Genomic DNA, 138,777 nt, shown 5'->3' on the forward strand with positions numbered 1-138,777 from the left:
TGTGATCTCTGTCAAATGGATAAATAAATCTTAAAAAAAAAAAAAGAAAAAGAAAACTGGCAGCCATTTCAAACACCTTAGTCATTACTGATTCAGGGAAGAACTATCAATGGATGCTAATGCCACTGGGTTTTAGCTGATATTTCCCTTCGCTGGCTGTTTCAAGGGAGTGGAGGGTGTGAGAAGCCAATCTGTAGAGACTTGTAAGTGGGTAGGAGATGACACAGTGAAGTCCACAAATACAGATTCCAGGGTGATTTGTCAAAGACACAACCATATTGAAGCCCAGGCGTGGACTTAGAAGCACGAAGAACAGCCCAAGGGACACACACTCCAGGGGCCAGGGAAGTCTTCAGGGAATGTTTTCATGTGCAGAGTCTTTCAACCTATGCCTGCCACAGAAGAATAGGCCTTGGGTGTGGAATATTGTCTGACCAAGAGCTAAAAAGCCCACACAGCCTGCAGGGTTCCTCACCTCATGTGGGAATATCTCTCCCTATTTCAGGCTCATCGTGTATTCCTTTGTTCTGCTTAAGTGCCTGTGTCCTCAGGCCTGACCCCAGCTTTTAGTATTTCAGACTCCATGAAGGAGGGATCAGGGTTCTTCTGCTGTGGCCCAAGAGGATTTCATAAAGGCCAATTGCACGTGCTGCCCAGACACCCACTGTTGGAGCTGGTCCTGTGCTGTCTCTTCTTCACGTGAGCAGAAGTGTCTCCTCCAGTGCTGGACTTTATTGTGTCTTCCTTGGAAACTCTGAGACCAAGATTGAGTGGGCAGAAGTGTTTGGACTTGTATTTCTGACATTGTGATGATCTTTGCTACCCTCCACGTATTTTGAGCCCTCTCCTTTTATTGGTAACTAGTGCATGGTGATCTGCTTGACAGAATAAGTAATTAGCTCAGAGCATTTTAAAAGGGGCAAGCTGGATATTCCAAGGCAAAAAATAAGAGGTGAGGGGAGACAGAACTCAAAGTTGGGTGGGATGAAGAATGCAGATTGGTTTCTGGCAGGTCCCAAGGATGGTGGGAACATTGGATTGGGGATGAGGTGTTCTTGACTAGTGAATCTTTTGTCTGAGGTGGCTTTGATATGGTAACTTGATATGGTATTTCTGAGCTCAGGAATCCCTCATGAGCTGAATCTCTTGACTACTGTGATCTTTAGCTGGTGTGTCCCTTGGCTGGAAGGTTAGCTAACAAGATACTGAAAATAGAAGGTGTATTTATGTGCACGTAATAGCAGGTAAACTCGGGAAAAGCATTTGACCTGAATATGTCCTTGCTGTGTAACAGTTTGCTTCCCAGTTGGCTTTCTTGATCTATTAGGGGATAATGGTGGAAAGAATGAGTGGCTTTGTAGAATGAATTGAGAGTACTATTCAGGATCTCCATCAAGATAAGAACTAGGACATCTTCCACTTCTAGTGCTCATTTCTGGGCAGAAATAGATACAAGAGTGGGGATGGGTTGTATATTCTGGAGGTTAGATCTTGAGCAGTGATGACAGTGCCCAGGCTTCAGAGTGTAGACAGCAGCTGGGATTAACCTGGGAAAATTATGACGACTAAAGACAGTGGACAGATTTGATGAATATTACCTCTTTACTGTGTATCTATTGTTTCTTGTTCTTTTTCTATTTCATTCTTTTACTTTTTGGGGGGTAGGAAAAGAATAAATGAAACAACTGGGATGGGGAGGGAGACAAACCATAAGAGATGCTTAATTTCACAAAACAAACTAAGGGTTGCCAGAGGGAGGGGGGTAGGGAGAGGGTGGTTGGGTTATGGACATTGGGGAGGGTATGTGCTATGGTGAGTGCTGGGAAGTGTGTAAACCTGACAATTCACAGACATGTACTCCTGGGGCTAATAATACATTATATGTTAATAAAAAAAAAAAAGAATTCAGTCAAGCCAACAGACACCATAGGTATTTGCAAAAGAGGGGATTTGAAACAGAGGTTGGCCACACAGGGATTAGAATCCTGTAAGAGCAAAAGAAAAAGACTAAGGTAACTCCATTCCTCCTACTCCTAGAGCTGGGAGGACAAAACGAAGAGGTGGTGTTACAGGACTTAGAGAAGGGGGAGCTGGGTGGCTGATGCCCAGATCTCTGAAGATAAGGTACGTCCCAGTCAGTAGGTATTAAGGCCACGAGCAGGTGATTCCCTGCAGTTCCTCCGACCTCCAGTGTGTGGCACTGCTGGCAGGCAAGGGAGCCTGGAAGCGGGATGCCACCAAGTGCTGATGACGACCCTGAAACATCAGTTCTCAAACTCTTTGGTTTCAAGACCTCTTTCACTCTTAAGTTTTTTGAGGACCCTCCAAAAGCTTTCGCTTATGTGAGTTGTATCTACCGGAATTTTCTATTTCGGGGTTAAAGCTGGAAAAATTAACTGTTTATTAATTTTAAAATAACAGTAAAAAATCTTTGCATGCTAATACAAGTAACAGTGTTGTCATGAAAATAACTCTATGTTCCAAAACATTTGAGAGCAGAGTGGCATTGTTTTACATTTCTGCAAATTTCTTTAATGTCTCACGGAATTGAAGATAACTGGATTCTCACACCTGCTTCTGCATTCAGTCTGTTGCTGTGTATCACACAGCATGTAGCTCTTGCAAAACTATACGCATGAGAAAATGAGAGTGAAAAAACCAAATTAACATCTGTGTAAGGAAAATCCCAGTATTTCTTTCTGTTTGCCTCCTTTACTACTCATACAGAATACTCCACTTCTGACGCTTATGTTCACCAAATGTGTAGGGATCTTTCTGACAGCAAGCAGTTCGGCAGTGCTAGCTGGATGTCCTGTGATTTAATTTGGACACTGTCTACCTGGACATAGTATCAGATCTCACAGGTTAAAGGCTCAGTCCCTGAAGACTGCTGCTCTTTGCACACCAATTGCAAGTAGTAGTAGTTTTGCCCAAAACTTCTGCCTGACTTGGCACACAGATTGGAGGTTCTTATGATTCCTTCCCCCTTAGGACCTCTGCACATAAAACTATATAACATCAGTGAAAAATATTAGAGAAGACCCAAATATAAGGAAGGATTAGACCATGTTCATGGATTAGAAACTGTACAATAAAGATATCAACTCTCCCAACTGATGTATATAACCTTTTTTTTTTGGTGGACATTATTATACTAATTCTAAAATATATATGGAAATCCAGAGTCCTAAGAAGAGGCAAGGCAATCTTTTTTTTTTTTTTAAGATTTTATTTATTGCCCGACCCATAAGGCCCTGGGCCGGAAGCTTCACTTTCTCTTCCTGTTCTCCACCATGGCGTAGGATCAAGGTGAAAAGGAGAACCCCATGCGGGAACTTCGAATCCGCAAGCTCTGCCTCAACATCTGTGTGGGGGAGAGTGGAGACAGACTGACCTGGGCAGCCAAGGTGTTGGAGCAGCTCACAGGCCAGACCCCCGTGTTCTCCAAAGCTAGATACACGGTTAGATCCTTTGGTATCAGGAGAAATGAAAAGATTGCTGTCCACTGCACAGTCCGTGGGGCCAAGGCAGAAGAAATCCTGGAGAAAGGTCTAAAGGTTCGAGAGTATGAGTTAAGAAAAAATAACTTCTCTGATACTGGAAACTTTGGCTTTGGGATCCAGGAGCACATCGATCTGGGTATCAAGTATGACCCAAGCATTGGGATCTACGGCCTGGACTTCTATGTGGTGCTGGGTAGGCCAGGTTTCAGCATCGCAGACAAGAAGCGCAGGACAGGCTGCATTGGGGCCAAACACAGAATCAGCAAAGAGGAGGCCATGCGCTGGTTCCAGCAGAAGTATGATGGGATCATCCTTCCTTCCTGGCAAATAAATTCCCGTTTCTATCCAAAAGGCCAATAAAAACTTTTCAGTGAAATGTAAAAAAAAAAAAAAAAAAAAAAAAAGATTTTATTTATTTATTTGACAGACAGAGATCCCAGGTAGGCAGAGAGGCAGGCAGAGAGAGAGAGAGAGAGAGAGAGAAGCAGGCTCCCTGCTGAGCAGAGAGCCCGATGTGGGGCTGGATCCCAGGACCCTGGGATCACTACCTGAGCTGAAGGCAGAGGCCTTAAACCACTGAGCCACACAGGCGCCCCAAATAAATAAAATCTTTTAAAAAATAAATAAAATGTAGGCTTTATTATTATTCAGGCATGGCAAGGCCAACAGATCAGGAGATGACTGCCATCGAAAAGATAGATCCTTACTCATAGTTCCTAAGAGGAAGGGGCACGCCACGCTGTGCAGAGCAACAGAAGTGCCAAGGTTAGCCAGGACACAGAGGAGGTGAGGGGCTGACCTGAGCAAAATGCCTTTCTAGTGGTTTTGGCAGGAAAGGCATGCCAAAGCAGGGCAAGCAGGCTAAAGACTGACTTGTCTGAATAATACCAGTGGGCTCTGGATGTGGAGGCTGTCTCTAGTCGTCTGGATGTACCCCCCTCCTCCCTCGTCTGTCAGCAGGGCTAGTGAAGAGCTGAGCCTTCACAGGGTGCAATTTCCAGTTAGAAGGTAAATAAGTTCTGGGGATATAATGTACAACATAGTGATTATATGTTATATTTATATTATGTTACATTATCTATCATATACTTGAAAGTTGCTGAAAGAGTGGATCTTAAATGTTCTCACCAAAAACAACATAGTAATTATATGACATGATGATGTCAGCCTTTGGCTAGGGTAATCATCTCAGGGTCCTGGGATCAAGCCCTGAACTGGGCTCCCTGCTCAGCGGGGTGTTATGCTTAAATACCTGACTTTAACACCGAGGTCATTAAAAACAAGTGAGAAACTCTTACCGACCAGAGGAGGCCTAGGAGACATAACAGTTAAGTATAAAGTAAGGTATGATAACAGAGCAAATATGTACAAGATGTACAAAGCAGTATCTCCCCAAAACGTGATTCTGCTAAGTTTGAATCTTGCCCGGCTCATACTCTTAATTTAATATGCAAAAATCCTGCTTCAGGTGCGCCTGGGTGGCTCAGTGTAAAAACACATATGGATACTCAGTGACTTTCAAGATCAAAAGAAATCAAGGCACTGCACAAAAATTAAATTCGTTAAAAGATAGGAGATCAGATGACAAAATACATTATGCTGAAATCAGGAACATTTTGGTGCAAATAGATTACTAGTATTTATGCTATCTATCTGTACAGGAAAATCTATTGAACAGGTAGAAAAGTGAGTAAAGTTCCATACTTTGTAAAAGATGTCTGTATATAAAGCTCTACACTTAACAGAAGGTCGAATCCTTTGCTTACAATAAATGAAAGTTACTTTGAAAATATGTTAGGTGAACAGCAAGAGATATGAACAGATGTGCCAAATTTGAATATAAACAAAAAAAGCAATGTAAAAAAAATTGAAAATGTATTAATCACTAGAGATTATCATAGTGCTCATCACTTTTATAATGTAATTAATCGGGGCACCTGGGTGGCTCAGTGGGTTAAAGCCTCTGCCTTCAGCTCAGGTCATGAACCCAGGGTCCTGGGATCGAGCCCGCATCGGGCTCTCTGCTCAGCAGAGAGCCTGCTTCCCCCCTCTCTCTCTGCCTGCCTCTCTGCCTACTTGTGATCTCTGTCAAATAAAAAAAAACTATAATGTAATTAATCAATACAAATTAAGTAGATTATAGACATCCTAGCTTTACATTGAAATGGAGATATGAAAAATTAAATTGTCTTAATTTTTCTTTAAAAATTTTTTATTAGAGAGGGAGAGGGTGTGCATGAGCAGGAGGAGGGGCAGAGGGACAAGCAGACTCCCCTCTGGGGGCAAGCCCAATCCAGGGCTTGGTCCTAGGACCCTGGGATCATGACCTGAGTGGAAGGAAGATGCTGAACCTACTGTGTCTTAAGATTTAAAATTTTTACCCACAGAAAAATTAATCTTCTGGTAAGTTGGATCTTAAATATTCTGGTGCTTCAAGTAGTGTGACATTTAATCTGAAATAGTTGTAAGCAGTACGGTTATATTTTTTTTATTTTTTTTTAAGATTTTATTTATTTATTTGTCAGAGAGGGAGGGAGAGAGAGCAAGCACAGGCGGACAGAATGGCAGGCAGAGGCAGAGGGAGAAGCAGGCTCTCCACTGAGCAAGGAGCCCGATGTGGGACTCGATCCCAGGACGCTGGGATCATGACCCGAGCTGAAGGTAGCTGCTTAACCAACTGAGCCACCCAGGCATCCCAGCAGTATGGTATATAAATAACTTTTCTTATCAGTGTCAGGTTTGGATCTTCTAAACCCCATGCACAAATTTTGCTTAGTACAATCTTATCCAAATTCGAAAGTGAACTTGAGAGTTTTTTTTTTTTTTTTAACAATACACTGATGTCTTATAAAAGTAGTTTCAGGGGATGCCTGGGTGGCTCAGTCTGTTATGAGTCTGCCTTTGGCTCAGGTCATGATCTTGGGGTCCTGGGATCGAGCACCGCGTTGGGCTTCCTGCTCAGTGAGAAGCCTGCTTCTCCTTCGCCGCACCCCCTGCTTGTGCTCTCCCACCTGCTCTGTCTCTCAAATAAATAAGCAAAATCTTTTTAAAAAAAAGATGTTTTAGTAAGCTGAAGTCATTTTAAAATTATTTATTTATTCAAAGGAAATTGTCAATATGGCAATTCTCTCAGTTAAAATCAAGATAAAGATATTTTGAAAATATTATTGATGAGTTTGCTTTCATTAAAGCTAGGAAAGTAAGATTGTAACAAATTAGTTATAAGAGTATAAGTAAAATATGTAAACTTAAAAATAACTGTTTTTTTTTAAAAAAGATCTTATTTATTTATTTGACAGCAGAGATCACAAGTAGGCAGAGAGGCAGACAGAGAGAGAGGAAGGGAAGCAGGTTCCCTGCTGAGCAGAGAGCCCAATGTGAGGCTCGATCCCAAGACCCTGGGATCATGACTTGAGCCGAAGGCAGAGGCTTTAACCCACTGAGCCACCCAGGCGCCCCAACTGTATGTTTTAATATAACTGCTTTTCTTTAAATATATTTTTAGCTACTTTCATTTTCTGAAAAAAACTAACTGGTTAAAAACATGTACATACCGCCCTTACCCGGGGCCGGGGTGAGTAATCTGCTCGGGTTTGCTTTCAGGAGCTTTTGTTCCCTGAGCGCTTTCCGTAGAGTTCCGGAGGACGGGAATACAAATGGCCATTGGACATTGGGGAGGGTATGTGCTTTGGTGAGTGCTGTGAAGTGTGTAAACCTGGTAATTCACAGACCTGTACCCCTGGGGATAAAAATATATGTTTATAAAAAATAAAAAATTAAAAAAAAAAACATGTACATAATAGGTGCATATTTTTCCTTTTGCACCTGGCTCCAATGGCAAGGCAAGACACTGTTTCAGGGGGCTTTGGTTTGGGGTAAAGTGAGTCAGAGAAGAGAGGGTAGAGCTGAGGTTTGTGAGGTCTGCAGAGGACTGGTGATACAGATTTGTATAGGGTAGGGGAAGAAGTGTGTCCTGGTGACTCTTTTTTTTTTAATTTAAATTTAAATTTTAATTTTTAAGATTTTATTTATATATTTGACAGAGAGAGATCACAAGTAGGCAGAGAGGCAGGCAGAGAGAGAGAGAGAGAGGAGGAAGCAGGCTCCCTGCTGAGCAGAGAGCCTGATGCAGGACTCGATCCCAGGATCCTGAGATCATGACCCCAGCCGAAGGCAGCGGCTTAACCCACTGAGCCACCCAGGCGCCCCTGTCCTGGTGACTCTTAAGACCCCAGGATAAGAGTTGAGAGGACTTTGCTTTTCCTGGATCTACACCAAAGTCGGTTGAGCAGGTCAGGAAAGGGACCCAAGGTTAGCTGGAAATTGGACAGACCATAGCCAGTCATGCCTTATCTCAGAGAATGCTCTTGTGAAGGTTGGAAGTGAGGGCACCTTCCTGGCACCTGCTCTGCTCACCCCTTGATGCAGCTTCTGCTTTGTGAGGGTTTGAGGCTCCTGGCAAATGAGGAACCTACTGCCTCCCACTTTTCATTCTGTTAAAGGCAGCCAGAGCTTCTTCACAATCTAAATCATATCTCATCTCTCCCAGATTTACAGCCTCTAGGACGTTCCTGTGGCTCTTAGGATCAAATTCAAACCCCCAATCAGATGTCCAAACCCTGCCTAGTCTACTTTCTACTCTCCCTCACATCCTCCCCTCATGATTCCCCCCACTCCAACCACAGGCTTTTTTTTTCCTGCTTCTGGAACCCACAAAACTCCCTCCCACCTCAGGACCTTTGCACCTGCTGCCCTCCTGCCAGAAACTCTCATTTCCCCAGATCTACTCTTGGCTAGCTCATCCTGCCCATCTGAGTTCAAATGGTCCCTCCCTCTCTGTCAGGCCTCCCTCCTTCCTTCTATTACCATCATAGCCATTGGTCTATTCTGAAGTTCTCTGAGTTATCAGGCTGTTTATCTTCCATCTCCCCCATGAATTGTTAACCCCAGAAGAACCATGGCCTTTCCTTGTTTGCTTTGGTCACCACTCTTCGCTGGTGACTGAGCTCGGGACCTGACACACAGTAGGCTCCTAATTAAAATATGTTTAATGAATAAATAAATTAATTAATAAATCCTGTCCTCTGTATGCATGGAACCAATCAGAAGTTCAATCACGAATATACCTGGTGGTGAGGGAGACCCACATATTTTACACGTTGAACCAATCAGGAGTTCAGTCTGGAGGATAAATGCAAATAACTAAAGCCCCACCCAATTCTTTCAGCGGAAGAGGTTTTCCTAGGTGTCAGCCTCACTTTCAAGGGAAAGAAGCAGAGGTCCGAACTGAACACTTTGGACTCCACCCTTTCTATTTTAACAGCCAATTGCATCGAGGAAATAAGGGCAAAGGAAGTGAGCATAGAGACCACGCCCCATGACGTCACTCCCCAACGTGGCAACTTCCAGGCCTGAGGGACTGGAGGCTCGGCCCTAGTTCCTTAGTGAGGTTAAGAGGAGCGTTATCGGAAAAGAGGGGAAGTTGAAGACCAGGGTAGGACCGTGTGTGGACAGAGAGGGGGTGAGGAAGAAAGAGAGCTAGTTAGAGGATAAAGAAAGGAGACTGGTAGGGGACCAGGGTCAAATTAAGGAAGGACAGAGAAGGGGTGATTGGGGGAATGGGAGAGGGTCATAGGAGGACTGGGAGAGCTTATAGGGGACACATTGCAGGGTAAATGGGGGAGCTTTTGTAGAGGGATAAAGAGTGTGTATGGGGTGTTACCAGGAGACAGTGTCATCCTAATGGCAAAAGGCAAAGTCATAAGGAGACATGAAAAAATTATAGGAAGATTTAAATGAGAACAGAGAACATTCACTGGGACAGAAACAGTGTTATGGAGGATAGGGAGAGAGCCTTTGGGTGTCAGGGAGAGTTGATGGGGACAGGAAGGATAAATCAAGAAGGGAGGGAAATCAGGAAACTCTAGATAGAGGACAGTTAGGAAACATACTGGGGCAGTGGGGTGGTGTAGGGGCCAGGCTGCCCCTCCTTTCAGGGCTCCTCTGACCTGCAGAGTTGGTTCAGCCTGGTCTCCATTCACTGGTGTCTCTGCTGTCCATTCTTCTTGCCATTGTGCTGAGACCCTTTCCCTGGCCATGGTCATCCTCAGTCTGTTGCCCTTTAGGTCCTGTAGGTCATGCCCCAGAACCCTGGTGGTGATTTGTCCCTGGATCCCTGAACTTGGTACCCTTGGTACACCAAAACTGACCATAGATGCATGGGTTTATTTCAATCTCAGTTCTCCTGCAGTGATCAATATGTCTACCCTTAGGCCAGTGCAGTACTCTTTGGAATTACTGTAGCTGTAATCAAAGCTTTGAAAGCAGGAAATGGGAATCCTCCAACTTTCTTTTTCAAGAGTGTTTTTGTTATTTGTGGTCCCCTGCATTTCTGTATGATTTTTAGATTTAGTTTGTCCATTTCTGCGAAGAAGGCAGTTGAGGGGCCCCTGAGTGGCTCAGTGGGTTAAGTGCCTTCGGCTCAGGTCATGATCCTGGGGTCCTGGGACAGAGTCCCACATCCAGCTCTCTGCTCAGTGGGGAACCTCTTTCTCCCTCTGTCCCTCTCCCCTGCTCATGCTCTTTCTCAATAAATAAAATCTTTTAAAAAGTTAAAAAAAAAAGGAAGTTGAAATTTTGGTAGAGATTGCACTGAACCTGTAGAATAATTGGGAGAGTATTAGCATCTGAAAAATACTAAGCCTTGGAATCAATGAACGCAAGAGATCTGAGTTATTTTAGGCCTTCTTCAGTTTCTTTAAGAGATGTTTTATAGTTTTTAGGGTGCAAGTCTTGTACCTCCTTTGATTAAATTTATTTCTAAGTATTCTTTTTGATGGTTTTGTAAATGGGATGGTTTTCTTAATCTCATTTTCAGATTGTTCATTGCTAGTGTACTAAAATATAATTGATATTTACATGTTGATCTTAGTTATTGTGCAACTTCGCTGAAATAATTTAATAACTATTACAGGTTTTTGTGTGTGTGTGTGTGTGTGTGTGTGGATTCTTCAGAACTTTTCTAAGCATAGGATCATGTCATCTGTGAACAGAAATTGTTAAAGATTCCTCCTTTCCAATTTGGGTGATTTTTAAATTTCTTTTCCTTGCCAAATTGCCCCAGCTAGAACTATTCAGTGTTGAATAGTAGTGGTAGGAGCAGATGTCCTTGTCTTGTTCCTGATCTTAGTGGGAAGGGCATCAAGTCTTTTATCATTAAATATGATCTTAACTGTGGGATTTCCCTAGATGCCCTTTGTCAGGCTGAGCTAGTTTCCCTCTATTTCTAACATTCTGATTGGTTTTTTTTTTTTTAATCATGAAGGGATATTCAATTTTGTCAAGCACTTTTTCTTTCCCAGTTGAGATAATCCTGTTTTTTCCCCTTCTTTCTATTAATGTGGTGTATTACCTGGTTGAGTTTTCTATGTTAAACCACCTTGCATTCCTGGGCTGAATCCCACTTGCTCATGGGGTATAATCCTTTTGCCATGCTGCTGGATTTGGTTGGCTAGTATTTTGCTGAGGATCTTTGCCTTTGTATTCATAAGGGATATTGGTCTGTTCTTTTCTCCTGATATCTTTGTATGGGTTTTGTTGTTTGTTTGTTTAAGATTTTATGTATTTATTTGACAGTGATCACAAATAGGCAGAGAGGCAGGCAGAGAGAGAGGGGGAAGCTGAGCAGAGGGAAGCTGTGGGGCTCGATTCCAGGACCCTGAGACCATGACCTTGAGCGGAAGGCAGAGGCTTAACCCACTGAGCCATCAGGTGCCCCACTTTGTATGGCTTGCTATCAGGATACCATTGATCCCATGGAATAAGTTAGGAAGTATTCTGTCCTCTTCTCTTTTTTGCAAGAGTTTGAAAAGGATTAATTTTTATTCTTTACACATTTGATAGAATTCACCAGTGAAGTTTTGTGGGTCTGGGATTTTCTCTGGTGGAAGTTTTTGTTGTTGTCCTTTGGTTTGGCTTGGTTTTAAACTGATTTACTCTCTACTTGTTATTGGTTAACTCAGAATGTCTGTTTTCTTTATGAGTCAGTTTTGGTAGTTTATGGCTTTCCAGGAATTTATGCATTTCATTTAGGTTATCTAATTTGTTGGTATATAATTGTTCATAGTGTTTTCTTATAATTCTTTTTATTTCTTTAAGGTTGGTGGTGATGTCTTCACTTTTGAAAGTATTTCTGATTTTAGTAATTTGGGTCTTCTCTTTTTCTTGGCCAGTCTAGCTTAAAGTTTGCCAATTTTGTTGTTCTTTTCAAAGAACTACTTCAGTTTCATTGATTTTCTCTGTTTATTCTCGGTTTCATTTATTGCCTCTGCAATTTTTAGTATTTCTTTCCCTCTGCTTGCTTCTGGTTGAGTTTTTTCTTGTTTTTATAGTTCCTTAAGATGGAAGGTTAGGTTGTTGATTTGAAATATTTCTTCATTTTTTAAAAAAAGATTTTATTTGTTTATTTGACAGAGAGAGATCACAGGTAAGCAAAGAGGCAGTCAGAGAGAGAGGGAAGCAGGCTCCCTTCTGAGCAGAGAGCCCAACTCGGGGCTCGATGCAGGGCTCGATCCCAGGACCCTGAGATCATGACCTGAGCTGAAGGCAGTGGGCTTAACCCACTGAGCCACCCAGGCACCCTGAGGGGTGTATGTGTGTGTGTGTGTGTATATACACACATATATACATAATTAATATAAGTATTACTATTATTATTATTTGAAGTATTATTTCACATAGCCCAATCCTAATTGTTGGGCTGTCTGGTTTCCTTCACTTCTGTTTTTGCCTCATATATTGTGGAACTCTGTGTTAGAGGAATATATGTTTATGACTGGTATATCTTTGATGGATTGTCTCTTTTATCATTACATAATGTCCTTTTTTTTTTTTAAGATTTTATTTGTCAGAGAGAGAGAGAGAGAAAGAGCTTACAAGCAGGCAGCAATGGAGAGAGAAGCAGGCTCCCTGCTGAGCAAGGAGCCTGATGCAGGACTTGATCCCAGGACTCTGGCATCATGACCCGAGCCGAAGGCAGCAGCTTAACCAACTGAGCCACCCAGGCATCCCTATAATGTCCTTTTTTATCTCATAATAATTTTTGTTTTAGGGTCTATTTTTCTTTTTTCTTTTTTTTTCTCCAAGATTTTATTTACTTATTTGACAGAGAGAGAGATCACAAGTAGGCAGAGAGAGAGGGAGAAGCAGGCTCCCCACCGAGCAGAGAGTCTGATGTGGGGCTTGATCCCAGGACCCTGGGATCATGACCTGAGCCAAAGGCAGAGGCTTAACCCACTGAGCCACCCAGGTACCCTGGGGGTCTATTTTTTTGATATTAGGGTAGTGACTTCAGCTCTCTTTTGCTTACTATTTGTATGGAACATATTTTCCCATCCTTTCACTTTCAACCTATTTATGTCTTTGGCTCTGAAGTGTAGACAGTATATATTTGGAGCATTTTTTTGGAGTATTTTTTTTTTAAAGATTTTATTTATTTGACAGAGAGAAATCACAAGTAGATGGAGAGGCAGGCAGAGAGAGAGAGGGAAGCGGGCTCCCCGCTGAGCAGAGAGCCCGATGCGGGACTCGATCCCAGGACCCTGAGATCATGACCTGAGCCGAAGGCAGCGGCTTAACCCACTGAGCAACCCAGGTGCCCCTGGAGTATTTTTTAAAAAAGATTTTATTTATTTAATTTATTTATAGAGCGCAAGTGGGAGAGGGGCAGAGGGTGAGAGAATCTCAAGCAGACTCCCCCCCCACCACCACTCTTTCTCCCCCACCACCTATTAAAAAAAAAACTTAATAAATTAGGAAAGTTTTTTGGCTATTATTTCTTCAAATATTCTTCATGCACTTTTCTTTTTTTCCATTTTATAAAATTTTTATTAACATATAATGTATTATTAGCCCCAGGGGTACAGGTCTGTGAATCGCCAGGTTTACACACTTCCCAGCACTCACCGTAGCACATACCCTCCCCAATGTCCATATCACTCACTTTTCTTTCTCTCCTCTCCCTCTGATACTCCTGTTATGCATGTATTGATGCATTTGATGGGGTCCCACAGGTGTCTTAGGTGATGTTCATTTTTCTTCATAATTTTCTCTTTCTGTTTTTCAGCCAGGTAATCTCAAGTGATCTATTTCAAGTTCACGGATCATTTCTTCTGTTTGCTCAATTCTGCGTTTGCATCTTTCTACTGAATTTTTCATTTCAGATAATGTCTTTTTTAACTCCCAAACTTCTATTTGGTTCCTTTTTATGATTTCTCTGTATCGATTTTATGTATTTCACATTCTTATGGTTTCCTATCGTTCTTTGAGTCTATTTTAAATAGTTGATTTAAAAATCTCTAGCTGATAAATCTGATTCAGCTGATGTCTGAATCTCCTCAGGGATGTGTCTATTAATTTTTTTCAAGAGACCGAGAGCATGTGTGGATGCTTGCACAATGTGGGGAAGAGGGTAGAGGGAGAGAGAATCTTAAGCAGGCTCTGCGCCCAGTGGACAAACATGTAGACTGGTATAATCCCAGAAATATGTGGGAGCTTTTCTACCCCCTTGTTTCCCAAGCATCTCATTCCCCAGCTTTTCCTCTAAAGCTCTTTGGTTTGTCTGTGGTTTGCCCCAACTGTTTTCCCTCTAGCCTAGTTGTCCAACTTGCCTTGGATACCTCCCCCACCTCTAGCAGCTGCCTCATCCCTAAGATTGTTCTCAGTTAGAGGAAATAAAGGCGAGTCTTTTGAGCTGGTCTTTAAGGGGGCCACCAGACAGGTCAAAGCAACAACCATGATTCTTTGAGAATGAATTTTATATCTAGTACCTAGGATAGGTACTAAGAACTTGTACTGGGAATGAGGGCTGTTGTCTTCAAGGCTACAGGTGATGTGGGGAATGGGAGATGGTTCCAGAATAAGGTAAAACACCACAAAGCTCCCTTACTGACACTGGGGGTTTCATTTTCACCTAATTAAGCATTTGCCTGCTTGCTATAAGCCCTTGATTCTGATAAAGTTGATTTTGACAGTTTTTGTTGGTTTATTCACTGCTTTCATGGGGGGATGGGATTTTGAAATTCCTTACTCATGGACATCACTCTTAGTATATAACCTTTTGAAAGTGGCTTCTCTCCCTCAGCCTAATGCCTCTGAGATGTATCCAAGTTGTTGAGTATATCACCAGTCTGTTCCATGTAATTTCTGAGTAATATTCCAATGTATCAGTCTGTACAATTTATTTATCCACCCCCTCATTGAGGTACCTTTGAATTGTTTCCACTTTTGGAGATTGCGAATAGGGTATTTGTAAATATTCTCATAAAACTTTATGTGAACATGTTTTCATTTATCTAGGGTAAATACCCAGCAGTGGGGTTGCTGGGTCATAGGATAAATGTGTGTTTAACTTTATAGGAAGCTTCCAATCTGTTTTTGCAGAACACTATACCATTTTTCACTCCTGCCAGCAGTGAATGAGGGTTCCAGGTCTCCACGTCTTCACAAGCGCTTGATATTGTTACCCTTTTTGACTTGAACTATTCTTTTTTTTTTTTTTTAAGATTTTATTTATTTATCAGAGAGGGGGGGGGGAGAGAGCGAGCACAGGCAGACAGAATGGCAGGCAGAGGGAGAAGCAGGCTCCCCGCCGAGCAAGGAGCCCAATGTGGGACTCCATCCCAGGACGCTGGGACCATGACCTGAGCTGAGGGCAGCTGCTTAACCAACTGAGCCACCTAGGCGTCCCGACTTAAACTATTCTAAAAGTTTTAATATTCATTTCCCTAATACCTAATGATTTTGAAAAATTTTCCTGTGCATATTTGATGTTCTTATAGTCTCTTTAGTGAAGGATCTGTTCAAATCTTTTCTCCCATTTTTAAATTGTGTTGTTGGTTTCCATCTTGTAATTCTTTTTTTTTTTTTTTAAGATTTTAAAGGCAGCAGCTTAACCACCTGAGCCACCCAGGCATCCCAAGAACTGACTCCAATTCTGAAGGAAGTTCTACTCTGGTTAAAATGCTGTCAGTCAGCATCACATGCTGCAGAGAAATCATCCATGAAGTACAGCACACTTCAGTTTGTCTTACTTTCAGAGATTGCCAGTTATGTCAACCTTCAGCAGCCACCACCCTGGTTAGTCAGCAGCCATGGACATGGAGACAAGATTCTCCACCAGCAAAAGAGTTATGACTTACTGAAAGCTCAAATGATGGTAGCATCTTTTAGCAATAAAGTATTTTTAAAATTTAAGCAATAAAGTATCTTAAAGTTAAGGTGTGTGCCTCATTTTTTTCAGATATCGTGCTGTTGCACACTAAATAGGCGACAGTATAGCGTAATCATAACTTTCATATGCTCTCGGAAACCAAACAATTCATTTGACTTGCTTTGTTGTGATACTGACTTTATTGTAGTGGCCTGGAACCCAACCTGCAGTATCTCCGAGGGTTATGACTGTAATTTATGAGAATGTCTCTTAGTTTGTGAATAGGAATATTTCTAAGTCTCCTTTTTGTTTACTTCTGATATTTTTTGTTTTTGTTTTTGTTTCAGGAACTCCACATTTTGAAATTTCTATTTGCAGCCAGGCTCTTGATGAATTTGTAAATATTTCTTTATTTATCTCTATATCAAAAAAATATTCTTTGATATAACTAAAGAAGGTGCGGTAATTAGGGCACAGCTTTCTAAATAACTCTATAATTATACTTACTAGTTAAATTCTTCAAATCCTGTATGTATTTTTGCATTCTTTTTCTACTTCATTTTCAAATTTTCTAAGAGGCATATTTAGATCTCACACTAAGGTTGTGGTTTTAGATATTTCTCCTTGTATTTCTAGTGGGCTTATGAAAATTTCTTGTTTGTTTCTTTCATTTTCACGATGTAGCTGATACGTAGCTCACTACATAAGTATTTGTGACAGTTATCTTGTCTTTCATGCATAGCACACATGCCCTCTTCCTTCTCATTTTAGTTATTCCCGGAGCCCTTGGTTCTCCCTTAAATTGTTTCGTTTATCTATTTGGGTGTTTTCCCTCTTTCTATCTCATTGGCTGTGGATTCCAGGAGAGCTGTGATCTTGTCGACTGTAGTCACCACCTGGTCCTCCAAGCCCCGCATGGGCCATGCATACAGTAGGCTCCTTGTGGGACTACCAGTAAATTTGCCCATTGCACTTAGATCCAGTCTAGAAGTGGGACCCACACACTATATGTTGAACCAGTCAGGAGTTCAGACTGGGGTCAACAACAAAAAAGGTTTAACCCAGTCCCCCTGTTCACTGAATTGATTAAGAAGGTGAGAAGAAAAGGCAGTGGCTACATAACCCCTCCTTACACACACTGAGCCAATCAGAAGCTGGGTCTGAGCGCTTGAGACACATCTAACCTGAGCCCCTCATCTTAATGAGTGGTGGCCAGTAGAGAAGCCCAAGCCCCATGACAGAAATCACCTGGACATTCTCGGGAACTGAGAAGCCCAGGGAAATCCTAGGGCCATTATCTAGTTTTGAGATGGGATAATCAGAAAAGAGTGGTGAGTTTAAGTGTATGTGCATGGAGTGGGGTGGGGAGAGTTTAGAAGACGAAAGTGAACCAGTTGGAGGAAGACATGGAGGGTGTAATGAGGGTACAGAGAGGAATTATGAGAGGGTAGAGGAGGGTTGAATTTTTCATAGGCCAGTAAAGCTATTATACAGGAACACGGAGGTGTAGTGGGTTCTGGCTTGGGGCAGTGTCTGTTTTCAGTGTCTTTCTAGGCAGAGGGGATGGTTTAGCTGATCTTCATTTCTTGGAAATGTAGATGTTCCCTGTCTGGGGCCCATTTCCCATCTGCAGATTCTGCCCACCCAGCATCTCCTCCTCAGACCAAGGTCCATGGCTATGACTGAGCCCAGGAACCTGGAGTTCAAGGTCACACCAATACAACCAGACGTGCTGTTATCCTTGAGTCCCCCCGAAAAGGTTATTTATTTCTCTCCATCCTTTCCTTCTTCTTCTTCATTCTGCTGGCAATCCCGGCCCTCCTCTTCTCCCTCAAGGTGGGTACTGTTTGGCTACCACCAATTCCCGTTGTTCCCAAATGTGCCTCCTCCCTCCCTCCCCACTCCTTTCTCTTCCTCCCTAGGGACCTCTTCGTGTTCCTCCTGGAGAATTTACTCCCTCCTTCACCATCTAGCTGCCCTTGTTCCTCCCCAGGGTCCCCCTCACTGCTCCTCTTCCTTTTCCCGCTGGGGGACTGAGCCCTGCCCTTACCTCCCTCACACCCTCATTCCTGGTCTTGAACTCCCCACCTTCCCCTGGGATGTCCTTGCTTTATCTCCCTCTTCCCTTGGAAACACTCCCACCAGCTTGCCTTCATCCCCACAGACCAGGCAAGCCCACTTTCATGGGAATCAGAGGAAAGCACAGATCAGTTCCAGATTGGCCATGGGCTTCAGCATCTCAAGCATCCTAGTGCGCTAGGATCATTTGCTCCATTATAGTTGGAGTCCTGAAACGTAAAGTATGAGATCGTATTGAAAGCTCACCTCCCTCAAAGAGTCATAAACTGCACTTTCTGGAGCCTTTGAATTTGGACATTAATAACCTGCCTCTACTGGAGGAAGTCTCCTCTCCATTAGCATTTGTTAAGAGCAGTAAAGTTTATGAGGTGGCTTCTGCTTTCTGTTCAACGCACATGTGTTCGAATGCTTTTGTGCGTCCACAGTTGCTGAGTACCACAGGGCATATCCATATATTCAGTGAACATTTATAGAGCAACTGCTGTCGGGTGTGACCTTAGTGGTTCGGTGCTGATGGATAAATGAGATATTTGCGCCTATAAAACTTATGGTATATTAAGAGGACACAGGAAAAAAGGTCAAATGTAAAGCAACAAGGTAGTTGTAGGTCAGTGATGTCTAACAGAACTTTCAGCACCGGGAGAAATGTTCTTTCAGCCATTCTATCCGATGCGGATAGGGGAAGTGTGGTGAAAGGTGGTGGATCTTCCATACCCTCTCTGAGCATGTGACGTTTCCCGAATCTCTCTGTATTCACAAACCCAGAAGCTCTCTGACCTTGGCCTTTTGGGGTTTTATGGAGGCTTTATGACACAGCTGTGATTTGACATTGCCTTTTGGTGATTGGTTCAACTTCCAGCCTCTCCCCTCCCTGGAGGTTGAGGGGAGGTACTGAAGGTCCAACTCTAATCACAGAATTGCTTCCCCTGCAACCAACCCCCACCCTTAGGCCACCTAAGAGCTTGCCAAAAGTCACCTTATGAACATAGCAAAAGGCACCTTGATTGCTTTTATCATAGGAAACTCCTTGGGTTTTAGGAGCTCGGAGCCAGGAATGGGTGGAAGACCCAAGATTTTTCTTGTCTTTTCTTTTTAAAAAGATTTTATTTATTTGACCGAGAAAGACACAGTGAAAGGGGGAACACAAGGATGGGGAGTGGGAGAGGGAGAAGCAGGCTTCCCATTGAGCAGGGAGCCCCGACCAGGACCCCAGGATCTTGACCTGAGCCAAAGGCAGATGCTTAACAACTGAGTCACCCAGGTGTCCCAAGATTTTTCTTATTGTAAATCACAATATAATATCACAGTCTCCTACCATAATAGCTAGGAGGGAAAAGGAGAAACAAAAAATTCTTATCTTTTAAAGACAGCAAACAGCTGGGGATGCATATAAGTCTAAAGGAACTGCATTCCAGAACTTAGGAACCCATTCTTGCTTAAGTGGTGTGAAAATTAATAAAAGGAGACTTCATTTTATTTTTATTTAAAGATTTTATTTATTTATTTGACAGATAGAGATCACAAGTAGGCAGAGAGGCAGGCAGAGAGGAGGAAGCAGGCTCTCCCCGCTGAGGGGAGAGCCCGATGGATGGGGGGAGGGGGGCTCGATCCCAGGACTCTGAGATCATGACTTGAGCTGAAGGCAGGGGCTTTAACCCACTGAGCCACCCAGGCACTCAGGCGCCCCAGGAGACTTTATTTTAAATGGAGTTGGGGCGCCTGGGTGGCTCAGTGGGTGAAGCATCTGCCTTTGGCTCATCATAATCCCAGGGTCCCCGGATTCAGTCAGGCTCCTTGCTCAGGGGGAACTGCTTCTCCCTCTGCCTGCCTCTTCCCATGCTTGTGTGCTCTCTCTCTCGCTGACAAATAAATAAACAAATAAATAAAATCTTTAAAAAAGAAAGAGAGAGAAGGAAGGGAGGGAAGGAAAGGAAGGGAGAAAGGAAGGAAGGAAACCCAGGGCCTTTAGCCTAGGAACTTGACCTGGGTGGAAGCCACTGGTTCAGCTCGTTCATTTTGTTCTCTTTTTGTGATTGGCTGACAGAGACCAGGGGTCCTGCTTAGTTCCACCATCTTGATTAGGTTGGCTTCCCTGCCCAACCCCATCCCTTCTTTTAACCAACTGGCTGACAGCAGATAGAGACCTTCTTACTTTCTTGATTGGGTTGGTCCAATCTTGATTCTGCCTTTGTAATTGGCTGGAAGTTGGAATAAACTTTGTCTGAAGAAGTACCATTACCCCTCAACCCACTCACCTATGAATTTTGGCTCCTAGATTAGATGACCAACCACATCAAGAGGCCTATACCCCTTGTTAAGCTTAAAAATAAAATATTATTTTACCAAAGCCAATGGGTTATTTAGGAATAACAGAGAATTATGATTTGGGGAAAAAATAGGCAAATCTGGCAATCAAAGGAAAGGACCTTATTTTATAGAGAGGGAGGAAGCTGGGAGGGGTTGTGTGTTTTGTTTTGGGAGAGAAACTGGGCACCTGTGGTGGGAGGAGGGGCAGAATGAGAACGAGAGAGAAAATATTTTTTTTTAAAAAGATTTTATTTATTTATTTGACAGAGATCACAAGTAGGCAGAGAGGCAAGCAGAGAGAGAGAGAGAGAGAGAGAGAGGAGGAAGCAGCCACCTAAGTACCCCAAGAGAGAAAATCTTAAGCAGGCTCCTCGCCCAAGCCAGAGCCCAAAGCTGCGCTTGATCTCACAATCTTGAGATGAACACCTGAGCAGAAACCAAGAGTCCCATGCTTCAGAGCGCCACCCAAGTGGTTCAACCCCTGGAGGGGTTGTTTTGAACCAGAGTCCACTGGAAAAAAGGCATGAGTCCAGGGTGATGTTGGTTTCTCATTGACTGAGTTGCAGGGGAGGGGGGGTGATTTCTAGTAGGAGATGCAACCTACATTCTTTCCCCCTTGACCCCTGTAGTTGATGATTCTTTCCTATTAAGAAGTCTTTCCTTGGGGTCTGAACTTGACAGGACTTCCTGTAATTAACCTGGAGCTGTACAGCAGGAGAGCTCCCCCTTCTGGCTTACCATGTTATGTTATGTTATGTTATGTTATGTTATGTTATGTTGTGTTATGTTATGTTATGTTGTGTTATGTTATGTTATGGAGAATAAGAGAGGGGGAGAACATGAGAAGGGGGAGGGTCAGAGGGAGAAGCAGACTCCCAGCTGATCCTGGGACTCCAGGATCATGATCTGAGCTGAAGGTAGTTGCTCAACCAATTGAGCTACCCAGGCGCCCAGGCCTACCATTTTAAATGAAGTTTCCCTTGATTACCTTTCATACCCTCATACTTGGTTTTTGAGCCCTGTTCTGAGCTTTTGCATACGTCTCCATCCAAGGATACCTTTTCTTTTCTTTTCTTTTTTTTTTTTAAAGATTTTGTTTATTTATTTATTTGACAGACAGAGATCACAAGTAGGCAGAGAGGCAGGCAGAGAGAGAGGAGGAAGCAGGCTCCCTGCCGAGCAGAGAGCCCGATGTGGGGCTCGATCCCAGGACTCTGGGATCATGACCTGAGCCGAAAGCAGAGGCTTTAACCCACTGAGCCACCCAGGCACCCCCCAAGGATACCTTTTCTAACTCCATTTTTCTCAAGCTTCCCTGACAGAGGTGGGGAGTGGGGGAGATGGCCTGCCCTAGGCATAAAATGAGGCCCTGGAGGCCTCAGGGTTTGTATCTAAGTGAGTTTTGCCTTCAACTCGCCCATGTGTGCCCTCGTTCAGCAGAAAGTGAACCAGCTGCTGTGTGCTAGGCTCTGTGCTGGGCACGGGGGTCACTCAGGAATGCTGAACCCAACCACAGCTGAACCCAACCACAGCTGAACCCATCCTCCTTCTTGAGGCTCCCTTTTCCTTTGCCTCCTGACCCCCCTACCACCCACCCCTTCCTGGTTCTTCCTCTACTTTTCATATTGTGCTTTTTATCTCTTTAATAAGCCCTGGCTCCCCTCCTAGCTCTTCTCCTCACCCTTGCCAGAGGCTGTCCCACCTCCCCTACCTCAGTCTACCCTTTCCACACTAACAAGGCCCTCATCACAGTTATGAATTCCATCTTCTTCCAGAAGCTCCAAGACCCAGTTGTCCCATAGCTTCTGGGTCCCCCATTTCCTATGTAGGCTTTAGCCCTTCTTCAAACCTACCCCTCCTCCTGGGTCCCATCCCAGGGGAGCACCCCCCACCCCACCCCACGCCAGGCCAGACACCTCCTGCCCCAGCCCATGTCCACATAGGAGATCTCCTGAGCCTCCCTCGCCCAGCCTCCTCCCCAGGAGGAAGCTTCTAATCTCAGCCTCCCTTGAGTGTCCTCCACATGGCAGGCAGTGGGGACATCTTTCAGACTCAGTCCTGACCATGCCCCTCTTCTGATCAAACCTCAAATGCCTTCTGCTGCTCCTAGACTAAAATCCGAACTCCTCCCCCCGGTCCACAAGGTCGCACATAAACTGACCCCCGCCCTCACGTTGTGCCGCCCTCCCCTCACTGACCTCACCCAGCCTTTCCACCACCGCTCCTGGCTGACTCTTATTGTCACCCCGTTCCCAGCCCTTTCCCCAACTGGTTGGGTTGTGTTCTCTCTGTTCCTTTCCCTATATCATTTATTCCTGACTGTCTCCTCATCCTCAAAGCCTCAGCTCAGGTGTTACTTCCTCAGAGCCCCTTGCCTGATACCCTAGTCTATCAGCTTTCTCCCCTCTGCCTCTCTCCTCCAGGACCCTGTGATTTGCCTTAGTGCTCTAATCTGCCAGTGAAGATTCATTGGTTTGATTACTCCAGGAGAGTGGAGTTTAAGCAGGACCATGACTGTTTTGTTCCCTGCAAATCCCGGGGCTCAACAAAAAGCTTGGCGCATAGCAGATGCTCCAACAACATTCCGTAAGTCATGGAACAGAGTGCAGTTTTAATTGGAGGTCTCTTTATGAAATGGTGTCTGGCGTGATTCTGTGTACCCACAGTGGAAGACTTTCTAGCCTGGCTGCTTGGGTTCAAATCTTGCCTCTGCCCCTTACTAGCTGTGTGACCTTAGGCAAGTAGGATAACCTCTCTGGGCCTCAGTTTCTTCACAGTAAAGTTTCAGTACCTTCCTTATAAGGTTGTTGGGAGGATGAAATGGGCTCACACAAGTGACACACTCACCCGGGACCCGAGAGCAGTGAGTTCTTAGTGAGCGTCATTCTTATCACAGGCTTCCTGTCATTGTGGCTGTTTGAGCCTGTCCCTCTGCTTTAGGTTGGGGCAGTGTGTCTTTGGGGAGCCAAGAGCATCACCCAAAGGCAGGACCATGTGTCCATGTCAGTATTTGCGGCTACAATTGCTGCTGCATGTTGTGGAGTGTCTCGGGGACCCTGAGATTTATTTCTTCCAACCAAAGTTTCTTGAGTGCCTATTATTTGCCGTTTGACATCAGTCCGGAAAAAAAAAAAAAACAAAAAACAAAAACACAGGCAAAAATCCCTGCCCTCGTGGAGCTCATATTCTGTCAGGGGGATTCAGAAAACACACAAGGAACCTGACATATGAGAGCAATGACCCAGTGCACGAGAAGATAAAGGGGACAGAGGTGCAGGGGAACTGCAAGTCACAATGTGAATTCGGCCTGTCAAGGAGCTCACACTGGGACGGCATCATTTGTGCAAAGACCTTGGAGGGGGAGAGGGAGCCATGCAGGCGTTGGGAGGAGAGCATTCCAAGAGGAGGACAAGGGCACAGGCAGAGGCAGGAGGCTGTTTGCGGTGTCTGAGGCAGAGCAGGGAGCCAGTGTGGCTGCAGAGGAAGGGGGCAGGTCTGGGAGGCCAAGGCCAGACCGTTGGCTCTGGGCACCAGCGTGCAGACTTTCTTTCAAGAGTTCAGTGGAGCTAAGGGAGGGTCAGCCTGGAGAGCCCAGACTCCAGGGGTTCACAGGCTGCCTCTGGCTCTGGGTGGGGGGCGGGTGGGGCAGGGACGGGAGCAGGGAGACTGGGGCAGAGGCTGCTCTGATGTGCAGGAAGAAAGGGACAGAGGTGGAACCAGCATGGGAGCTGGGAAGGGAGAGATGGTTGGGTTCTGGATATGATTTTAAGATCCCAGATGAGGACAGCCATGCAAATCTCTTGAGGGTGATTGACATTTCCACATCTGAAAAAGCTGGTAGAGGAACAGAACACAGGAGACCTGGCTGCCAGCTTAGCCAGGCTGGGGCCAGACTTTGTCCCTGACTTGTTGACCCACTGCTTGCTCCTATACCAGCCTGAAAGGGAGGGAGAAGCAAGGTTCCTTCCAGCTTTGCCCCTCTCTTCAGTCTTCCCAGGGCCTGGAGATGGCGGGGGATGGGTGACCTGCCCAGGAGGCGAAGGGCATTGCTGAATGCACTATCTTATCAGAGAATCCAAACACAAACCAAAAGTCACGGTCACAATGAGTTCTTTCAGTCAGCAAACACTCCCCAGACTGGGTGATACAGGGCACGCGGGGGCGACTGAGACATCCTGGGTCCCGTCCACAGGCGTCCTGGGGTCCAATGAGACATCATCACATGGTGACCGCCCAGAGCCTGTGATGGAGGAATTACGGGTCAGAGGGGTCGGGGCTGGGATAGGGAAGCCTAGGGGCTCTGGGAACCCAGGGGAGGTACCTGCCCCAGCTGGTACATGGGTGGTCCCGGGAGGTTCCCTGGATAAAGCAAAAGATGGGGAGTAGCTGAAGGTAGGGAGGGTGCAGGGTGAGTGTTTTAGGCAGAGGAAGCTTCACGGGCCAAGATCTTGAAATAATAGTTTTGATAAACAGAAGGACTGCAAGGGCTTCATCCCAAAGCATGAAAGGGGAAGGCATGGAGAAGGAGGCATGGCCAGGCCTTGTAGGGGGCTGAGTTATGTGTGGCCATGATTCCAGGACACTCTTGTTCTGATTCCCCTGCAAAACCCATTCAATATTCACCAGCCATTGAAGAGTCTGTCCTCTGCCCTATCTTTCTCAGGAAAAAGAAAAACTCAATTCTGACCATTAATTTTCTTTTTAGGATTTTATTTATTCATTTGAGAGAGGGAAAGAGAGAGCATGAGTGGGGGGGGAGGGAGAAGCAGACTCCCCATGGAGCAGGAAGCCGGTGGCAGGGTTCGATCCCAGGACCCCGAGATCATGATCTGAGCAGAAGGTAGATGCTTAACTGACTGAGCCACCTAGGCGCCCCTGTGACAGCGTTTTAAATATAAAATAAAGAGATCACTGAATAGCCCTCTAGTCATTCCTTAAGCCTCCAAATGTGCCCCCCATTCCAGACAGCCTGAAGACTAAAAAAATGGGGCCCATCCTGCCGAGAAGGTCTGAGAAGGGCACACATCACTGCCGCCTTCCTGCCCAGCGCACAAGACCTGAATCTGATCCTGAACTGAGCCAAACTGAGGGGAATTCTGCAACACAACTGACTGATGCTTTTCCAAAATTTCAAGGTCATGAAAGACAAGGAAAGAGTAAAGAAATGTCACAGATTGGAGGAGACCAAGGAGACATGACAGCTAGGTGCGAAGTGTGATCTTGGACCAGGAAAAGGACACAACTTGGAAAATGTGAAGTTCAAATATATTCTCCAGATTACTTTTTAATGTGAATGTCCTGGATTTGACCACCGGACTGAACAAGCATCCCGTCTCAAACTCACTCTCAAGTGGGCCAGCCTGAGCTTTAAAAAAAAAAAAAAAAAAAAAAAAAAAAGAATCTCTTCTTTCCCTCATCTCTTGTCTATGTAGAAACTACAATATGGGAAAATTATTCAATTTAGCTGAAGGTTAGGCAGGTCTTGGTTTTATTATCCCTGTCACTTGGGGGTCTGAAATATTTAAAGTAAACCATTGAAAATTAACGTAATAAAACTAAGAAATTTAAAAAACGGGGGTGGGCCACAAATGGGGCAGAGAATAGAGAAGGATAGTCCGATTTTGACAGACGTCTGCCCATGTAGAGGGTCAGTCACCTGCTGCTGGTGACGGTGTGCCCTGGTCTCCCCACTGTGACTTAGGTTGCTCCTGAATCTGTGCAGACACAGTCCCATAGTTGCCCCAGGCTCTGGATGCTTTCAGGGATGGTGGTCATGGTGGAAGAGCTAGAGAGAGCCAGAGGCACTGGAGGAACTCCCAACGGCTGAGACTTCCTGGGGGCCTGGCCAGAGCGCCAGGTTTGTTAGTGACTAGTTGGCACCCAGCAGTGTCAACTGACCATCGACAGTGTGTCTAGGGAACTGGTCTGGGTGCTGTGCACACAACAGCAAATACAACCAAGTCTCAGTCTTCCTTCTAGTGTGGCAAGGTTGATACCAAACAAATGAAAATAAAATACAGTGTTAGGTTGGGACAAGGGGTATAGGTAAAACAGGGTAAGGGGGGTGGGGCCTGAGGGGGTTCCCATATTAGAAGTGAGGACTCTCTGAAGAGATGACATTTGAACTGAGGCCTCACAGCAAGAAAGAGCCGTGCAGGTATCTAAAGAAGAGAGCATCAGGCAGAAGGGATCACATGTGCAAAGGCCCTGGGGCAGGAATGACCTTGGCCTGTAGGAAGCGCAGCAAGAAGGCCAGTGCCAGGGGAATTGTCATAGAGACTGGGCCAGGGGTGGTGAGACTGGGCTAGATCTTGCAGGAATGGTTGTGGAGTTTATTCTGTGTGAGAATGGATACCTCTGGATGGTTGTAAGCAGGGGAGTGACGCGACACACGGCGTTTCACATGTACAGTTCAGAGAGGCAGACTCATTGTTGGTGTGACTTTACCCCACCTGCTTCCTCTCTGGGGGTCCCCGGTAGTGGGCTGGGGTGACCAGCTTGGTGGCTCTGGGGAGGAGGTTGGGCTGCTCAGCAGCTTAGCTTTCCCAGGTGACCTGCCCCAGGAGAGAAGGACATCGCCCTAGCAATTATCTTATCGGACACATTCACTCTGTGCAGCCCACACGGGAGATACCGAGAACCTGCCATTCCAGCGGTCCAGCCCCTCACTGTGGCCCACAGAGTTCCCTGCATGGGGGACCTCAACCCTGGCACCAATACCAAGATCGAGCCCAGGAACCTTGTACACCTCTTTTCCCCTACTTTGCACCTTTGTTTCCCCATCTGGGAAGTTTGGGGTGGAGATGGGAATGACAGAGCTGTGATGGCTACAGCTGGAAGTGTGGGGCACCGCTGGGACCCTCCCTGAGCCCCTCCAAGCCTCGGTTACCCTCTGTGCGCAATGGGAGTGATAGTGCCACCAACACAGTTGTGGTGGCACACGCTGGGGGTCACAGTGTGCAGCGCCTGGTCCGTAATCACCGTGGCTGCTGTGAGGTCTGGGCTCTCTCGTCAGTGGCCCCATGGGAGAACTAGGCTCTGGGGTCAGACCTGGGCTAGAACCCTCTCCTGACACTTAGTCACCACAACTTTATTTATTTATTATTATTTTTTAAATTTCATTTATTTATTTTCACAGAGAGAGAGAGATCACAAATAGAGAGGCAGGCAGAGAGAGCAGGGGAAGCAGGCTCCCCCCCCCCCCAAGCCGAGAGCCGATGCGGGGCCTGATCCCAGGATCCTGAGATCATGACCTGAGCTGAAGGCAGAGGCTCAACCCACTGAGCCACCCAGGTGCCCCTATTTATTTATTATTTTAATAAAGATTTTATTTATTTGAGAGAGAGCGCGAGCGTAAGCGGAGGTGAGGTGGGGCAGAGGGAGAGGGAGAAAAGCAGACTTGCTGCTGAGCAGGCAGGCCAATGCGGGACTTGACTCCAAGACCCTGAGATCATGACCTGAACTGAAAGCACAAACATCCCTGGGCAGACCCGCGACCCGGGAAGTCCTCCCTAAAGAACAGCTGCTACAGCCACCGTTGTGAGCACTTTCCCCCTCCAGGAGTCGGACATGGGCAGTGTGGTCTGGAAGAGGACACTGCAGTCCCGCTACCTGGTTCTGAGTCCTGACTCTTTCCCATCCTAGCTTAGGGACAACCAGTGAGTGACTTAATTTCCCTGTGCCTCAGTTTCCCCATCCCTATGGTAGGGGGAGGTAAGAATGGTACACGCCTCAGAGGGTTGTTGGGAGGTTCCATTAGTTACTACAGGAAAGCTCCCAGCCCAGTGCCTGGCACACAATAAACACCATATGGTTGATATTCTTGTTGTTGTTAACATGGACCTACTCAGAGATCCCCTGATCTCAGTGGCAGGTAGAGATGGGTCTGGGCACGTTAGGGCAGCCTAGTAGTTAATGCCCGAGCTGCTTAGGCCTGGAGGTCACCCCAAGGAGCCCCGCAATCAGTTCTAATTGGGCCTGTCTTGCTCCACCCCCTCCCTCCCTGGGTATATCAGGGCTGGTCCAGACCCTAGGCTCTGTCTGAGCAAAGGAGGGTGGCTGCCCCGGGCACCATGGGGAAGGCAGTGAGTGGAGCCCGGAGGCAGGGGTCGGGGGGATGGAGGCTGGAGGCAGGAGTTGCAGTGGGATCTGATGCCTCCCCCCTCCTCCCATCCCCCAGGAGAATTACGAGATGTACTCGGTAGAGCTGGGTCCTGGCCCTGGTGGGGACATGGCCGCCAAGATGAGCAAGAAGAAGGCAGGCAAGGAAGGAGGCAAGAAGAAGGACAAGCTGGAGAACATGAAGAAGGAGATGGAGATCGTGAGCGTGGGGCCGGGGGCCTGGGCGGGGGACCGGAGCGTGGCTGGTGAGAGCTGGACAGTGAGTGTCCTGCCCCTCCCCACAGAACGACCACCAGCTGTCAGTGGCAGAGTTGGAACAGAAATATCAGACCAGTGCGACCAAGGTGAGCTGGGTGCAGAGGGAGGGGGGCGTGCAGAGAAGGGGAGAGAGGGAGAGAGAGAGGGAGAAAAGGGAGAAATGCATTAGAGAGAAAGGGAAAGGACCACAGAGAGAGAGAGAGATGGAGTAGGAGAAGCAGATAAAAAGAGGCAGAGAGACAGGGACAGGTAAGAGAGAGAAACAGAGCGGAGACAACAGGAGGAGAGAGCCAGGCAGAAAGATGAGAAAGACACAGAGGAGGGCAGGGGGAAGGGGCAGGACGGAGGTGAGGATGGACACAGAAATGAAGAAGAGAAACAAGACAGACGGTGGGGGTGGCAGCAGGGGGGAAAGGAGGCAGAAGAGCTCCCCTCACGGAGGAGCGTGCGGTAAAAGGAAAGCCCTTAGCAGCCACCATGACCGCCTGCCCCATCCCCAGGGCCTGTCTGCTGGCCTGGCCGCTGAGCTGCTGTTGCGGGATGGGCCCAATGCTCTGAGGCCGCCGCGGGGCACCCCTGAGTACGTCAAGTTCGCGCGGCAGCTGGCAGGTGGTCTGCAGTGCCTCATGTGGGTGGCTGCCGCCATCTGCCTCATCGCCTTTGGCATCCAGGCCAGCGAGGGTGACCTCACCACCGACGACAATGTGAGTGGCAGATGCTGCGGGCTGATATGGGACACAGGGACCTGGAGGAGAGAGGATACTGGGCATAGACTCAGGATGCAAGGGACACAGGATGGGGATTTGGAGATGTGGAAATTCAGTCAAGACATGGGTCATGGGCGCTGAAGGACACTGAGGTGTGGGGCAGCCCCAATGACCCAGGTCACGGGGGACCTGGAGAATGTGTCTCAGATATGATGGACACAGGTGGGGATACAAAGGCATGGAAATGTGATCCTTAAGATAGGAGACTGGGAAACAGATGACATGTGAGAGACCAAGGGCACAGGGGACATGGGACTCAGACATGGGACACAAGGGCATGGGGACATTGGACTCAGGAGAGACAGAGCACAGATAAGGAAGCACAGAGACAGAGAATATTGAGATGCAGGACAAGAGGTCGGAATAAGGGACATGGGGACTTAAAGACATGTGGCATTGGACAGGCATTTGAAAGTGACAGGGTAGGGGCACCTGGGTGGCTCAGTGGGTTAAAGCCTCTGCCTTTGGCTCAGGTCATGATCCCAGGGTCCTGGGTCCTGGGTCCAGGGTCCTGGGATCGAGCCCCGCATTGGGCTCTCTGCTCAGCAGGGAGCCTGCTTCCTCCCTCTCTCTGACTGCCTCTCTGCCTACTTGTGATCTCTGTCAGTCCAATAAATAAATAAAATCTTAAAAAAAAAAAAAAGAAAGTGACAGGACATATGACACAGGATGGAGACTTAGAGGTACACAGACGTGGGGAGACACTGGACATAGGGACTTGGAATGTGGAACATGATCGTGGAGTCTACAGGGTATGCACCGTAAGATGGACAGCACACAAACATGGAAATGGGGACACGGCCCAAGGCACCCAGAGGACAGCGAGCAGATGATGACCACACAGAGTACAAAAGCTGGAGCACAGGGTACAGGGCATGAGAAATATGAGACAAAGGATAGTGACATGCGGAGCACAAGACACAGGAAAAGGTGAATTGTGCCACCGCAAAGCCACAGGATATGGGGACACAGGGGAGGTCGGATCCGGGATGCAAAGAATATGGGACGCAGGGGACAAGGATACAGGACACTGAGAATACAGGGAAGCTGAGAAAGGGACATGAAGAGACCCCAAGAACAGCACATGTGACTTTCTAGCAGAGCAGGGAAAACCCCCAGGTGAGCCCAAGAATACCAGTGGACAGGGAGCAGGCAGGGGCCCTTGTGCGGGGAGCTTCAGGCCCCTTCTCATCCGCCCGGTCCCCTTCCCTCCTCTACCCAGCTGTACCTGGCCCTGGCCCTCATTGCCGTGGTCGTGGTCACCGGCTGCTTTGGCTACTACCAGGAGTTTAAGAGCACCAACATCATTGCCAGCTTCAAGAACCTCGTGCCCCAGGTGGGTGCTGCAGCCCCGTCACGTCAGTTCTGGGTCTGCACTTGGGGGAGGAGGCACAGTGAGGCTCCTGGCATCTGTGTGGGCCCTCCCACCAGGCCCAAGCTGCTCTGCACCCGTGGCCTCTGGCTTGCCCCTTGGGTTCTCAACACTCCCCCTTTGGCCCTCCCCTCCTCCCCCTGCACTCCGCAACCTCCACCCCCATCCCCTGCCCAGCTCAACTCTGTGCTCCTGCCCCACAGCAAGCAACTGTGATCCGAGATGGGGACAAGTTCCAGATCAACGCAGATCAGCTTGTGGTGGGCGACCTAGTGGAGATGAAAGGCGGGGACCGAGTGCCTGCAGACATCAGGATCCTCCAGGCGCAGGGCTGCAAGGTGGACAACTCCTCACTGACCGGAGAGTCTGAGCCGCAGACCCGCTCGCCCGAGTGTACACACGAGAGCCCACTGGAGACCCGCAACATCGCCTTCTTCTCCACCATGTGCCTTGAGGGTCCGTGAGGCCCCGGCCTGCCTCCCCCAGCTGACCATGCTGTCTGCCCTGCCCCTCTTCGCCCCATACTGAGCCACACCGCCTCCCCGCCTTCCCCCACCCCCCACCCGGCTTCAGTTCCCACGATGCACACAGCCCTGCTGCCACCTGCCAGGCCCTGAGGCGCCCTCTCGACCCCACTGCAGGCACAGCACAAGGCCTGGTGGTGAACACGGGTGACCGCACCATCATCGGGCGCATTGCGTCCCTGGCATCGGGAGTGGAAAATGAGAAGACGCCCATCGCTATTGAAATCGAACATTTTGTGGACATCATCGCAGGCCTGGCCATCCTCTTCGGCGCCACATTTTTTGTGGTGGCCATGTGCATTGGCTACACATTCCTGAGGGCCATGGTCTTCTTCATGGCCATCGTGGTAGCCTATGTGCCCGAGGGGCTGCTGGCCACTGTCACGGTGAGTGGGGGAGACAGAAGAGAGGCGCAGAGAGCCAAAAGGCTCATCCATCCTTCTGTGTGTTCTCCCAGGATTGCCTCCATCATCTCCGGCTGTCCCCACTCACTCACCTGCCCGCCTGTGCCTTCCCTCAGCCACCCTCCCCCCTCCCCTGCTCTCCACCTATTCGCCCACTCAGCCATCACTCACCGAGGCCCCTCTGGGCCGCACCCTAGACTGAATGCCGAGGACTCACAGGTGAACAGGCCTTGTCCTTGACCAGAGGAGGCTGAGACCCAACGCGGGCAGCCCTCCACAGTCAGCACCCAGGGCAAGACCAGCCCCAGAGAAGGCTCGGAGGATGTTTGTTTTCTCAGTGTGGTTGTGTTGATGAGAGAACTTAGAGAACCTCAGCTCCGGCAGCTTAGTGAGGGGCCTAGTGAGCTACCTTCATCTGGGCCCACTGGGGAGGCATCCCAGGTGGCAAGCACAGGCTGGGAAGAAGGCTGAGGCAAGAAAAGCATGGGTTTTGCGGAGGGATGCTGTGTACATAGTATGGTGGCTGGGGTCAAGGCTCCCTGCACTGTGGGAGAAGGGAAGGAGGACCAGAAGCAAGGACTGCGCCCCCCTAACCGCTACTCGCCCCTTCTGACAGGTCTGCTTGTCCCTGACAGCCAAGCGGCTGGCCAGCAAGAACTGTGTCGTCAAGAACCTGGAAGCCGTGGAGACACTGGGCTCCACGTCAGTGATCTGCTCGGACAAGACAGGGACCCTCACTCAGAACCGCATGACCGTGTCCCATCTCTGGTTTGACAACCACATTCACACTGCGGACACTACGGAAGACCAGTCAGGTGTGGCGGTGGGCGGAGACCGGGCTGGGCCAGGATCTGGTAGAGGGCAGACTGGGAAGGGAACTCTGGGGAGGGCTCTGCCTGGATGGAGAGGGGCTCCTTCCCGATCAGGGACAGGGTCTATGAAGCTGCAGGTCTGCAAAGCAGCATGGTATCAGAGGTCCTAGGAAATTCAATACTGGCTCTGGAGACAAGAGCCCCGGGGTATGAGAAGAGGTTTGGGTCCCACCAGGTCTGGGAGGGGACCTTCTCATGAGTCTAGGGGGAGAGGCTCGCTTTTGGTATGGGAGAATGCTGCTCCGGGCTTGGGGCCCACCCCGCTTGGTCCCAGCCTGGACGCCTGGCCTCCAGGGCAGACATTTGACCAGTCTTCAGAGACTTGGCGGGCGCTATGCCGCGTGCTCACCCTGTGCAACCGCGCTGCCTTCAAGTCCGGCCAGGACGCGGTGCCGGTGCCCAAGGTGAGATCCCCGGGGACTCCGGGGAAACCTGGGAGATGGTGCAGCCAGGCTCACCCCTGACACCAGCCCCCGCTTCCAGCGCATCGTGATCGGGGACGCGTCCGAGACGGCGCTGCTTAAGTTCTCCGAGCTGACGCTGGGCAATGCCATGGGGTACCGCGAGCGCTTCCCCAAAGTCTGCGAGATCCCCTTCAACTCCACCAACAAGTTCCAGGTGTGCGCACCCACCGCGCCCCACCCCGCCCACGGGGCTGGCCCCGCCCACCGCAGGCCCCACCCACACTCGGGGCTGACCTATCGCGGGTCTTCTCTCTGTTTCCTCCCTCTCCACGCACCCACATCTCCGGCTCTTCCCACAGCCGCTGCCCATTTGCGCTCAGGGGACTCTCACAGTCCCTTAGCTGGGGCTCTTAGGCCTTCCGCGGGGTGGCTCGCAATCCACATCCCGCCCCAGCCCAACTCCGACCCTAATTCTGCCCAATCCCAGCCCCCAGGCTTCTTACTGCGCCCCTAACCCTCAATCCCCACCAAAGCCATGCTCAGCACGCTAGCGCCTCACCCCAGCCACACAGCACCCTCTATACCCTCGGCACCTTTCTAGCCGTCAGCCCCGTCCCTCTACCAAGCCCCGCCCCCGGCCCGCCTCCTAGCCACCGGTCCCTTCCTCGCCTGCAGCTGTCCATCCACACACTGGAGGACCCGCGGGACCCCCGGCACGTGCTGGTGATGAAGGGCGCCCCCGAGCGCGTGCTGGAACGCTGTAGCTCCATCCTCATCAAGGGCCAGGAACTGCCGCTGGACGAGCAATGGCGCGAGGCTTTTCAGACTGCCTACCTTAGCCTGGGAGGCCTGGGTGAACGTGTGCTTGGTGAGACCCCCAGGGCTCGGTGAGCCCCCACAGTAGATGGTAAACCTGTGGGTGAGGAGGAGCTAGCACAGAACCTGCCCGACCTTCCTGGCCCAGCCCTGACCATGACCTTTGAGGTCCCCTGACAGCTAACCTGTCCAAGTGCACACACTCACATTTGACTTTCCCTGTTTCAGGGCTGACCCTTTCCCATCCTCAATTTCTACCTTGACCCAGGCCCTCCCCACCTGTCCTTTCCCTGGGACCTTCCTTATCCTGACCTGACATCCCTTGATTTTTCCCAGCTCTTGCCCCAGCTTTGACCTGTCATCACTTTTACTTCCACCTTTCAATGTCCTCCTCTTGACCCTTCATTCCTCCCCAGTCCCAGCCTCAACTCAAGACTCTCCAGTCCTTGTCCTGACCTCTGACCTCCCTGAACATTTTGTCCGGACTGCTAAACTTCCCTAACCACTGCCTCGACCCTGGGAGACGCAAACCTGTGGTTCAGTTCTGGATCTTTCATCTTACTTGCTGTGGGACCGCTGGCAAGGATTGTTCCCTCTCTAGACCTCAGTTTCCCTATCTGCAACATGAGCATGCTAATAGCCTCCCTTGCTGGCGGTGAGGACAGACTGATCATGTGAAGGATTCAGGACAGGGTCAGGTATCTGTAGGTGCTTGGTGTGAGGGGCCTGGTGATTCTGCCCATCACCTGGCCATGCTAGGCAAGTGTCTGCCCAGGACTTCTCTTTGACTTCCCTGTTTTCTGGTCAGGCTTCTGCCAGCTGTACCTGAGTGAGAAGGACTACCCGCCTGGCTATGCCTTCGACGTGGAGGCAATGAACTTTCCAAGTAGTGGCCTGTGCTTTGCGGGACTTGTATCCATGATAGACCCGCCCCGGGCCACCGTCCCTGACGCGGTGCTCAAGTGTCGCACGGCAGGCATCCGGGTATGCAACCAGGGAAAGGAGGGGGCAGGGGTGAGAACAGATAATGAGAGTATCTGGGGGCAAGGAACCCTGTGACAGAAAACTCCCTGAAAGTCATTTGAACCAAAAAAGGGATATACTGATTCACAAAACTGAAAAGTTCTGGGGACTGAAGCTTCAGGTATAGCTGGATCTAGGAGTTGAGTGTCATTAGGAATTTGCCTTTCTCCATGTCTCGGTTCTCCTTTTCTCTCTGGTGGCTTTATTCTCAAGTAGTTCCTTCATTTGGGTGGAGAAAGATGATCATCCCCCAGAAGATCCAACCTATATCCCACCTATTTAGCCACTCCACAGAAAAGAGCACCTCTTCTGCTGTTGTCCCAGATTGGTGCCCGGGTTCCTTTCTGAACCCAGTCACTGTGGCTGAGAGGATGGGGATACCTTAGTTGACCAGCTCTGGGCTTACTTGCCCATTCTTGGCCAGAGACTGACCTTTAACCCTGGGGGAAGGGGGTGGTCCCTGATAGACAAATCAAGAGTTGGGGAGCCAAGATTGGGCAAACAACACCCACGTCCTCCCCATGGTCTCTAAGCCGTATAAGGGTTGGGTCCTGTTACCTTTCTAAGCTGATTCCTTAGCCCCCCACCTCTCATTTACTGCTCTCCAGTGTGCTGGCCTTCCCGCTGTTGCTCCAACAGTTCACTCATGTTCACACCCCAGGCCTTCACCTTGGCTGTTCCTGTTGCCAGGAACACTCTTCCCTCCATTTGTCATGTGGCCAAATCTCTCACCTCTTTCATACCTCCGCTCAGTTGTCACCTTCTCAATGAGGCTTTCCCTGGACATACTGAAAATTGACACCACTTTCTCCACCCAACATTGACCATCTCCTTTACTCAGCTTCCTTTCCTCCTCTCCTAACATGCTGTATCATTTGTCCCCTTAATTTGTGTCTCTTCTGTCTCCCGCACAAGAGGGTCAGCTCCACAAGAACAGAGATTTTCGTCTCTTTTGTCCCTGACTTTCAGTGGTTGAATGAGCGAATGGGTCATCAGTAGAGGTCCGCCAGGGAGGGCTGGGAGTGGGCTGCACTGAAGGCATCAGGGGTCTGATGGTCCCCTCCCCAACAGGTGATCATGGTGACGGGTGACCACCCCATCACAGCCAAGGCCATCGCGGCCAGTGTGGGTATCATTTCGGAAGGAAGCGAGACTGTGGAGGACATCGCTGCCCGCCTCCGTGTGCCCGTGGACCAAGTTAATAAGAAGTAAGGACGCTGCTGCCCTCCCCGTGGTTCTTCCCACGGCCCGCGTAGATGGTGACTCCGGTGATACCCCCCTTTCCCAGGGATGCCCGTGCCTGCGTCATCAATGGCATGCAGCTGAAGGACATGGACCCGTCAGAGCTGGTCGAGGCACTGCGCACTCACCCCGAGATGGTGTTTGCTCGTACCAGTCCCCAGCAGAAGCTGGTGATCGTGGAGAGCTGCCAGCGCCTGGTACGGCTCTGCAGAGGGAGGCAGCCCAGTGGGCTAGGCTGGCCCTCCATGGGCCTCTCCCTGACTCCCCGCCCCCGCCCCACAGGGTGCCATTGTGGCTGTGACGGGGGATGGTGTGAATGACTCCCCAGCCCTGAAGAAGGCTGACATCGGCGTGGCCATGGGCATTGCTGGCTCGGATGCTGCCAAAAATGCAGCAGACATGATCCTGCTGGATGACAACTTTGCCTCCATTGTGACGGGCGTGGAGCAGGGTCTGTGCCAGGGTGGAGATGGGGGCCAAGGGGAGGCGACGTGGGCGCAGGAGGCGGTGGGTGGCGAGGAGGCTGAGGTGCCCGCTCTTTCCCCCAACCCCCCTGCACAGGCCGACTGATCTTTGATAACCTGAAAAAGTCTATCGCCTACACACTGACCAAGAACATCCCTGAGCTGACCCCGTACCTCATCTACATCACCGTCAGCGTGCCCCTGCCCCTTGGCTGCATCACCATCCTCTTCATAGAACTCTGCACCGACATCGTGAGTCTCCCGACCCCCCAACCCTGCTTGGGGCCCACGGACCCCTGACTGCCCACAGACGTCATGGATGACGCCCTTGGACGCAGTGTGCAAAGGCAGCCAGACGGGGACATGCAGGCAGGCTGGCGGGTGGTCCCAGACAAAATTACAGACATGGATGCGCAGGTGGACACTCAGGTCGGCACAGACCGACCTATGGACTCAGATAAGGACCCTCAGACACACACACACACATATCTCTGGTGACACTTGGATCACAGCAGACATCCTTCAACAGCCGTGGACAGATGCTGTCAGGCCCCAGGGCAGACAGACAGACAGAGAACGATAGATACAGGCATGAATGCAGCCAGGGACGTGGCCATGTTGACTTTCTTACTCAGCAGCACTCACCTAGTGTCTTCTCTGGGCCAGGCTGGCATTAATTTCCTTAATTTTGTCCTCAGAAACACTCTATGGAGCAGCTTTATTAATTTGTCATCACCATTTTACCAATGAGCGAAATGAGGCACAGACAGGTTGAGTGGCTGGTCCCACAGCAAATAAGTTACATGCTGGGGTTGGAGCCCAGGCAGTCTGGGGCCCCAGGGACTCTGCTCTTGACCAGGCCACACTGTGGCCACTCTTCTGTGATGGATAGATGGGGTGTGGGTGGGGAGGATAGTGTGGGGGAGCACAGAGATGGAAGAGATGCAGAGAGAGTGACGGGGAGAGACAGGACACACGGATACAAAAGCAGAGACAGTCACAGAGAAAGAGACAAGAGACAAGGACAAAAAAACAGTAGGGGAGGAAGGGGTGGGTAGTGGCAGATGTTCTGATGGAGATGGACAGCTGGTCAGATGTGGACAAAGCTGTGGAGGGACATGGCAACATGGACTTGTTGGGGGCCAGCTGGTCTGTGCTGTCTGGGCAGGTGTGCCTGCACGGCCACCTGCTTCCCAAGCTCAGTCCTGTCTCTCTCCACTGGGATGGGAGGTTGCCCTGGTGGAGGGCACTTGGACACATAGGGGATGGGCAAACCCATAATCCCAACACTTTCCGCTCCCGGCCAGTTCCCATCCGTGTCCCTGGCATATGAGAAGGCAGAGAGTGACATCATGCATCTTCGTCCCCGGAACCCAAAGCGCGACCGGCTGGTCAACGAGCCCCTGGCTGCCTACTCCTACTTCCAGATTGGTGAGTGTCCGGGGGGCCAGGGACCCCCGGGTTTCCTACAGGGCTTCTCACCTGCCCTGGAGTCTCTAACCAGAGCTGTGGCTTGTTCTGGATCATGGGTTTGGCATTCAATCCTGGTTCCCTGTTGTTTCCTGAGTCTGTCTGCTGTGATCCCCATGTCCCTTCTCTGTCTCTCTCTGCCTTGTCTCTTCCATCCCCTGTTGATCACTCTTGGGATCCTTGTCTCTGTGTCTCTCTGTGTCTGGCACTGTCTGTCTGTGATCCTGTGTCCTTGACCCTCTCTCTGTGGCATCTGTGTCCCTGTCTTTCCATGTCCCTGTCTGGGTCTCCATCTCTGTCTCCCCATGTCACTTCTCCTGCCCCTCAGGTGCCATCCAGTCATTTGCTGGCTTCACTGACTACTTCACGGCCATGGCCCAGGAGGGCTGGTTCCCACTGCTGTGTGTGGGGCTGCGACCATACTGGGAGAACCACCACCTACAAGATCTGCAGGACAGCTACGGCCAGGAGTGGGTGAGCCCCAGCCCCTCATCCCCGTCCCATGGCTCCCTCATTTCCAGTTGTCCACTCGTGACGGAGCTCAGCCGGGGCATCCCAGGTACCCAGACTCTGTGTGGGTTCCTGGGGCCTCTCCCACCACTGTCTTGAGCTCCGCCCTCCTGCTGCTGATGGTCACAGCAGCCCCTCGCCTGGCAGTGGCCTGTCATCTCTGGGATGGACAGCATCCTGATGCTGTCACTGTGACTGCGGCATCACTTACAGAGTCTTCGCCTGCGTGGCCGCCTTTAATGAAGGTTTGGAGCCCGGAGAGTCGAGATCTGGCTAGCAGGGGTTGTTAGTTTGCCCTGTGCTGTGACAGTTCAGGATGTTCCCCTTAAACATTGACGATCACAGTTGGGAATGCGGACCTTGGGAGCCAGGCTGCCTGGATTCATGGCCTGCCAGCATTCTTCACCAGCTGTGTGACCCTGGGCAAGTTGATCTGCCTCTCTGTGCCTTGGTTTTCCCATCTGTAAGTGGAGATGCTCTCTGCCTCCGTGACCTCGCAGTGCGGTCCTCACACCAGCAGCAACAGCATCACCTGGGAACTTGTTTGAAAGGCAAATCCTCAGCTCCCACCGCAGACCTCTGGGCATGGGGCCTGGATGGCTGTGTTTTAGCTAGCCCTTCCAAGAATGCTGAGGAAACTGTAGTCTGCCCCCCCCCCCGGATCTTCCTTGTAGGATTTTGTGGGGGGGGATTCAGTGCGGTAATCCATGTGTAACACGTGGGGCCTGAAGCATAGTGTGTGTTCCTCACAATTAGCTGGTATTCTAAACAGTTACATTGAAGAAATGGTCGGAGTAGTGGTTGCTCTTTTTAAATGGGGCGTGCGTCCTGTTCCCCAAAGGCCCTTCTGGCCCACATCACTCATTTTGGCCATCTGCCTGGGCATCAGAGTCACTGGACTTTGCAAATTCCGCCATAGGAGTCTGACTATTTTCCCAGGTGCCTTCCCGTGTGCGGGAAAGGCTGTAGTGCTTCTTCATTGTGAGAGCCGACTGGCCTGAGCTCCCATGTGCCCAGGTGTGATGTTTAATCTCTGCAAGGTCACGATCTCCAGCCACCCTCCCCCCTCCGCCCGCCAACTTCCAGGGTCCGGCAAACCTGGGAGAGACATCGTCTCCCTCCTCTCCCCTACACCAGCCTCTGATGGGAGGGCTTCACGGCTACAGGCCGTCTCCATCCCAGCTCAGGCTGTTTCTGCTCCCCTCTGGCTGCAGACGTTCGGGCAGCGCCTGTACCAGCAGTACACCTGTTACACCGTGTTCTTCATCAGCATTGAGATGTGCCAGATAGCTGATGTCCTCATCCGCAAGACGCGCCGTCTCTCCGCCTTCCAGCAGGGCTTCTTCAGGTGTCCCCAGCTGGCCCGCTCCCGCCCCAGCACTCCTATCCCAGCCCTGCTCCAGCTCCCACCACCTGCCTCCGCAGCTCCCGGCCCCTCCGTTTTTATTCACCAAGGGGGAGATGGGACAGGACCCGAGTCCACTGTTGAAGCATCTCCCTACTTTCCCTGCTGCTGATGACATGTGGTCCCCGCTCCTTGCAGCCTGTCCTTGTCCTGAACCCCCCGGTCTGAGCCTGTCCCACCCCACCCGCCCACAGGAACAAGATCCTGGTGATCGCCATCGTGTTCCAGGTCTGCATCGGCTGCTTCCTCTGCTACTGCCCCGGAATGCCCAACATCTTCAACTTCATGCCCATCCGGTGAGGGGCTGGGAGCTGCGAGTAGGGGGATGGGCACAGGGACACAGACTTGAGCGTAGCCTTCACCTTGTCATCTCGCCTGGACCTTCAGGTACCAGTGGTGGCTGGTCCCCATGCCCTTTGGCCTCCTCATCTTCGTCTATGATGAGCTTCGGAAACTGGGAGTTCGCTGTTGCCCAGGAAGTGAGTGTGGAGACCAAGGGCCTGGGGCTGGGAGTGCTGGGAGAGCCTCAGAACAGCTGCCCTTAACCTTTGACCTCCAAGCCCTTGACTCTCCATTGATCCATACCTCTGAGCCCTTGGTGCCTCTGACCCACGTCTCGCAGCCCTGAGTCCTCTCTCTCTCTCTCCCAGGCTGGTGGGATCAGGAGCTGTACTATTAGAGGGACTGCCGCGTTCAAGCCACCCTTGCACCCCCGACAGCAGAGGTGGGGGGACCCTCTGGGCAGCCACCCAAACATCTAAGCGATCAAGAGCCCCAGCACCACCTGTGTCTGCTCCCATGGCCCACAGCACCCCAACCTTGGAGAGACCGTCCCACTCCCTTTCCCCATCCACAGAGAGCACCCTGCACCACCTGGCAGAGCCGTCCAGGGCCCGGTGCTCTGGGGGGGGGGGGGGGGCAGAGGGTGGGAGCTCCCTGCCTGGGGCTCTTCACACACACACACACACACTTGTGCTGCGTCGTAGTAATAAACCTGCTCACACGAACCAGACTTTCATTTGGTGCCAGCGCCTGTCCAAGTGTCTTTCCTGATCCCCTTTCGTCTCCCACAGTCCTCCAGCTCAGGAGCTGTTTGCTCAGAGCTGCAGCTCAGTTCCTAAACACAGCCTCGTGCAGAGTAGGGACACTCGGCACCTTCCTTGGGGGAATGAATTCCCATTCCTTTGCCTGGGGTGACAGCGTTCACAGTGAGCTCACAAGCCACCTCGATCTTATTCTAGCCAATTCTTGTTTCACCGGAAAAGCCAGGCCTGCTCTCTGACCTCAAGGCCTTTACACAGGATCCACTACCAGGATTTTCCTCCTGCCCCCAAAGCTCATCAGGTCTCAGCTCCCATCTCCTTTTCCAGGGAACTCCTCCTACCCCCAGCCCAGCGCTAATATGGCCTTTGCTCCCCCCACTTCAGCCCCGGCCGCTCTGGTCTCCCCACATAAACTGGGATTATTGCACACAGCCAACAACAGGGGCTCCGGATCAGAGTCCCTGCTCAGCAAAGAGTTGAAATCATTTCTGCAACCTTCACTTGTCCCTATACTGGTCCGAGGCTAGGCAGGGGATGGGATGGAGGTGTGGGAGCGCAATCCTATCACAGGTCCACCCCACTGGACTGGGGGAGTGCCCGTATTCTCCATGACCATTCAATCGCTCGCCTCCCCACCCCTCCCCCAGGACTCCTGTGGACTGCTTCTCTGGGACACAAGAATAAGAGTGCAGGGCTAAGTGGTGGCTGCCCCACCTGAGGGCAAACACGCTCTCTGAACACACCAAGACTCACAGCACAGCTGTGCTCCGTGCCTTCCTAGCCCAGGATTAAGCAACAGTGTGGCAGGACCTGCCAGCCAGAGGGACGGAGGGAGCGGGCGCTGGCCCTATTGCAGGTGCCTTGGGAAATCCATCAGGGCTGGGGCGCTCCTTCCTGGGTGGTCATAAACATGACATTCAAAGCCCTGCTTCTGACCCATGTCCCTCATGGAGGGGGAGGGAATGGGGCAGGCAGCTGGCTCCACTGGGGAAAGGCTGGGGTGATACTGGAGCTGGAGAGCCTGTGAATGTGACAGGTTGACCTGAGCTGGGAGGCTCCTCACCCCCTTAGTCCTGGGAATGTGCATTCTCCTGCCCCTCCCAGATGCTGGACATGGCCTTGAGATAGCGATGCAGTATTAGATGGTGTGTATGACTGAACCCAGTTAAGGCCCCGATCTAAACTTTTAAAATTTGGAAGGTGGGTGCAGAGATCTAGGTGTCTTGCAACCCAAAGAAAAGCCTTGAAAAGTTCCCTTGCTTCTTAAACCCGCCACCTACCAACCTGGAGTGGCTGCCTTTCTCCTCTCTGCCCTCTGCCTAATGGGGGCAGTTTCTGATTGCACCTGAGAAGCTCCCAAAGAGTTTGTGAAACAAGAGGTAGGGAGGGCAACATTTGGGACAATATCCAAGTTGGTGGGCTCAGCTACCGTGCTAGTCGGCCGCAGTGGTGTCCGTACCCCACCCTGAGGAGACTCCAGCCAGGACTGGATGGGAGGGCTACAGACCCAAAGCATGGAAGAGCTCGGAATCACGGATGTCTGCTCTCAAAAGCGAACCCGAGTGTGCAGGTGGCTGGACTGTTCAGTGTGCAATGGGGGGTCTCAGATGGTTGTAGACAAGGAGGGTCACTAATAAAACTGGGATTTCAGACAGATCTCTTTGGCTGCCATATGAAGGGTGGGTCAGAAGAGGAGAGCAGGACTGAGAGCCCCAGAGGAAAGCAGCCAGGGAAGGGCCACATTAAGGCTGACAGGAAAAGCCTCCAAGAACTGTATTTCTGGATTCTGGCTCCCTTATATCACCTGTTGCCCCAGAGCCCTGGTCTCTGCAGCAGCTCAAAGATGATCCCTCTACTCTAACCCCTTCTATCCGGGGAAAACAAGGAGCTGGGGAACCACTGCAGAACACAGAACCAACCAGTGTTGGCCAGTTTCCAGCCTGTCTACCTGGCTTCAAAGCCAGAACAAGGGCCTCTAGAACCCAATGTGCGTGGTACTGGTAGATCGTTCTAGAGACAGAGATGAAGGCAGAAACAATGTTCCAAATACTGTTTACTTCACTGAAACCTGGAGGCAGAGAAAGGGTATGTGAATGCCTGGGGCACCAAGCCTAGGAGTGCACGTTGACAACGGCGACATAGAGGGCCAGGGTGCTGAGGGCCAGCAGCCCTGTCACTACTGCCCGGGCCAGCAGTGCTGTCCAGCTGCCCAGGGAACAGAGGTGGACGAAGGTCCTGTGGGGAAACATCATCATGAGAGGAGAACAGATAATCCACCCCCACTGGCACCCAACCTCAAACCCCATGCAGCTCACTCCATGACAAAGGCCTTGTAGACGCTAAGGAACATCAGTAGGAGTACCGCGGGCCGAAAAGTGTGGTAGAGGTCATAGCGTGTTATCATCCAGACCTGGGCAGATGCAACGATATAATGGACCTGCAGGGAGGCAGGAAGTCAGGGCCAGGCCTTGAGGGAGAGCACAGCCACTGGCAAGGAGGTGTGTGGGAGAGTGAGACTTCGTACCAGACTGATGTTGGAGTCAATGCTCATCTGGATGTACTTCCAATCAAACTCAATGCCCCGGGCTCCAACCCAGAGGGGGATGCAGCTGAGGAAGGCAAAGGGAGGGATTCTCCAGCATCCAAACACCCTTAGATCCAAACACACTCAGAATCTGAGCCCCCGCCCTCCAGCACCTCCCTAGAACCCAGGTGTCTTTTCTCAGGATTCTGGGCTCCAGGATGCTGCACACACCGGGACATAATGAGCTCGGCGGTGGCCCAGCCCAGGGCAGCAACCATGATCTTGTACTCCCCCTTGCCTGCATTCCGGGACATGACAAGGTTTAGGCCTATCAGGTCTGCCACATCCACGCTGGCCTTCATGAACTCCTGTGGGTCAGGTTGAGGTTTGAGTGAGCACAGGTGCCAGGGGGCCCCACTCCTGTACTCCCTCCCCCTCCCTTGCCCCACTCACCCCAATGAAGTCATAGATGCCGCCTTCCCAGGTGGGGAAAAAAGTGGCCAGGAACAGCATCTGAGAACAGGAAACAGAGAGATCACTGCAGGGGAAGAGAATAAACCAAGTGGAATATGTAGGAAATCAGTGTGGATGTGGAGGGTAAGGCTCTGAGGTTTAGGGGACCCTTGTGGAGAGAGACCATCAGAAGGGGGGACGAGATTATAGGATCGGGGAGACAGAGGATAGGGGTCTCAAGTTTGGGTTCTGTGGTGATCCCAGGCCATCGGGTAAGGCATGCAGGTGCCAGGGCTAGCTATCCCCAGCAGTGTCAGCAGCACCGAGTGGACCCTGGGGTTCCTTCACACTCCCTAAAAGTACAAAACGCTCCACCACACAACTGAGTTTTCTCCATTTTACTAAGATGCTATACAAAAGTTGCTCGGGGACCTCTCCCCAGTTCCACCCCTTCCGGAGCACGTCTTCCAGGGTATTTTCGGGGGTACCCAGGCGTCCTCACCTTGCACAGCTGCACGAAGAGGTAGGTGACCCCGGCTTGCACGCACTTCCAGAAGGCGTTGTACTCAGACCTGCAGGAGCGGGCGGTGAGGCTTAGCCCGGGCCCGCGCCCTCCCGCCCGCGGACGCCCCGCACTCACAGGCCGCTGCATTTGTAGGTGATGAAGTAGGGGAAGTACGCCAGGGCGAAGCAGTTCCCGAAGTGGAACAGGGTCATGGCGCCGGCCGCCCGGGCCCGCCGGAGCGCGGGTCTCTGCCTCGGCCTGCCTGGCGCCCGAGCCCGGGCCCGCCGCCCACCTGCCTCCGCCGCGACCCGCGCGGCCTTCTGGGAACCCGAGGCCGGTGGCGCGGCGCACTGACGTCACGGCCCGCGGCCGGCCCCCGGAGCCTGAGGAGCCCCAGTGCGCCCGCGCGGAGCTAGGCTCGGAGGTGGGGCGCGGTGGCTGGCGGGCGCAGGTAGAGCGCGGTTAAGTGCCGGGCGTGCCGTGACCCCGTAGTGACCGGCGCAGAGACAGGGGTGCGGCTGTGACACTCTGTGTTTTTATTTCTACAGCGGGGCGCCCTCCTTTCCCCAGGGAGGCGAGAGCGGGAACGGGAGGTAAGGGTTCCAGGGCCCGGAACCCGGGGAAGCGGAGGAGGGGCCATCCTGCTTCACTTGTTGCGGCTGAACATATAGCGGAGGAGATCCACCACCCGGTGGCTGTACCCGTATTCGTTGTCGTACCTGGGGAGGGAGGCGGCGGGTTGGTCATCCCTCCCGACCGCTCCTGGTCCGCCCCCCACGCCCGGGGATTCCTTTCCCCTCACCAGGAAATTAGCTTCACGAAGTTGTCGTTGAGCGCGATGCCAGCCTTAGCGTCGAAGATGGACGAGTGGGTGTTGCCCACAAAGTCCGTGGAGACGACCTGGGCGTCCGAATTTCAAAGATAAGTGTGGGTCGTGGAGCAAGGCCTTCCAGGAGCCCAGGCTCTGACTCTTAGTTACATGGGCCATCCCTTCACCTACAAAATCTGGTGGAGCCCTGTTGTGCCCAGGTTCTGGGGACGGCGAGAGGAAGGCACGCAGAGGCTTTGTCTGCAGCCAGAGGACGAAGACCACAGACCCCTTGATGCTGCACCAGTACACATCACTTCTGGCAGTGATGCAGGCCTTCACCATTATAGGGGGCCAGGATAGAGGCCCTCTCTGAGGGCACACGGGGAGGCTGGGTCTGGATATCTAGGAGGATCTAGTCACCTCAGGCCCTCCGCAGTGGCTGAGGTGGAAGGAGCTACAGCACAGAGGCCCTGAGGGTTTGGCCCTAGTGATGTAGTGTAAGGCCCCAGAGGAAAGTTGTCAGCTGTGGGAGGATGTGATCTGCTTTCCTTAAAAACCTTTAAAACCAGAGATCCTGGTGGCTGTGTGAGAGGGGAGCTGTAGGAGGTCCAGGGAGGGCACGGCTGCCAGCAAATGCACGGTGACATCCTTTCTTCACAGGGAAGGCCCCTGGCCATGGCCTGCCCTGAACAAGTGTTGAAAAAGAGGAGCCACTGTCTTGTTCACTAAGCTCACATTGAGCACCTGCTGGGGTGGCCGGCCCTGGGACGATGGCTAGAGCCATGGAGTCCCAAAGTCCCTGCTTTCTTGTGCACTTGCTAGCAGGGCCAACAGTGACTATAAAATGAAATTTCAGGTAAGGGAAAGGGCCAGAAAGAGACTATCTTACTGAGGACAGGGAAGGTGAGGGCAGACTATGTGGCCACCTGGAAGAAAAGCTACCTAGTCCAAAGCAACAGCAAGTGCAAAGACCCTGAGGCAGCAAGAGCAGACCTTCCCAGCCCTACAGTCCCTGTCTTGATACATTGTAACAGCTCTTTGGCAAGTGGAAAATCACATTTTTCTCCCCAGAGGGCTCCTCCCAGGGTCCCTCTCCTCAGCCCCTACCTCATCCTCAGTGTAGGCGAGGATGCCCACCATAGGCCCCTTGGCTGCTGCTTTTATGGTGTCTTTGATGGCCTCATACGAGGTAGGCTGGGCCAGGCGGCAAGTCAGGTCCACTACAGATACATCTGGGGTTGGCACTCGGAACGCCATTCCTGTCAGCTTCCTGGAGAATCCCACATTAGAGATGGGAGTCAACCCAGGATCTTTCCATCCATCCCACATTGTCTCTACTTTCCCCTCAACAGACACTTCAGGGATTGGGAGCCAGTCCAGTCCTCCTGGGGTGTATCCCCAACCCTGGTTGCAGCTTTCTGCCCTCATACCCTTTGAGGTCTGGGATGACTTTTCCAACAGCCTTGGCAGCCCCTGTGGAGGCTGGGATGATGTTCTGATGGGCACCCCGCCCATCTCGCCAGGACTTCTTTGATGGCCCGTCCACCGTCTTCTGGGTGGCAGTGTAGGAATGAACTGTGGTCTTGGGGAAGAAGAAGGCTGAGGTGAGCCCTTCCTCCTAAGCTCCCCTGCCTCTTTTTCTCAGGCCTGAGGTGGTGACCCATGTGTGGAGGCTGGTGGGACCATCCCCACAGACCACAAGGGGACCATGTGCAGGCCAGGGTCCAGACTTGTCTGCAAGTTACCCAGTTTTTTTTTTTTTTTTTTTAAAGATTTTATTTATTTATTTGTCAGAGAGAGAGAGAGAGAGAGTGAGCACTGGCAGAGGGAGGCAGAGGGAGAAGCAGGCTCCCTGCCGAGCAAGGAGCCGGATGTGGGACTCGATCCCAGGACGCTGGGATCATGACCCGAGCTGAAGGCAGCTGCTTAACCAACTGAGCCACCCAGGCGTCCCAAGTTGCCTGATGTTTTAAGAGACTTCACCACTTCCAACCAAAACTATCTCTCCCTGTTCACCCCACACACTAAGCAATACTGGGAAGAAGAGGTAAGAGTTTTTCTGCCACCCCTCCTGCCTCAGGCCCTCTCCCCAACTCACCATCAGCCCTTCCACGATCCCGAATTGCTCATGGATGACCTTGGCAAGGGGGGCCAGGCAGTTGGTGGTGCAGGAGGCATTGCTGAAAGGGCACGGGTGTGAGAGAGCACCGTGAGGGGAGTCACAGAGCCAGCCCGGCACCTTCCCCTCCCTCCTGGCTGATGCACAGGGGCCTGGTTTTGTGAAAGTCAGGATAGAGATGAGAGGGGTCAATGGGGGTGCCCAGAGGTATGGTTTGGGAAGCTCCCCAGGCATGTTCTCCAGGAGTCCTGCTGTTCTAACAGCCAGGCATTAAGGCTTTGGGAAGGGAGGTGTGAAGACAGCCCCAGGGGTCTACTGTGGGTGGGGGTGAGGAGGGTGAGGCTGGCATGTCCTCTGGGTGCCGACCACGCTCTTGAGAATGTTGGCTGCCTGTTACCTGACAACTTTCATGGAGCCAGGATCATAGTCCTTCTCATTTACCCCCATGACAAATGTGGGCGCATTGGGTGAGGGCGCAGAGATGACCACACGTGTGGCACCTGCCTCGATGTGGTCCTAGAGGAGCAGCACAGGTGTCAGGGGGGGCCCTTTGAGCACCACCTCCACACCCCCTCCCACTGCCCAGCCCTAGGCACCTGTCCCCCACTTACTGAAGCTTCCTCTAAGGACAGGTACACGCCTGTGGACTCCACCACAAAGGGGTTCCCGACGGACTTCCAGGGAATGTCTCGGGGCTGCATGCTGTGGAGGGGTGGCGGCGCCCAAGTCAGTCTCTTTCTGCATGCCCTGGCCTTTGCAGTTGTGGCCTTCACTGTGCCAGAGGCCTTCGCTGTGCCGGACGCCTTCCTGCCTGGCCTGCAACCATCTCTTCCCAAGCCCAACATCCTCACTGTCCGGATGCGGTCCACCCTGCTGGGCTCCCCTTCCATCACTGACTCCACCTTGCAGGCCAGTTTTCTTGACCCCTCAGGGGGAACCATCCGGACTGCTCCCAGCCAGCTCAGGCCCATTCCTCCTGTGCTGCCCAGAATGCACCCCAGGAAGGTGAGGCCGGCTGGCTGCTTCTGATACCGGGCCCTGGCAACCTCCCCATGGCCCCTCCTTACCACATGGCTCCCGCTGCCAGAGGCTGGGTAGCTCTCTGAAGACACACTGCATCCCAGAGAGCAGCTCCGGGGTTGGGGGGGAGGACTGAAGCCTGAGGCAGCCCCGGGGCCAGCAGTGGCTAGTGGTTTACATTAGAAAGGGAAAGGAGGGCCCCCTGGGTGGTCAATTCTTGGTTGGGATCTCAGATCTCGGGATCATGGATGGAACCCTGTGTCGGGCTCCCTCTCAGCCTAGAGTCTACTTGGATTTCTTTCTCCCTACCTCCTGCTCTCTTTCTCTCTCTCAAATATTAAAAAAAAGAAAAGATTTTGTTTCCTGTTTGAGAAGATCACATTTCTATTTGATATCAAATGTTTATATTTGAAACATTAAACATCTACTAGTTGGCTTTAGCTAACAAGCGATGAATAAAGAAACCATATACTGGTTTCTCCCCCTCACAGGGCTTATCCCAACGGTGGTGTTTTCTTCTGTGATGATTTGTTAACATCTGTCTTGTCCTCTAGACCACTCTACACCACTGAGCCTGGCGGGGTTCAATCAATGTGGGTTTTGTTAACCATTCTACATGTTTATTGATTACCTGCCACGTGCTCATGTTTTAAGTGCTCTTACCTGTATTGACCCCGTGAACCCTGGTGACCTGGGGAGTAAGTACCAATCCTGGCATTTCTCAGAGCCAGCCAGCCCCAGGGCAGGGAGAAGGGGAGAAGCTGGAGCCCCAGAAGACCCCGGCCCCTTGTCTAGATTGTCCTGGGCCCTGCCCTTCTGCCCAGAGGGCTGGCTGGTTTGAAGATTGTGTTCATTCATTCTTAAGGAAGTACAGAGTCTACCCAGAGTCACGGCCTGTGTCTGTGATGGAGACGTGAAGCAAGCGGGGGCCCTCCAACGATGAAGCTGTGGCTTTGCGGGGAGATGCCCTTCCTGGTGTCCCCACACACCTTTTACCTCCGACTGTGCTCCCCGCTCCCGCTCTGGGGGCTATGATCATCATGCCCATCAGATGCCCTATGAAACAGGCTAGGGCAAGTTCAATCTCTTGCCCAAAGTCACCCAAATAGGAAGGGGTGAGGTGGGAGTAAAGTATGCAAGCAACCTGCCTTGTGCCAAGTGCCCAGAGAACACGGCCTAGGGGTGGAGTGGGGCAGATGGGAAACGCTGCTGGAGTCACCAGAGAGGGCAGCACCTGGTGCTGTTGAGGGGACAGCTGTGTGGGGACCAGGAAGACAGGGAGAGTGCCCTGCATGGCAGCAGTGCCAGGCCGAGTAAGGAAAGGACACCGGATGGCTGGACAGCGACTCCTCTGCTGGAACTGTGTTTGGTGTTAAGATTTCAAAGTTGGGTCAGGCAGCTTCTCATCGGCACCAAGTCTCCAGTCCCCACCTCCACCCACCCTCCTACTCCCACACCCAGAGGCCGAGCACCTCAGCACAAGCTCTCCTACCCACAGGTATAAGCCCCGAGGCTGGGAGAGGCTGCACCCCAGGGCCGGTGCACGAAGCCAGAGCAAAGGGAAAATCTCATGCCTTGGAGCGGCCCACGGAGGCTGCTAATTCACAGTAGAAAGACAGGGTATGGGAGCACCTGGGTGGCTCAGTGGGTTAAAGGCTCTGCCTTTGGCTCAGGTTATGGTGTCAGGGTTCTGGGATGGAGCCCTGCATCGTGCTCTCTGCTCAGCGGGGAACCTGCTTCCTCCTCTCTCTCTGCCTGCGTCTCTGACTACTTGTAATCTCTGTCTATCAAATAAACAAATAAAATCTTAAAAAAAAAAAAAGACAGCATATGGTTCTGTGGACAGCTGGAGCAGTTGGGATGATGAGAAAAGGCAGTGGGGCAGTGCATAGTGTTGGGGCCCTCCCGTAGGAGCTGGGATTTTATTCATGGGGGGATGGGAAGCCATTGGAGGGTTTGAGTGCGGGAATTACCGGGTCCTTTGACGTTTGTAAAAGACCTCTGTGGCTGCTGAGCAGGAACCGAGTGGAAAGGGTTGGCTAGATGGCCGTGCCATTTCCTGGGGAGGGAGGTGACTAGGTTTGGGGGTTGAAGGAGAATCAGAAGTTGAGTGTTATACTTACTGAGCTGACACGCCTGTGAGGAAACATGTAGATGTGTGTTAAATAAAAAGTATTTTGAGTAGAGTGGGACACCTTTCTAGATTAGTGCTTTTTAACCATTTTAGGGGTCAGGGACTTCTCTGAGACCCCTCTCTGACCCAGGACCCAGAGGCATGCACACACACATTTTGGGAGGTTTTGGAGCCCAACTGAGAGGTTGGAATCCTATTCCAGGCCCCCCACAGCCCCGGTATTAATATGCTACGGGTAGGCGCCAGCCAGCTGTGCTTACCACTGGAAGACGCTGATCTCCTGCTTGTCTACCACCAGCTTTCCATTCCTGTACTCCACACTCCCCTTGTACTGACCATGGGTGGAGTCATATTTAAACATGTACACCTGCGGGGGACAGGACGGTTCCCAGTCTTGGGTGGCAAGGGTGGAGGTGCGAGCATGTGAAGGTTCCACATGGCATCTGGGAGCCTTCCAGGAAGCTCTCCTCCCCGCCCGTGTCCCACCTTTCCCGGGTCTCCGCCTTGCCTGCTGCTCACCATGTATTCCGGGTCAATGAACGGATCATTCACCGCCACCACCTTCACATCCTTCTCCATGCAGGCGCGGAGCACCAGGCGACCGATGCGTCCGAATCTGTTCAGGGACAAGGCTGGTGGGGTTGTGCTCAGAATCCTACCCACCAGCAGGCAGAGGAGGGGATGGGAGAGAAAGGGATGATAGAGGAGGTGCGCTCTAGGGGGCTGGGTGGGACTCCTCAGTCTGGGGAAAGAAGGCAAAGTGTGGGCACTGTCCTCTCTTGCCCAGATGTCCTCTCCAGGCTCTTAACTGCTTTTCCTGCTTCCTCTAGTCATCCATCGCTCCCTCGCATACCTGACCTTGTAGCTGGATGGAGCCTCTAGAACTTCAGGTCAGGGTGTATCCCTTGGCCTGAACACCTCTATGGCTCTCAATCAGTAAAACCAGATCCGGACTGCTTACCGTGGCTGCCAGGCCCCTGCCAGCTTCCCACCTCCCTTCCCCTTCCTTGCTTGCTCCACACACCGACTTCTTAGTGCACTGAGCCCAGATCTGGCTGTCGCTGCACTCCCCAGTCTCAATGTAACCGACTTCCACACTGTTCACAACATGCGTCACTGAACTGTCGTGTTCCTTCTTTCATTGCTGTCTTTCCTCTGGAATGTGAACTCTCTGAGGGTGGAGCCCTTTCCCCTGTGTTTCCTAAGGGTGGGCAGAAGGAAGGCACTGACGGTGAGAAATGGGGAAATGTCCCAGGCAGCAACCAGAGGAAAGACTGGGCCCTAAGACTTCAGGCATGGCTCGGGCGGGGGCCAACTTACCCATTGATGCCCACTGTCAGCTTCTGAACCACAGAAGGCTTCTTAGGTTGAGGAGGTGGGGGTTCCTCCTTGACTGGCTCAGGCTCTGGCTCAGGCTGGGGCTCTGGCTCGGCCTCAGGCTGGGGCTCTGGCTCGGCTTCAACCTTGGGCTCTGGAGGGGGTGGTTCTCTGGTCACTGTTGGGGGTTGGATGGGGGGAATGAGCTGCGCCATCACGGTGGGAGAGAATGAACCATTTTGACCAACCAGAACCCATTGCTGGCTCCTGGCCCCTGGCAGCTAACCATCTAGCTGTTTCCCCAAATACCTGATCCAAACAATGAGCAGGGGCTGGGCTTGCTTTAAAATACCAATGCCAGGGCCCCTTCCCCGGAGAGTCTAACTCAGTGCACATGTCTTTTTAACAATTACTTGGGGTGATATTGTCTGTGCCTCAGTTTCCTCCTCTGTAAAAGGAAGATGATGGTATTTCTGAGTGTCACTCTGATGATGAAGGGAGGTGATGTAATGCTTATCAGAGTGTCTAGGAAAGAGTCCACTTACATGAGTATTTCAAAGATTGTTTCCCAAACTCATCTGATAATTGCTCCAATTCAGCAGAGCACAAGTTGTTATGATAAGAACCCCAGGGTAGACCTCTTCCCAGGGAAATCTGACTCAGAGGTCCAGCAATCCTGGCTCTAAAAGCACTCCAGATGATTCTTATCCTCAAGAGTAGGAAATAAGAGGTGAAACGGCTGGAAACACACGCAGCGTCCACCTCTGCAAATGCACCCCCCCCCCCATTCCTATACTGCGTTTGAAAATCCCCGTGCTCAGATGTGTGTGAGCCTGGCTGCCGAGAAGGAGGAGAGGTGGGCAGATGTGGAGGCAGCAGTCGGGTCGGCAGAGGTTTCCAGCTGGGAGTCAGGCCTGACTCTCATGCCCTGCCCAGCCACCTGCCAGCTGTGTAGTCTTGAGCAAGTTAATGACCTCTCTTGCCTGTTTGCTGGGGCCACATCTGACCTTCTGCCTGGGGGCTACTGTGAGGACTCAGATCTCACCACCCGGTAGATGCTGGCGTCAACAGAGGGAGGAAATTGCTACTAAGGGTATTTGTGAGGAAAGGAAGTGAGAAGAGGTTGGAGTGGGACTGGAAGAGGAAGGTGGCCCTTGTTCTTGGCACCAGAGTCAAAGGCACTGGGAGAAGGTGGGCTGGAAACCACGGGCCAGCTGGCCTGTGGGGCCCCCTGACCTCTAGGGGCTGCTGCAGACCATGTGGTCTGAGCCTGCGCTGTGGGTTTCCTATGGCAATACCAGTTCCTAAAGGTATTATGAGTGTTTATTTGCAGCAATGACCCTGTGGTTTTGGTGACCCTAGGATGTTTGCATTCCTAGGGGTTCTGCTTCCACAATCACTAAAGGGGAAGATCTGTCCATGGGATTGAGTGGGAATCCGAGCCCACTCCTCTCGACCTTTCAAAAGAAAATTTGGGTGGTTCTCCTCTCCCATCTTCCCCCAGGCTTCCTCTCCTCCTCTCCTCTCCAGGGGTGGGGTGCTTGGGTGGGAGGAAAGCTGCTGCACTAGGAAGGAAGAGCCTGAAGGAGCTTCAGTGATGAAGCGTCACCTGGTAGGTGAAACAAGGACAAGGGCGCGCGCTCTCCTAATTAGGATGACGCTCGCACTTCCTGGGCGCTGCCACGGGCTAGGCAATGTGCTGAGCCCTTGCGCGCACCAGCTCACTGAGCGCTGTAAGGCGTGCGCTATAAACTACTTTATGGAGGGGAAACCGAGGCCCGAGGTCACAGAGCGAGTGCTGAGCAAGGGAGGAGGTTCGAAGCCTGCAGCAGAGAACCTGTCCCGGCGGGCGCTGCTTCTTGGGGGGTCCCTCCCACCGCCCTGACCCTGACGTCCGTCCCGCCCACCCCGGCCCGGCCCGCCAGTGCGGAGGCAGCGAGGGAATGCGTGTTGCCCTGCGGACCGACCTGGGTTCATCCGGCTGGAGCGTGTGTGCAACTCTGGCTGGATGGGTAGGGCTGCCCAGTGGGGGCGAGCAGGGGACTCTGAGTGTCAACTTTGCTATTCCGGTGCTGAGAGCCCTGGGGAGGCGACTTGCGCCCTCTTACCTCTGTGGTCGCTCCGTGAGTGGCGACAGTAAACACACTGGCCTCCCCGGGGGGTTGCGAGGCTTCAGTGCGCGCACGCGTGCAAAGTGCTTGGCGCGGCCCCGGCAGGTTGCTAGCGCCCAAGAGGACAAAGCCCACCAACCCCCAAGCGACCCTTTGGCGCTGGGCGACCGGAGCGTTCATCCCCAGAAACGCCCGCAGGGAGGCGCGGCTCCGGCCCGGATTCCACCCTTCCACCGCTTGCTAGCGGCGCCAAGACAGGTGGGGACCCTCTTCCTGGCCCGCCACCATCGCTATAGAAACCACTCCACCGGCAGGGCAGGAGTAGGGAGGGTGGGGCAGGAGAGCTGGAGGGAAGGGACGCAGCAGCCGGCCTCCTGCCCGCTCCCTCCTGCACACAGCGAGGCGGACACGAGCGCCGCAGGGGCTCCCGACTGCCCTGTCTCCCCTTCCCTGAGGCCGCCCCGTTGCCTCCCTCACCCCGGCATGGCTGTCGCAGCAGCTGGACAACGGTGACATTGGTGAGGACGATGTCGCGTTTCGACATGGTCTAAGGTTTCATGACCTAGGCGCCTGGGGACCGCCGCGATGTTACTGCGGTGCGGGGGCGCCCGGGCTAGTGGGGCAGAAGCTTCTCGCTGTGACGTCACAGTGCCCAATGACTTCACAGAGGCGGAGGCGAAGCACGTGATGAGCGCATGTCGAGCCCCACGGTCCCCAGGCCACCCCCGGCGTCCAGCATAGAATCCAGCTTTTTACACTGGGCTTCAAAGCCCTTTTCTCTCCCCCTTACCTTCCTTCCCCCTGGCTCTGTGTTGCTCTTTTACCCTCCTCTTGATACTTATCTACCCTAGCTGTTTTCTCTTGCCTGGAAAGCCCTGCTCAGTCCTTGCTCCCGGCTCCTGGTTTCCCTCAGGTGCAGCCCTTTAAGAGGGGTCCTTCTAAATCCCCATGTAAAGTTCTCTCCTCCCTCAGTCACCATAGCCCTCACCCTCTCAACCCGCTCATCTTCCAGAAGCCTCCTCTGACTTTGCTTGATGGGAGAGATGCTCCAGTGTGCAAAGCTACTCCACGGCTACCCTCTCTATATTTTTTGTTTTCCTCATAGCATATGTCTCTCTCTCAAAATCATCCTGTTTATACGTTTTCTTGCCAGTTTTCTGCCCAATGGACTGTACACTCTCGGAGGGCAGACTGCTGGTCTACCTTCGCTTTTGTATCCCATTGGTTAGAAGGGTTGGCACCTGCGGGTGCCAGAATGCATATGTAAATATCACTGCCTCCCATTCCTTCTGACTCTCAATCTTTAAGTGACCTCCAAGCCAGATCCCCTCACTGCACCCCGTTCTTCTCCTCGGGGCTTTTCATGTAGCTTTGTCATGATCTAGTTACTGATTTACTTGTTCACTGTGTCCTGTTGTTCACCATGGGGCCTTCCGCCACCACCTAGAACTCTGCCTGGCACAAAGCAGCTTCTGGGAAAGAAGAGGACAGGTGGCTCTTTCCTCTAACGCCCTGGGGGTGGGCACTCATTTGCACACCTGTGATTCACAGATACGCGCCTTCACCTGCAGGGCTGGCTGACACAGCTGTGACCAAGATTTAGGGGGTGTGGGGGTTTGGGCCAGGAAGGAGTCATCATCCCAGATAGAGGTGTGGAAGCAAGAAGGGGCAGAATGACATAACCTCTTCCTTCCCTGAGTCTTCACAGGAACTCAGTTCGCCAAGCACCTGCAGTGGGACAGGGTAAGGGCAAGGCTCTCCTCCTTGGATGGTCCAGGGAGGTGGAACTGAAAATAAATCCAGTGTACAGATGGGGAATTTCAATGACCCAAGGCCAAAATGCAGGTATTAATTAAACAAAGGGGACAAATTTAACACACGTGATGGAGGTTGGGTGGAGGCGGGGTGTGGAAGTTCACACAAATAAAAACAGGATGAAAAGGGGTCAATTTCGTACAACTTTACAATAATAGATATGAGAAGCTAGATGCAATTAAAATTTCTCTTATAAAATATAAAGGCTCAACCCTGCTTCAAACAGAAATGGCAAATCTCAGCAGGCAAATAACAGAAGAATTGGAGCTATGATCTCTTCTCCCCAAGGCTGATTCAGATCCAGATCCAGATGACTTTATCGGCAGGATTTGCCAAAAAGCATTGGGAACAAATGTCTGCTAGCCAGTGGGAACTGGTGCGGATCCCAACCGGAGTAGGGAAGTCGGGTGGCAGCTCTGCAAGGTGAGGCTCTGGGCATGGCGCGCGCTCTGAGGCCCCCAGGCCCCAGGGCCACACAGACCCGCCCGCACTCTTCCCTGGAGCGCTCTGCAGTGCTCTGCGGGAGGGCTGTGACGATGGGCCATGGAAATCTCCTCCACTTGCTCTGGCAAAGCAGCAGGCTCACATTCCCCAAACCAGCCGAGGGCAGCAAACAAGGGACAACTCCAGGCCAATCTCTTACGGGGACAGATGCCAAAGTTCTGAATCAATTAGTGGCAAATGGGAATGGGACCAGCAGGGATTGGGGCTGATGGAAGATGGTGGGATGGGCAGAGAGAGGGGTGGAAAGAGAAGATGGGAATACATTTCAAAAGGAGAAACCCCACCTCTCCATCTCAGGGTGGACTGGGATTCTGCGGCTCACCGCCCACCCTTCCCCACCCTGCAATCTCCTGGCATGGGAAACTCCCTCATTTAGGCACTGGACAAGGGCAGAAGAGCCACGCCTGAGGTTGCCCAGGGATCTGGCTTTGTCCCTGGAGCGTGAAACTGGGAAACAGATTTAATGAGCTCAAGCTTGGAGAGACGGCCTGATTAGTCACCCTCTATAGGCAGTGCCTAGAAATGGCAGAAGCTCCTGGGTCTCTGGGCCTGGGTGTCCAGGACCCAGGGTGGAAGCGTGGGTCCTCCAAGGGGAGTGGGCCTGGTCACCCTTATTTGAGCAAAGCCTGAAACCACGTGCAGATTCTCACCACACCCAGGCGCCCACACACATAACTCTGCCACCCCACCAGCTCACACCCTACACATTCCTTCCCACCAGCCTGCCCGCCCGCAATCCCACCTCCACCCCCTCTCTATCTCTCCCCTTGGCACCAAAACCCAAATATCTTGCACCCCTGCACCCAACTTACCCACCCACTGGCTCTTGCCCTTCTGGGCTTGGCCAGCCTCTAAGCTAGTCCCAGATTGCTATGCTGCCACAGATCTCCCAGCTACCACCTGCCCTTCCTTCTGATGACCCTCTTCATGCCCAGGCTAGACTCCCAGCTGTTCCCCTCCAACCCGTGCCACCATGTCAATGCTTGGAGCTTTAGGTTGGGACTGAGGAGGTCCCAGGGGGAGGAGGGAAGGATGAGCCCCTGGCCTCCAGCCCAGGTTCTGGCTGACAGTCTCCTGCTGCCGCAGGTCTTAGGCCCCTCCCCGTGGCTGCCTCAACCGGCTTTTCAGGAGACACTGCGTCCTGTCCCAGCTCATGGCAACTGGTCCTCTGCCCTCGCCCAAGGGCTGGGAAGCGGGAGGCCAAGGTTCTGTTATGAGAATGTGTCCCAGCTCCAAAATCTAGAAACCTCCCCAAGGGGCCCCAGACTTCTCTGGGGGCCCAGGCACCCTTCTCTCCAGCACCCTCTGAGACTCAGGCTGAGGCTTGACTGGTCTTCCCTGGGCTTCCCTTAGCAATCATACTATGTGCACTTACATCGCATACCTTTTGGGAGTCCTTTTTTTTAATCCATCCATTTGTTCAATATATAAATATTTACTGAACCCCAGGCTATGTTCTAAAAATTGGGGATATAGCAGTGACCAACACAAAAGCCCTGTCCTCTGGAAGTTTACAATCCAATAGGTGAGGCACATGGTATAAAAGATAATTTCGGATTGTGGTAAGTGCTTGTAAAAACAAAAGGATGATATCACCCAGTATAACTGAGGGATGGCCAGGGAAGGGTTTTTCTGAGGTGACATTTGAACCAAGAACAGAATAAGAAAGAACCCACAATGTAAAGATGTGAGTTCTATCTTCCATGCACATAGCATGTGCAAAGACCATGAGGCAGGAATGAGCCTGGTGTGTCTGAGAACCAAGGAGAAGAAGACCTGTGGGGCTGGGATGTGGTAAGCATAGGGGGGAGTCAAGGAGAACAGAAAGAGCAAGGTCTGATGACGCCCTCAACTCCCCAGGAATGCCCTCCCTCCCCTGGCTGAGCACCCCCATCTTCCAAGACTCTTGCTGATGGGGAAACTGGATCCTTCGATCCCCTGAGAGGAGTGGAGAAGCAGGCCTGGGTCCTGGAGATGGGGGTTATTGAAGGTGGGGTTGGGAGAGAGGAGGCCTGGATAGTGGGTGGGGAATGAAAAGAGGAGGTGATTGGAAGAGCAGACATCTGGGCTTTGGGGTGGAGGGCCTGAGCTGGGCAAGGAGCAAAGATGCCACGTGAGTGTTCTCCATTCATGACTCACCTTCACTTCCTCCTCCTCTTCGTTGCTCAACTCAAAGCTCCCTGGGAAATACCTCCCTGACTGGGGACCAAGTCAGTGCCTCACAGGGGTAATTGAGTCATGAGGGGTGGAGATGGGAGGGAGTTAGAGTATAAATAGCAGCTTTGCTTCCCTTGCACCTCTCTGCATCCTCCCCACCCTGCCAACAACATGCACCTTGCCAGTTTGGTCAGCTCCTGCTCCCTCCTACTGCTATTGGGGGCCCTTCCTGGATGGGCAGCCAATGATGACCCCATTGAGAAGGTCATTGAAGGAATCAACCGAGGGCTGAGCAATGCAGAGAGAGAGGTGGGCAAGGCCCTGGAAGGCATCAATAATGGAATCACTCACGCTGGAAGGGAAGTGGAGAAAGTTTTTAATGGACTTAGCCACATGGGGAGCCAGGCCGGCAAGGAACTGGACAAAGGCGTCCAGGGGCTCAACAACGGCTTGGACAAGGTAGCCCATGGGATCAACAATGGCATCGGACAAGCAGGAAAGGAGGCAGAGAAGTTTGCCCATGGGGTCAACCACGCTGCTGGACAGGTTGGGAAGGAGGCAGACAAAGTGATCCAGGGGGTCCATCATGGGGTGAACCAGGCGGGAAGTGAAGCAGGGAGGTTTGGCCAAGGGGTCCACCATGCTGCTGGGCAGGCTGGGAATGGGGCAGAGAAGTTTGGTCAGGGGGTCCATCATGGGGTGAACCAGGCTGGGAACGAGGCAGAGAAGTTTGGCCATGGGATCCACCACGGGGTGAACCAGGCTGGGAACGAGGCAGAGAAGTTTGGCCATGGGATCCATCATGGGGTGAACCAGGCTGGGAATGAGGCAGAGAAGTTTGGCCATGGGATCCATCATGGAGTGAACCAGGCTGGGAATGAGGCAGAGAAGTTTGGCCATGGGATCCATCATGGGGTGAACCAGGCTGGGAAGGAGGCAGAGAAGTTTGGTCAGGGGGTCCATCATGGGGTGAGCCAGGCTGGGAAGGAGGCAGAGAAGTTTGGCCATGGGATCCATCATGGAGTGAACCAGGCTGGGAAGGAGGCAGAGAAGTTTGGTCAGGGGGTCCATCATGGGGTGAACCAGGCTGGGAAGGAGGCAGAGAAGTTTGGTCAGGGTGTCCATCATGGGGTGAACCAGGCTGGGAAGGAGGCAGAGAAGTTTGGTCAGGGGGTCCATCATGGGGTGAGCCAGGCTGGGAAGGAGGCAGAGAAGTTTGGCCATGGGATCCATCATGGGGTGAATCAGGCTGGGAAGGAGGCAGAGAAGTTTGGTCAGGGGGTCCATCATGGGGTGAACCAGGCGGGAAATGAGGCAGGGAGGTTTGGCCAAGGGGCCCACCATGCTGCTGGGCAGGCTGGGAACGAGGCAGAGAAATTTGGTCAGGGGATCCATCATGGGGTTAGCCAGGCTGGGAAGGAGGCAGAGAAGTTTGGTCAGGGGATCCACCATGCTGGTGGGCAGGTTGGGAAAGAGGGAGAAAAAATAATCCAAGGGGTCCATCATGGGGTTAACCAAGCTGGGAAAGAGGTGGAGAAATTTGGCCAGGGGATCCACCATGCTGCTGGGCAGGCTGGGAAGGAGGGAGACAAAATAGTCCAAGGAGTCCACCATGCAGTTAACCAGGCTGGGAAGGAGGCAGAGAAGTTTGGCCATGATGTTAATTATGCTGCAGGGCAGGCTGGGGCAGAGGGAGACAAAATAGTCCAGGGGATCCATCCTGGGGTCAACCAGGCTGGGAAGGAGGTGGAGCACATTGGCCAGGGAGTTCACCATGCCGTTGAACAGGCTGGAAAGGAGGCAGACAAGGTGGTCCAAGGGGTCCATGATGGGGTCAACCAGGCCGGGAAGGAGGCAGAGAAGTTTGGCCAAGGGGTCAACCACGCTGCTGGCCAGGCTGGAAAGGAAGCGGAGAAACTTGGCCAAGGTGTCCACCATGCTGCTGGCCAGGCCGGGAAGGAGGTGGAAAGGTTGCAGCAGAATGTTCATAATGGGGTCAACCAAGCCGGCAAGGAGGCCAACCAGCTGCTGAATGTAGGTGAACAGAGGTGGGGAAATGGGGAGAAGGGGCTGGGGGAGGGAGAGGTTAAGCCCCTGGGACATTTGGGTTGTCCATGTAGGCTTCATTCCGTGAAAGAAGCTTGGGGAGCTCTATGACCACATTCTCTTTTTTCCTCTCCATCTCCTCACAAAGGAGCTGGTGCTCAGCCGGTCAGATGGATCAAACCATCTCGTCCGCAAAGCCCTAGATCAGACAGCAAGAACCTTCACACTTCAGGGCGCTGCCCTCCTAGTTGAGGAGGTGTAAAGAGAGGAACGTGAAGCCTCTCTTGGGGAACAGGAAACGATTACTGAGTCAAGATCTTGCGCAGTGCAAACAGAGTGAGTGTTGAGAAAATCCAGAGCATCAGAGTAAGCATGAGGAATGGCTCTGGGAGATAAGCCCTGTTTGGTTTAATTTTCATAACAAGCCTCTGAGGTAGTCAGGGTGAGGAGGCTGACTCCCTGATTCTCAGATAAGGAGACAGAAGCTCAGTGAGGTTTTAAGGGGATTTGCCAAGGTCAGGTGGCTAGTGCGCAGGTCTGGCGAATCATAAGTCAGGGTTCTTTCTCTTACTCTATACTGCCCCTTCGGGGGAGGTCTCCTGGAGGATTTCTGTAGAGAAAACATCTTTCTAAAGGGAACAAATACTGGAGGCCAGGGGGAAGCAAGGGTCACAGCAGACCGGGCTGGGGGCTTGGGGAATAGGAAAAGGCTGACCTCTGCCTGCCTCAGTCCCCACTCTCCAATCTCCATGAGGAGTCTTTGGGACACCATCTTGAAGACCAGCCCAGACCTGGAAGCTGATAGCCACATGGGCTGCAGGCAGGGACCCAGGGATGGGTGAGTGCGGAGGCAGGGACTCCACAGAAAGTGTACCCAGTAGAGGAGTGGACAGTCTTCACTGGGAAGGGGTCAGGAGGGGGAGGTTTGTTATGGGATTCAGAGCTGGCCACAGCAGGAGCAGAGGCATGGCTGAGTATCTGGGCGTAAAACGAGGACAGGGATCAACGGATGGATGTTAGGGACCAGGCCAGAGGGGGTACAGGAGGGGTAGAGCTGAGGTCGGGGCTGAGGTTAAACTGTGGTCCTAGGATTTGCTTGGGTCCCCTGGGTTCCCTTTCCAGTTTCCAGTCAGGCCCTTTTCAGCGACTGAGGGCATTTCATTCACTGACATAAAAGGGAATTGGGGGAAGATTAGTCAGTAGGGGCAGACATCCTTCCTTCCAGGATTTTCCGTCCATCTCACAGAATTCCCACAGCGACATGGGCTTTGGGTTTCTTTCTGCATAATGAGGGGGTAGAGGGTTAGCCTCTGCCTCCACCCCGGCCCCAGCCACCCTAGAGGATGGCAGGTCACCTGGGAAGAGGAACTTTCGAGGGATTTAAGAGGGGAAAGAGACCCTCAAGGGCCAGGGGGGGGGGGCGCCGGTTATAATGACAGTCTGGGCTTCGTCCGCAGGGCGCTCATCCAGGCGTTTCCACCGGCCAGCACGGAGGGGGCGCAACCACAACAGCAACATCTGGAGTAAGTCTCCGGAGCGCAGCCAGGACTCGGTGGGGGGAGGGGAGCCCTCCTAGGATTGCGGGGATGGATGCTGGTGACCGACCCTCTTGTTCTTGAATTCCAGGCCTCGGTCAACAAGCCCTTCATCAACTTTCCAGCTCTGTGGAAGGTGAGTGCCCAGGAGGTTTTAACTTTCTGCTTCCTGTCTCTGGAGATGGTCTCACACTCCCTTCCCGCTGCGTGTTCATGGACAACTTCGTTGGGGACAGACTCAAACCCTCCAACCTGTTTCCCAGCTCTGGCCTTCCCTGTTCTTTGTCCCTGACACCCTGCTTTCCTCTTCTGCCTGCTTTCCGTTCCTGCTGAGGCAAATGTAAGCTGGCGAACAGACCCCCAGGGGCCAGAGAGAGAGAGGCGCTGCTGAACCCATCCCTCTGTGTGCTCATCATGTCTCATCACCCCCCCCACCCCCCCGCCCCGAGTCTCTCCCTACCTCAACCCACTACGAGGCCCTCTTCTGCCTTACAGCAGTGCGCTGGGGTAGGAACCTGAGGCTCTGGGCTTCTCCTGGCTCACAGGAGCCCGCAGTAGAAAGCCTCCTGGGGAACCCTGGTCCCTACTCTGGGCCCAAAGCAAAGTCCTAGTTTTGCATTTATCTCTTTGCATGTAGCATATGGCAGAGGATGAGGGTGTGGAACAGCCCCGTGGACTGTGCCCTGAACCCAAAGGCACAGCCTTGTTTATTCCTGGGCAATGGGCATGCCAGGGGACCCTCGGAGGCAAAACAGACAAGGCTTCTTGGCTCCTCCACAGGCCCCTGACACTCTCCTAAGACATTCCGCAGAACATAAGCAATTTCTAGGTCTGAGAAGCTCATGTCAATGTCCCCCTCATTTCTCTCGCGGACGTGAGGGCAGAGGTCTGGGTCCCCTCAGGGCTGTGTCTCCTGCATTCATTCCCTCTTTCCTCTCTTCCAGAGCGTCGCCAACATCATTCCCTAAACTGACACACTGGCCTCACTCAGCAGACAGCCATTCCTGTTATCATACTAGCTGAAATGACCCGGAGGAGCTGGGGGCGGGGGGGTGGGTGGGTGGGCAGATTTCCTAAGTCCCGGAAGTGGGCTGTACTGGGATTTGTGAATAAATATGACATATTATACTCTCATCATGATCACCTGTGCTCCCCGAGGAGGGGTGGGTGGGGGGAGGCTACTCTTTCCTTGCTATTTTGCAGAAGGAGCTGGGAGCTGATGCACAGAGGTGCTGAGCTGGAGACTTCAGGCAGGTCAGATGTAAGAGGGCGTTCAGGGGGACAAGTCAGGCTTCGCTAGCAGTCAAAATCCATGCGTGCTCAGCACTGTGCAGAGAAGGCCACCTCAGGCCAGCAGTCGGGGCAAAGCACTAGTGAAGAGAATGGCCAGAACCTACCTAGGTGGAGCCCAATGGGGTAGCATCCTCGTTGGGGGGTGTGTGGCATGAAAGGAATAACAATGGTAACTTGTATTTATTGTGCAATGCTGGGCTCCCTGCTGGGTGCTTTCCATGCATGACATCACTGAATCCTCCCAACCCCCTGGTTAGGTATCGCCCCTTTTATAGAGAAGCACATGGAGGTTCCCGCAGGTTAAGAAACATGACCAAGGTCACATAGTCAGGAAGTGGAGGATAAGCGACTTAAGAGCTACAAAACATTCTGAAAATACAGTCTTTTCCTGTTTGGTATCAAGTAGTGGGAAGTCATGCAGAGGAGAGGAAAGGGATGCGTGTGGGAGGTCCTTGCACGGGAGAAGCACCAAAGGCTCAGGGGGAAGGCACCCTGGTGACAGGAGGGTGGGCCTCTTTACAACGACAAGAATGGGGACACAGAAGTCCTAGTTTTCAGATGTGTGATAGCTGAGACTGTTCACTATGCACTAGCTAGCTTCCAGGACTGTGTGAAGAGCTAAAACCATTTAAGCCTCCCATAACCCAAAGGCAGAAGTCCTCTTGTGATCCCCATTGTATGGATGGGGAAACAGGCTTAGAGGGGTCAGGGTCCTGGCTGTCCACTGCCAGAAACTGACCATTCAGAGTTGCCTAAAAAGTCTCTAGAAGGTTTGCCATGTACTGGCCTGGGTGTGGGGAGACGTGCCTTCCTAGTAGGACCATGTACCTGTGGGCAGCTCCCTTCCCTTCTGGGGGCCACAATTTCCTTCTATATATTGGGGGGGGGGGTTGTGTCTGCAGAGAAGGGACAACAAACACGACTTCCAGCACCAAAATCCCATCAATTGTGGGGTCAAAAATAAAAGACCAAAAATTGCCCTTGGGGAATTTACAGGCTTCCTGTGGATACAAGGCACATAAACAGAATATGAAAACAAATACGAAGCAATGCATCAGTAAGAACCAGATGCCACCAGGAACGGTCTGGGGGGGGGTGTGTGCTGTGTGTGTACAATAAAGGTGACATCCCTGCCACTTCATGGTCACTGCCTTTTTCCTGATTTGTAGACTATCATCATTTTATGACCTGCGGTCCTTTCCTTCCCTTACGATATTTTAATTTGAAAATGTTGCAAATGCATCATAAAGATGAGTTTCATAGTGAATACCTATGTAGCCACCACTCACAGTCTTCCATTAACATTTTACTCTCCTTGCTTTATCACACATCCGTCTGTCACATATCTATACATCAAACCATGCATCAATATATTTTTAATGTGTTTTAAAGTAAATGGCAATCACCTGTTTATTTGCCCGTTTTCAAGTGTGGAAAGAGGCATGGATCACTTCTGCCTTGAGGTCTGGTGTGTCCCTCCCTCTGCCAGGAATATTCCCCCATGTCCCTCTTGGGCCCTGCGCTGTCGCCTCCTGACCCTGCAGGTGTTGGTAGTACCTGTCCTGGAGCTGAGCTTCAAATCCTGACTTCTCCCTTTACTAGCTGTGATCTTAACCTTGACCACACCACCTGAACAGAGGGCTGCCTTTGCTACTCTCTGGCCTGGCACACTGATCTTTTCCTTCACGGCACTTATGATGATGTGTAATTAGGTATTTACTCATTTAACATCTATTTACACCCTAGAATAACATGTTCAAGAGGAGAGGTTGAGGCCAGGCACAGATGGCCGGCAGCTAACGGGGGGAGTCTGCTGCCTTGTGCGGACTTGGTTTTCCCATTGGCATGGAGTAAGTGGGAGCAGGAAGCAGGCATCTGAGACAGATAGGCAGAGGCAGGCTAGGGGTGAGGAGAGGAGGGGCCAGTTTGTGCAGAAGTGGAAGAACAGGGAGGGGAGTTGGGGCGGGACCCTCACAGCCCTCTTTTATTGGGGCTGACTACGTCTGTGCCGAGCACTTTCAGACATGATTCATTCTACCCGCCCGAGCTCCCGGTGAGGCAGGCACCATGATGGTCCCCCTCCCAGACTGAGGACGCCCAGCTAGTGAGTGGTGATGGCCCTGGCTCCTCCTAGTCACGAGCATTTCCCTGCTGCTGGTCTCTGCTGCTGAGGGGGCCTGCCTCCCGGGGACCCTTGGGGGAGTGAGAAGGAGCTACTTCAAAATAAGTCCTCTTTAAAATTAAGTTTCTGCCTTCAGGAGGTACGTGCATGCCTGTGTATGTGTCTCACAGTTAAACTGCCAAAAAACCACTCCAACAATCCCAACATGCCCACCACTAGCAAGAATACAGAGTGCGTGCATGCGAGTGTGCCAGACACCATTCTGGGCACCCCACCAGGACTCCCTCCCTTCACCCTCGCATTCCTGCCTCTGACAGTCAAGGAAACTGCTGCACAGGTTAAGATCACAGCTAGTAACGGGGGGTATCAGGATCTGAAGCTGGGCTCCAGGACAGGTAATGCGCACAGGTGGATCAGCAGATGCCAGCTGGAAGCTCAGGACACCATGGAGGGGAGCAGAGACAGCACCCAGACCCAAAGCCTCATCTCCTTTCTCTGCTTGAGTCCAGCCTCTCTCCTCCCCCCACTGAACCCTCCTCCCTGGTCTCTGTACCCACCTCCTGCCCCTTGCCCCCCAGTCTGTTCCTCAGAGGGACCCTGTTAACATTGAGTCAGACAACAGCCCTCCTCCATCAAAACCCACCACTCTTTCTACCTCATTCAGAGTAAGGGTCTGAGTCCTCACAATGGCCCCAAGTCCTCCTGTCTGGGTCCATTTCTCTTTGACTTCAACACTTCCCATTTTTCCCCCTGCTCCTGTCAGTGGTCCTCAAGTAGAGTAAGTAGGTCCCTGCTCCAGGGCCTTTGCACTGCCGTCCCTCTGCTTGGGATACTCTATCCCCAGACATCCTTATGGCTCACTCTCTCACTTCCTTTGGGTGTCAATTCACAAGTCACATCTCAAAAAGCCTTTCCTGATTGCCCGATTTAAAATACTCACTGTATTTTTCATTAGTGCTCACCACCTGCTATGTTAATTGTCCAACATCCTCACAATGAATGTGAGCTCCCTAAGGGGAGAGATTTAGATGATCTCCCACGCTGTATCCTCTGTGCCTAGAACAGGTCTGACACACAGAAGGTACTCAATAAATACTTAGCAGAATGAATGAATTAGTGACTTAGGAAAGCTGAAATCAGAGGGTCTTGGATGTGAGGTCGTGTAGGTCAGATTTGTGGATGCCATTCGGTACAGGCACAAAGGAGTCATGGGGATGAGGTAGGAAAAGCTGGTTGGAGTCAGACAGACCTGGGTCATATTTGGACACCACCATTTTACCACCATATTTTCAAAATACCTCTGATATATGTGTATTGACCAGCCCTGGGCCTCAGTTACCTCACCTGCAAAATGGGAATGTCTACTTCCCCTGCCCCGAGGCTGTTGAAAGGATTGAATGAGATCATGCATATGGAAGCACTTAGCCTTCTATTTGGTTCACAACAGGCATTTCATAAATATGCCTGCAGACCTTGTGAGTTGACCTCTCGGGTCCAGAGATGCCTGAGGGCAGTTTCCCCCAGAAGGCAGAACATGGGAGCACAGGGGAGAATCCAGCTGGTTCAGGAACATGGCTTTGAGTAAGCCTGAATTACTCAGTGAGAGCCCTGCCCTTTTCTCAATTTTCCCTCAAGCTTTCTGTTTATGTTAGAGAGGAAGACTCAAGTTCTGTGCTCCCGTGCCTTGACTACCTCCCTCAGACTTGCCAGTCTCCTTTTTTAACACAGGAGCCACGGCCAGCTCTCATGTAACACCGCTGTGTACTTCTCACTATGTTTTATGTTACTTTCTATTTGTGGACAAGTGATCCTGGCTTTCTTTTTACAGTAGCAACGTAAAATATACTTAAGAAAGTAAGCTGGCTTAAAGAAAAATATTAATAACAGAGATGGTCAGGAGGCAGATATACACCACGGTGAAGGCGGTGGCCCATGAGGGAAGTGTGGGAAGGAGTCTCTGAGGCAGGGAGTGTTCTACCCCCAGCCCCGTGGTCCTGTCCTCGGACGTGGAAGCAGCTGGCTCAGGGGCTTAGGTGTCCATCAGCAATCCGGAGGCCTCAGATTTACTCCTGCCCCCTGCCTTCCATTAGGCCCCAGGGCAAAACTGCCACCAATTCCATCCAGAGAAGAATGAAGGTTTTGACAAGCAGCGGGAGGTCTGAGACGGAGGATGACAGAATGTGCTGGGAGCAGAGTTTAGGAGTGGGGCAGGCCTGGGCTTGGCTTTGGCTCTACCACACACCACCATTCCCCTCTGAGCCCCAAATTCTCTGTCTCTAAATGGGGTAATTCTAAGACTATCTCCCAGGGCTGTGAGAGCCTTAAAGTGCTTAGTCCGGCACTGGGCACCCAGAGCCATGGATAGACTGGAGCCGTGGTGAAAATTACAATGATGATTACCACTACCACCATTATCACTCTCATTAAAGGGAGATGGAATAACAGGGAGGTGGGAGGCGCCCAGGACAGACAGGGATTGTGTTTACGCGGTGAGAGGTGCTGGATATTACAAGCTGGGGTGCGGATGCTGGGGTGGAGAGAGACTGACTGAAAGACATTGAGAAAGGCGGATGGAAACCAGCCCCTCCTAAGTCGGTGATGAGTTCCAGTGATACAAGGCTGGCGACAAGTGGGAGGCCCCAAGGCCCTGGGAGCAGAGAAGTGGACGGGTGCTGGACAGGGGTGAGATGGGTTAGATGACTGAGCTCTGTGTCCTGAGCTGGGACAGGGAGAGGGCCACGCTGCTGACCGAGGGCCCTGGGAGGGGGCAGGGTGGGGGGCTTGTGCTGTCTCCTCCTCCCCTGCCGCCAGGTCCTGGGGAGACTGGGGGTGGGGTGGGGCAAGCGGCAGTCCCAGTCCTCTCAGGAGGCTCTGAGCTCACACACGTGCCCCTGTGGGCCAGGTAAACAGGATGGGTGCCTGGGTCAGCTGCTCCCTCCCACTCATTCCCTGGGGGTGGCTGGCCCGCCCAGTTCCCTGCTCCGCACCCAGCTTTCTCAGCCAAGAGCAGCCCTAGTGCTGAGACGCCCTGATGACCACTCTGGCTACTTCCTACCTCCATACCTGGGGTCCCCACTGAGGGCAGTCTCACAACTCCCAGAGTTTCTGTGGAGTGGAAAGCATGAAAGAGTGTGAGGACAGTCACCTTTAGGGGGCAGCATGGGAGGGAAGAGAGATGGAAGAGGAAAAGGTCACCAAAACTGAGAGAGTAAGGCCGAGAAAGCAGCTGCCTCTCATCCCAGTGCCCCTGATCCAGGCTGGGTTACACCTTGGGTGGGTCTCGCCCTATCGGGTTCCCTATGCTTGCCTCCTGGTTGGGTCCTGCCTGTGGTTCCTTTCTCTTGAGTCCCCTCCACCTACCACCTCTAGGAGACATCAACCACCTATCTCCTCAGATGCCCCCATCCCCACCCTGCGCCCCAAATTCCTGGGGTTGGGAAATCAGAACACCTTTGCACCTGCCTCATCCCATTTCTTCCTCCCTGATGCTCGGGCTCCCTCTCTGTTTCAACACAGACTCTCAGACTCACAATTACAGCTCATTACCCTATCGGTGGCTGGCCCTGAGTCATGAGGGAGGGACTCTGGGCTCCCTAGCCCCGTCACCTTCTCCCAGGCCACAGTATAAGGAGTAGCGGCAGGGAGGAGGACTCTGGGAAGGCAGGGGAGTCTGGGAAAGGAGAGAGAAGGCTGCGGACTTAGAGGAACGGGGAGTGAGTCAGGAGGAAGAACACAGAGAAAGGCACACGCAGACACGGGGGTAGAGGAAGGACAAAGAGAAGAAAACTTGGGTCAGAAGAAAATAGGAGGGAAAGGAGTGAGGCAGAGATGAAGTCACAGGGCTCCCTGGCCTGCCTCCTGCTGGCCCTGTGCCTGGGCAGTGGGGAGGCTGGCCCACTGCTGCGAGGAGGGGAGAGGGCTGCAGCAGGTGCTGGGGATGCCTTGGGACATGGGGTAGGACATGCCATTGGACAAGGGGTGGGAGATGCTATTAGCCATGGAGTCGAAGAGGCTGTTGGCCAAGGGGCTGGAGAGGCAGCTGGCTCTGTAGCCAGAGAAGTCATGGGTCATGGCATGGGGGAGGCAGCCCGTGCCCTTGGAAATACTGGGGGCGAGGCTGGCAGACAGGCTGAGAACATCATTCGACGTGGAGAAGATGCTCTCCACAGCTCCTGGCAGGGGATGCCCGGCAGCAACGGTGCTTGGGTGAGTAGCGGGCAGCTGGGTGTGGAAATGGAAGGCTGTGGGCAGTTGGGTTGAGAATCTTGGAAATCAGTTGGAAGGATGACTGGGTCTCTTATTTGTGGCTGTCTGGGGTGTTTTCCCTCCATGGGATGATGCCTCCTTCTTCCACCATGCTGGGGTCTCCCTCTACCTGCCTCTGCCTATGTCCTGCTGTGCCTGCCCTCCCCTGTCACGGAGGGGGAAGGGCACACACACTCAGTGCAGGTGTGTGTTGTTCTTGCAGGGAACCGGCGGCCAGCCTCCATCCGGAGGCCATGGCATCTTTGGCTCCCAGGGTGGCTCTGGAGTCCACAGCCAAGGCAATTCTGGAGGTCCAGGGACTCCCTGGGGCCAGGGGTATCCCAGAGGTCCAGATGGCAGCTTTGGAACCCACTCTCAGGGAGGCTCCTGGGGCCAAGGAGGCAACGGAGGGTCTTTCAGCTCAGGCACCAACGCTCAGGTACAGTAACCACCCGAGCCCTGAGGCTTTCCACCTCCTGCCCTTCAAGCCCGTGCTCTCCACGCCTCCCTCATCTTACTGTCGGTACCCACACTCGGCCTCCTCCTCTCTGCAGGGGACTGTGGTCCAACCTGGTTACGGGTCAGTGAGAGGCAGCAACTCACATACAGAGGTAAGGGAAAGAGTATGGGGAGGAAGAGGGTGTCCAGGTGCGTGTGCCAGAAAGCAGGAGAGACGAAGAGGAAAGAAAGGCTGGGGGGTCAAGGTACAAGGCAGATTGGACAGGAAAGAGATGGGCTAGATGAGGGGGCCAGGAAGAGGGGGAGGGAAGTGGGATGGGTGTGGGGCAGAAACAGGTGGGGAAAGAAGGCCAAGCCACAGGAAACAGGAGAGCCCGGCCTGTGGCCATGGCTTTCACTGAAGTCTGGAAACTCACCTGTCCCTGGAAACTTTCCTCTGCAGTGCACCAACCCCCCACCATCCGGCTCAGGCGGAAGCTCTAGCAACTTCGGGGTAAGGGGATGGGCCGTCGGAGCATGTTGTGCAGGGAGTAGACAGAACATCGGCTCCCCTCAGACCGTGCTGTGGGGAATATGCTAGAGCCAGAGAGGGAGGGGAGGGAGGGCAGCAAACACTCCTGATATTCTCACTCTGGTCCCTTCCTGCCCCTTAGGGAGGCAGTGGTGGCAGCAGTGGCAGTGACAGTGGCAGCGGCAGCGGTGGCAGTGGTGGAGGCAATGGCCATGGTGGCAGCAGTGGCAGTGGTAGCAGCGGCAGCGGTAGCAGCGGTGGCAGCAACAGCGGCGGCAGCGGTGGCAGCAACAGCGGTGGCGGCAGCAGCGGTGGCAGCAACAGTTATGGACCCAGCTGGGTGAGTTCTACTCTGCTGCTCACCATCCCAGGTCTCCTCAGCTCCTGCTCCCCACCTTTGCAGCCTCCCAGGCAGGCTTCCTTACACAGCCGGCTCTCTGGGGCCTCAGCAGAGGTGCCCCCGCTGCTGCATCTGCTCACTCGGTTCCCTTCTGCCCAGCGCGGGTGGGGATGCCCTGCCTCCTGTCTAACCCACTCCTGCGGCCGCGCCCGCTTGGTGGATAGGTCTAGAGCTGGGGGTGGCAGAGGGGAGAAGAGAGGTGGATGCAGGAAACGGGCTTGGGAAGCTCCCAAGAGAACGGTGGCAGGCCCGTCGCACACACGGAGACAAGGACACGTACAGAGCTGGGGTGATAAATACAGGGCCCAGGAGGCCCCTCCCAAAGGGCTGAGGGGACTGGGGGAAGAGCGGACTATAGCCTGGCAGCTGGCTTAGGGTGACTCTCCCAGAGGAGTCCTGCAACAGCGGGAGCACAGTTGGCTCCCCCGGGTATCTGGGAAAGGTCTGAGGCAAGAAGGGGTAAGTAAAGAGAACAAGCCAGGTCACATAAGCTGCTTTAACTTACTGCTCCATATACTATCTGTTTTCCCTCCCAATCTAGGACCGTCCCTTAGAAAATTCTAGGAATTTTCAAAGCGGCTCCTCGGGTTCACAGGTAAGGACTCTTGGGGTCCCTTCCTCTGCCTATGTTCCAGGAGAGGGAGGGGTAAGGAGAAGAAGGGGGAGGACAGACAAGCCCTTAGGTGCCAGGATCAAGGCTCTTAAGATGTTAGGCTCCAAAGGCTTTTTGGCTTCTGGCATGTGGTAGGGCGAGAGGACGACAGCTCAAAATCCCCAAACTGTCCTGCATTTCCGAATACACCTGGTCATACCTGTCCTTTGTGTTCTGAAAAACTTCCTTCACTGGCCAGCTGGCTCAAGATGGGAAGAGACGGAGGTTGGCATAGGGGAGTAAAACAAATTATAATGTCCAGACAACGATCTGGTTCCCACTGAATCCTTTTAAGACCCTGTGTGGACTCATGTTCCCCTCGTAGGGATACAATACCGGCTCTTCCTGGGGTAGCAGTGGTGGCGGAAGTGGCAGTGGAAATAAACCTGGGGTGAGTGTCTGCTGAGTGCACTCGTGCACAGATCTGCCTCCTCTTCCTGGAGGGGAGGGGAGATAACAGGTGCTGAGGCTCCTTGGATGATGGGAGAGCTGGGAGAGCGCTGGCCAGAGCTGAGAATGGGGCCGAGGTGGGGTGGCTGCTGGCTAGCCTCAGGGTTAACAGATTCATGTGTGCTGCAGTGTGGGGGCTGCCCCTGGTGTCTAGGCCGAAGCAGAGGGAAAGCTGTCTCTCTCTCTCTCACAGTGTGACAACCCAGGGAATGAAGTCCGCATATCCGGAGGATCTGGGGGTCAGGTGAGAGCCAAACTTGGGACTGTGCCCACTCCTGCTTGGCGCCACTCCTAAGGCTAACCTTCATCCCAGCCCTGTCCGTGGGAAAGAAACCAAACGCATACTCCTACAAATATTAAAAATCTCCAAAGTAATAATTAATTGCAAATCCTTACATGATATGCCTCACTTTATACCATGGAGGAGGCTATGAAAAATCACATAGAAACCAGTCCTTCTAGAAACATAATCACTTCAAGTGACCTACACCCACCCGGCCAGTAAACAGAAGGCCTGAACAGAATGCCATGACCTCTTCGACAGCATCTGGAAACTGGGTTTGGAATGCACAGACTTTCCTCCTAGTTATTCTGGAAATTTGGGCTTTCTGTCAGCATCTACAGCACTGACAAGAGGAAGTGTTGTGCTAAGATCCCCACGAAGAGCCTAGAGGTCTTGTGAAAACACAGGTTCTGAGTCAGCAGGCCTGGGGTGGGGCTGAGATTTTGGTTTCTACCAGGTTCTGGCAAGGCCGATGTGCACTGGTGTGAGCACAGCCGATGGGGAGAAGGCTCCCTGAATATTAGGCTCCTCGGATATTTAAGGATACTAATATGGGTAGGTAGGTGTTAGTTTCTTTTTTTTTTTTTAAGATTTTATTTATTTATTTGACAGAGAGAAATCACAAGTAGATGGAGAGGCAGGCAGAGAGAGAGAGAGGAGAAAGCAGGCTCCCTGCCAAGCAGAGAGCCCAATGCGGGACTCGATCCCAGGACCCTGAGATCATGACCTGAGCCGAAGGCAGCGGCTTAACCCATTGAGCCACCCAGGCGCCCCTAGGTGTTAGTTTCTTAACTAACGATTCTTAACTAATGATTTCCTAACTAACTAACTTCCTGGCTTGTAACTGTTTCTAGCTCTTTGCATACCAAAGTCTTAAATATGTAGTCAAATATACCAGTCTCTTCTATGGTTTCTGCTCTTGAAAAGAAAAAGGCCGCGATTTTCTTCTAGAACTACTAATACATCTATACTTTCATTTTTTATATTTAACTCTTTAATCTACCAGGGCTTTACTTTGCTATATACAATCTAGTCCCATTCCTCAGTTCGGCTAGACTTGCCCCACATTTTGGATCAGAGCTGCGTGCTCTCTTATGAAGGGAAAACCAGATAAAAACAGAAGGGGGGTACCAGCTAGGTATAACTTGTGCCCCTTGAACCCTCCAAATATTTACCTGGTGTTGCCAGCCACACACATTGAATTATTTACACCATTGATGTAAAATGTCACTTGTAAATACCTTCATACTTTGGGTTCTATCTGGTCAAACTGACTCCATCTGTTCCGTGACAAGGCTTTCTTTATGGTACATTAATATCCGCCAGTACAGGTCATCCTTTGTTGCCTATCTTTTCCAGTGTTTTTTCACCTATCATTTTTTTTAACATTTTAAAAACATTTTATTTATTTATTTGACACACAAAGAGAGAAAGATCACAAGTAGGCAGAGAGGCAGGCAGATAGAGGGGGAAGCAAGCTCCCTGCTGAGCAGTGAGCCCGATGTGGGGCTTGATCCCAGGACCCTGAGATCATGACCTGAGCCCGAGGCAGAGGCTTAACCCACTGAGCCACCCAGGCACCCTCACCTATTCTTAAACATTTATTCTTCCAGATGAATTCCAAGATTATTTTGGCCAATTCCAAAAGAGAACTCCATGAGGACTATTAGAGGAACTGTACTAAATCAATACAGAAAGGTGCAGGGAGGGACCTAAGATCTAAAACAATGATCTCTGTTGCACTGTCTCATCCCTCAGGGCTTTGGAGGACAGGGAGGTTCCGGCGGCTATGGCGACCTCAGGGTAAGGAGATGACCGGCACTGAGAGTAGAGACCGGTGGCGGGAGATGGGATGGAGGTCTCCTTTGCAACAGCAATGCTAACAGAGCTGATAGTCTTGCACCCAAGCTGGTCTTGATCTTAGCTCAGGGAATTCATCTCAGCACCAGGAAAGTGGGACTGAAGAAGTGCCTCCCTCTAACTTAGGAGGAGAGGAGCTAGAGGACTTCTGTGCCACTAGGCTCCCACTGACTCTCCAGCCAGTGGCCCATTTCTGACCAATGTGACACATCTGCCCAGACCATGGCTTACAGTTTGCATCAGTTTAGTCCAACAGTCTGGCTGGCTTCTGCCTCAAAACCAGGGGACAGTTCAGATACTTTGGTGGCAAAGGCCCTTCCCGTTAGATTTTGGGAAGTTGCGGAAGTGAATATAAAGAGATGGTTATGTTGCCAATTGAGTAATAACCCAATCCACAGGAAGTTGAAGCAAGATTTGCCAGGGAGAAGAGCCTCTCTTGGGGATCTGGGAAATCTGCTGGGTTTGTGCCCTGATTCAGGAGTCCCTTGCCCACATCCTGCTATCTTGCCCTCTCATCCTACATGAGCCCTCCACAGACTCTTCCATTTTCTCTCTGTAGGAAATAAGCAAAGAGGGCAGTCGTCTAGTTGGGGGTCCCCAAGACAATTATCAGGTGAGCACAGATGGTTTTAGGAGAAGGGCTGGTAAAGTGTGGGGACAGAACACTAAGGGATGGGGAAAAGAAAGAGAAACATCAGTACCTTCTTGCAAGCTGCCCTGACTCTGTGTTGAGTGACCACCAGGAGACTAGACAGGGGTCTGTGATCCCCGTCTCCTTGGTTCATCCATTCCTCTCCCTTCTACAAACTACAATCATCACTGTGTATTATCACTGAGAGGGAAACACAGCCAAAAGTAACAGGAGAATGGTCAAGGGGCTATTTTTGGAAACCATACTTTAGAAGTGTTAACCTCTGAGTTAGAAAGCAGTGACCTCTCAGTTAGAAGACGGGGCTTCAGAGGACAGCTGTCCCACCTGTCTGTCGTCTGTGCATCTTCAGGCAGGGCAGTTGGCCTCTCTGAGCCTGGGCTTCCTCTCGGGTAAAATGGGGATGGCAAAACCTAACTAGCTCCACGCCACAGTTACTGCAGAGCTTTCTGCATCGTGACCAGAGCAAAGTGATTCAGGATCTGGACACGGGAGTCCGACAAGGAAAAAGAACCTGAGGCATGTGGCTGGACAGCTCTGAGTTTGCTTCGCTCCTCTGTTAAGTGGAGACGTCTCCACACAGGCATACGGCAGGATAAGGCACTGTGCTAGGCACGTGATGGGACTACACATGAGCTCCCAGCAGTCTTTTTGGGACAGGCTTTGGGGGGAGGCAGAATAAGAATATGATTCAAAGGAATGGGCAGGGCTATTCTAGAAATAAGTGGCAGAACATTCCAAGAAGGTGGGAATTCCTATTGCTGTGTGAGAAAAGAGAGGAGGTGACTTTACCCAGAGTACACAGAGCCTGAGCAAAGGCAGAGCTGGTGGGCCCGGAGCAGGCTAATAGCGGGCATGCGTGACAGGAGGCACAGGCCTTGAACAGTAGTCCCCCCTTCCTACCCAGTGGCAAGGGCCCAGCGGAAGAGGTGAAGCTGTCAGTGGGATCAATACCTTGGTGAGTGGAGGCATAACCCCACCTTTGGCCGGGACCATGGCATCAAGTGATCCCTTGCCTCCCCTCCGGACCCTCAGAGCACCCGCCCCTGCCTCTTGCTCACAGGGTGGGTTCCTACTCTTATCCCCTTTCTCTTTGGTTCCTTAGAACTCTCAGACATCTCCTGGGATCTTCAATTTTGACACTTTCTGGAAGGTGAGTTCAACAAGATCTCTCTAGCCACTCTCTCGTGGAAAATCGAAGTTCTGTCCCTCTGCCCTGTGGGCTTGAAGCCCTCTTTCCAGAAAGACCGACTGTCAGTGGTGGTCCTTGACCTCTTGCCCTGAGGTCCTGAGACAACATTACATCACATTACAACTCAATTTGCCATTTTCCTCTTTTTTTTTTTTTTTTTTTTTTTATCTCTGCAGAATTTTAAATCCAAGCTGGGTTTCATTAACTGGGATGCCATAAACAAGGTAAGGGCTAGAAGGCCGTGTCATTCGATCTTTGTGGGAGAGGGAAAGAGAGAAGAAAGCGAACTGCTACCCCCTAACCTGGGGAGCTGGGGAAGTGACGATGGCAGTGGAAGGGGCGTTCTGTCCAGGGCTTAAAAAAAGGACAAAAACAAAGAGGAAGGAGGCAGAGGCAAGAAGAGGGTAGTTTGGAAACAGCTAGGAGTCCGGGAAGAGGAAGGAATGGGCCTCTTTTATGTCTCAACACACAAACTGAACAGGTGTCAACCTCAGTTTCTCCTTTGAGACCTGGAAGGTTAAGGGGAGAGTGAGGAGGCCTAGTCCTTGCAGGGGAAGGACTTAACAGTCCGGAGGAGCTAGAGGCCCCAGGAGGAATGACACTGAGAAAGAAGGGAAGGAAAATGATTATGTGCCCAGTGCCTGCTGGGTGCCAGGTATTCTGGGCCCTGGGTGTGCATAGGTTGAAGAGGCACTTGGAGCCCAGAACCCTCTTCTCCTTCCCCCCTGCCCACCCCTTCCACATTCAGGGATCCCTTGGCCAGGCTGATCTGACGCCTAAATAGCAGACATGCCTCCAGAGCAGAGGCAGGCCGATAATCCGAACAAACTCCAAAGGCAGAAGTTGCAAGTGACAGCCAACGGATGTGCTTTGTTTGAGCCACTGTTCTGTTTTTTTTTTTTTTTAATTTTAAAAACACTATGAATTAGTTGCCAAAGTTTAAAAATTGAGAGGTTCTACAAAGTGACTTGAAATTCTGACTTCTCTTGGAAAATGAGGCAACACTGGGCCCCTCTTTCCTCGAGCTCTAATGGACAGCTGCTCTAATGAATAGCGGCTGTTTCTCTCCTGCAGCCACATGCCTGCTGCCCAGCAGTCACCCCAGCAGCTGAGCTTCTGACCCTTACAGTAGAAGAAGGAAGACAAGGATCCCTGCCCTCTAAAACTCGTGGGGGATACTGGTGGTGGTATGCAGGGAGGTGAAGAGAAAACCCCAAACTCAGGCAAGGTCAAGTCTGCGCCTTGGGGAAGAAGATGGGAGAGCGAAAGATGTGGGAGGCAGAAGTTCCCAGGTGCAGGGCAGTGCAGTTTTGGATGAACTAAAAGAGCCAAATGGACTTTTCTGTTTTAAAGGAAACGGTGTCTGAGAGGGGCGAGACTCCTTACTGTGGATCTCGGGGAGACCAGGCCCCCAAACATGAGGAGCTTAGGGTCAGAGGCACAGATGGATACTTCCCCAGGGGCCAGAAAGGCAGTGAACATCGGGGGGTAAGGTGGGCAGTAAAGGGAGTGCTCACAGTTAGGCAGGATCCATTTGGGGCAGCTTCCCCAGAAGCAGATCTAAGAAGGGGAGCAGGACAGAGATTGGCAGAGAGGAGAACAGAAGTCCCATCTCCTTAACAGGGAGGGAGCTGAGCACTGGGGCCAGACTGAGCAGTGACAACAGGGAGACTATACGTAACAGTTCTTGGCAAGTAAGAGTTGTTCCATCCCAAACTGGAATTTCTGGATTTGGCTGGATGATAGCCACCCTGGGCAAAAAGATCCTTGCCGATTTCAGGAGCAGAGGCCTGATCCACCCGACTTGGCCCATTAGGTCCTGAATTCTTACTCCTTGAGCTTCCTCTTAGAACTTATTTCTTTGCCCAGGATGAGAGCTTTCGCACCCCATGACTTCCAGACAAGGAGCTACCAGATGGATGGAAGCCCCCAAGCCCTTCTTAAAACCCCACTACTCCACCACTAATCTCAACCCTTATCCTTGAAATAAACCGTAGTTGCCCCACACTCCTGGTCTCTGCTCCTTTCTTACGTCTCCATTGTCATTCCAGGGGGGTTGGAAGGGTCATCCACAGCCCTGCAGCTTTGGGCAATGGGCTGGGGGTCCTGGTCCTGTCCTGAGGTTTGGCTGCAGTGAGGTTCTGTCAGAGGCCGGGGAAGCAGGGAGAGTGAAGAGCGTGGTGTGTGTAGGTGGGAGGGGGGCTGGTTAGCGGCTCCCGAGATCTAGTCTCTCTTTCCCCCTCTGCTTCCAAAAGCAATTTACTAGTGTTCCTAAGACACCCCAGCTTCCCTCCAAACCTTAGTCATGATGAAATCCTGAAGGCTGAGTGATGGTGGTAGCGGGAATAGGGGTATAGGTGAGCAGGAGGCCAAGCTCCCTGCTCACCCCACCCCACCTTTCCTCCACAGGGCCAAGTCCCACGCCCCAGCACACGCGCCCTGCTCTACTTCAGCCGACTCTGGGAGGTAGGAGATCTCTCACTTTTCAGAGAACTGGGGATCTGGTCATCTGTCCCTTTCCCTACCTCCCTCAAGCTCCAGCCCACCTGTCACAAAATTTGCCCTTTTTTCCTTGTGAGATGGGCAAACGCGCCCAAATACCATCAGAAGTGCTAACACCCTCAAGCTCCGGTATGCTTATCTTCATCTAACCCCAAACCACACCCAGGTGCCAAAACCCATTCTTGTACCTTTCCAACAAGCTGCCATACTCCTCGCTCTGAGCCCCACTCACCTCTTCTCCTCCCTCTAGGATTTCAAACACAACACCCCTTTCCTGAACTGGAAAGCCATTATTGAGGTAAGGGTGGCAGAACTGCTCGTTCTGGAAGCCCAGCTCTGGGGACATGGGACCTGGGCTCTTGGCAATGGCTTGCATTCAGTCCCTTTGGCTTACCTTCCCTGCTGAGGGAGCTCCTCCCTCTCTTCCCACTCTCCTCCCTTTCTGCTAAGTGGGGGTGGGGTAGGAGAGAGAAGCCAGTGAGTCACTACTGAAGGAGTAGGGTGGGCGGTCCTCCTTGGGATAAAAACTGAAGCCAAGGACAGGGGCCTTCACAGGCGCAGGAACATGAAGCCCGCCACCCTCTCTGCTCTGCTGCTGTTCCTGCTGGGCGTGGCCTGGCTCAGGGGGAGCCACAGCTGGGTGGGTACTGCAGGGTGAGCAGGGGAGGGGACGTGAGGTGGGGAAGAGAGAGGGGCCTGGAGCTGGGGCCAACTCTCAGGACTGGAAAAGGGGTGTTAAGGAGGAAAGCTGAAAGGAAACAGGAGGCATGAGGGGAGCAGGTCAGGCAGTGGTCAAGTGTGAGCAGGTGCAGAAGGTCTGAATATCTGGGTTCTGGGAAGGAGGGGTCCTGCAGAAGGCCGCATCTTGATTCTTCCTGGCCAGTGGCCTTTGGGCACAGAGGTTAAGGTTGCCCACTCACTCATCCGTGTGGGCCAGATACCCGAGGCTGGACAGGTGGGGCCATGCAAAGGGGGAGGTCAGGGCCCTCCAGGTGCGTGTTGTCATGCACTCATGAATGACCAGTGTGCCTTGTTGTCTGAGGGAAATCTGAATTTAGGTGTTCACAACTATTTAAAAATGCAGACCACGCAAAAAATCTCTGGAGGCCTGTGGTCAAGCCGTTTGTGGTCAAGACCTCGGTGTTAGGGCTAAGAGTGGGGCTACAATTCAGTAGGAGTTAAGTTGGAGTTAGGAGGAACACCCTAACTCTGAGGGGGGGGGAGGGTGGGAGAGGGGGTTCCAAGTGGAGAGGTGGTAATCACAGAAGCTAAACTTCTCTCCTGCTGCTGAGAATTTTCCTCTTGCCTCGACTGCAGAGGGGAAGGGCCCATGCACCTGCGCTGTGTCTCACGTGGCCTCATGGGTTTTCTTGCATTTCTCCCCTTTCGCTCTCCTTTGGCTCAGTGTGAATCTAATCACCTCACTCTACCTCTGTTTGCTGAGGATAGCATCCCATTCTTCCAGAAGCCCTGTGGGAACAGTGTTTGTGAATAGGAATTACAGGGCTAAGAAGGGAGCAGGGTTTGGTGTCCGTAGAAGGTGGGTTGGGGCTGAGGGGCCGTGTCTGCCCCAAAGGTGCCTATGTAGGCACAGCTCACTTGCCATTCCTGATCCGTCCGAGGCTGGCCTGCCAGAGCTCCAAGTGTGTGGGTGGGGGCAATTGCCTCGCTCCCCCACACTGAGTGTAGAAATCTGTCCTGTATCTATTGGGGTCATCAGTGTCCTCAGGCTCACTGGCTTCTCCGGAAGCACTGCTGATCCTGGACCATGGAGAGGGGTGCAGCGGGATGCGTGAGTGCTGGTGCTTGGTGCTTGCGCGGGAGGACAGGGCCTAGGTGACAGGCTGCTGGAGCCCTGTGAGTCCGGCAGGGCTCCAGGGACCTTGGACAAAGACCCCTTCACGGAGACTCTCTCCCTTCAAGGGTGCTGATGCATCGCTCCAGAAGAGGTCGGGCGGTGCCAGGCAGGTGAGTCTCTCTGCCCTCAGACTGACGTTGACGGTCCCAGGTCCCTCTCGGTCTGGTTCTCGGGGCTGGCCAATCTGAAATTCTCTCTCCTCCACACCCTCATGCTGTTGTTTTCTCAGTCTGGCGGAGGATGGCAAGAAGTGGCCGCTGTGACTTCTAAGGTAAGACATCTGCCACCGGACCACCTGATTCAAACCACGCTCATTTCCCTGGTCTCCTGCCTTCACTTCCCAAAGTGATACTTGAGGAGATGCGAGAGGTACCAGGGAAGGAGGAGGCAGGGCCACTCACACTATAAGGGAGGTGAGGCTATGGGCTCTGGCTGGCTGAAGGAGATTCTATAGAAAAAAAATGCATGACAAAAAGAAGGAAGGCAGGGTTTGGAAACAGGTCTGGTCCAGACCAGGAACCGGTGTGTTTATTCCACAGCAAAATGCCCTCATCCCTTCTCTCTCTACCCCCGTGCTTTCTTCCACAGAATACCTATAACCAGCAGGCATACCCTACTTCTTCTGGTGGGCAGTACTCAGCCAAGATCCCCTCTAAGGTAAGACTCCCAACTGCCTTATTTCCCCACTGGGGTCTCTGCATGGGGTGGGGGGGGCATTGAGGGGCTTTCATGGCCAGGCTGAGCTGAGGCCGAGGCAGAATCCTGTTCATTTTGACAGTCATGTCTCTCCGCCCCTGCGTAGGGAGACTCAGGCTCCTTGAGAGCCATTTGGAAGTGGAGGGTGGGAGGTTCAATGTTCTTCACTCCCACCCACTCAGAAAAGGTTACAAGGGGGCAGCAGCTGTGTCGCATGCCCTGGAGAAAACTGGGAACCAGCATCCTCTCAAAGAGGGATATACAGCTCTAAAAAAACCCTCACATGACACACAGCAAAACAAGTAGCCTTCCCATGTAGTAGAGTCTTCTCCCTCTGCCTCTGTAACTGCTGACATTTGTTCATGGGATGCGTGGAAGGCGAGAGGAGGGCACGCTAACACTTAGGGGAGGCTTGCCCAGAAACTTGTGGTTGGTGGGAAAATTAATGTTTTGTTCCACAAAGGGAATAACGGGGGGGGGGGGAACCCAACCCTGAGAATTTTGTTTCATTCAGATGCAAAGAAAGCAACCTTATATATTCAATAAATGAACATGCTAAATACTAATTAGACTGGTGAAGAAAAAACAGGTGCTATTTCCCGCCATCTCTCAGAACAAGGAGAACAAGGAAGCCCCTGGCCTCAGGGACGGGACTTATACTGAGAGATCAGGAGTCACCTCCTGACTGGGAATGGGTGAAGTAGTAGTTAATGCTGTCCGTGGATATCCACTCGCTAATTTCCATCCATCTATCTCCCTATCTACCTTCTGTTCACTCTGCTTGGCCAGTGTGTGCTCATCTTGGGTAAATGTACTTAGGATGATAAATCTGCTTTGAAAAGAAGTCCATGGGCTGAATGTCCACAGTCAGACCCAAGGGCCTCCGAGATAAACTGGGTCTGAGCCTGCCCCTGCCATCGGGTCCCTCCTGGGCCCCGAGAACAAGGCAGAGGTCACTGGAGCCCCACATCACCTCCTCTGATCTCTTTCCAGGGGATAACCACGCCTTCTTCCTCGGTGAGTAGTGAGGCCGAGAAAATCGGGCTCCTGGGCGCCTGGGTGGCTCAGTGGGTTGAGCCGCTGCCTTCGGCTCAGGTCGTGATCTCAGGGTCCTGGGATCGAGTCCCGCATTGGGCTTTCTGCTCAGCAGGGAGCCTGCTTCCCTCTCTCTCTCTCTGCCTGCCTCTCTGTCTACTGTGATCTCTGTCTGTCAGATAAACAAATAAAATCTTTAAAAAAAAAAAAAAAAGAAAAGAAAAAAAGAAAATCGGGCTCCTGAGAGAAGGGATCTGGGTCCAGAGGGCATGCAGGGCCAGGGTCAGGGCCATGACCACTCAAATGTTCTCTATGTCCCACAGGCTTCCCGGGTGCGCCCTGGCCTGCTGCAGTGGGTGAAGTTCTGGTAGGTGAGTGTCAGAGCAAGTGGTGCAGGCCTCCATCCAGGAGCTGAGAAGCAGCCACCCCAGGGGGCAGGGCTGGGGTCTGGGCATTTGCTTTGCTTTGGGTGGATGCTCTAAAGGCATGGAGAAGGAGACCCCAATGGAGAAAGACTCATTAGGAAACCAGTGAGGACACTCGGAAAGCACTCTCTGAGTGCCGATGGAAGGCCCGCCAGAGGCCCCTGCCGTGCAGGGACAGCCAGGGGGAAGGTGGAGGGGAGGGACAGGACAGAAGGTTCTGGGAGAACTGCAGGAGGAAGTGAGTAGCCAATGGGGAAGGGCAATAGATTAGCTTGGCAGAACCACAAAATCTGTGTCAGGGAGAAGCAAGAGTAAGGGGACACGCAGGTGAAACAGATAGGACACCAAAAAACTGGGAGAGCAGAGGCTGGATGAAAGGATACCTGGTTTCAGCACGTTCAGGAATAGCTGAATTCTACCATTCGGTCTTGTCTTTTCTTCTAGAAAATTACTTCCAATCAGGACCGATGCCCTGAACATCAGCTGTCAAGGAGACCATCTGTGCCCTGCCCCCAACTCTCTCCCTGTGCCAGACCTGGCCTGGGTGCTGACACCTGCTTTTTCTAGGTTGGGGACTTGGTCTGTCTGTCCCTCGTTTCTTCTAACTGTGAGGTCTCCTTGTCCAGCAACCTCATCGGATAAACCTGCCACTTTGTTCACCTACTCCGTTTTGTGACCTCAAGTCACTGTAACAATTCTTCAGGAGAAGCTTCCTACTTTTGAGTTTCTTTGTGGAAATAAAATATGCATCTTGTTTCCTTACAATTTCCCACACTGTGTTCTTTAATGTTAGGCTGATGGCCTGATCAGGGAGGATGGAAGTGATCTGGGGGCAGATAATTTGCCTTCCTGCTGAGAGTGGTAAACCAAAGGGGGGAATTGAGAGAGGTAAGACCTGGGTGGTCCTGACAAGCAGTAGTTAGCTGCTCTCCCTGTGCCTCAGTTTCTTCATTGTAAGACATCATCTCGGCCCAGCCTACATCTGAATGCCATGCCCCCCCGCTGAGGCGTTCAAAGGTGTTCTGCTAGCCTGAAAAGGCAAGAGGGGAGTCATCCACATCAGGAAGTGGAAGTAAAGAGGGTTTTCAAGTGAGGAGGCCAGTCCCAGAGGGTCAGGAAGGTGCAAGAACAGGGGCCAGGGGCTAGCATAGCACATGCCCCAGCCTTGTAAACACATGGAGGCGTGGATGAGACTGTGTGCTTAGGAAGATGTGGGCAAGCGGCTCATAACCAGCCCAGTGCCTTGTTGTATGCAGTGGCTCTGTGTCTCTGGAACACAGAGGGGGTGGCGGAGACTTCTACTCTATGAATGTGCCAAGGAAACAGGCAGAGGTTCTTGGCACAGGCTGAGGCCCAGGCTTATCCCAAGCCTAGCAGCGCTGCAGACAGGCCTGGACAGTCTGCACTGAGAGTCTCCGAGTCAAAATCCCGTCAAGGCCATAAAATGTCTCCAAATTAGGGAGTCCCCATCACTCATCCCCGACATCCCTGCAGGGACCCAGGAAGAAAAAGGAGGGCAGGAAGCACCCTGCCAGCCTAGGCGATTCTCTCTGAGATTGCAGGTTCCCTACGGGCACAGCTCCTGTCTGCCTTGGTCATCATCGCTCCATCCTCAGCTCTGACCACAGTACCTGACAAAGGGTGGGCCTCAAATAGTTGGTGAATAAGTGAAAAAAACATGTTCCAAAATGAACTTGGGGAAACTGTCTTGATTAAACCCATCTGGGCGAGAGAAAGATGAAGACCATTCCTTTGCCCTGCATCCCCCTCTCAGTTTTGTCCTTAAATTGGGGCTACCACTTCGTGGACATACCTCCATTTTATTGTGCTTTGCTCTATTGCATTTTGTGGATATTAATGTCTTTTACAAACTGAAGGTTTGTGGCAACCCTGCAACAGGCAAGTCTATTAGCACCAGTTTTCTAATAGTATTTGCTTGCTTCGTGTCTCTGTGTTACATTTTGGTAATTGTCTCAATATTTCAAACTTTATTATTATTATATCTGTTACGGTGGTCTGCGGTCCCTGATCTTTGATGTTACTATTGTAATTATTGTGGGGCACCACCTTATATATCCATATAAGGACGGCCTTATATGCCATCCATATAAGATAGCAAACTTCATCCATAGATGTTGTGTGTGTTGACTATTCCACTGACTGGATGTTCTCCCATCTTTCTCCTCTCCTTGGGCCTCTCTAGTCCCTGAGACAACAATATTGAAATTAGGCCAAATTGAAATTGGGGTGTCTGGGTGATGCAGCTGCTTAAGCATCCGACTCTTGGTTTTGGCTTGGATCCCCATCTCAGCGTCGGGAGATGGAGCCCCCTGTCGGCTTCCATGCTCAGCAGGGAGTCTGCTAAGGATTCTCTCTCCCTCTCCCTCTGTTCCTCCCACCTCTAATTTTTTTTTTTTTTTTAAGAAAGGACATTAGGCTAATTAATAAACCTACACTGGCCCTCTAAGTGTTTAAGGGAAAGGAAGATTTATGTGTCTCTCACTCTAAATCAAGAGCTATAAATGACTAAGCTTGGTGAGGAAAACATGTGGAAAGCTGAGACAGGCCGACAGCTAGGCCTCTTGCTCCCTGGCCATTTGAGAATGCAAAAGAAAAGTAAATGAAGGAAATGAAAAGTGCTACTTTAGTAAGCACATGATTGATCAGAAAGCAAACTGCCTTGATGCTGATAGGGAAAACATTTCAGTGGTCTGGATGGAAGTTCAAACCAGCTGCAACATTCCCTTCAGCCAAAGCCTGATCCAGAGTTAGGCCCTGGCTCTCTTCAATTCTGTGAAGGCTGAGAGAGGTAAGGAAGGTGCAGAAGAAAGGCTGCTAGCAGAGTGGGGGTTCATGAGGTTTAAGGAGAGAAGCCATCACCATGACATAACAAAATCGTAAAGTAAAGTAGCAAGTGCTAATGTAGAAGCTGTAGCCAGTGACCCAGAAGATCAAGTCAAGGCCGTTCCTGTAGGACTTAAGCAACAGATTTTCAGTACAGATGAAACAGCCATCTATTGGAAGGGGATGCTGTCTAGGACTTGGAAAGATGGCGACAAGTCAATGCCTGACTTCTCAGCTTCAAAGCACAGGCTGACCCTCTTGTTAGCTGGTAACTGAGTTGAAGCCACTGTTCACTGACCATTCTGAAAATCCTAGGGCTCAAAAGAATTATGCTCCATTTACTCTGCTTGTGCTCTATACCTGGAATCACAAAGCCTGGATGGCAGCACATCTGTTTACAGCACGATCTGCAGAATGTTTTAAGACCACTGCTGAGACCTGCTGCCCAGAAAAAAAAAAAAAGATTCAAAATATTACTGCTCATGTACAAGGCACCTGGTCACCCAAGATCTCTGATGGAGGTGGACAGTGAGATTAGGGTTTCCTGCCTGCTGACACAACACCCATTCTGCAGCCCAAGGATCAAGGAGTCATTGTGACTTTCAAGGCTTATTATTTAAGAAATCCATTTTGTAAGGCAATGGCTGCCATAGATAATGGTTCCTCTGATGGAGCTGGGCAAAATAAATTGAAAACTTTTTGAAGAGATGCCCTGCTCTACATACCATTAAGAATATTTGTGATTCATGGGAGGAAGTCAAAATATGAACATGTGCAGGAGTTAGGAAGACTGTGATTCCAGCCCTCAAGGATAACTTTGAGGGGTTCAGGACTTCAGTGGAGGAAGTCACTGCAGATGTGGGGGAAATAGCAAGAGAACTCGAATTAGAAGTGGAGCCTGAGCATTGGGCTGAATTGCTGTGACTTTATGATTGAACTGAAGGGATAAGGGGCTGCTTCTCATGAATGAGCAAAGAAAGCGGTTTCTTGGGATGGAATCTACTCCTGGTGAAGATGCTGTGAAGACTGTTGAAATGACAACAAAATATTTAGACTTATAGTTGATAAAGCAGCAACAGAATCTGAGAGGCCTGACTCCAGTTCTGAAGGAAGTTCTACTGTGGGTAAAATGCTACCTGACAGCATCACATATTACAGAGAAACTGTTCATGAAAGGAAGAGTCAACTGATGTGGCAAACTTCAGCTTGTCTTAAGAAACTGCCACAGTCACCCCAGCCTTCAGCAACTACCATCCTGATCAGTGAGCAGCCATGGACATTGAGGTGAGACCGTCCACCAGCAAAAAGATTACACTTTGCCGAAAGCTCACTTGATGGTGAGCATTCTTTAGCAATAAAGTGGTTTTTTAAACATATTTTTAAAAAATATTTTATTTATTTAGTTGACAGAGACAGAGCACAAGCAGGGGGAGCGGCAGAGAAGGGGGGAAAAGCAGGCTTCCCATTGAGTAGGGAGCCCGTTATGCGGCTCAATCCCAGGACTCTAGGATCCCGACTTGAGCCGAAGGTAGATGCTTAACCGACTGAGCCACCCAGACGCCCAATAAAGTGTTGTACTTTTTTTTTTTTTAAGGCATAGTGCTATTGCACACTTACTAGACAACAGGATAGTAATAAACATAATTTTTATATGCACTGGGAAACGAAAAATTCATTTGCCTCAATGGAGTGCCTGGTTGAGCATCCGATTCTTGGTTTCTGGCTCAGGTCATGATCTCAGGGACTGAGTCTCATGACAGGCTCCCCCCTGAGCAGGGAGTCTGCTTGAGGATTCTGTCTTCCTCTCCTTCTGCCCCTCCCCATGCTTGTGCTTTCTCTTTCTCTCTTTAAAACAAATAAGTAAATCTTTAAAAATTATTTAAAAAATAAACTAAAAAATTCACTGGACTTGCTTTATTGTGGTGGTCTGGAACCCAACCTGCCGTATCTCCAAGGTGTGCTCCTCCTTGTCCTGGGTTTCAGCTGTGTAGGGAGGGCCTTGCAGTACCTCCTGGAAGCCACAGGGAGGAGAACCAAGCTCTCCCAGGGTAGTCCGTCAATTCTATGGCTGACTGACAGCCGGTTGCCAAGAGTGTGGGTGATGAATCAAAAAGAGCTGGAACTCAGGTCTCCTGCAGCCTGTCCCTGAGGGACGGTGGGAGAAGCTGAGATGGTCAACATGGTTCTAGACTCTCAGGGTATTCCTGGTCCAAAGGGCTCGAACCAGCCCTTTAAAGTTCAAAGTGCCACTTGATGCAGGCAAAGGCCCTCTGGTGTAAAGGACTATTTAATAAAAGGGTAGGATCTCCCTTTCTCCTTCCTGGACTTCTGAAGCAGCCTCTGACTTTCACTTTTCCCTAAAATCCATTCTCCCATGCCACCCAGGAAGGATCCATGCTCAGAATTCTCCATAAGTTTTTTAGTAGCCCTAGAATCAAGTCCAACTCCTCACTGTGGCTTGGGGATGATACGGCTCTGGCCTCCCTCTTCCTGTCAACTCAGACCTGTTGGGAGACGCTCTCAAGGAATGCTGCTGCTTCCTGTCCCCACAACTCAAGGTCTTCAGAAGACAGGAGCTTTAACTGCTTTCAGTCTACATTAAAATGTCCCCCCAACAGCCAGTGGAACCAAGGATACCTACCTGATTGCAATCATATTGCACCTGTTTTATTTTCTCCCCACAACTTGCCCTTCTCTGAAGTTACAGTGTTCCCTATTTTATTTTATTTTATTTTTTATTTAGACTATGATCTGTCTTCTCCACTGGAACACAAGTTCCACAGGACAGGTACCTTATCAATCTTGAATGCCTAGCACCAAGAGCCAAAGTGGCTGCTCAATATTTGTGAATGAGAAAATGGGAGGAGGGATCAGAATTCAGTGGGATTGATCCAGGAAGTCTTCCTGGGCGAAGTTCAATAAGCAAAGGGTACATAGGGACAAAAAGTGGGTGGCAAAGGAAGAAACCAGACCTGCTGGACAACATGGCTGCTTTTTTGGGTGTGATAGCAACATTGGGAGAGGCACAGGAAAGGAAGGGACAGGATGTCCCGAATTCTGCCTCCCAATACCCCACACCCCAGCACCTTTTCTCTTCAAAGATTTTAGGCTTTTCACCTACGTGTTCACCAAGGTCCCAAGGCCCTGGTGTGCATCCCTTCAAATCCCACATTCCCTTTCTGAACCCAAGAGTCTGGCTCCTAGCCCCTAGGTGTGTCTGTAATGTAGCAATCAGGGCTGGGCCTTGTCTCCTACCCACACTCAAGTTCTGGCAAATATGGGGTGGGGTGGGGGCAGGCCTGTGGGAAAACAGGGGTTTACTGGTAGTCTCCGAGGAGGGACTAGAAGATCAACTGGGCTTGGAGATGGGTTGATGCAGAGCCAGGCCGTGTGACTCTGCCTGACACCATTAACCCTATGTGATGCATCCAACGCATTGCTGAAATCCAGTGATTCTCCTGCCACCCGTTACCCAAACTGCTGGGATGGTGAGACTCCCCTCTCCTTTTCTTCCCCTACTTGCCCAACCACGGGACCAGGCACTCGGGAAACCAATCCACTGAGGCAGCACAGAGATGCTACATTCTAAAGTTAGCACTTTAAGCATAAATCTTGTAAAGCCAAGATTGCCCTTGAGGGTCCATCAGGAAGGTACCAAGTGGAAACAAAGCTGTCGAGCACGGCCAGTTCTCTTCTCCAGAGGGAGAATGGATTTCTTCAGTTGTGCACATTGTATTCAGAGGCATTATACAGAAGTACTTATTTTTAAACACCCGAACTGTAAATCCAGAACTGGAATGGGTTGGTGGTCTTTAAACACACACTTGGTGCACCAAGGTGCTCCTACTCCAAGAAACACCTGGAGTCCGAGACAATTGCAGGTTCATTCTGGGGCATATGCTCGTGGAGGGCCATTAATCTCTTAATTTTCTGTGTTCATTCTGCCCAACATGTAAAGGTTAACTTACTGAAATTAATGCATGTATGCAGGGAGCTGCCACCTCTGGCTATGCAGGCGGCATGCTGTGAAGGGATACCTGAGCCACGGGACGAATGGGGGCTAAGTGCAGCCTGCCCCCCAACTCTCAGGGCGTGGGCCTGACTCATGCAATGTGCTACGTGGGCTGGCGAGGTCCTTTGGAGGACACGACACCACAGTACAGCATGGGTGCAATCCAGGTGCAGGCCCTAGAATCCCAGGGTTCTCATGCTGGCCTTGCCACACACAGGCTGTGTGACCTTGGGTGAGTCACTTAACCTTTCTACATGCTGCGGTTCCCCTGCCTACAGAATGTGGATAATTATAATATCTACCTCATAGAATCATTGTGCTATTTCAATGAGATCGTTCATGTAGAGCACTTAGCACAACGCCTGCCACATAATAACATATCAATAAATTGGCTAACATTATCAGCAGCATTAGCATTTGGTGGAGAGGAAAACACTGGGAAGTCAATTTGTTACAAAAGAACTCTAGAGCAAATCAGATGATGGTGTTTGGCTCATCTGGTGCTTTGGATCCTCCAGGCCAAAGTGCTCCCCCATTAGCATGCCTAAGTGGAGTGATTATACAGTATCCGTTCTCCTTTGTCCATTCTCCTCTCCTTCTGCTCCCAGAGCTGACCCTATGCTGACAGAATGGTGGCTAATGAGCTCCTTCAGCCACTGCTCATTAATCAGTTAGAATCCATTACACATAAAAACATTCCTCCAGAAAACCTTTTGAGAGGCACTCCACATACCTCGGGCATTTTGTCGCTCATCCCCTCCAGCAGCATGACTGCACGATAGCCCCTGCCACTTGGCCATTTGTGCTAGTGAGTGTTCCTCGAGCTCTGTCTCCTCAGGTAGCCCTGCCAAGTGGGAGGTGCTGTTACAAAGACAGAGGAGGCTTCCTGAGCCAACAGAGGGGCCACATGTAGGGTGTGAGGGTAGCATGGGGAACTGAACGGAAGCACAAACTTCTGAAGTTCCCGAAGATTGTTCATGAGTGCCATCTAGCCCCTCCACCCCACGCCTGCCACCTGTGTGCACCGCATCAGGTCGGGGTAAAGAGGCCTGCTCTCAAGTAAGGTCTTGCTTTGTCCTGGCTGCTCCAGTCTACGTCCCGGCCCCTCCCTATGACACCAGGAACCGGCTGGGCCACCTGAACCTCATGGTGGGGAAGGTGACTTGATTAGAATATTTTGTCACTTTGAGGTGAACCAACTCATGAGTTGGGGGATGGGGCAGAGGGTGGGATAAACTCCATGAAATGGAGAAGGCACTCGAAGTTCAGGACCTAGATCCTATCTCCACCCGGGCATCTCTAAGACCTGCTTTGTGTTTTTTGTGTAGTTTCCCCCTCCACCCTCATGTGCTCTATTCCTTGTCTTTGTAGTTCAAGACAATCATCTCTCTGAAGACCCAAGAGTAAAAGACGGGCAGCTGGAAAACGGGAGAGGTCCAGCCCCAAAGGAGGAAAGTGTACAACTTGGTGGAAGGATGTTCAAACCCTAACTTACCCAATCAAAAAAATGCTCGCTCCACCTGCACTCTGTCTAAGGCAAAGTGTAGGGGCATATAAAGGTGATTAAGAGAGAGTTCTTGGGGGGCGCCTGGGTGGCTCAGTGGGTTAGGCCACTGCCTTTGGCTCGGGTCATGATCCCGGGATCCTGGGATTGAGTCCCGCATCGGGCTCTCTGCTCAGCAGGGAGCCTGTTCCCTCTCTCTCTGCCTGCCTCTCCATCTACTTGTGATTTCTCTCTGTCAAATAAATAAATAAATAAATAAAATCTTCAAAAAAAAAAAAAAAAGAGAGAGAGAGAGAGAGTTCTCGGCTTCAAGGAACTTACTATTCTAAGAGAGAAATAAGAGCATAAGTTATCCCAGGTACAACTCCAGAGATAAACAAATGAATTGTCATGGCAACTCCAAGAAGGGAACAGTATGGGGAGTGGGGGTGGTGGTGAGGGATGATGGGAAAAATTAGGGAAGATTCATCCAAGATGGATGTTGGGTTCTGAAAACAGGAGATGACAGAAGGGCATTTTAGGAATAAGCAAGGGCACCGGAAGATGCTTGGAGGACCAAGAAGGGTTTATTTGGTAGGGAGTCCAGTTTGGCTAGAATGCAGTGTCACGTGCAAAGGAGTAAAATAAGTCAGAAAGGCAGGTCAAGGCATGGAAAGCCTTCGATGCCAGTCTAAGAAGTTTATACAGAATTGGGTAGGGTGGGGAAAAAGTCCAAATTATAACAGCAGATTGAAGGATATAAGGGAAAGAGACAAAGGGAAAAGGAGAGGTTGCTTGGGTGTCACTGCCAACCCTTTGGAGGGACAGGTTCGACCTGTCTCCATCCCAGCTCCATTGGCATGAAGCACCCTATTGCCATCTCACCTTCCTAGTGCCTGGGGCAGAATGTGAATTGAGAAATCCAAAGTAAGTGGGGAACAGTCTCCACCTCCCCTTCCCAGAGCCCCGGGGGTGGGCGATGGGATCTGGGGGTGAGTCAGTGGGGTGGGGACCCCACTTCTGCTCACATCCACCTCCTTGGGAATATAAAGGGCAAGTAGTGAGGCCCCGCCTCAGAGCACCCCAAACTTGACACCATGAAGATCCCAGTTCTTCCTGCTGTGGTTCTTCTCTCTCTTCTGGCGCTCCACTCTGCTCAGGGGGCTTCCCTGGGTAGTCCCGAGGTGAGCACATCACCTAAATTCTCTTTCTCTTACTTATTACCTCGCTGAGTCCTCCATTTCTTTACCTTCAATGCATTACTGGATGCATGGCTCCTATTTTTGGAGATTATAAGAGGCTGAACAAAAAAGCAGGGGCTCTGAGGAAAGGAAGAAAGGAGGAAGGAAATAAAGCATTCCCAGGAAGACATGTAGACGGAGATGCTTTATTTCTGGAGGGGTTGATGAGTGTATAGGCGGAGGCTAGACTACTGAATCCAGGGAGGAGACAAGAGGGGCTGAGGTCGTCATCTGGGCTCAGCTTCACCTGTGTTTCGTCTGTCTCCCAGGAAATGGCTTCCAGGTGACTGGGAGCTCCCTACTGTCTCTGGAGCCTAGGCCATAGCAAGGACCCTTAGGAGGCAGTCTCCAGTCAGGAGGAAGCTGGAGACCCCATCTTCTCCCAAGGTTGGGGGAGAGCATCTGTGCTAGATTTAAAAGTCTGAGATGGGGTCACATACACAATTGCTTGGGATCCAAACAAATGAAGTCAACGAGCAGGAGGGCTGGTGGAGCGAACCTGCCTGATCTAAAAAGGGACAGTCTGTGTACATCGGACGCTGCTAAGCAGAAAATGTACCCAGTGTGGCCAGAATTTTTAAGTTATTTAATTTTTAAATTTTTTAAGTTTTTGGGAGAAACCAGAAATCTGATTTATAGAATACATAAATTCTAATTTAAATACTAATATTAATTTAATACTAATTAAAAATGTTTCACTCAAACTTAAAAACAAGCCAAACTACTGAGAGTTAAAAACTTGGGTCTAGCCTATAGGATAGCCTATTGTGAACTTTGTTGTGGAAAGGAAGAAATAAGGGACAATGAAACTGGGCAACTAAAGCAGGGAGAGGGACAAGATGGGGTGCACTGAGGTCCAGGGCACTGAGGTCCAGGGCAGTGACTATACAGGAGAGGGAAATGGTGACTCTGATTTTGGTGGCAATAAAGTCACAAAGCAAGCCAACCTCAATCAATTAAAGGCAGGCAGGGCACCTCAGCGCCTGGCTCCTACATGCATGCCAATCTCCCCCACCCAGCTCTATGCGCTAAGCGTAGGAGTCTCGAGAACACCCCAAGTCAACTGCACAGCAACACTAGCCTGATTTTCTTGGGAGGAGTCTTCTCTTCCCCACCCCATGTACCTGCTGCCTACCAAGGATGCAGGCCTGGACTTTTAGCTTCTCTGTCTCACACATGCCATCCCTCCTCTTCGCCTTGCTGTCCACCATCTGTCTTACTGGAACAGAGCAGGCTATCTGAGGCCCTATAGTGGAGAATGGGCTACAATCTTGGGGACTGGCCTGGGGAGGAAGGCAGGGCTGGCAGAGAGGGTCTGGGACAAGGACTTGCCATTATGTGATCCTTTTTTTCCCCTTCACTTTCCAGGAAGAAACCACCATTGGTAATTATGCAGCAGGCCCTGAGGTAAACAACCTGTTTTCCCACACTCCAGCCTATGTCTGTGTTCCTTCACCATTTTCTTAACACCCCGTGTTTTTGCCTAGGCCTTTAACGCGAACTTCCTGAACATCGACAAGTTGCGCTCTGTAAGTACCATTCTCCAGGGCTGCCCCGACCCCAACAGCCACACCATAAAGGAGACCAATGCCTTAGTAGATAGCTTGCAAAGCTGCCTGGACCCCTCACCTTTTCCAGGGCCTGGGGGATGAGCTCTGCCCTCCCCTGGCACTGACCCTCTTCTTGTCTCCCTGTCTCCACAGGCTTTTAAGCCCGATGAATTCCTGAACTGGCATGCCCTCTTTGAGGTAAGCGTGTGGGCACCCCTTCTTCTCCTTGACTGCGGTCTCTCCAATGGACGGTCAACATCTTCTAGTTCTAGCCCTTTCGGTTCTTTCCCAAGTTCTAGGAGGTAGTAACTGCCCTGCTTGACAGAAGAAAAGTTCCTTCCGAACACTGACATGGCCACACCTATTTTCCTAATGCAGCAGTGGGGGAGCAGAGCCACAAAGACAATTCCAGAAAAGACAGAAGCTAACCAGACAGGAGTTTAGTTGAGTCCTTTTATCATCTATGAAGAAACTGAGGTCCTAGGTTGGGTGTCTTGGTCACACTTAGAAGGCGAAGTCAGACATGGGCATGGGCATTGGAGCCTGTGTCACATGACTCAGCACATGCTCGCTACGTGTCTTCACACAACTGCCTCTGAGCCTCAGCTTCCTCGTCTTTGATGTGGGCTTGACAGGACCTACCTCAAAAGGTAGCTGTGCAGACCAAATGAAAGCATGTCTATGGAGCAGTTAGTATAAGGCAGACAGAGAGTAAAGGCTCAGGAAATACTCGTCCTTCCTCTAATTATAAATGATAACACCATTGCCACTCCGGAGAGCTCACTCACTGATCTGCGCTCACCTGCCCGCTATCACATCACTCTCGTTCTTTTTTCCTCTTTTAGTCTATCAAAAGGAAACTTCCTTTCCTCAACTGGGATGCCTTTCCTAAGGTAAGAGACGACAGGCAATAGGACAGAAGTTGGTGAGGAGGGAAGAAGCCAATGATGTGGGAGGAAGGGTGAGGATGGGTAACAGAGGATAAGCTGTCCTCTCACTAGAGCTACGGGAAGTATCAGCTACTGTATTTAGAGAATGAGAACTCAGAGCAAGGCAGGGATTCCTATCTCTGCCCCATGCTGTCCTGGGCTTACTCATGGGAGACTCCAGCTCCCTGCACCCAAGGGTCCCCCATCTGACCACATCCTCTCTCCCTCCAGCTGAAGGGTTTGAGGAGTGCAACTCCTGACGCCCAGTGACTGTTCCCTTCAAGACCAAGTACTGCTGACACCCACTGGAAGAGGGGCTAGTGTGCTCTCTGGTCACCATTCTATAAGCACTCTCTTGGGGCTCAGTAACACCAATAAAATGTTTTCCAACCTACCAGCTCCTGTATCTGTGTCTGTCCTTATCCCACTGGGCTCTAGAAGGGAATTAGGATGAAGTAGGTTCCAAGGCTGGTAGGCAGAAATCTTGAATTCTAAGAGGGTAGTAAGCAGTGACGTAGGAGGAAGTGGGGAGAGCTTATCAAGATGGCAGTGTGTCTTAATTCCTCGGTACTGGCTGACATACTTGAAGGGCACAATGCTGTGAGTTGTTTACTAAGATATTCAAGGAATCAGACCTCTTCCCTGAACTACTGGTGCCTTCCCCACCTGCCTTCTGAGAACCTGATTCCCTTGGTGGGGGCAATTTGGTATAAGAGAGCTATCTGGAATTCAAGGCTCACAAGCTACCTGAAATCATATGAGCTCATCTAAAATCCTTTTTTTTTTAAGAATTAGGTAGGTTAGGGGCACCTGGGTGGCTCAGTGGGTTAAAGCCTCTGCCTTCGGCTCTGGTCATGATCTCAGGGTCCTGGGATCGAGCCCTGCATCAGGCTCTCTGCTTAGTAGGGAGCCTGCTTCCCCCCTTCTCTCTGTCTGCCTCTCTGCATACTTGTGATCTCTATCTGGTAAATAAATAAAATCTTAAAAAAAAAGAATTAGGTAGGTTATAAATAAAGAAAACTAGTGATGTAATCCTGGGCCTTTCTCAACCTCCGATTCTTTATCTGTGTGAGGAGAGTGGAAATAAACAAGAATGATAATAACTACCCTGTTATTACTCTGTGGTATTGTTATGAAAGTCAAATAAGATAAGGTAGGTAAAGCCCCTTGCACAGGGCTGGGCATACAGTAGGTATGCTCAGCAATGATATGTTCCCTTCATTCCCCCAGAGAGCTGCCCCAATACCCACATTATTAATCCATCTCACATCATCACCAATCCATCCATCCATCCATCCATCCATCCGTCCACCCACTGCAAAGGTCTTGAAACATGGAATGGATTCCATCTTGGTTCTATATGTATGCTCTATACGGAATCTCTGTGTTTATTCTGGGTACTTAAAATGTTGACTTAGTTAAGATTATTTCTGGTTTCTCAACTGGGAAACTGGGAAAATTGGAGAGCAATGAACTTGAGATTGGCTTAAATCCAAGCAACAGCTGCCCTTTTTACAGGATGTGGTCTCCAGATCAGTAAAATTTCCCTCGGCAAGTTTCACTTATTTACACTGCCTTGTGGCCTCTATCAGTGGCTGAGTGTGCAAACTGTGGCCCGTAGCTTACTTGAGGAAGTGGACTACAAAGGGAAATTAAACTTGTGTAGGGAAGCAAAAACTTCCTTCTACCCTCTGAAATTCTGTGGCTGGCCTAAGAATTAAACTGACATAATAAGACAGATTAACAGGAGAAAAACATACAAAGTTATTTAATATATTTTTACACATACACAGGAGTCTTCAGAGGGAAAAGGAAGACTCAAAGGGGCTATTAGGCGCCAAAGCTAATACACCTTTTTACGCAACGAATGACAGATTGTAGAGATCTGACAAGACAAAAGGGCTTGGACTGGGGACAAGAAGCTGTGGGAGTGATTAGGACATACATGGGGGAAACTAATGGGAGATAAGGGTTGTTTTAGTATGCTTGTTTGTACAGAATGGAGTTGACTCCCAGGCTCTGCTGATAAGAACGGTCTTCTCTTCCTGGTACAGGGAGGGCACCTTTCTCAAGGAAAATTCTATGACTTGCTTTTAGGTAGAAAGGGCAATGTCACAGAATCCTTCCTGCATCTTCTATTTCTCAACTGCCTTCAACTTAAAATAATGAATACGCAAAAAGCAGTGTATTTTGGGGTGGCATGCTCGGAACCTTCACTTGGCTTCTGCTTCCAAAGAGCTTCCAGACTAGACAAATAAGACATGTACATGCTGCTTATATCCCTTTCTTTTGGTAACTAAAAATCATAGACACACAACACTAATGAGAAGCAACTTATAAATGGGATCACTGACAGAAAAGAAAAAAATGGAGGGTGCCCATGTACCATAATCAATTAAAATATTTAGCAAAGATTGAATGCTCATAATTTTGGTATAGGAACTAGAGTAGAGGAAGAAGGTAGGGAGATGCTTAAGATGTATGTATTGAGTGCCTAGGTTCTAGGGGAAGCCAAGAGTCAGCATACACAAGTCAGGAGCATTTTTTATCTCAAAGCAATAGTTCTTGAAGTGTAGAACTGAGGTCAGCAGCATCAGCATTACATGGGAATTTGTAAGAAGCACAAATCCTTGGGCACTAGCCCACATCTATTAAATCAGAAGCTGGGGGTGGGCACAGCAATCTGTATTTTAACAGGCTCTCTACATGATTCGGATGCACTACAGCTTCAGAACCACTGACAAAAGGAAAGCCAGCTAATGATTACTGTAAAATTTGGACCACAGTTACTTCTGGGGGAGAGACCATCATGTGATAGGGGAAGGGCCCCTGGAGGGGAGTGGTAACAGAAGGCTTCTAGTGTTTATGTTTTAATTTTTTCCTTAAATATATCATAGTGTAGGAAAAAATGTCTTCTTCTATCCTAGGTTTTGGATAGGTCTATGTAACAAAAGACAGATTAACAAGAGAAAGGTATACAAATTTATTTAATACAAATTTTATATGACACGGGAGCCTTCATAAGGAAATGAAGACCTGAAGAAGTAGTTAAAACTGTGTGTTTTTGTGCTGGGTTTGATGAAGAGTGGAAAGTCATGGAGAAATGTGATAGGACAAGGCAGGTAAAAACTCAGTGTGGTAAACGGGGAAATTCAGCAAGACCTGTTCATTCAAATTCCTCTTGGGAGGGGGTGTCCTCCCTCCTGGAGATAAAAATGATCGTTTCCTCAGTGTATAGGGATGGCATTTCTCACAGGAAGGTCTTAGGACCTGCTTCAGGAGAAGGTCAAAGAGTCCCTCCTGTACCTGTTTTCTCAAATTCCTTCAGCTTGAAATATTGAGTATGCCTAGGCACCATATTACGGGGTAGCATGTCCTGAACTCTGTCAATATGTTTTATACACACTTATGTATGTAACATTTCACAATAAGATATTACTAAAACAAGAGAATATCTTTGAGTAACTTGTGAGTAATAAGGGAATTACAGAGAAAAGTAATAATTTGAGTTTATGAAGACGGGAATCCTGTGGGGGAAAAAAGAAGTATAGATATGTTTGTGTAAGTGAGTGATGGATATACTTAAGATCAAATAAAACTGACAGAAACATACCAACATGGGCCAGGTAATTCAGAGGATTCAAAGAATGGAAGATGAGACTCCCTATTCCCTGTGAAATGTGTTGGATGAGGAAGAAGTCAGGATGGAGTCACACTTCACTGGATACTTCACACAAGCCACAAATGCATCTTGGGCAGATACTATGCCACCCAATAAATGGGATGTAGAGATATATGTTGAGATATGGAACAAAGTCTCTAAGATATAGTAAAATGAAAAAAGAAGCAGCGGAGCAGTGTGAACAATATGTTGAAAAAAAAAAAAGAGAGAGATGATACAAATAGATGTTCTGACACGCATAGAACAACTCTAGAATAAAACTCAAGGAGTAACAGCTTTCACCTCTAGGGACTGATGCACTTTCATTGTGAGTCTTTCTGGATTTTATGAAAAATTTTTTTTCATTCTGTGCACTCTTACATATTCAAAAGAATTTGTTAAAAAACTAAAACTCTCTAATAAGACAAACAAACGTAAAACAACACTTTGCATTTTAAGGTAATAGGGCAGAGCCCATGAACTAGCTGAGACTGTACACTTTTTTTTTTTATTAAAGATTTATTTATTTGAGGGACGCCTGGGTGGCTCAGTTGGTTAAGCAGCTGCCTTCGGCTCAGGTCATGATCCCAGCGTCCTGGGATCGAGTCCCACATCAGGCTCCTTGCTCCACGGGGAGTCTGCTTCTCCCTCTCACTCTGCCTTCCACTCTGTCTGCCTGTGCTCGCTCTCGCTCTCCCTCTGAAAAATAAATAAATAAAATCTTAAAAAAAAAAAAGATTTATTTATTTGAAATAGAGAGTGGGAGAGAGTGAGAGAGCATGAGTGGGGGGACAGAAGGAAAGGGAGAAGCCGGCTCTTCACTGAGCAGGAAGCCGAATGCGGGACTTGACCCCAGGAGCCTGAGATCATGACCTGAGCTGAAGGCAGATGCTTAACCAACTGGGTCACCCAGGCACCCCAGATTGGGTACTTCTTACTGAATGAATGAAATCAATTTCCCATATATTCACTATACTTCTTTGCTACTTTTTTTTAAAAGGATTTTATTTATTTATTTGACATACAGAGAGAGAGCACGAGCATGTGCACAAACAGCAGGAGTGACAGGCTAAGGGAGAAACATGCTCCTGGTTGAGGAGGTAGACTGACACAGGGCTCAATCCCAGGACCCTGTGATCATGACTCAAGCCGAAGGCAGATGCTTAACCAACTGAGCAACCAAGGCACCCCCCTCTTTGCTACTTAAAAAGTGTGGTCCTTATTGGTGGGGTCTACACCGCAATGAGATACCACCTCACACCAGTCAGAGTGTCTAAAATTAAAAACTCAGGAAACAACAGATGGTGGTGAGGATGTGAAGAAAAGGAAACCCTCTTACACTATTGGTGGGAATCCAAACTGGTGCAGCCACTGTGGAAACAGTATGGAGGTTCCTCAAAAAGTTGGAAATAGAGCTGCCCTATGATCCAGCAATTGCACTACTAGGTATCTTCCCCAAAGATATAAATGTAGTGATCCGAAGGGGTACCTGCACCCCAATATTTATAGCAGCAATGTCCACGGTAGCCAAACTATGGAAAGAACCCAGATGTCCACTGACAAATGAACAGATAAAGAAGATGTGGGTGTGTGTACATGTACATATAAAAATATAGATATAGGCAGTGGAATATTACTCAGCCATGAAAAAAATGCCATCTTGCCATTTGCAATGATGTGGATGGAACTAGAGGGCATTATGCTTAGTGAAATAAATCAGTCAGAGAAAGACAAACATTATATGATTCCATTCATATGTGGGATTTAAGAAACAAAACAGATGAACATAAAGGAAGGGAAGGAAATAGAAAATAAGATGAATTCAGAGAGGGAGACAAACCATAAGAGCTACTAAATTCCAGGAAACAAACTGAGGGTTTCTGGAGGGGCGGTGGGTGGGAGGATGGGGAAACTGGGTGATGGGCATTAAGGAGGGCACTTGACGTAATGAGCCCGGGTGTTACATGCAAACGACGAATCACTAAATTCTACCTCTGAAACTAATATTACACTGTATGGTAACCAAATGATTTTTTTAAAAAAAGATTTTATTTATTCATTTGACAGACAGAGTTCACAAGTAGGCAGAGAAGCAGGCAGAGAGAGAGGGAAGCAGGCTCCCTGCTGAACAGAGAGCCCAATGTGAGACTCGATCCCAGGACCCTGGGATCAGGACCTGAGCTGAAGGCAGAGGCTTTAACCCACTGAGCCACCCAGGCACCCTGCCCCTTTTTTTTTTTTTTTTTTTTTAAGTGCAGTCCTTAGACCAGTAGTATTAACATTACCTGGCAAGGGAGAAATTCAGCCCACACCAGAGCTAAGGAATCAGAATGCGCATTTTAACAAGACTTGCCCCCTCCCACGGTTCAGATGCACAGAGAAGTTTGAGAAGTACTGCCTGAGGCATTATGTTTGGTGCTGTGTAGAAATGCTTTCTAAGAGCTTATGATCCAGCTGAAGATAAAGGAAGTACACAGATGGAGAGTGGTGGATGCCACTAGAAAAGATGTGTTTAATTTCAGCAGAAGGGAGAAATCCCTCTTGAGTCAGGGTAAGAGCACCAGGAGAAGTAACTTTTGAGCCAGGTATTCAAGATAGGACTAAAAAACAATGATTTCATGATCTGTGGAATTTAAGAAACAAAACAAATGATCATAGGGGAAAAAAAGAGAGAATCAAACCAAGAAACAGACTTAGCTATAGTGAACACACTGAGGGTAGTGAGAATAGAGGTGGGTGGGATGGGTGACAGGGATTAAGGAGGGCACTTGTGACAAGCAAAGGTGTTGCATGGAAGTGTTGAATCACTTAATTGTACACCTGCAACTAATACTACCCTGTATGTTGACAAACTGGAATTTAACAAAAACTTTAAAAAATGATAACAACAACAACCTCTTTGGTTAACTTCAGAGGTTGCCAGGAACCAATTCATGATTTTGAGAACTGATAAATAAAGGGAATGGCTCAAGCATTTATTCTCTTTCTTATGTAAATGTGCCTCAGGGCAAACTAACAAGTTTTCTTTATACAAGGATTTGTAGCTAATAAATGCTGATGGAATAACAGAATTATAATACTATCATTTTCTGCAAGACTTAATAAAATAATGGACTGAGGCAAGGCTGACAAGGCTGACAGGGACATTTAGAGTGGTGGGTCAGGCTGACCCTCTGTGAACCCATGGAGCCACCCAACACTAAGACTTAGGAGGAGACCTGTCTCTGCAGATCTGATACAAGAGCGGGGATGGATTACCATTGTGAAGTATTCTGGCCACAAGTCAACCCCCAAACTGATTAAACCTCTGGAATCTAGATCTAACCACCGGTTTGCAGGGGGGAAAAGGGTACAGAGGAACCTGGTAAAGGGTTCTGGGGAGAAATTAGCAAACCCTCTCCTCTCCCAAGGCCTGCATTTCCTAAGGGAAATTCTAGAGGCCTACTAACTCTGTTTCCTTAACAAAAACACTGTAGGTAGGGACACCTGGGTGGCTCAGTTGGTTAAGCTGCTGCCTTCAGCTCAGGTCATGATCCCAAGGTCCTGGGATCAAGTCCCGCATCGGGCTCCTTGCTCAGCAGGGAGTGTGCTTCTCTCACTGCCTCTGCCTGCGTCTCTGCCTGCCTGTGTGTACTCTCTCTCTCTCTATCTCTAGCAAATAAATAAAATCTTAAAAAAAAACAAAAACAAAAAACATTGTAAGTAAAAAAGAGAAAAGGGGGAAGGACCTTAAAAATAAAAACAAATTTAAGGAGAAATCATGTAAATGCAATGTATAAATTTTGTATCCTGATTTAAACAAATCAACTACAAAAAATTTATGAAATGATAAACTGAACATTGATAGGGTTGATACTGAGAAATTACTCATCATTCTCTGATGTGAAATGGTATTGTAGTTATATTTTTAAAAAAGAATCTTTACCTTAGAGAAACATAATGATGAATTTACAGATACAGTGATAAACTGGGATTTAATCTGGATGGGATGAGTAGGCTGGGGTACATACAGGAAATAAAGTTGGTAACTACTAAAGCTAAGTGATGGATACATGGGGGTTCATTATACTAGCTTTTCTAACTTTTGAATATTTTGAAAATTTCCCTTATAACAGTTTAAAAAAATTTAAAACAAAAAGCATATCTTCATACTTTAGGAGCAAGGGAGAGGACAAAAGACAAAAGATGGTCCCCCTTCATGGGCAAAGCTATACACACAGAACTGGTAGTACAGGATCCTGGCCTGGGATGTTGTAATTCAGCTTGGCTATGGTGTAGGTGTTGAAGGCTAGAAATGCAGGTTGGGTCAGATGATGAAGGGCATGAATGCAAGGCTGAGAAATTTCCACTCCATCCTGTGGTCAGTGAAGGTGGTCATGGCCACAGCCACAACTGCAATAGCCACCCTTATTTGGCTATTATCATGAGCCGCACTGTATGCCAGTGTTTTGCATATATTATCTCAGTTGATCCACATAACAACGCTGGTAGGTTGGCATCACTTCCCCATTTTACAAATGAAGAAACTGAATCTCAGAGAGATAAAATGATTTGCTTAGGCTCACACAGCAGTACCTGGCAGAGTCAGGATTAAACTCGCCCATGCCTAGAATATCACCCCTACTTTAACTGCACTAGTTCTAACTTCATTTGCTCTACCTACTAGGGTTCCATATAAGATTTATTGGACAAAATGCTTCCAATCCCTAAAAAAAGATTTGGAAATCGCCACTATGAATGATAGGCAGCTGCTGAAAACATTAAGGCAATACTGTCTAGTGATTAAATTACAGGGTTTGGGTTTTTTTCATTGTTGTTGTTTTGTTTTTATTTTGTTTGCTTTTTAAAAAATCAGTCAGACCTGGTTCAAATTCCATTCCTACCACTTTATTAGCTATGTGACTTCCGTGTGGCCATGCTGTCAAGGCCCTCAGTTTCTTCATTTGTAATGTGGGAATAATACTTTATAGGAGTTAAGAAACACTCATTCTTTATTCATATTAGCGAATGGCAGCTGTTCTTTTTTTTTTTTTTCAAAGATTTTATTTATTTATTTGACAGACAGAGATCACAAGTAGGCAGGGAGGCAGGCAGAGAGAACTGAAGGGAGAAGCGGGGCTTGATCCCAGGACCCTGGGATCATGACCTGAGCCGAAGGCAGAGGCTTTAACCCACTGAGCCACTCAGGCACCCCAGCAGCTATTCTTATTATGCTATACATCTCCAGTCAGATCAGGACCCAGACAGATTCATACTTGCAGAACTGATATTCATGTCTATATTCATTTGCTTTCTTCCAACAGATAAAGAAAAGGCAGCTCAGAAAAATGAAGTGCCTTTCCCAGGACAGCCTGGGAGGACACAGCAGAGCCAAGTTTTATACCCAGGTTGTTAGACTCCAAAGCCACAGACCTTTAACCATTTTAACCCCCTGTCTCCATAAGACATAAATAGCTCCCAGGTATTGAGGGCCCACCAAGTGTAAGCTACTGTGTTAGGGACTTTACCTCTTGCTCTTATTTAATTCTTACAACTTTATGAAGTAAGTACTATTATCTTGTTCATTTTACACAAAGGAAAGTAAAACAAAGGGCAAAGCATGGCTGGGTTTACTTTGCTGTCACTGAAGTTTCTCATCAGAGTCCTGAATGAGGAAACCAAGACTGAGGCACAAAGTTGTGGATATGTGCCGCCAGTATCCTCCTAGTGATATGCTAGAAACTCTTGCATGTATACACAAAGAAGTAGGTATAATGATTCTCACAGTAGCAACGCTTATAGGAGCTTAAAGTTGGAAACCAGCTATATGTTCATCAAGAAGAGAATGGAAAACTAAAATATGGTACATCCATCCAGTGGGATGGTAGGTATTCAGAGGTAAAAATGAGATACAGTTGGGGCACCTGGATAGTTCAGTCAGTTGGGCATCTGACTCTTGATTTTGGTTTAGGTCATGATCTCAGGGTCATGGGATGGAGCCCCGTGTCTGGCTTTGTACTCAGCAGGGAGAGTGTGCTTGGGATTCTCCCTCTTCCTCTGCTTCTCTCTTCCATGCATATTCTCTCTCCCCAATATAAATAAATAAATCTTTGGGAAAAGTTTTATTTTAGGGGTGCCTGGGTGGTTCTGTCATTAAGTGTCTGCCTTCGGCTCAGGTCATGATCCCAGGGTTCTGGGATGGAGCCCCGCATTGGGCTGCCTGCTCCGTGGGAAGCCTGCTTCTCACTCTCCCACTTCCCCTGTTTGTGTTCCCTCTCTCTCACTGTCAGTTAAATAAATAAATAAAATCTTAAATATTTTATTTTATTTTATTTTTTAAGTAATCTCTATGCCCAACTCAGGGCTCAAACTCACAACCCCAAGATCAAGAGTCAGATGCCCTACCCACTGAGCCAGATAGGAACCCCTGCAATGTTTGAATTCTTAAAACAATCTGAAGCAAATAGGTTATGCAAAATGTTATGATGGATAAAGGTAATGTGTACACCAGGCTTTGTCAGTACAGTTTATCATATTTTTACTATGTATGAAGTATCTCATAATCAATTATTTTAAAGCAATGACAGTAAAGACACTTTAATTTCAACCTGCCCAAAGCCATTTCAGCCATGAGGGGATTCTGTGGCTGACAGAGCACTCCTCAGGCTACCCCTTCAGCACATTTACCATTACTAACAACATCTACAGTTTGTTATTTTTATATTACTCTAGAGTTTCACTGTCTAATGCAGCAGCAACAAGCCACATGTGGCTACTAAGCACCTGAAATGTGACTAACCATAACTGAGATATGTGTGAGTATAATATGCACACACCAAATTCTAGACATTACAAAAAGAAGAAAGAATGTAAGTATCTCACTAATATTTTTTGCATTATATATGGAAATAATATTTTGGATCTATTAGGTTCAATAAAATATATTAAACTTCAAATTAATTTCACCTGTTTCTTCTTACTTTTCCAAAATTTGGCTATAGGAAAATTTTAAATTACTGATGTGGCACACATTCCATTTCCAGTAGAGCTGGCCTAGAAGATCAGTCCCATGAAGTTCATGGGAACTCTATTCTTTCCCATTGTATGCCCAGCACATAGTGCCTGGCGGAGAGCAGGCACTCAAAAACACTTGTGGATTGAATGGACTGGCTCTATTGTCCAAGCCTATGCCCATATCTGGGCACATGCAATCTAGCCTCTGTCAAACAGACTGCCAAACAGTAACTTCCCTTCACCTGTTCCTGCGGAGAGCCCCTCTCCAAGGTACCACTCAACCCTGGCCCCTACAATAAGGGCTCAAACATCTCCCACAGCAAGAACCTCCCTTCATATGATTCTCTCACTCCCTCTCCAATAGGCAAGGATCTCTACCTTAAAATTCCAGAGTGTCTCTCCCCCATGATGTCCCAAACTCCTGATAGGATATGTGGTCACGGAGTCACTGTGACAGTCTTGGAGACCCTCTCTCACCATGACATACCTCACTTCCACACACAGAGCTCATCACTCATTCCTAACATAACATCAGGGATCAATGTCCGTCCAGCCCTGGCGACCTGATGAGAAGACCCTTCAGGGGCTCCAACCAGCCACAGATTCCCCTTTACATCTTATTCTCAGGAAAGACCTCCTCACGAACTCCTAACAGGACACCTGGGGTCCCGCCCCTTTGGAAGCAAACAAGTGACAGGAAGACTAACTTTTGACGCCTTATATTATCTCCAGATGAGATTATTTTGAGAGGCAGGCTGACCATATTGAGAGATCGGGATCTCATCACTGTACTACTTAAAAACTATGTGCCGGGACGCCTGGGTGGCTCAGTTGGTTGGACAACTGCCTTCGGCTCAGGTCATGATCCCGGAGTCCCGGAATCGAGCCCCGCATCGGGCTCCCAGCTGCACGGGGATTCCGCTTCTCTCTCTGACCTTCTCCTCGCTCATGCTCTCTCTCACTGTCTCTCTCAAATAAATAAATAAAATCTTTAAAAAATTATTTAAAAAAATAAAAATAAAAACTATGTCCCATCACCAAGCCACCTTGTTAATTCTTACAACTAAAATCGACTTCACAATCGTATTGCCCTAGATACACTTTTGTGTAATTCGTTCCATGTAAACTTTTAAAACACGGCGCAATGTTTTAACAAACTTTGCTTTGGTATTGCTTCATTTCTCCATATAAATGCCCCCCCCCCACCCCCGGTCTCTCCCGACCTCAGAGAATCCCTGAGGTCCAGCTCCCTCCCATTAAGACCCAAACTTACAGTTCTTCTATCCCCTGTGGAGAAGTCAATTTCCCGTTTCAACTTGGCTTCGGACACCACCACTACCTTCTCTTCCACTCGCCCTGCTAGCTGGCCTGGGCCTTGAGCTTTGCCATGCGGGCCCATTCGCTTCTTGTCGGGAGGAACACCACAGCTTTCAGTCAGCTCACTGGACGCTTCCCTTCTTTCCTGGTGCACTTCCGGTTGGAGCTATCCTGCGCATGCTCCCTGGTTCTGGAGTCCCTGCTCCCAGTCCTTCAGGCCCACTTCCGGTTAAGAGTGCTGCTGGCCCAGAGCTCTCCACTGGCCGGGTTTTGTACCGGTCTGGGTTTAGCATCTGCCACGGGAAGGCGTCTTCAGACTTCACTTGAGGACTGCCTGCCCTCTTTCTCGGGATATAGGCCCTGAAGGGTGAGTGCACACGGAAAAGTACAAAAATGGCGGGAAAGCTGAGCCCCCGTTTTTTGGCTGCGGGCCACTGGGGGTTCGGTCCTGAAGAGGGAGCCTATGAGTCCCCATACTTTGAGACAGCGCAGAACTCCTCATGACCCCAAAGGCAGAGAGGAGGGATGGAGGAGTACCAAAAATGTTTTCTCTCTTGTAGTCTGTTACAGGTTGTACTTTGAACATGTTAGATTAAATTAAATATGTTATTATTAATTCTGTTTCTTTTCTCTTTTAAGGTGGTTACTAGAAAATTAAAAATAGCTTACGTTATATTTTCATTGGATAGTGCTGGGTTGATAGGACACATTGCAAAGCGCCTAGACCAGTGACTGGCACATAATGAAAGTCTGACAAATTCTCTGAGCATTTTTTTTTTTTTTTTTTTTTTTTGCAGATTGCTCCCCTGTGAAAAAGCTTTCTGGTGGTCATTGAGGATGCAGCCCTGAGGAAAACAGAACTGCCCTGTGGCACTCAGCTCTAACTGGGGAGACACACAATTGGAAAGTGATTACAGAAAGAAGGCACTTTCTGATCATGATTAATTAAGTGCTGTAAAAGAAAGAAAACAAGGGCAGTGGAATAGCCAGGACTGACAGTGTCTCTTTAAGGTGTCAGGGAGGGCTTCTCTGAGCTGGTAATAGTTGAGCGGAGGCCTAAATGACTAACAGAAGGAGCTGACCCTGGAAGACCAGGGGCATAGGATCTCCAGCCAGAAGGAGCCGAATCTCCAAAAGCCCTGAAGCAGGAATGAGGCTTCTGTAAGTGAGAAATGGAAAACAGCTCTCGTTCGCAGGAAAAAAGTAGTAGGATGAGCCTGCAGAGGTGGGAATGTGGTGTCCTGTAGGTCATCAAGGCCCAGTAGGCTCTAGCCATTGGTATTTGAAACGTGACAGGAAACTTTTGCAGCCTTCTCCACCCAGTTCTTGCAGAGAATCAAGCCCTGACACTCTGAGGAATCCATTACACACAATGAAGTAGGTCATCTATTAGATTAGAGAGAAAAGGCTATTAGCTAGTATCATCCTTAGGAAAATTGAGAAAACAGTCACTCATACCATTCTCTGGGGGGCTTAATTCTCTTCTAAGACCCTGAGAAAGGCTGCGTGAGAGGATATTTATCAAGAGAGTTGAAAAAGACCATGTTGACCATAGTATAGATGGTAAATGGGATAGGGACCGAGAGGAAGGAATGGAAGCATGGAGATCAGTGGGGAGTCTTCACAGTGGCCCAGATGATTGCTGGTCGTGTCTTCCACTGGGGCTGAAATAGCTGGATAGTGAGAAGTGAGCTTGTACCTTGGCAGCTAGAACCAACTGGAGGTAGAGGATTGGACATGGGGAGGGAAAGGAAGGAAAGGAAGGAGTCAAGGATAACTACTGAGTTTTGGGCCTGAGCAACTGGGTGGGTACCAGTGTCATGTGTGAAAGGTGAAGTGACATGGGGTCACTTGTGTCAAGGGGCTTTAAGATGGAGCTGGGAAGCCATTAAATGGATGGGCCTTATGCACTCCCACTGGTGAAACCCGTGAAATTCTGAATTGGGTCAAACAGCGAATATTGCAAGGACACAGCCTGAACACCTGCAACAGTAAGAGGCTTTGCTTAATGATAGCCTTACCAAGCAATTATATTCAGTTCAGCTAGTTTTTTGTCATGAAAACCAATCAAAATTTTTTGTAAACAATATATGCTCGTATATATTAGTCCCTTGACTTTTGTTCCCTGGAGAGGGACACAATTTTGGTTGCTATCCAAATCTGTGATCCCTGAATTGCAAATAAGTGCTTTTTTGTTGTTTTTGGTTTTTTGTTTGTTTCAGAAAGAGAGAGAGTGTGCACATGCATGCCTACAAGGTGGGAGAGGGGCAAGGGAGAGAGAGAATCCCAAACAAACAAACTGAGTGCAGAGCCTGCTGTGGGTCTCTGTCTCATGACCCTGAGATCGTGGTCTGAGTGGAAATCAAGAGGTAGGTGCTTAACTGACTGAGCCACCCAGGCACCCCTAAGTGATTTGTTTTATTTTTGCACTCTCTCTTTTCTTGGTGGATATGTGTACAGTGATATGGATTCCGGTCCCAATTCTGTTGGGTGGCCATGCGCAAATAGGTGCCTTCTTCTCTGTTGAGCCTCAGTTTCCTCATCTATAAAATTGGGATTGCCATGGAGATTTTTTAAAGGTTAATTTATTTGAGAGAGAGAGAGAATTGGGGGGCGGGTGTTAGAGGGAGAGGGAGAAAAAACCCTAAGCAGACTCCAAGCTAAGCAAGGAGCCTAACTCGGGGCTTGAGCTCACAACTCTGAGATCACGACCTAAGCTGAAACCAGGATTCAGCTGCCTAACCAACTGTGCCACCCAGGTGCCCCACCATGGAGGGTTGATGACATTATGCATGAAGAACATGGGTCTGGCCCATGGTAAGCACTTAAAGTGTTATTATTTTCATCGTGATCATTCCTGCAAGACTAGCATACTTAGTAGGTGAAAGCATGGACTCTAAAACCAGTCGGACTTGAGTTGAGTCCCTGCGTTGTTACGTGACCTTGGTGAGGTCAATTCACATGCCTGAGCCTTAGGTTCCTTTTCTGTAAAGCGGGTGAACGGTAATAACCTCCTTGCAGACACAGTTGTGAGAATTCAGTGAAGTCTTAAATGTGGAGTCCTTAACCCTCAGTGTAGGACATGATAACTGCTCAGTAAACAGGGCCTAAATGCTAGACTAATTTGAATTTTCTTCTCTGTGTGTTTTTGGGGAGAAGAAATATCACTTAAAATAAGTCTTTGTATTTTTAATCACAAAATAATGCCTGTCCCCTGAAAAAATATAAACAGTGCAGAATTATGTTAAGTAGCAGATGCAAGTTGACCTACTTCTCCTTCCCCTAACTTTTTAAGTAACCACTGTTGACTGTTGCAGAACCTTTCAGAATTCCACATACACACGCATATGTGTGTGTATGGTCACGCTCTGTTTGAGGAGGTGGTGTAAGATAATGGCTGAGAGTTCAGATTCCCGAGTCACACAGGCCCAGGTTCTAGTCTTACCCATGCCACTTAGTTGCTGTGAGATACTGGGCAAGTGATTTAATGTTCACTCTTAAGTCTCAATTTCCCTTTCTGTAAGTGGAAAAGTCAGGCAGTACCAGTGTTGTGCTTTGGTAAGGAGTAGCTGAATGGTGTGTGTGGAAGCACTGTCCGCATGGACGAAGGTCTCTGAACACGTAGGTGCTGTTACTCTATACAGGCATATACTTCATCTGTTCTTTGCTTTTTTATTGTGCCATGGAGATAAACTGCATTTATTTTTACACATTCAAGGTTTATGGCTACCTTGTGTCAAGCAGATCTCTCAGGGCCATTTTTCCAACACCATTTGCTCACTTTGTGTCTCTGTGTCACATTTTGGTCATTCTTGTAATATTTGTAACTTTTTCTTTTTTTTAATTATGTTCAGTTAGCCATTGTGTTAGTATATCATTAGTTTTTGATGTAGTGTTCAATGATTCATGAGTTGTGTATAACATCCAGTGCTCATTACAACATGGGCCATCCTTAGTATCCATCACCCCGTTAACCCCATCCTCCGCTCTGAAACCCGCAGTTTGTTTCCTGGGATCCATAGTTTCTCATGGTTCGTTAACTTTTTATAATTATATTTGTTATGGCAATCTGTTATTAGTGATTATGACTCACTGGAAGCTCAGATGATGATTAGCATTTGTTAACAATGCAGTATTTTTGAATGAAGATATGTACATTGCTGCTGCTTTTCTTTTTTAAACATAATGCTATTGCACACTTAATAAACTACAATATTCTTTCTATATCTGCTGGGAAGCCAAAAAATTCAATTGACTTCCTTTATTGCAGTGGTCTGGAACGAAGGCCAAAACATCTCTGAGGTATACCTCTGTATTTATTTTAATATTATAGATAACACTGTTTTCTTTACACCCGTCTGCAACTGCTCTTGTAGCTTAATAAGATGTCTTGAACCTCTTTCCACTCAAGACTTGATTTGGTACAGACTTCCAATTCCTCATCCCTTCTGAGAGATTCCTGGCGGCACGTGAGTAACAGGGGTCACACCCTCTGTTCTGCCTGGGCCTACCAGGCTCTGGAGGCAGGTAATAACGTTATCTACCCAGGAGGTGGCAGGCAGATTCCAAGAGAGGACAACAGGGAAGGTGTGGGGTTTGAGACCTGTGCCCTTCCTTGGGATTTAGTGTGACTTCTGAGGTTGCGTCTTGTTTCCATCAAGGGTCCCTGTACCCTGCTTTTACTTTTCCCTGGGGGTCCTCAGACAGAGTTCAGATTCCCCAGAGTCCAAGCCAGTCTTAGAACCCAAGATCTTCATGTCATCGTTTTATAAAACCTGCTGTCTTTGAGTGTTTTTTGATGGCTTTATGTTATATTATAGTTTGTCATTGCCTTTTTTTAAAAAAGATTATTTATTTATTTATTTATTTGACAGACAGAGATCACAAGAAGGCAGAGAGAGAGAGAGCGAGAGAGAGCGAGCAGGCTCCCCGCTGAGCAGAAAGCCCTATTTGGGGCTCCATCCCAGGACCCTGGGATCATGATCTGAGCCGAAGGCAGAGGCCCAACCCACTGAGCCACCCAGGCGCCCCTGTCATTACTTTTTTTTTAAAAAGGGAGTCCTCTGGTTATGGTAGATGGTTATTTCCTTCCCCTTCTCTCCCCACTGTACATATACTGCTCATTAATTCTGGGACTTATTCCCATTCCTTTCAGGACCTAAGGAGGACCAACCTCTTCTCTATGCTCTACTAAAATGGAGAGAGACCCACTTTTCTTTTTTTTCCTGCTCCAATCATGTCACAAAACTCAGACATCTTTTTTGCCTAAGGCCCTTGGATTATTTACCCATGTGTGCACCTGTTTCCTTCTTTATGAGAGAGCTGGTTCTGGTCCTTGAGGACTATTTCCTTGAGAGATGACAGGCCTTAAAGTTTCCATTTGCAGAGGTAGTTATGGGAGAGACCAAGCCAAATGGCAACAAGCCTGAGGTTAAAAGTCAGGAACAAGGTTGGTGATTTCTTTGACATAGGGTAGTTCTTGGCAAGGATTATAACTATATTAGGGCCAGTAATAATCCTTTTCCTATCTGGCTCTTGGGCTATTGTCCAGAACAAGTGAGATAACATTCTGAAACCACTTTGTAACATGTAAAGCACTTTATAACCTGTTAAGTATCATTAGTTAGCAAAATTACCTACATCCCACACATGCTGTGGCAGGAAATGCACTGGACAGAAGGCAGGAGCCATGGGTCTGCTGCCAGCTTTTTGATAGAGAGTAGCAGGGTTCTGTCTTCGGCAAATTGGCTCAGTCATTTGTTGAACATCTACCTGTGTTATGAATGGTTCTTGGGATGCAGAGGTGAATGAAATAGATAAGGTATCCTGGAACTTACATTCAAGAGGGGAGACAGACAACAAACAAGTGGATAAATAATAATAAAGAAGAAATACTTGAGGCTAATGATGGTGGATTGAACATATCCAAGTCCTTTGGCTCTCTCCTGAAATCACACTACAATGACAGTAAAGATATTTTTTAGAAAGGCCCTAGAGAATACAAATCAAAACCACAATGAGATACCACCTCACACCAGTCAGAATGGCTAAAATTAACAAGTCAGGAAACGGCAGATGCTGGCAAGGATGCGAAGAAAGGGGAGCCTTCCTACGTTGTTGGTGGGAGTGCAAGCTGGTGCAGCCATTCTGGAAAACAGCCTGGAGGTTCCTCAGAGAGTTGAAAATAGAGCTACCCTATGACCCAGCAACTGCAGTACTGGGTATTCACCCTAAAGATACAAATGGAGTGATCTGAAGGGGCACGTGCACCCGAATGTTTATAGCAGCAATGTCCACAATAGCCAAACTATAGAAAGAACCTAGATGTCCATCAACAGATGAATGGATAAAGAAGATGTGGGATACACACACACACACACACACACACACACACACACACACTGGAAAACTATGCAGCCATCAAAAGAAATGAAATCTTGCCATTTGCAATGATGTGGATGGAACTAGAGAGTATTATGCTGAGTGAAATAAGTCAATCAGAGAAAGACAATTATCACATGATCTCCCTGATGTGAGGAATCTGAGAGGCAGAGTTGGGGTTTGGGGGGTAGGGAAGGAAAAAAATGAAACAAGATGAGATCGGGAGGGAGACAAACCATAAAAGACTCTTAATCTCACAAAACAAACTGAGGGTTGCCAGGGGGAGGGGGTATGGGGAAGGTGGTTGGGTGATGGACATTGGCGAGGGTATGTGCTATGGTGAATGCTATAAAATGTGTAAGCCTGATGACTCACAGACCTGTACCCCTGGGGCAAATAATACATTATATGCTAATTAAAAAATTAAAAAAAAAAAAAAAGAAAGGCCCTAGAGCCACAAGGACAGGGAGAATAATATAGGATGCAATGCCAACAAAATTTTGGAAGCTGGAAAGATGATGAATGAGTGGTAAGTGGAAACTGATTTAGTAGACCCATGGAAGTGGAATCCTAAGCCAATGGCAGGAAAAGCCAGGACTCAACCAAATTTTTACCACACAGTCCACATAAAGCTCATGAATGGATGGCAACAAAACCTTGAAAACTAACATAAAGATTCGTTGAAAATTTATTTTTAAAAAATCCCCAGATTTCTTCCTCAGTTCTCCTCACCCAGGAAAAGACCTACATTTTATTCTCTGGAGAGGATAACACAGAGCGTCTTTGGAACATGGGACACCAGACAATTGAAAGAGGGATCAGCAGGTAAAAAGGAAATTAAAGGAATGCTGGATGTTGACACCCCCAGCCCTCTTCTCCTCTTGCTTCTAACTGACTGGTAGTGCAACTTTCACCCTCCAGGCCGGAGATTAGAAGACTCATTTGTTAATTTTTTTGTTTTTCTGGGAAATTTGATCAGCCCAAGAGTAAAAACCCTTAGTGTTGATGTTGGAGGTTCCCCACCTAGATGACCCAGTAGAATCACCCTGTGGTGAAGCCTAATTCATGTGCTCATAGCTTTCATTCATTTTTTTGTATCTATGGAAGGCAGCCTCCAAGATGGCCCCAGTGATCTCACCTTCTAGTATTCACACTCTTGTGTAATTCTTTCTCCCTTTCAGAAAGGGCTGAGAAAAAATGGTGGAAGAGCACGCTGACGATTAGGTTTATAAGAAGGCTGCTTTCTGTCTTGTCCACTCTTGCTTATTTGCTATGGTGGAAGTCAGCTCTGTGGAGAGGCCCACATGGTATGGAACTGAGGGAGGCCTCCAGGCCACAGCCAGTAAGGAACTAAGGCCCTCAGTTTAATAGCCTTCAAGGAACTGAATCCTGTCAACAATCACATTGTTACTTTGAATATTTTCAAAGATGATAGAAAGTACAGGGAATAATACTATAGAACCTAATTTATCCATCACCTGGATTCAGGAGTCATTGAGATTTTACTATATTGGCTTCTTCACTTCCTTTCTTTCCTTCTCTTTTTCTCTGCTTTTCAAGTAAACCATGGAATCATGTCCTATTACCTTTTTATGCTTTTTATATACCTCAAAGAAATTAGTTCCCTAGGGACACCTGGGTGGCTCGGTGGGTTAAGCCTCTGTCTTTGGCTCAGGTCATGATCCCAGGGTCCTGGGATCAAGCCCCGCATCAGGCTCTCTGCTCAGTGGGGAGCCTGCTTCCCCCTCTCTCTCTGCCTGCCTCTCTGCCTCCTTGTGATCTCTCTCTCTCTGTCAAATAAATAAATAATCTTAAAAAAAGATTTCTTTCCCTTTAAGATGAATAGACAAACAAGAATTACCAGATACCTGATGAAAACTTCTAACATAAAGGAATAGAGACCCATGCCAAAAAAGCAGCTTGGAGCAGGGAGATGAAAATTCCTCAGGAAGATCAGAGTGGATATTACAACCATGAAACAAGGTCAAGAATAAAGGAGAGTGCTTGGAAATGAAAAGGGGTAGCAAAAAGGAAAAAATTATATGGAACGGCTTGGAAGATAGACTTGACATCCCCCACAGAAAGTGGGGCAAAGAAGTGGAGAGATTGGGGTGCCTGGGTGGCTCCACTTAAGTGTCCGACTTTTCATTTTGGCTCAGGTCATGAGATCAAGTCCTATAGTGGGCTCCACACTCAACAGGGAGTCTGCCCGAGAAAGAGAGTCTCTCTTTATCCATCTGCAGCCCTCTCACACACACTCACTCTGTCTCTAGAAAAAAGTGGAGAGGTGGAAAATAGGAGAGAAGGGAAAATTAGCAGGCCAGCCTAGGAGGTCCAATATGCCCCAAATAATGGGTCTTCCAGAAAGAGAAGAAAGAAAATGAAAGAAAGGAAAAAATGACAACATGTTTTGAGAGAAATTCCCCAAACTGAGGGGTATTATTTTACAGATGGAAAGAGCCCATTGAATGCCTAGCACAAAAAGATGAAATTTTCAAATAGTTGTCAGAAACACAAGGCACCTACAGGCTTCCAATGAGAAAAAGGACAGAAACAAGGAATCAAAAGTGTTTTGGGGAATTATCCACAGGACCGGAAGCTAGAAGGCAATATCGTGATGCCTTGAAAATTCTGAACAAAAATATTTCCAATCTAGAATTCCTTACGTAGCCTTTACCAATTAAGCATGAAGGTAGAATAATTTCTGACATGCAGAGCCCTAAAACATTTACTATTTAAAGAAGCTGTTAGAGAGCATAAACCAAGGAAGAGAAAGAAGAGCAGTAAAGCAAAAAGCCTTTCCAAGAGTATCCAGGGACCAGCTGTATACCTGACATAAACAGCCGCCAGTCTGCATAGGAGCAGGTCAGAAAGTTCTGGAAAAGATTTCTTCAGGAAAATGAAATCCATATCTTGCTAATACCTCTGAAGGTATTGGCAAAGAATTTGGTTAGAATTAGTGATATGCATGTAGAAAAGGAAGCAAATGAAAAATGAGGTAATTATTAATTATAGGGGTTGGGAAAAAGTTGTGTGGGGTCGAAGAGTAATCCCGGTGTCTTGTAGAGCTCCACTATTTATGTAGTCACAATAATAGAAGCATTGAATATTCTAACGCAGTTACTTTGTTGTTGTTTATTTTTAAAGAATTTATTTATTTATTTGAGAAAGAGCAAGTGTGGGGGTCGGGGGAAGGAACAGAGGGAAAGGAACAAGCAGACTTTGCCTGGAGCCTGATGCAGAGCTCAATCTCATGACCCTGAGATCGTGACCTAGCCAAAATCACGAGGTGGACACTTAGCCGACTGAGCCACCCAGGTGCCCTGTTCTAACACAGTTATGACGTAACTGAGATACCGAGTAGAAATGTGCATGTGCTAAAAGGTGCTAATCCTTATCTGCCATCAGGGGAAGTTCACAGATAAAACCTGATACAAAAAAAATGAAGAAGTATAGTAACATAAGCAAGTTTTTCTTAGAGACACAAAGGATAGGTCTTTAGCTGAAAAGAGGTGAAAGCCCTTGCCTCCAGGAAGGGGTAGATGCCCTGGGAGAGGCAAGAGGGTGAGGGATACTGTTTTTCATAGCAAACCATTTGACTCATTAAAGTAAGTGTACATGTGTCTTTCATGAAAGTAGCGGGTAAGACAAAAATAGATGATCTTAGATTGTGGTAAAGGCAGTAAAATCAGGAACTCAGGATAATGTGAGTGAGGGTATCTATCAGAGGGAGGCACCTTTTGGAGTGGGTGGGGAAAAAAATCCAGCGAGTAAATGAAGTGTAAGTCCCAGGTAGCCTGAAAGATGAAGTTTCTGCCACTGTGAGAACTGGGGGAAGGGGACCTCAGGAAAAGGGAACATCCCTGCAAAGGCTCTGAAGCCAGAAAGCTGAAGTGGGAGGGAGGGGGCATGGGAGAGGGAGAAGAGCTTGGGCAGATGGATGAGTATCACATCCTGCAGGGCCTTGCCGTCCGTAGAGAGAGCTGGAGATTGATTCTTCGAGCCAGGAGAAGCATTTGGAGGCAGAAGCATCCTTCTCTGCAGAAACATGGCCTTAACCTTTTAAAAAGATGGCCTTAGATAAACGTGTGTGGACACCTACTGTGGGAACATCTGTCAGACGCTTTTCAAACTGTTTTGTATGTACAACATTAAACTCATTCAGTCCTTGCGGTATTGCAATAACTTATGAGCCCCACTCTTCTCAGTTAGAAAACTACAGCCCGGAGAAGCTGAGGTGCACAGTGTAAGCCTGAATTCAGACCCCGTCACGTGCCCTGCTGCCTTCCTGGAAAGCCGGCTGGCTTGTCCAGCAGAACATCAGGGTCAGATACGGTGATTCGTGACCCTCTGAGCTTCCTGAGCACCTAGGGACCTTTAACTAAATAAAACACCCAAATGCACTGGCATTTTTAGATGTTCCTCAGGTGGCTCCAGTGTGCAGCCTGGGTTGAAAATCACTGGACTGGAGGCTTTCTACGATTCCCCAAGGTGTCATGATTCTGTCCTCCCACTGCTGTTTCTGTTCCAGGCCAGCAGACATGAGGACAGCATGGGATGTCTCTTTACCTCTATCTCTTCCTCAGAGCCCAGGGATCCCACCTCTCTTTGGCCACTGCTCCATCCCAGAAGCTGGCTCTCCATGCCGGTCTCTGCTCTCACACTTAGGTGTCTGTTCTGCCTCCGCTTCCTATCTTTGCTCAGAATCTTGCCAATCAGTCTTTCCCTCCCTCCACAACTTTCTATTCCTCCCAAAAAGCCCACGGCATGGATCGTGTGTCCTGCCCACCTTTCTCTTCCGCAGTGGGGTAACAGATTGAGAGAATGAAAGAGAGTGTGTGCTTCTCATTTCTGGGGTCCTAGAGCTGGGGTCAGAACACCCATCTCGATGGGGGTTGACACATGACACTTAGCCCCTCTGGCCCTCAGCATTTCTTGTTGTGAAGTAGGGAGAAGGCATCTGCTGTGCTGCTGCTGCTTAAAGATTTTATTTATTTGACAGAGAGAAAGTGCACAAGCAGAGGGAGAGGGAGAAGCAGGCTCCCCACTGAGCAGGGAGCCCGATGCGGGGCTCCATCCCAGGACCCCGAGATTATGACCTGAGCCGAAAGCAGATGCTTAACTGACGGAGCCACCCACGTGGTCCCCTGTGGCGCTGCTTAATCAAAAACCTTTGTGAATCCCTGTGATCTGACCCTTGCTGGCTCTTCTAGCAGTCACTAAGCCCCAGTCACCCTGGCCTTTGTGTTCTTTGTGCACGTTCAGCTTATTCAAGCCTTGCACTGTGTTGAACACTTTGGAGCATTCGTCATCCCCCCTCCCCAACCTTCCCACGCCAGTGCTTGGCATACATGATCCCTTCTTGGCATTCTGGTTGCATTCAGATGGTCACTTTGGAGAGGACTTTCCAAGCCATTCATTCAAAAGTAGCCACCTCTTCCCTTTCCTGAGGTCATTCTCTATCCCTGAATCTGTCTTAGTGTCTTCACAGCTCTTAGCCCTGCCTCAGAGTATCTTTGTATTAGTCTTCCTGTTCCACTTTCCCACTGGAGTGTGAGCTGCATGAGAGCAGGAATCTTCTTCTTCACTGCTGTGTTTTTAGCACCCGGAGCAGGGCCTGACACATAGTAGGTCTCAGCAAACTTTTGTGGGTTAACAAATGCTTACACCTGTGGAAGGTTGAATTGAACAGTGTAATGTAACAATGTAATGTCTGCTGTGACACTAGAGACTCTAGACTACAGTACGTGCTTACTGGCTTTTTATTGAAAACATCTAGATTTGAGGGGCGCCTGGGTGGCTCAGTGGGTTAAGCCTCTGCTTTCGGCTCAGGTCATGATCTCAGGGTCCTGGGATCCAGCCCTGCATCAGGCTCTCTGCTCAACAGAGAGTCTACTCCCCCTACCCCCTGCCACCCCGCCCCTGCCTGCCTCTCTGCCTACTTGTGATCTCTGTCAAATAAATAAATAAATAAATAAATAAATATTTTAAAAAAAATCTAGATCCGAGAGCAGTATATTAACTTTCCTAACCCTGTCTCTTTGAGGCTGATCCTAATGCGGCCTCCCAGATGGCAATGGACAACTTCTGGGGAGAGGGAGCCTGAGATTTTACTGGAGCTTGGGGCAGCCCCTCCTTGGGTTAGCTGCTGGTGGCCAGCTGCCCACGCCACACCCCCTTCCCTCTCTGACCTCCCATCTTCATCTTTACTAGACATTGAAACCTTTGCCAAGTAGGTTACTGGACTGCCAGTACTGAGGACTTAGAGATCTTTGGCCCAATTTCCTGGTCGAATGTGCAATTTGTAGATGAGAAATGTCCTCATTTCCTGTGACTAGAGAAAAAAAATGGAAAAAAAAAAATGGGGCCAAAGTATTTAACCGCAGAAGGTAGAGAAAGCTGAAAAAAGAAAAAGGGGAGGGAGAACTGACAAAAACCTGGAGGTAAAGGGCAGGGAAGTCTAAGGGAGTGATTAGAATCTTGGCTGTATGTTTTCCTTCAGACACTCTCCAGCCTGCCCACCCCCACCTTCTTGAACCACAGCGATCGCCACACACAACACTACTATAGGAGAGCTCTGGCTGTGTGGTCAGATGAGACTTTCTGAGGAAGGGGCACAACAGCATCTTTTCCAGAAAGAGGAAGTGAAATAGTCAATGCCAGGTTCCCCTTTCCTGCTGGTCAGGCCCCCAAGTCAGGCTAAGCCAGCTCCCTACACTCCTGTTTCCTGGTAGCGGCTCTAGGCTGCCGTCTGTGTTATTCATTAACCAGGCACTAATATTTCTGTTTACCCATCTGTCATCCTACAGCGGATTCAGAGAAGTCTCACAATCACACAGCCACCCAGATCCTCTTGGATCAGGCCCAGCGAGCCACATTTAGCCAGTGTTTATTATCTCAAAAGTCCTATGCCAGAGCCTTGTACTATAGGTAGCCAGGGAGAGAGAAAATGTTCTCAAACAGGATGTGTTCCGTCTGCCACTTGAGCATACGTGCCGGGAGGTACGTCCAGTGATGCTGGCTTGCAAGAACTGATAATAAACCTCACTTGCCAGACCCACATTCAGCATCTCGATGTTGGTAGAAACCAGCCCTCAGGGGAGTATATAGACCACGGAAATTGGCAAGTGCTACAAATCAGGGCTTCACCACCCCCCACCCTGCTGTTACCCATTCTACCAAACCCCTCCCCACCAATCCTGAAACCTAGTTGTTAAACATTTTCTAGCACACGCTAGGGACATCTGTTTATCAAATAGATTTATAATAACTTAGAAGGGCCTCCTCTTGGCCGTTTCGTCCTTGGACAGCCAATTCTAGTGAAGGAGAAACAGTCCCTACTGTCAGGGAGCTACCACTCTGATGCAAAGCCTGCATGCTCGCTGTGATGTGGTATGGTTCTTAGCTCTGGCATGCACATTCTCTCCTTGATCCTAATAAACATCTCCATTCAGTGGTGGGCACAGATACCAGAGTGACTGACTTAAGACAGAAATTAGATCATTCTGCTTTCTTGCTTAAAAACTTTTAAATGGCTTCCAAAGCTCTTAGAATAAATTCAGACTTCTATATATGGCCTAAAAGGTTTGCATGGTCTGGTCCGTGCTGACCTCCTTGACCTCATCTTCCATAGCTCTCTGCCTAAGTTACTGTGTTCCAGCGCACTGGTTCTCTAAGTGTGGTCATGGCCACCAGCATCAGTATCACCTAGGATGGTTGGAACTATAGTCTCTTGGGTCCCTTCCCAGACCTACTCATTCTGAAACTGTAGGGATATGAACTCTCCACATGATTCTCATATATGCCCAAGTTTGTAGACCATGGCTTGAGCCCCACACTAGCCTTCTGTCAGCCTTTAGGAAGCTACGGTTTTCTCCCTCCTCCTTCCCTTTGCATCAGCAGTTCCTGTTTCTGGAATGCTCTTTCCGTGGGCCTTTGTATGGCAACTTCTCATCATTCAGCTCTCTGCTGAACATCACTGACTCAGGAGAATCTGCTAAACTCCCTTAACCTCTCGTTAGACTTTCTCCCATGTTCCTATTTTAGTCCAGTTGTAAATACCATTTGGCATATTCTGAAATTACCTTGTTTTTTACTTGCTTATTAACAATTTTTTCATACTGGAATGGAAGCCCCAAGAGGGCAGGTCCCTTGTCTGTTATGTACTGTATCCCTAGCCCTTGGAAAAGTATCTGGCTCATAGTAGGTACCAATATATATTTGTCGAACAAATGAATTATTAATTTACCAGAAATGGGCTGTATATCAAGTGACTTTTTTACAGACCAACTACTTGTTAGTGAGTAGCAAAAACTTAATCCAGAAAATCTCAAACCAGGTCAGGAAATTTTCTTTCACTTTTATGATTGGGAAGAGCAGCTGTGTCTCTGAAACCCTGGGAATTGCTGAGCTGGAAGGGGGTTAGCAGTTAACTGGTTCTACTCTTACCAGATGTGTGTTTCCTCAATGTCCCAAGATGGGTGTTTTCTATCTTCCATTTCAGTATTGCTGGAACTGGGGGATGACTTCCTTGTTGAGTTAGCTCAGTTCCATTTAAACAGCCCTGACGGGGGGGGAGGGGCAGGGGGGTGCACCTGGGTGGCTCAGTGGGTTAAGCCTCTGCCTTCCGCTCAGGTCATGGTCCCAGGGTCCTGGGATCAAGCCCTGCATTGGGCTCTCTGCTCAGCGGGGAGCCTGCTTCCCCCTCTCTCTCTGCCTGCCTGTCTGTCTACTTGTGATCTCTCTCTCTCTCTGTCAAATAAATAAATAAAATCTTTTAAACAGCCCTGACTGTTTGAGAGGCAGCTCCATGCTTCTTTTGCCGGTGGTTGTTGTTCTTCCCCATGGAGCTACTTAGAACATGTCTTCCGTGTGATGGACCTCATCTTGGTTCAGCCACATATCCAGAATTCTCTTACTTGCTTCTCATGAGTCAATGAAAATTGCAGGCACTTTGGAGAAAGGCAGACCTGGATTCATGCTTCTTCTCACTTGCTGACCTTGAGAAGCTCCCTTAATCATCTCAGGCTACTTCTCTGGAACAGTGTCTGGCTTTTATTACATGTCACTGTCATCAATCGTCATTGTCATTATATGGTTTTAAATCCGAAACATTTTGATTAATTCTTCTGGCCTTGATTCCTTGCATTAATGTCCTTTTTTCTTTTTTAAGGATTTTATTTTTAAGTTATGTCTGCACCCAACATGGGGCTCAAACTCACAACTCTGAGATCAAGAGTCACATGCTGTACGGACTGAGAAGGCCAAGCACCCCTGAGTTAATGTCTTTTAAAAATGTGCTGCTCATGGGGCACCTGAGTGGCTCAGTCGGTTGGGTGCCTGACTCTTGGTTTCAGCCAGGTTGTGATTTCATTGGATGTGGGGTCCTCGGACTCCTCACTCAGTGAGGAGTCTGCTTGAAAGATTCTCTCCCTTTGCCCCTACCTCCACTTGCCCCCCCAAATAAATAAATAAATCTTCTTTAAAAATGTGCTGCTCAGATGCTGAACATGCTACTGATTTAAGACCTTAGTGAAGTGGGATTATCTTCAACTTGTTTAGACTCTATTTCTTTTAATGGCATCCAAAATCAAATTAGCTTTTTTGGAAGGTGTAATACATCCCAGATGTACAGTCAGCAGGAAATCCCAGATTTCTTTCTCACACATTTTTAAGTTAAAGCAGCCTATATAGTTGGCTCTCTAATATGTGATTTCCATCATTTTTAATTTCTACTTACTATAGGGGTGCCTGGGTGGCTCAGTTGTTCAAGCCTCTGCCTTTGGCCCAGATCATGGTCTCAGGGTCCTGGGATCGAGCCCCACATCGGGCTCTCTTGCTCAGAGAGGGGGAGCCTGCTTCCCCCTCTCTCTGCCTGCCTCTCTGCCTACTTGTGATCAATCTCTTTCTGTCAAATAAATAAATCTTAAAAAAATAAATTTCTACTTACTATATTTTTTCTAAGCAGGGGTATAACTGTATTTCACTTGGGTCGCTATCTTAAAGCTAAGTGTTACTATAAAGTTTTTCAGCAATTTTAAATACACAGTCTGACTGGCACTGCAGAGTAACCCTGAGAGGCGTCCGTCATCCTCGTGATTATGGTTTGGAAATAGAGGCTGGAGGTCGGGACTTGCTCAAGGCCATCCAGCTAGGAAGCAGGACCAACAGTGAAGTCAGGGCTCTTGCACAAGTCCAGTGGTGTTTGAGGAAGGAAAACAGCGAAAGTGAGCTCTCTGTTGGGTGGGAATAATAAAGAAAATCCTTCTGGAGAAAATGACTATTGAGTGGGGTTTTATGAAAGTGGAAAAAGTAAGCAGAAGTTGAGGGAGTATGGGGTTGCACTGGGAGGGACTTAGAAGCAGGAAGGGTCTCTCTGAAGGATGCTTTCTTGGACAGATTGGGCCTCCGAGCTGGGCCAGTGATTCCTTTCCTGAGCTGTCTAGCATACTCACTGGGAAGCTTTTCAAAGCTCATCTGCTGTCCCACCCTTAAAGAGCCAGTAGATTGTAGGGGGCCATGTGTACTATTTTTTACTATTTTTGTAGGTCTGCATGCAATTCTGCTGTATGACCTCTCTTGCAGACCACTAGACTGGGGCTAGGGGCAGTTAACAAGAGAGTGTCCGAGGGGTCCTTATTGTGGAGAAATGGAAGATGGGATTGGGCGGGGAGACTGGATAGAAGTAGGCAATGGAATGATAGGATAAGAGTTCCTGGGACCAAAACTTTGGACAATAGGAAAACATTGCAGGTTTCTAAGTGGGAGAATCACGTGGTTAGGCCCCTGTCCACCTGATAATGTTAAGTTAGGATTCACCACCCCCCCCACTCTCTTTCTAAGTCCCGTCTCTGTTCACCAATGGAAACAGGATTCTAACCCCCCCCCCAACTCCACTCATTACACCCTGACCTTAAAATACTTCTGTGGTTTCACATGCATCACCCTCCCCCTGTGCTGCTGAGTCGGCTTCTTCTTTGCATGTTCACCCTCCCCAAACCTGTAGAAAAGCACAGAAATTGTGAACACTTGCTTCAGCGTTTTGCCATCTTTATTTTCAATCTGCCAGTCCAGCTTGTCTACTCCTGTGCTAGTCTGTGTTGACCTCTGACTGGCCAGGCTGGGTCCTGACCTGTGTGGAGGTGCCACAGAGGGAGAAGACGAGACCCAGACTTCAGGCAGGTTTAATACGGGGAGACAAGATATACACATGATGACTGGAGCATACTTACAAAGCGGCAGGTCAAAGCAATACAGTGCAAACCTAGATCGTTAGCAGGCACAGTCCTCAGTCCTCCCGCTTAGTCCTCTTGACTCATAGTCTTCCTGAGTCTTCCTTGACCTCATTTGGTGTTCTCATCCATCTCGTCCCTGTTGTCTCCTTTCTACTATCCACAGCTAGACCAGTGTCTGGGTGGTGTTTCAAGGTGTGTAGCAAGATTCCTTTAGGACTCTGCTTCAGCCTGATCATCCTCAGTTCCCAGCTATCTCACAAGGACTGCCTTTGTGTTAGCTACATTGCTTCCGAAACCCCAATCTGAGAGTGCTTCTAGGCCCAACCATTTCTCCTCTTGTCCTGGAGCTGTGCTCCTTTGGGAAGAAAACTTCAGTCAGAAAAGGATACCAAGCCTCAGAGAGAGATTTTTTTATAGCCCCAGCAGTGGCTTGGTCTGTGGATTTCTGACTCTGGGACGGGAACCCTGCTGTTTCCCCCTCTCCTAGCCTGTTCAATGCCTGTGTCACCCAGAGTGCCTCCAAAGGTCTAGAGCACCCTTAGTCTGTGGTGAAGTCAGAACTCGGAGCTCCCTCTGCTTGACTCACACCCCTGTCCACATTTGTCCCCTCTGCTGTCTCTTGGCCTCTGCGTCCCAGCAGGGAAGAGCCCCGATGCCGCAGGATCTGCAGCCCCTTTCCAAAGGCTCTGCGCACAGCTGACGAAGAGAAATAGAAAAGCAGCGGGTCCAGACTGGCATTGAGGGAACTGAGCACCACGGCTTCAGCCCTCCACAGGGGGCTCTTCTTCGTGAAAAACCCCACCAGGTGGGATATGTTGTAAGGCCCGAAGCACACCAGGAAATTGAGGAGCGTCACGACAGCCAGCCCTACAGCTCTGCGCCGCCTCTGGGCCCCCACATGCGGCTGGGTGAGCATGATCCACACGAAGCGCCAGTAGCAGAAGATGGTGATCACCATGGGGACGAAGAAGAGGAAGAGGCACAGCTCCAGCCGCACTGGGAGCACCAGATCCAGCTGAGAGCTGTTGAAGTCCTCGTAGCAAGTGATGCCGTCCTCATTCGTGCTATTCCGGGTTGAGTTCCAGTACTGACCGATGATCACAATGGTACAGTGACCAAAGGACATGATCCAGGCCACCAGGGCAGCAATCACTCCATACACAGGCTTGCGGGACAGCTTGTACTGCACAGGGAAAGCCACTCCCAGGTAGCGCTCGATGCTAATGCCCGCCAGGAGCCATGTGCTGCAGTAGATGCTGCTGTAGAAGCCGAAGCCCGTGAGGGCACAGAGCAACTCGGGCAGATACCAGCGGAAGTTATACGCGGCCTCAGTCATCTTGAAGGGCAGCAGCAGCAGCAGCAGGAGGTCCGCCAGTGTCAGGCTGAGCAGGAGGATGTGGATGGGGGCAGGGTGGGGCTGGCGGACGCGTCCAATGAAGGCCCGCAGGGCCAGGAGGTTGGCCGGGAGACCGGTGAGGAAGATGACGATGTAGGCCGTGAGGATGAGGGGGTTGCGCCAGGAGGTCATGATGGCTCTGGAAGAGGTTGGAAAAGGGCAGGGTCAGGAGGTCCCACTCCCAGCCTGCGGTCCCCCTCTCCCAGCTCTGGTTCAGGATGGAGACATCCTCCCTGGTGCTCTCCCTTCCCAGACCAAAGCTTTCTGCTGCCACCACCGCTTGCTCACACCACCTGCCAGAACAGCCCAGAGCAATTATTGACTTTGCCTGGGGCGGGATATTAAGCAGTAGTTATTACGTTTGCCATCATGTGTCTCTGGGGGGGACCAACCCTTGGCTTTCTCCTCTCCTCACAGATACAGGAAGCTACAGTTATCAGCTTCCACCTTTCCTTAAGTTCTTTACTAGAGATCTGCAGAGAGAAAAGGCAAGCCTCATCTCACGAGGGGAGGGCCGTGAGCTACCTCTCGGGAGAATCCAGGCCGTGAGACCCAGTGCCAGCTCTCCACCGGATCCTGCCACATGCCCAGGAAGCAGGTGCCTTGCCCCCCCCAACCCATCCCCCTACCTCCTCTTCCTCTCCTTTTGCAGAACACAGATTCTCCTCCGCCTTTTTCTCCCCTGACCAATGCCAGACTCTGGGACTAGTACTGAAAAGAGGAAGCTAAGGAGGTGTAAGGGAGGGGCAGAGGGAAGGAAGGGTGAACCTGTGTTATCTTTTGGGGCTTGTCCCCTCAGAGACTTTAGAGCATATTCATGAAAGTCCAGTGTTTTGACTCTCAACAGAAGAACTCTTAACGGGGTCACTCAGGTTCCACTTGGCTTGTAACCCTTGCTGCCCAAACACAGCCCGGCCCCTCCATCCTCTCTCTGGGCTTGAGGTCCCCGTCTGTTTCCTCAACCCCACCTACACTGGCTCCTGTCTCTAGGTATGAGCCTCACATCCAGTTTCTCACAGGCTTCCAGCAGCCCCCCCCAGTACCTCCCCCTCCACTCCAGATCCTAGCATCACTTCCCAGAGCACAAGCACTGAGCCAGCCACCTTGCCTTGTCTTCAGTCCAGAGAGATGGCTTCTTGGGGTTAGTCCTGAAGGGAAGTCTGAAATCTTCTGGGAAAGAGGAATAGCGCTCTAGCCACTGCTACTGCCCATTTCACACAGGAAAAAATTGTAAGGAACCTGCTGGTAGAAAGCTTTTATACTAGCACAAGTCATGTGACCAGAGAGAGGAAGGTCAGTAATTGAATGCTGTCTTCTCTCAAACCTGAAGGATGGGGCACCCGCCAGCATCTTCAGTCTCCCCCTAGAGATCCTCGCTCTGACTTCCAAACCCAGCTTCTCTGTCTCTGGGTCCTGAACTATTTTTTCATTCCCAGGCATTTTTCCTATTTCTCAAGTCAGATGATCTTATATTCTCTTTTTAGGCTAGGAAAATTTCTTTTATTTATTTATTTTTTTTGTAAATATTTTCTTCTCATTTTCAGAGAAAGCATGAGAGGCGAGAAGTTTCAGACTCCCCATGGAGCTGGGAGCCTGATGCGGGACTCGATCCCGGGACTCCGGGACCATGACCTGAGCCAAAGGCGGTTGCTTAACCAACTGAGCCACCCAGGTGCCCTCCTCTTTCCCTTTTAGTCTTCAGTTTTTTTCTTTTTTATGTGGTCTCTTATCCTCTGCCCCCAACAGGTTTCTTTTGCTCTCCTGATCGAGACAGATGGGTTTCGCCTAGCCTGAGTCTTGTTCTGGTGGAAATAGCATGGGTTTTAGAGTCATGCAGGTGTGGGCTCAAATCCAAGTCCCTTTCCTGGGGCCTTGGGGCAGAGGACTTTTCTGAATTTTAGCCTCCTTTTCGGTCAAGTGAGGATGGGAATACTTACCTCCCAGGGTTTCAGTGAGGCGTAGATGAGATAGCATGTATGAAGCATATGGGCCAGCGCTGAGTGCTTAGTGGGTGCCGGTAACTGGAAGCCTGCTGGCAGCCTTAGAGAGAATGAGCCACTTGCTAAAATATCCAGAGGTTGAGGGCACTGATGTGCTGTCTGACTTGGGGGAGTGTCAAGGATTCAGGAGGCGGGATGTGCCTGTGTGGCTTTCTACAGGGGAGTTGGACTCAGGCTCCCGTGTCTTTCCCCCAGGTGTTCCCTCTCCCTGTAGGCTGGGTCCAGCCTCTGAGCCACCCTTGCTCCTTCCTTACTTTTCCCCCTCTGTGGAGATCCAGGTTAGAAGCTCCTCGATTCCTGTCCAAATACACACATCTGAGGAAACCAAGTCAGAACACGTTTTCCTCTTGATTTAGGGAATGGCTGTCTGTTTTGCCATCTGTGGCTTGATCCCTGCTCTCAGAATTCTTTCCCCAGCACTTGTACTCGCCCCTGTTGTTTGTTCAGTCATTTCCTCAGTCAGTCATTAGTTTTGTAGCCTAGAACCCTGGGGTCCAGAGATCTTAATATTTAGCTTTTGTTTCTCTCTTCAGCTCTACCCTCCTCTAGAACCAAGGAGTTTGATCTTTGCATTTATCTCCTTCTCCCGGCACACACGTGCACTTCCCAGATAAATGGGAACTAAGGAAGAGACCGTTCTCTGTTGCCTGCTACCAAAAATATTTGTGTCATTTTGCCTTTATGATTTTCTGCAACTATTCTTGAGGATCTGGATTGAATGGCCCAGCAGAAACTTCTGGCACACAGGTGCTGAGGAGTAGGACCACTGTTTTATTTCTGTATGTCCTTCCCCTGCTCTGTGCCTTCCTCCTGTCACTGGCATGTCACCTGTGTTGAAGGGGCCAGTGAACCCCGTCCTCCACATTTGGGGTAGTTATGAAGGTAACATAATAAAGGAAACTTTGAACTCATGACTCACAACACCCACCTATGTCACAGGAAAAGGAAACGCAACCTCTCGGGCTGAATTCAAGGGCTGAGCTTTCACAAAGGCGATGTCTTTCACAATCTCGTCCAAGTTGTTTTCTTTCATCATCATCATTACAACCCAGCTTTAAAATAGGAAGTTGGGCCCATTATTTAAAATTATATATGATCACTTTCTCTACTTCCTTATTCACGCTCTTGTCCCCTGCCCACTCTAATCTGGGTTATATCCCTATTTTTCCATAGGATCTCTTCCTCCTAAGATTAGCAGTGATCTCTATGCTCCTAAATTCAGTGGACATTTTCTTCCTCTCTTATTAGCCTTCAACACAGTTTCCATAGCCTTCTTGAAAACACTCTTCTTCCATGAGTTCTCCTATATTATGTTCTTCTGGTTTCCTAGCCTTTTCCCAAGTCACTTCTTAGTGACCTTCACTAGCCCACATTTCCCTGGTCATTCTCTAAATGCTTGAGTCCCTTAAGACTTGGCTCCATGTTGTCTCTTATTCTGGTCCTATGTTCTCTCTAATCTGTTTTATGCATTCCTGCTGTGTTAATTACCATCTTCATAAAGCCCAGTTTTGAATCTATTCTGGGCTCCTGTGAACTTGAACATTCATGTGTCCAAATGCCTCGTAGACATTGTCATTCGGATGTCTGCCAGGCACATGAAATTCAGCGCGTTCAGAGCTGACTTAAGACCTCCATCAAATGAGGTCTCCTTCTAGCATTCTGTGTGTTGGGCCATGGACTATTCCCATTCCATCCCCTGAGCCATAACCTTGGAGTCAGTGCCAATACTGTCTTCTGCCTTATCCCCTCAGTACAGTCCCACATAGTTCTCAGAGCCCATTGAAGGCATCCATTCCTGCCCATCTCCATCATCCTAGCTCACCTATCCCAATATAAGCCACAGTCTGTTACCAGGAGATTGTCAGGGGCCGTGACTGTCTCCTTCCCAGCCACTCACACCCTGACAGCTAATTCTCCTTACTGTAGCTAGTGGGCTTAAAAATGTCAAGCCAGTTATATCACCCTCTTGTTTAGAACCCTTTCCGATGTTTCTTATAGCCTTGTGGATAAACATCAAAACTCTTAACAAGGCCTATAAGGGCTTCCTGGCATGGCCCTTCCATGCCTCAACTCCTATCTCTCTTCTCTCTCCTTGCTCTCTAAGCTAGACCATCTCTTGCTTCCGTGAATGTGCCACCTTCCCTCTGCCAGGGACTCCTGACCAAGCTGCTGCCTGCAGTGCTCTTTATTTCTCATTACCTACTCCACCTCCCTGGGCAGGCCCCAGCCTTCCTTCAGATACCCACCTTCTCCTTAAGAAAGCTGTCCCTGACCTCCTAGTAAACATAGGAGGTCAGGGACCTCTCTTCTTGGATGTTCTCAGAGCACTGTTGCTGAATAGTTTTCTGTTCCATAGCCATTTTATAGTTTATTTATCCATTCACCTGTTAATAGACATTTGGTTTTTTGGGTTTTTTTTTTAATAAATTTTTTATTTTTTATAAACATATATTTTTATCCCCAGGGGTACAGGTCTGTGAATCACCAGGTTTACACACTTCACAGCACTCACCAAATCACATACCCTCCCCAATGTCCATAATCCCACCCCCTTCTCCCAAACCCCCTCCCCCCGGCAACCCTCAGTTTGTTTTGTGAGATTAAGAGTCACTTATGGTTTGGGTTTTGTTTTTGTTTTTGTTTTTCAGTTTTTGTCTAGTGTGAACAAAGCTGCTACATACATTGTTGTTTAGGTCTTTGTGAAGATAGCTGTATTCAGTTCTCTTGGGAAAATACCTATATTAGCTGGGCTCTATGGTCATCTTTTTGCTTATTTTTTAAAAGAAACTGCCTGTTTTCCAAGGTGGCTGTGCCAGTTTTATTCCTCCGTCAGTGTATGAGCTTTCTAGTTGCTCCACAGTGTCGCCAACGCTTGGTATTTGTTAGTCTAGAGTTTTTGGCATTCTTATCATGTGGCATGGTACCTCATTGTGGTTTTCATTAGCATTTCCCTGATGACTGTTGATGTTAAATGTATTTTCAAGTACTTATTGGCCATCTCTGTGTCTTTTGTGAACTGAGTCTTTTGTTCATTTTTAAAAAATGAGATTATTTTCATAGTACTGAGCTCTGAAAGTTCATTATTATGTTCTGAGTACTGCTCATCTGTTAGATATATGTATTCTATTTTCTCCCACTATAAGACTTATGTTTCCATTTTCTCAATTATTTCTTGAAGAACAAAAAAATTTTGAATTTTGGTGAAGTCTAACTTTGATAGAGTCTAATTCATTTAGTTTTCCTTTTATGTTTTGTGCTTTTATGTCCTAAGAAATCTTTACCTACCTATCCAGTTCCAGATTTTATTTTCCTTTCTGAATTACCTTCATATGTTTACTACAAATGAATTGATTTTATCTGAGTGGATCTGTTTCTTCTTCTTCTTCTTTTTTTTTTTTTTAAGAGATTTTATTTATTTATTTATTTTTCACAGAGAGACAGAGAAAGAGAGCACAAGAAGGAGGAGTGGCAGGCAGGCAGGCAGAAGGAGAGGGAGAAGCAGGCTCCCCACCAAGCAAGGAGCCTGATGCAGGACTTGATCCCAGGACCCTGAGATCATGACCCAAACTCTTAAAGACAGACGCTTAATCAACTGAGCCATCCAGGTGCCCTTAGTGGGACTGTTTCTTGAATTTCTGTTCTGTTCTAGCAATCCTTTGTCTTTCCTTTCCTCATTTCCACACATCTTGACAGCTGTAGTTTTATGTCTCAAAATCAGAAGGTGTAAGTTCTCTAGCTTTGTTCTTTTCTAAGATTGCTTTGGCTCTTCCAGGTCGTTTGCATTGCCATAGAAAGCAGTTTCTATAGAGAAGCCTGCTAGGATTTTGATTGGGATTGTGTTGTATCCATAGATCAATTTGGAACTGTTGACATCAGGATCACAGTGAGCCTTCCTGACTGGGAACATGACATAGCTCCATGATTTAGGTGTTAAATTTCTCTCAGCAGGAGAGAGCTTTTACACATCTTTTCTTACATTGATTCCTAAATAATTTATTTTTGGTGCTCTTGCAGATTTTTTTTTTTTTTTAAATTTTGTTTTCTAATTATTATATTGTAGCATCTTTTACAATTCCTTCACAGCACATATCGCAGTGTTATAATCCATTTATTGTGTGAGGATTTGCTTAATGTGCATCTCCCTTGGAGGCTCTCCACAAAGGTGGCAGAGGAAATGGCTGTTTTGCTCACCATTGTATTCCCAGGGTCTGGCAGAGAGCCTGGCACATACTAGACACCTGATAATTATTTCCTGGATGATGTGTGGATGGATAAGTGGAAGAATTGTAATGGAGAGAAATCGATTTTCAAAAGCTCGGAGATCTTGGTTTCCAGCTGCCTCATTTTATTGTCTTTTGGGACTGTCCTAAGAAAACCCAGGCAGGAATCACTTGAGAGCTCTTTCGTAGATTAAGACACTCCTACTTTTGCAGGAAGCTGCCAGGATCTTCCCTCATCGCCAGTATTGATAAATCAGGATAATATACCTTTATGACCTAGATCCTGCTTGGCAGGTACAAGGGCATTGTGGATAAAAAAATATTCGTAAGTGAAGGGGAATGCAGGACTTCAGCAGTAGTGGCACTAATGGTAAATAAAGAGCTATTGTTTCATTCATTCGTTCAACAAATATGTGTCTATTCCCTTGAAAGTGGTGGGATCTGTGCCAAGCACCAGGATATCAGGGTCACAAAGACAAACATGGTCTCACACTCACCAGCATATGCTGATGGAGAAAGATGGGCAAAAGCGAGCAAATACACAGATGGGAGTCATTTTGCAGAGAGAGACATTGAAGGAAATGAAGCCAGGCAATGGCAGGGAGAGTGGTCACCGCATGGCAGGGATTTCTTTGGCCAGAGGCATCGGAGAAGTCATCTTGGTGGTTACTGTTAGCTGACGTCTGAGAGGTTGGGCTGAATTCTGGGGCTGGCCACTGTGAAGTTCCTGCAGAGGAGTCATCTGGCCTGTGGAGCTGGCAGGTGTGCAAGAAGGCAGAAAGCACCTCTGGAGGGGGAGGGGGAGGGGACAGAAAGGCAGGTATGACCGGAGTGTGGTAAACCAGGGCTGTGACCATGAAGACTAGGTGGGTTTCAGTAGGGACTTGGGATTCCATCTGTAAGCAATGAGAATCCCCTTCTGGGCCATAAGAGGAGAGTGACGTGATGAGATTTATGATATGAGAAGACTGGGACGATGTGGGGAGTGGTCTCCAGAAGGACTGGTCTCCAGAAGTTGAAAGCAGAGAGAGAGAGAATAGAAATGCATTGCGACCATCCAGGGGAGGACTGATGATGGCATGGATTCAGGGGAATGTGGCAATGTAGGCAGAGAAGATCGGCTGGGATTTGGGATCTGTAACTTTAAATAAATGCCACTGCATGAAGAGCACAGGATGCCAGAGAGACAGGGAACTCTTCTGGGGAGTGAGAGAGATGGTTGTAGACCAGTAGTCTGCATCCAGGTGGACTCGGATGTCTCTACTCTCCTGGGCCAGCAGAGTTCACTGTCCTTCCATTTGTGTGTTACCCTTTTTGAGCTCCTTCAGTGGCCTAATGAAGGTGTGGAGGTGACAGCTGATGACCACCACCCCCTTGTGTGTCCTCTTTTAGTTGCCACTGGCCCAGCCTTGCCCACAGTTCCAGTCAACAGTAGTGGCCTCCAGTTCTACACCCTTGCCACCTGCATCCCCAGCGTTGTTGCGCCACTGAGGAGGAGGAACAAAGAGGAGTAGCCCAGGCCTAGCTCCTTGGGAATGTTCTTCAGGCCTATCCCTGTTGGCCTTCTCAGTGGGCAGCGTGGGTTTTGCGGCTCACTGCTTGTAACGTGCCCCAACCTCCCTCTGCAGAGGCCTCTCCTTCTTTCACTCTGTCCAGCCGTTTGCTGTTCACCAGATCCCACTTCTGGTCAATAATGCCAGCTGTGGTGGCTGGGTAATTGTCCCCCCCCCCCTCCAGAAGATATCCACGTCCTAATCTCTGGAACCTGTGACTGTCACTCTTTATGGTGAAAAAGATCTGTTGAGTGTGATGAAGAAGCTTTTGATGGGGAGGTTTTCCTGGATAATCTGTGTGGGCCTTAAAGGTGATCACAGATATTCTGCCAGAAGGAAGCAGAGGGGGATTTCGGACAGCAGAGGGGAAGATGGTATGATCAACAGACAGAGACTGGTATGAGGTGGCCACAAGGCAAGGAATGTCAGCAGCCACCAGGAGTTGGACGAGGCAAGGAATGGGTCTTCCTCAGACCAGTGATACTGGTTTTGGACATCTGGCCTCCAGAACGGTGAGAGGCTCAGTTTATGTTGTGCTGAGCCACTGCATTGGTGATAAAGTGTTATAATGGACATAGGAAATGGGCACACCAGCCAACATTTTCTGCTCATTCTGTGAGTCTGTGTATCAGGTACTGTGCTAAGAGGTTTACAAAGATGAACTCATTTAATCCTGAAGACGTTCTATGAAACAGACTCATGAACACAGAGAACAAACTAGTGGTTGCCGGAGGGGAGAGGATGTGTGGGGATGGATGAAATGGGTGAAGGGGATTAAGGGGTAGGAGCATGCGGTTATAAAATAAATAAGTCATGGGGATGAAAGGTGCAGCATAGGGAATATAGGTAATAAAGAGAATTCTGTGAGTTTGGCACACTCATCCCCATTCTGTAGATGAGAAAACTGAGGTGTGATGGAGTTAAATAATTTGCCTAAAGTCAGCTGGTAAATGGAAGAGCTGAAATATGAAATTGGGAGCCAGACCGTCTTCACCACTGGACTCTGCTCTGCCTTGTGCCAGGGGAGGGAGTTCCAAGTGAGAACTGGCTCCCCCAACAACCCCTGAAAGTCTTATAGATCCCACACAGGAGGATACAAGGACATAGGCAAGGGTGTAAGATCATGTCATCTGCTTCCTGCAAGGAATGTCTGCATGGTTTCCAGGCTTCTTGCTTTTGACCTTCACTCTTTGCCTGAACCCATGAGGAAATGACCTTCCACACCAGTTTCCTAGGATCCTGGCAACTCTCAACCTGTCACATGATCTAGTTCATGTTCTCACCCCGGATCCTGGATGCTGTCATCTCTCTCTCTCTCTTTTTTTTTCCCCCAAGATTTTATTTGTTTATTTGAGAGAGAGAAAGCAAAAGCAGGATAGAGGGTCAGATTCCCCTGCTGAGCACAGAACCTGATGTGGGGCTCTGTCCCAGGACCCTGAGATCATACCTGAGCGGAAGTCGCAAGTCAGATGCTCAAGCAACTGAGCCACCCAGGTGCCCCTGTCAGATGTGGTCGTCTTTCATCCATTCCTCCTTCCCTGCCTTTAACCACTTTGGAAACGCAGGAGAATACAGGGGAGGGAGCATCTTCTGTTGCTCTCTACTTAATTTTCTGTGTCATCTAGCACTTATGAGCATGAATACTAATAAAGATCTGGATTTGATGGTGAAATAGGACTCAGAACTTGGGAAGAGACTGTTCCTTTATTCCTGGAATCTTGACGAGGTGGTCTGACCCCCTGCCCCCTTCTCTATCCTCTGTCCCTACAAAACTGACCTTCAGACCCAGAGCAGGACTGAAAATCCCCCCCACCCTCTGTCCCCTTGGCTCCACACAGCTTCTAGCCAAGACACCAGGTAGCATTCAGGGGCACAGGCCTCCTTCGAAACAGCAGAAGGCAGCTGGCTCGGACTGCCTTTCAGTGTTAGCCCTGAGCAAAGGAGGAAGAGCAGAGAGTCTTCAGAAATGAAAGTCGTACAGATTTCCTCTGTAAAACTGGATGTGGTTGCAATCTGGTGGTAGCTGATCTTGCAGAAGCTATGCTGACTCGGGGCCAAACTGATGCTCCATGTTCCTTTTCCCAGCCCAGCCTTCCCTCTGCTTTCCTCCCCTTTGCCTGCCTCTGTCACATAGGCCACTCCTCTTTCCCCTACTAGATGTGGCATCACAGGAGCTGCCCGGGTTTCCGTCCAGTTTGAAGAATCTCGGGAAAACTCTGATTACACCACTGATCCTCCAGAGGCTTGGGGGAAAGTGTCAGAAACTCTTGGGTGGGGAAAGCAGTAGTACATGTGGTTTAATAGTTGGAATTTCCCAGGAGAAGGGAAAGCCCTGGTTTTCTTAATGCAAACTGTAGAAAGTGGAATTTCTGTTTATCAAAAGAGGAAATTGGTTAAAAATAGATTGAGAAACAGTGATGCAGTTGATGTAATCCTTTACTATTAGCTCTCAGAGAAGTTTATTTGAACTGAGATCTTCTGCATGTTGAGCACCCTCCCTCTACCCACCCTAAGCTCCTTCCATTCCTCTCCAGAGGAATTCAGGTCCCTCAGTAAGCAGTGAGGCTGTTGGGAAGAGAACGGGTTGGGAGCATGCAGATGGGGTCTTGGTTTTCGGGGTTTCCCTCTTCTCCCCTGGGCCCTTGCTCTGCTATGATAGGAAGCCACAGTGAATTAACACCTTAGCCTCCCCTTGTGTCTCAAGAAGTCTTTGTCATATATAAAACTAAAAGCCTTGTATCTCACCTGAGCCTAGAATCCCAAACCACAGGGGCTTAAACATACACGGGTTTCTTTTCGTCCGTCACATGAAGGAGACAGGGCCAGGGAAGCTTCTCAGAAGGAGCTCTCAGCAGCCCTGGCTTTTAGCTTTCTTCTCCACCATCCCTAGATTTGACTTGCTGCTTCATGATCTTACAAAGCATTTACATTCTAAGCAGAAAAATAGGGGGTGGAGAGTGGAAAGAGCAAAGCGGCATGTGAGCTGAATCTAAACCTTGAGAGGCTTTTAGAGCAGGTTTAGGTTCACAGCAAGATTACACAGAAGGCACAGAGATTTCTCTTACACCCCATGCACACATAGCCTCCTGCGTCATCCAGAATGATATGTTCGTTACTATCTATGAACTGAAATTGACACATCATTATCAGCCACATCTATCCCTTTATAAATCAAGATAATGACAGCTTTTCTAGAAGCCCTATTCAGCAGACTTCTCATTTCTTATTGACTAGTCTTGTATCTCATGACAACTCCTGGCTACAAGGCTGTCTGGGAAAGTGATTATTAACCAGGCATTTTCCCAACCTGACAAAATTGGGTAAGGAGGGAGGGGAGAATGCCAAAATTATAGAAATCTTGAAGAGCACATATGGAGGAAAAGTAATTCTAAAACTAAAATATCTATGATGACCACAAAAAGGGGTAAGATTTTACAAAGCAATCTACAGATTCAGTGCAATCCCTATCAAAATACCAACAGTATTTTTTCACAGAACAGAATAAATAGTCCTAAAATTTGTATGGAACCGCAAAAGACTCTGAATAATTAAGGTAACCTTGAGAAAAGAAAAAGTTGGAGGTATCACAATCCCATATTTCATGACTGCTACATAGGTGTACTAATCAGAATAGTATGACACTGGCACAAAAAAAGACAAATGGATCAATGGAACAGGAGAGTCCAGAAAGAAATCCATACTTACATGCTTCGTTAACCTAGAACAAAGGAGGCAAGAATATACAAAGGGGAAAAGACAGTCTCTTCAACAAATGGTTCTGGGAAAACAGACAGCTACATGCAGAAGAATGAAACTGGACCACTTTCTTACACCATACACAAAAATAAATTCAAAATGGGTTGAAAGACTTGACTATGAGACCTGAAACCATAAAACTCCTAAAATAAAACATAGGCAGTAATCTCTTGGACATGACGCTTCACAGCATTTGTGGATATGTCCCTCTGGGCCAGGGAAGAGAGAAAAAAATAACTATTAGAGGGGCAGCTGGGTGGCTCAGTGGGTTAAGCCTCTGCCTTTGGCTCAGGTCATGATCTTAGGGTCCTGGGATCAAGCCACTTTCTGCTTGGCAGGGAGCCTTCTTCCCCCTCTCTCTCTGCCTGCCTCTCTGCCTACTTGTGATCTCTATCTCTGTCAAATAAATAAAATAAAAAAATAAACTGTGGGGACCACACCAAAATAAAAAACTTTTGTACAACAAAGGAAACCATCAACAAAACAAAAAAGGCAACTTAGCGTATGGGTGAAGATATTTGCAGTGATATATTTGGTAAAAGGTTAATTTTCAAAATACATAAAGAAACAAAACAAAGAATCCAATTAAAAAATGGGCAGAGACCTGATCAGACAGGTTTCCAAAGAAGATATATAGCTGGCCAGGAGGTACAAGAAAAGATGCTCAACATCACTCATCATTAGAGAAATTCAAGTCAAAACCACAATGAAATATCACCTCACACCAGTCAGAATGGCTGGTATTAAAAAAACAAGCACTGGCGAGGATATGGAGAAAAGGGAGCCCTTATCCACTATTGGTGGGAGTGTAAATTGGAGCCACCACTATGGAAAACAGTATGGAGTTTCCTCCAAAAAAATGAAGAATAGAAATACCATATGATCCAGCATTTCCCTTTCTGGGTAGTTACCCCCCAAAATTGAAAACACTAATTGAAAAAGATACATGCACGCTGATGTTTACTGAGGCATTATTTACCCTAGTCAAGATATGGGAGCAACCCAAGTGTCACGATGAATGGATAAAGGTGTGGTATATGTGTACAATGAAATGTTACTCAGGCATTCAAAAAGAATGAACCTAGAAAGCATTATGCTAAGTGAAATAAGTCAGACAGAGAAAAATATTATATGATTTCATTTATATGTGGAATCTAAAAAACAAAAGCAAACAGAAACAGACTCAGAACAAACTGATTGTTGCCAGAGGGGAGGTGGGTGGGGGGGCCAATGGGCAAAATAGGTAAAATGGATTAAGAGGTACAAACTTCCAGTTATAAAATAAACAAGTCATAGAGATGAAAAGTACAGCACAGGGAATATAGTTAATATTGTAATAATGTTGTACGGTGACAGATGGTGACTATCCTTACCATGGTGAGTACTAAGTAATATATATAGAATTGTCAGATCACTATGTTATACTCCTGAAACTAATATGACACTGTTTGTCAACTGTGTTAATACTTATAAAAAATAAATATTTTTTAAAAACTCCAAAAAAAGATGTGGGACTTTAGAAAGTATTTTTTTAATAAATTGTTTTTATTGAAGTATAACTTCCATACAATGAAGAATACTAATCTTAGAGGTACAACTTAATGACTATTAACATGTGTATTTGTGTAACCACCATATGGGTCAAGATATAGACCATTTTCAATGTCCTGCAAGAACTGTCTATGCCCCTGCTCAGAGAGCAAACTTTTCACCTCTGAGATAACCACTATTC

The 138,777-nt window shown here is 49.2% G+C and overlaps 7 protein-coding genes and 1 pseudogene across 17 annotated transcripts; 5 read left to right on the forward strand and 3 right to left on the reverse strand.

Moving 5' to 3' along the window:
* The first annotated feature begins 3,293 nt into the window (after nt 1-3,293).
* On the forward strand, nt 3,294-3,878 carry LOC123390954 (annotated as a pseudogene).
* Nucleotides 3,879-28,169: 24,291 nt separating this feature from the next.
* ATP4A (ATPase H+/K+ transporting subunit alpha) lies at nt 28,170-40,762 on the forward strand. Its single transcript, XM_045075940.1, has 22 exons — nt 28,170-28,181; nt 28,277-28,417; nt 28,503-28,562; nt 28,977-29,180; nt 30,466-30,579; nt 30,819-31,071; nt 31,257-31,525; nt 32,160-32,358; nt 32,710-32,819; nt 32,899-33,033; nt 33,495-33,687; nt 34,444-34,619; nt 35,730-35,866; nt 35,947-36,097; nt 36,183-36,351; nt 36,462-36,616; nt 37,672-37,795; nt 38,163-38,308; nt 39,559-39,692; nt 39,944-40,045; nt 40,137-40,228; nt 40,400-40,762. Exons 1-22 carry the CDS (start codon nt 28,170-28,172, stop codon nt 40,426-40,428), a joined length of 3,105 nt encoding a protein of 1,034 aa, XP_044931875.1. The 3' UTR covers nt 40,429-40,762.
* Nucleotides 40,763-42,827: 2,065 nt separating this feature from the next.
* TMEM147 (transmembrane protein 147) lies at nt 42,828-44,608 on the reverse strand. The gene is made up of 7 exons (XM_045075942.1): nt 44,410-44,608; nt 44,272-44,341; nt 43,770-43,829; nt 43,548-43,684; nt 43,317-43,401; nt 43,108-43,229; nt 42,828-43,027 (listed from the first exon to the last, which is right to left on the reverse strand). The coding sequence occupies exons 1-7, from the start codon at nt 44,484-44,486 to the stop codon at nt 42,904-42,906; spliced, it is 675 nt and encodes a 224-aa protein (XP_044931877.1). The 5' UTR covers nt 44,487-44,608; the 3' UTR covers nt 42,828-42,903.
* Nucleotides 44,609-44,752: 144 nt separating this feature from the next.
* On the reverse strand, nt 44,753-54,427 carry GAPDHS (glyceraldehyde-3-phosphate dehydrogenase, spermatogenic). The gene is made up of 11 exons (XM_045075941.1): nt 54,264-54,427; nt 51,679-51,853; nt 50,878-50,974; nt 50,619-50,725; nt 47,816-47,906; nt 47,602-47,720; nt 47,184-47,265; nt 46,516-46,667; nt 46,193-46,355; nt 45,077-45,174; nt 44,753-44,993 (listed from the first exon to the last, which is right to left on the reverse strand). Exons 1-11 carry the CDS (start codon nt 54,328-54,330, stop codon nt 44,921-44,923), a joined length of 1,224 nt encoding a protein of 407 aa, XP_044931876.1. The 5' UTR covers nt 54,331-54,427; the 3' UTR covers nt 44,753-44,920.
* A 3,960-nt stretch (nt 54,428-58,387) lies between these two features.
* SBSN (suprabasin) lies at nt 58,388-62,977 on the forward strand. Of its 4 annotated transcripts, XM_004765079.3 has the most exons (5): nt 58,390-58,721; nt 60,051-60,296; nt 61,766-61,831; nt 61,935-61,979; nt 62,788-62,977. In XM_004765079.3, the coding sequence occupies exons 1-5, from the start codon at nt 58,434-58,436 to the stop codon at nt 62,809-62,811; spliced, it is 669 nt and encodes a 222-aa protein (XP_004765136.1). In that variant the 5' UTR covers nt 58,390-58,433; the 3' UTR covers nt 62,812-62,977. The 4 variants fall into 4 exon arrangements, with proteins under 4 accessions (XP_044931878.1, XP_004765136.1, XP_012918222.1 ...); XM_045075943.1 differs by having other exon boundaries at nt 58,388-60,296; XM_013062768.2 differs by lacking the exon at nt 60,051-60,296 and having other exon boundaries at nt 58,390-58,808.
* Nucleotides 62,978-68,834: 5,857 nt separating this feature from the next.
* Nucleotides 68,835-83,237, forward strand: DMKN (dermokine). Of its 6 annotated transcripts, XM_004765071.3 has the most exons (21): nt 68,836-69,464; nt 69,727-69,942; nt 70,058-70,114; nt 70,405-70,455; nt 70,616-70,813; nt 71,415-71,468; nt 71,851-71,916; nt 72,169-72,219; nt 74,017-74,061; nt 74,678-74,731; nt 75,675-75,725; nt 75,873-75,920; nt 76,136-76,183; nt 78,369-78,425; nt 78,712-78,759; nt 80,385-80,429; nt 80,549-80,590; nt 80,908-80,976; nt 82,009-82,032; nt 82,374-82,421; nt 82,920-83,237. In XM_004765071.3, the coding sequence occupies exons 1-20, from the start codon at nt 69,087-69,089 to the stop codon at nt 82,419-82,421; spliced, it is 1,650 nt and encodes a 549-aa protein (XP_004765128.1). In that variant the 5' UTR covers nt 68,836-69,086; the 3' UTR covers nt 82,920-83,237. The 6 variants fall into 6 exon arrangements, with proteins under 6 accessions (XP_004765130.1, XP_004765128.1, XP_004765129.1 ...); XM_004765072.3 differs by lacking the exon at nt 75,675-75,725; XM_004765073.3 differs by lacking the exons at nt 74,678-74,731; nt 75,675-75,725 and having other exon boundaries at nt 68,835-69,464.
* Nucleotides 83,238-91,880: 8,643 nt separating this feature from the next.
* LOC101684568 (keratinocyte differentiation associated protein) lies at nt 91,881-94,928 on the forward strand. Its single transcript, XM_004765070.3, has 6 exons — nt 91,881-91,998; nt 93,424-93,462; nt 93,543-93,584; nt 93,759-93,803; nt 94,451-94,498; nt 94,766-94,928. The coding sequence occupies exons 1-6, from the start codon at nt 91,912-91,914 to the stop codon at nt 94,802-94,804; spliced, it is 300 nt and encodes a 99-aa protein (XP_004765127.1). The 5' UTR covers nt 91,881-91,911; the 3' UTR covers nt 94,805-94,928.
* Nucleotides 94,929-123,918: 28,990 nt separating this feature from the next.
* On the reverse strand, nt 123,919-126,766 carry FFAR2 (free fatty acid receptor 2). 3 transcript variants are annotated; one of them, XM_045075949.1, is made up of 2 exons: nt 126,625-126,766; nt 123,919-125,655 (listed from the first exon to the last, which is right to left on the reverse strand). In XM_045075949.1, the coding sequence occupies exon 2, from the start codon at nt 125,646-125,648 to the stop codon at nt 124,659-124,661; it is 990 nt and encodes a 329-aa protein (XP_044931884.1). In that variant the 5' UTR covers nt 125,649-125,655; nt 126,625-126,766; the 3' UTR covers nt 123,919-124,658. The 3 variants fall into 3 exon arrangements, with proteins under 3 accessions (XP_044931884.1, XP_044931882.1, XP_044931885.1); XM_045075947.1 differs by having other exon boundaries at nt 126,620-126,762; XM_045075950.1 differs by lacking the exon at nt 126,625-126,766 and adding an exon at nt 126,146-126,553.
* Nucleotides 126,767-138,777: the final 12,011 nt, after the last annotated feature.

This window comes from Mustela putorius, unplaced genomic scaffold (genome assembly GCF_011764305.1).
Source record: "Mustela putorius furo isolate JIRA1106 unplaced genomic scaffold, ASM1176430v1.1 tig00000174_pilon_pilon_pilon, whole genome shotgun sequence".
In the NCBI taxonomy this organism is placed as follows: Eukaryota; Metazoa; Chordata; class Mammalia; order Carnivora; family Mustelidae; genus Mustela; species Mustela putorius.

Coding starts and splice junctions, on each gene's coding strand:
- ATP4A (XM_045075940.1), top strand. Junction 32,359..32,709: donor CACTACGGAAGACCAGTCAG/GTGTGGCGGTGG, acceptor CCTGGCCTCCAG/GGCAGACATTTGACCAGTCT. Junction 35,867..35,946: donor GTGGACCAAGTTAATAAGAA/GTAAGGACGCTG, acceptor CCCCTTTCCCAG/GGATGCCCGTGCCTGCGTCA.
- TMEM147 (XM_045075942.1), bottom strand. CDS start 44,486: ATGACCCTGTTCCACTTCGGGAACTGCTTCGCCCTGGCGTACTTCCCC. Junction 43,830..44,271: donor TCTTCGTGCAGCTGTGCAAG/GTGAGGACGCCT, acceptor TCCTGTTCTCAG/ATGCTGTTCCTGGCCACTTT. Junction 43,028..43,107: donor TACAAGGCCTTTGTCATGGA/GTGAGCTGCATG, acceptor GTTTCCCCACAG/GACCTTCGTCCACCTCTGTT.
- GAPDHS (XM_045075941.1), bottom strand. CDS start 54,330: ATGTCGAAACGCGACATCGTCCTCACCAATGTCACCGTTGTCCAGCTG. Junction 50,975..51,678: donor CTGACAGTGGGCATCAATGG/GTAAGTTGGCCC, acceptor GTCCCTGAACAG/ATTCGGACGCATCGGTCGCC. Junction 47,907..50,618: donor GAGATCAGCGTCTTCCAGTG/GTAAGCACAGCT, acceptor ACCCCTCCACAG/CATGCAGCCCCGAGACATTC.
- SBSN (XM_045075943.1), top strand. CDS start 58,434: ATGCACCTTGCCAGTTTGGTCAGCTCCTGCTCCCTCCTACTGCTATTG. Junction 60,297..61,765: donor AGGCCAACCAGCTGCTGAAT/GTAGGTGAACAG, acceptor CTTCGTCCGCAG/GGCGCTCATCCAGGCGTTTC. Junction 61,832..61,934: donor CCACAACAGCAACATCTGGA/GTAAGTCTCCGG, acceptor CTTGAATTCCAG/GCCTCGGTCAACAAGCCCTT.
- DMKN (XM_004765071.3), top strand. CDS start 69,087: ATGAAGTCACAGGGCTCCCTGGCCTGCCTCCTGCTGGCCCTGTGCCTG. Junction 70,115..70,404: donor GCAGCAACTCACATACAGAG/GTAAGGGAAAGA, acceptor TTTCCTCTGCAG/TGCACCAACCCCCCACCATC. Junction 82,033..82,373: donor TAACCACGCCTTCTTCCTCG/GTGAGTAGTGAG, acceptor TATGTCCCACAG/GCTTCCCGGGTGCGCCCTGG.
- LOC101684568 (XM_004765070.3), top strand. CDS start 91,912: ATGAAGATCCCAGTTCTTCCTGCTGTGGTTCTTCTCTCTCTTCTGGCG. Junction 91,999..93,423: donor CTTCCCTGGGTAGTCCCGAG/GTGAGCACATCA, acceptor TTCACTTTCCAG/GAAGAAACCACCATTGGTAA. Junction 93,804..94,450: donor ACTGGCATGCCCTCTTTGAG/GTAAGCGTGTGG, acceptor TTCCTCTTTTAG/TCTATCAAAAGGAAACTTCC.
- FFAR2 (XM_045075949.1), bottom strand. CDS start 125,648: ATGACCTCCTGGCGCAACCCCCTCATCCTCACGGCCTACATCGTCATC.